This window comes from Pelobates fuscus, chromosome 6 (assembly GCF_036172605.1).
Source record: "Pelobates fuscus isolate aPelFus1 chromosome 6, aPelFus1.pri, whole genome shotgun sequence".
In the NCBI taxonomy this organism is placed as follows: domain Eukaryota; kingdom Metazoa; phylum Chordata; class Amphibia; order Anura; family Pelobatidae; genus Pelobates; species Pelobates fuscus.
This window is the reverse complement of record NC_086322.1, coordinates 137881093-138002988: the sequence shown is the minus strand read 5'-3', so window position 1 is coordinate 138002988 and position 121896 is coordinate 137881093. Positions and strand designations below refer to the sequence as shown.

At 41.1% G+C, this 121896-nt stretch overlaps 2 protein-coding genes across 2 annotated transcripts; both read left to right on the top strand.

Annotated features, from left to right (window-relative positions):
* The first annotated feature begins 2357 nt into the window (after positions 1-2357).
* LOC134614475 (group XIIA secretory phospholipase A2-like) lies at positions 2358-9384 on the top strand. Its single transcript, XM_063458349.1, has 4 exons — positions 2358-2971; positions 4822-4898; positions 7711-7876; positions 9097-9384. Exons 1-4 carry the CDS (start codon positions 2746-2748, stop codon positions 9213-9215), a joined length of 588 nt encoding a protein of 195 aa, XP_063314419.1. The 5' UTR covers positions 2358-2745; the 3' UTR covers positions 9216-9384.
* Positions 9385-18983: 9599 nt separating this feature from the next.
* LOC134614474 (caspase-6-like) lies at positions 18984-61943 on the top strand. Its single transcript, XM_063458348.1, has 8 exons — positions 18984-19183; positions 27141-27182; positions 32293-32335; positions 34373-34522; positions 35755-35831; positions 40213-40388; positions 42062-42221; positions 59714-61943. Exons 1-8 carry the CDS (start codon positions 19168-19170, stop codon positions 59950-59952), a joined length of 903 nt encoding a protein of 300 aa, XP_063314418.1. The 5' UTR covers positions 18984-19167; the 3' UTR covers positions 59953-61943.
* The last annotated feature ends 59953 nt before the right edge of the window (positions 61944-121896 follow it).

Here is a 121896-nt window from a genome sequence, read left to right as displayed (position 1 = left end):
CTTGGGGCTGCGGTTCGAGGAACGTCCTCTAGGGGCTCAAGGCCCAGGAAGGCTGCTGTGGAGACCGGATCCAGATCCAGGGTATGTGAGCCGGGTAAGCCAGGAGGTTGCTGCGGTGTGTGGCAGGGCTATGTTGTTGCGTTCCCATGTAGCGAGGTGACAGGGCTCAGTTTATCTTGCTGCCCACCGGCGGTTTGTGCACTTGCGTCTGGCTGGGGCCTTCAGGTTGCCATGTTGGAGGCACAGTGTACATGTGTAAACACTCTGCCTGCTGTTCGGAGAGCCTGTCGTGCCACCCTGGCTCTCCTCTGTGGGGGCCGGGATAACCCCCCCGGCCCGAGGGGGGGGACCGAGGCCTGTGAGGTGTGTTACAGGACTGTGGTAGGGCGACCAGGTTATCGCAGAACAGCGGCCGTCTGCCCCGTGTCTACCCTGAGTAGGCCACAGGCTTCGAAGTCCCGTACCACTGGGGCCCTGAAACTCCCGATCTCGGAGTCCACGGTGGTGCCCACCCCTATCCTGCACACTTCTGTGGGTCATTCCGCCTAATTGTCAGCGGTAAGCCCATGCTTTTCATCAGCTGGAGGTAAAGTTTGCTGGAGCCTCAGGGACATTCGACCGGTCAGCATGGCGGTCAGGCCCCGCCCCCCTTTTTTGCATTTTTCTGTATTTTTTTATAATAAATAAGCATTTATGTATATATATGTTACATCAAATTAAAGCCCTTTCTGTCCTTTAAAAAGCGGTATATAATATGTGTTGGTGCAATAAATTAGTAAAATGCAAATTGCAATTGAACGCAAACAGCAAAAAATGCAAAAAATGCTGTTGTTATAAAGTGAAAGACAAGCTTCCGAAGCTCTGTCCTTAAGGGGTTAAGGGGTTAATTAAGATTTTCTTATCCCCTGCTATGTTAATAGCTTGCTAGACCCTGCAAGAGCCTCCTGTATGTGATTAAACTTCAATTTAGAGATTGAGATACAATTATTTAAGGTAAATTACATCTGTTTGAAAGTGAAACCATTTTTTTTTCATGCAGGCTGTGTCAATCATGGCCAGGGCTGCATAAACAGAAACAAAGTGATTTAACCCGTTAAGGACATATGACGTGTGACATGTCATGATTCCCTTTTATTCCAGACGTTTGGTCCTTAAGGGGTTAAAGGGAAACTCCAGAGCCAGGAAAACAATCCGTTTTCCTGGCACTGGAGGGTCCCTCTCCCTCCCACCCCCCAATCCCCGGTTACTGAAGGGGTGAAAACCCCTTCAGTCACTTACCTGAGGCAGCAGTGATGTCCCTCGCTGCTGTCTCCTCCTCCGCGCCGCTCCTCCTCTGTATTGCGTCGGCTGTTGGGCAAGACTGATCCCGCCCACCGGCCGAGGAGACCTAATGCGCATGCGCATTACGTCTCCCCATAGGAAAGCATTGAAAAATAATTTCAATGCTTTCCTATGGGGAAATGAGCGACGCTGGAGGTCCTCACACAGCGTGAGGACGTCCAGCGATGCTCTAGCACAGGTTTCCTGTGCTATGAAGGAGGAAGTTCCCTCTAGTGGCTGTCTAGTAGACAGCCACTAGAGGTGGAGTTAACCCTGCAAGGTAATTATTGCCGTTTATAGAAAACTGCCATAATTACACTTGCAGGGTTAAGAGTAGTGGGAGTTGGCACCCAGACCACTCCAATGGGCAGAAGTGGTCTGGGTGCCTGGAGTGTCCCTTTAACTCCTAAATGACAGTGAATTGAGCAGTGAAATTGCAAGGGAATGATCTGTACACTAAAATTGCTTTATTTAGCCGACTTTAGGTTTATTTAGGTGACTATAGTGTTCTTTTAACCCACTTTATAAGTGATTATACACTGAAAAGTGTTACAAAAAAAGTGTAAACAAATTATGAGAAAGGTGAACGTGCAGAATTATAATATAATAAACGAGTGTAAACATGCAGTACAAATAAAGTGACAGTGCTTATAAATAAAATTACAATTGATGAAAGTCACTAGTGTAAAAAGTGTTAATAGTCACAAAAAAAACTGTAAAGTAAAATTAGCATGTGTCATATATTAAAAAAAAGTGTCTACAATATAATTACACATTGCTAACAGAGAGTGTGATTTTAATGATAACATGCCAGTCACAATATTATTCTGGCAAGTAGCCCTGCTTGTTTCCGGACAGACACGTGTTGACATTGTGCAATAGAGCTGTGTGGGCAGAGGGCTCCCATTGGATACAAGCTCACACCTGTGGAGCGCCCCCTGCTTGCCACGACAACCTTATGCAGGTGCGAGCTGATGTCATGCCCGGATGCTGCGTTACAGTAGAAGCACTGGCACAAGTTGGGGCAGTAGAAACACGTCGCCCGCTGATGAGGTCACTGGGAGGCGTCGCTCCATGGTCTAGCTGCTGTTATTTGATCGGGAGTTGCTGGCTCTGTGTTATAAGGATTCTCTTATCTTCAGCTAGACTCCATGCCGTGCCTGCAGAGCACACTGTGCTGCTCGCTGCTCTGCCAGTGACGGGGGGCTGCTGTTGTCCTGTGAAGATGGGGGTGCTGAGGATTGCTATACCAGCCTGTTTGTTTACATAGAAGGTGCAGGAGCTGCCAAGCAGGAAGCAGCAGGTTCCTGGATCTGTAACAGCTGTGAGTCCCATGGGCTACAGGCAGCTTGTCTGGGCTGTGACACAAATCTTTTATCTCCATTAAAGTGCACTACAGGCTTCCTCAGCACAGACTGTTCAGCCATGTGCCCCTGGCTGCATGTGCTCACACTGATCATGACTACCTACCTGCTGGTTAACAGCCATGAGGGGCCAGCATACCAGTCCCATCAGCAGCCTGAGACCCCTGACTGGAGGATGACTCTGAAGACCATCAGGAATGGGGTGCATAAGATTGACATGTATCTGAATGCAGCCCTGGACCTTCTTGGAGGAGAGGATGGACTTTGTCAGTTTAAGTGTAGAGATGGTAATGTTTAGACATTATTTATCAACGTTTGGAGTATTACCTTGTTGGATAACTTGCTGTTATGGGATGTGAATATAATGACCAGTGACTCTCAGGTGAAATGTAAGCCAGTGCTTCTTTATCACTAGGGAATTGTACTCAGTTCTCAAAAACAAACAACAACAACAAACAATAATAATTTTAATCTTTAAAATAACACAAAGTGGTGACCAGATATCAAGCTGTATGTTGTTTTCGAGAACCTGTGTTCTAAACTCTATTGGGTTAACACAGTAGACAATGATACATTTAAAACGAATCTCTTTTAAACTTCAATATGAAAATATGATGCATTCAGTACTTTCCATTAAGCGTAGAATAAAATATTTTCTTATTGAAGTAAAATCTTTCTGATATTTCACCTGTATGTGTAAATCTTGAGCTGGGTTGCATTAGTTTGGACAAAATTACCAGAACAATTCTGATGTTAAAATTCAGTTGGAAAATCCTTAGACACTACATTTATGTCATAAGTATTCTGATTAACTTAAGAAAACATGGGATTTGTGCAGATCATGGAACAGGGGAGCTTATTTAAATTTTTACACATTGCACTATATGCACGGATATTTACTAACTTGAGAATTGTCCATCATTCAATGTCAATTTTACATTTATTTACAAAATACCTGAACTGGAAGTATAACTGACTTGGATAATTCTTCCAGTTTTGCTATTTTGCTTTTAAATTTGAAATTCCCTTTGCATTCCTGACAATTCGCACTTTTGTAATTAACCTTAAATTTTTTATTTTTTTTATTTTTTACACAAAGAATGTAAAAAAACAACAAAAAAAAAACCTTTCGCCACAGCTCCACTCCTTTAGTCCATCTACCGGGATTAAATTATGACTCATGGCATCAGAGATGTGGAAATTAATAGAAGCCTTATTATTTAATTGTGTAATTCTATTGAAAACTGTAGGGGAATATTCTTGGTTACATGGGCATTTGATGCAAAAAAATGAGCCGTGACGAGTAGTGAGTCCTACCTGGTGTCACTCAAAGCATTTTTATTTATCCTTTGGAAATAAAGATCTGGTGCTGATAACCTATCTTTCATCAGCATATCATGCACTTGTTATCAGTAATGAGAATTTTTTTTTTTTTTTAAATCAGGTCAATGACATTTTGGTGTTTTTCTTCTTGTGAGACATGCAAGAGAGACTGTGCTATAGGTTTTAACAGAACGGTGTGATGCAGTTATGACAGGAAAAATGCTTACTGGTTTATAACTTTTATTGGCACTGGGTATGTGTGTCTGTATATTCATTGCATATGCATGACAAAATAAAAATAAAAGATTTTTCTACATTTTTCAAAAGGTAAAAAAAAAATAAATAATTTTATAAAGAATATATGTCAATCTGACTCTCCATATCTGTTGCCCTCCATTTGTTATTGAGATTGTGGGCATAGTTGAACATCCCTATACTAGGAAAAAAATAAAACGTGAACTATAAGGTAGAAAGGCTATTGAGGGTTTATATTTAAAGGAACACTCCAAGCAACATGAGTGTTAGGGTGCCCTGTAGTTGTTAGGGTACCAGGTTTGCCCTGTAGCCCTTTCTGTTGTAAACTGTCAAATGGTTTGACTTCTTTACTGGGACCCACACTGGGCTGCTTTTGGAATAGTCTATAGTTGCTGGAGAATGGAAGCTGTCTGCCTGAGCCAAGACCAGTGGTGCATTTCTTCACTAACTGAGCGCACTCTACTGTAGAATTATTATCAAAGTGTGTGAATGTCTGGCGGTGTATTTGGTGTACAATTCAATGAAAAGCTTTTCAAGCAGGCGTCTCTTTCTTTTATAGGATCTAAGCCATTTCCACGCTACGGCTACAAACCCTCACCTCCAAATGGATGTGGCTCTCCAGTATTTGGTGTCCATGTAAGTATGGCTTATTCCCAAGCACTCAGTATATAATTAAACAGTTGTGTATTTAACTAACCTGCGGTTTATAGACCTGCAGTCAAATGGGTTTTTAAGGCAAATTGTAGTTTCATTACAATCTAATTATTATAGAATTCGGCCCAGAAAAAGACAATAAAACACATAAAGTGGTCCAAACAAGGAAAGTTTATTCCAATACTCGCCCAGCTTATTGAACATCATATACCAGTGAATAGTTAGACATTATTTAGTTTGGAGAACATTGTCGTTTCTCAACATGTTTAGAGTGGGAGACCGTAAAAAGGGAGTCTGACACATTTATTGCCTCGTTTCCACTGAGCGGATCGGTTCGGTTCGGTACGGTACGGTTCGCTATTTTGGGTGTTTCCATTATGAAAGTGGTCCATATAAGCGAACCGTACCGATCCATTCAGGGTCCTGCTTCAGATGTAGGGCCATAGAAAATGGAACGGTTCGGTTAGGGCGGAGCTACTATACAATCCATTGATTGGTGGACAGGAAGAGCATTTTTTCTAAACCCTGCATGGCCCTGAAGGTCTGACTTGCAGTGGAAACGCTCACCAGAATGGGCTGGTCCATTCTAAACCTTCCAAACTGTACCGACCCGAACCGATCCGCTCAGTGGAAACGAGGCATATGTGTATGATGGTACTGACCCTACAGGCTGAAGATAAAACCCACTTAAGGCCTTGCATAGTAAAATAAAAAAACAACAACAAAAATAAGTTATTTGCTCTAAATCTCCAGATCTGATGAGCGCTCTTATGGAAACAACAGGAAACTTTTCCTTAAACCTCTCAACCAATCCTAGTCTCCCAGTTGATTTCTGTAAGAGTGATAGCGATAGTAATAAGCTGAAAGCGAAGGTGTCCTGCACATACAGGGGTTGCAAAATTTCAGAAGTTTGCAATTTGGTTCCTGTAATCTAGTGAGGGAGTAATGTAAATCCACTCTTGTGTTGAATGTTTGTATGAATATATTAATATATGTGTGTTATAACACATTTTGTTTTACTAAGGTGTATGCCATGTTAATATCAATTACAAACACTAGAGGGAGACTTTTGTACATAAATTCATTTGTTTCTCTTTTTGTAATAACTTTCCTCCTTTTTACATGGAGGGCAATAATCGAATGTGAAATAAGAACAAAGATTAACACCCTAAGGACTACACTTCTGGAATAAAAGGGAATCATGACATGTCACACATGTCATGTGCCCTTAAGGGCTTAAAGGAACACAATATTCACCAGAACAACTACAGCTTATTGTACTTGTCCTGGTGAGTATAATTAGTTCCTTCAGACTTTCTGCACTAAACACTGTCTTTTCAGAGAAAATGAAGTGTTTACAGTACAGCCTAGTGATAACTCCACTGGACACTCCTCAGATTGCTACTAGAGGTGCTTCCTGGGGCAGTGCTTCAGTGTGCAGCACTGACATTTAGTGTCTCCACCCTCTGCATGAAGACACTGAACATACCTCATAGATATGCTGATTGGCCAGGGCTCTGTTTGGCTTGTGTTGGCTCTGCCCCTGATCTGTTTCCTTGACAAGCTCAGCCAATCCAATGCTTTCCTATAGGAAAGCATTGTGATTGGCACAGATAATCCTTTCTGATGATGTGCGCCAAGGAGGCAAATCAGGAACAGAGCCAGAAGCAGCAGACTGGAATAAAGGTAAGATTTTACTATATTTAGTGAGGCCAGGAGGGCTAGATGGTGGTTTTTAACATTAAAGGGTCAGAAATACATGTTTGTTTCCTGACCCTATAGTGTTCCTTTAAATATATTTAAGCTTATTTTATTAAATGCACTTAAAGTGACATTATAGGTAGCCAGGCCACTTCAGCTCATTGAGGTGGTCTGGAAGCATTGCCCCAGGTCCCTTAACCCTGAGCAGGTAATTGTAATTACCTTTGAAAAGGTGATGTAGAGAAGCAGTGCCTTCAGTAATGTCCTCAAATCCAATTGAGTATAGGCTGATATGAAGACAACAAAATGAAACCTAGTGCAGTATTTTCATTGCTGGTGATATTAGATGAAAAGAAAGAAACACATTAAAAAAATTTCTGGAGCTTAAAATCGGCTCTAGATGTTTTTGCTTGGACGGTATGATCCCCATCTATGGATACGCTGGATCATTTTAGTGTATAGGTCATCAGCCTACAGTGTAACTTCTCAATTCTCTGCCATTTATCTTTCATTTCTATGCATGCAGCCCTTGCAACTACTCCCCCGGTTGTGACTGACACATCCTGCATGAAAAAATGGTTTTATTTTCAATCAGATGTTAACTTGCTTTAGGACTTTTTATCACCTGCTCTGTAAATTGAACTTAAATCGCACACAGGAGGCTCCAAGGTCTACAAATTAACAGTGCAGACAATAAGAAATTCAAAATTGAAACTGAATGTGCAGTAAAGGAAGTTTAAAATTTAGATGTCTCTTTACAGGTAATATTTAGGAAGGCTGTGCAAGTCACATGTCCGAGGTTGTAATTACGGCCACATAAACAAAGTGATTTAACTCCTAAATCGCAGATAACTAATCGGTGAATGTGCAGGGGCATGTTCTATATAGCAAACTGCTTTTATTAAACTAAAGTTTTTTTGCTGACTATAGGGTCCCTTTAAGAATTCCATGGCCATTCCTACCATGGATACTAGGGGTTCTAGCAATACCTGCAAAAAAAAATGGTTTCTATGGAGAGCGTTGCTCCTTGGCAAGGTTGCAAGTAATGAATTCCACCTGGTAGATCTAGGTTTTGTGATATGTTTTCTTTCAGTTTGACATAGGCATTCCTTCCATGACAAAATGTTGCAATCAGCACGATCGCTGCTATGACACCTGCGGTAATATGAAGAATGAATGTGATGAGCAGTTTCAAAGCTGTCTCTCCAAGATCTGCCGAGACGTGCAGAAAACTCTGGGCATTTCAGAGAGCGTTCAAGGTAAGTTTTTGCATTACTGCACATTACTAGTTTAAAGGAACACATCTATAGCACTTCAGTGTATCCCTCTTTCTAACTTTTTAAAAGTGCTGATCTTAAGAGAAATTGGAACTTGTATGAAGGTGATTGTTTGAACCCTCGTGACTGTCAATCAAGCATTGTTTATACATTTATCCTGCCTCCCAATGCAGAGCTGTCTCAAGGTACTGTCTCTGCTAGATTAGAGTTAAATTAACCACTAGTTTAGCGCACTATGGAAGAGACACTAATCTAATTGTACTTTTAAAATAGAGATTTTAGTCTGTAACACTGGAGTGTTCCTTTTAATAAAGACATTTTTGTACAGTTATGCGTTTTGAGCCTGCAGAGAACAAACTCATTACTAAGATTGCTCACTGGAGAAATCGCAATCTCCATATCAACCTATTGTTTTACAAATTAGGGTGTAAAAGCAATTACAATTTCTAAACAAAAACAGCAATAGCATCTCTTAAACATTCATGTAGGGTTAACCTTACTCCCTTCACAAATAATATATATTAGAAAACTACAATAAGTGAAACACCTATAAATAGTGAAGCGCTAAGCAAATATGGTTATCTTCCCCTCTTAAAACAACAATGTGTGGGAGGTCAGGGAAGCAGCATAGAAAAAAAATACAAAGCACTGAATATAGTGCAGAGGTAAAGTTCAAGTGAATATAGCAGAACACAGGTGACGACAAGATACACTCACATGGATTTGAGCCTACAAGCGGATTCACTTCTCGAGCAGTTATGCCTTGAGTTGGAATTACATCCTTCTTCCTGCAGGATCACACTTGGTTTCTGTTCTCTCTCCGAATATTAGGATAGTCTGCTTAATCCGGATCCAGATAAAAAGTGCAAATGTGCTCCCCTTCACTTGAGCCCATAGATCCTTGGCACTAAGTATAAAAGCTTAGTTGTTTTTTGGGGTGGCACTTTACCCAGTTGTATTCCTGGAAACTGTTATAATAAATTTATAAAGTATTTGCAGGATGTTCACAATACTTTATTAATTCTGTTACAAAATTTCAGTAAAAAAACAGGTATCCAGAAAATATAGTGGTACTAAAACGTGTTTTGCTGAAATCTTAGTTTCTTTAGTTGGTTAGCTGACATTTTATGTTTATTTTTTTTTTGTTTTGTTTTTTTTAATTGCAGTTGTTTCTCACATTTTATTCATTTTTTTTTCTTTAGCTTGTGAATCAACTGTGTCTCTGCTTTTTGAAACGGTCATACACCTGGGATGTAAACCTTACATGGAGAGCCAGAGAGCTGCCTGCATGTGTCAGTTCGAAGAAAAGATTGACTTGTGAAGTAAACTATAGGAATTTTATAACCATAATCTCAAGTACCTTAACATTTCAGTCATGCTGTTGTGACTTGTATGAAAGACTCTTTAACAGATATTTAATATTTTGTTAGAAATGCAATCAAAGAAAATTAATATATTTTAATGCAAAATAAAAAGTAAATTGTTTTAAATGTAATGTTTTATTTTTTTCTTAATGAAAGAAATAGCATTCAGTGCTGTAAAAAAAATTCTACTTGTTGCTGTTATTATTATTATTATTATTATTATTATTATTATTATTATTAATGTTGTTTTTTTTTTTTTTTTTTTTTAAATACACCATAAGTAAAGGTTTGACAATGCATCCACTCCTCACAAAACTTCCTAGAACAGAGGCAACTATAGGCACTCCAGATGTTGTGGACTTCATCCACCAAAATGCTCTTACACCCTGGTAAAGCATCATGGTAGGTGTAGTCCAAAACATCTGGAGTGCCAAAGGTTGCCTATGTGTGACCTAGAACATCACTTATTTAGGGTTTATGGTAGTGTAAAATATTGGCTCCACCAATGTGATTTTCCTTTTTGTCAGTGTTCTCTCTTGTGTTTCCTGTACCCTACTCACTAAATATTTTCTTATTTTTTTTTTTTTCTTTGAGGGGCAGACCCTAAACACTCCTACGGTGTTTTTAGAAAGAATGGGGTAAAAAAAAAAGCACTTTAGGCACAACAGGGTATAATCGCTAAATCCTTGACTGGTAGGGTCTACTTGAGGACTGGGTTAGGAACCCCTGGTCTAGACTTAGAGATTACCCTGTTGTGCCTTTTGGTGCCTTTTTTGTTTTTCTTTCCTTCTTATGAACACCTTGGACATAACTGGGTTATCCCTAAATTCTGCTGGGGGGGGGTACTTGAGGACTGGGTAGGGAACAACTAGTCTAGACTCCAGATCATCTCCCTTGCAAAGACTTCTCATTGAGCAGCAGTCTGTCTTTGGATAGCCACAGAAAGTCTGGATTGGGGAAGAAGGGGAGAGCGTATAAAGGCTGCAGACGAGAGATCATTTACAATTTGTTTTTAGATATGCCCCCAATGGAAAAAAATGCATAATTAAATGCATTCATATTTTAATTGGTGTATACTCAAGTTTAGTAAACAGTTGGAGGAGGTTGATTTTATTTTTGCAGGGTACCTTTAATTTTTATTGGGCTAGTGTCTTTGCTGCATCCATGTAGTTTAAAAAAAAAAAAAAACCACACACAAACAAAAAAACATGCACAATTCAGGGATCTAGCTATCCATGATCAGTCTCCAATTAGAGCAGTCTGGATGTTTGCTGCAAATCTGAGAAAACAATTGTGATGATTCAGATCAGGGAAAAATAATAACTATGCACAGCCCACATCACATACGTAAGTGGTGGTGGCTAAAATGTGTCCTACACAAAAGTGTATCGGATATTTTCCCAGTAGCTATGATATATTGATGATAAGTTTGGTCATACTTTTTGTAGATAGTTTGTGTTAATGTGGATCATCTTGTGCTATATGCTTTGAGTTACTTTTTATCTCTTGGTTTAAGGCAGAAGTATGTTGGCAATTACAGCAGAGAAGCTGAGAATTACAGAGGTTTATCTACTAAATTTCTAAATTGATAAGCTGTGCATTTAGCTGGCTTGTAGAATTATTTCCAGTTAATCAAATTTTGCCCAAATTTGACCATTTAACCTTAAATTTGAAGGTTAGTGAATAAACACACTATTTCATGCAATAACCTGTAGTCCCTGTAAGCATATAGCACAAGATGTTCCTTATTACTGAATATTAATATTTTTATTTTTTGGCTCTTGCTTAAATATTTATACAGAAATGTTATTGTTATTTTGTTTTGACATTTTTAGACCTGAAAATGTAAAAAGAGGGGGGGGGGGAGGGGGGAGGGGGGAGGGAAATCAACCCTTATTAGTAGCATCACAATCCTTAAAGGGACACTCCAGGCACCCAGACCACTTCTGCCCATTGGAGTGGTCTGGGTGCCAACTCCCTCTACTCCTAATCCTGCAAGGTAATTATTGCAATTTATTATAAACTGCAATAATTACCTTGCAGGGTTAACTCCACCACTAGTGGCTGTCTACTAGACAGCCACTAGAGGCCACTTCCTCCTTCATAGCACAGGAAACCTGTGCTAGAGCGTCGCTGGACGTCCTCACGCTGTGTGAGGACCTCCAGCGTCGCTTATTTCCCCATAGGAAAGCATTGAAATTATTTTTCAATGCTTTCCTATGGGGAGCACTAATGCGCATTAGGTCTCCTCGGCCGGTGGGCAGGATCAGTCTCGCCCACCGGCCGACGCAATGCAGAGGAGGAGCGGCGCGGAGGAGGAGACAACGACGAGGGACATCGTCACTACCTCAGGTAAGTGACTGAAGGGGTTTTCACCTTTCAGTAACTGGGGATTGGGGGGTGGGAGGGAGAGGGACCCTCCAGTGCCAGGAAAACGGATTGTTTTCCTGGCACTGGAAATTCTCTTTAAAGGTAATCTGACTCTGTTACAGGCACAGAATGGTATGAGTGCATTTTAAGGTATTTTAATTATAGAGCTGTACTGGGACATACACATGCTCAGACTGGCCTTCTGGCAAATAACAAGTGAGATGTGGTTGCCATAGTCTGAGGGCTATCTAGGATAAACTTTTGGAGTCTGCACTTTCTTTCTATGGAAGTCCATTTTAACCAATTCATCATAACCCTTACTGTCCTGAATCTGGCAGAATGGAGACACTTTGTTTTCTGTCATTCCAATTTTGATCCTTGGTGTTTGACATCTGGGAACACCACAGAACCTTCTCCGGGACATCAGTAAATTGCTTTGCATTTTGTGGAGGGCACTAGGACCATGCAGAGAATGCTGCAACCCATTCATGCACCTTCCCTGGGTTTAAGATATTCTGTAAAAAATAAAAAAAATACCAAAACATTGCTTTATTAAAATATATAACTTAGCAATATTTATTTTGCTCTATATTGCCATTTCCCCACTGCTTTTTTTTTTTTTTATAAATGTTTATACTACCTGTTTCCTATGTTATATTTGTATGTAAATATTATATATTGTCAGTACCCCAGCAATCCACCCCGATTAACATACTATCAATGTAGGGAGGTATGCTTTTTGGTCATGATGATGGGTGCTATCTAGGCTGGTGCTTCACAGACCTCTGATAATACAATTCTGGCAAGTGTGATGGAGATTGGACTACTGCACTACCATACGAGGATTCACACACTTAGGGTAAAGTGAGAATTCATTGTGAATTTCTAATTAGACAGATTGGCTGTACTGAAAGCATAGCAGACTTATAGAGTTTTTCCATTTTGGTTATTTGGACCTTAAATTTGAGATTCACTGTATTATTTTTTTTTTGTCAATCTTTTTTTAAATTGAAGTACATATGAGCCATACATTACAAACTGTAATGATGCAGGTAATTTATTCTGTGTTCTACACAGAGATTAAAATGTCCTCATTTTATGTTTAAGTAAAAGATAAATGTTGGTTAAGATATCTCAAAAGCAAGAGCGGCGTATAAAGCAAACAATAACCACTTATAAAGAAATTGAAACATGACATGAGATGGGAATAAAACTAGTGATAACTGTCAACTCAACAAAAGAAGGAAATTTGTAGAACAAAATTAAGAAACACAAAATGAGACATCTGCGGCTGTCATATGCATGCAACATAAAATACCACAGTTTTAGAGAATCATCTAGATCAGGGGTTCTCAACCTTGTCCTCAAGGACCCCCTACCAGTCCAGGGTTTAGGGATTACCTGGGTGTGTCTAAGGTGTTTAGAAAAAGGAAAAAAAGAGTCTAAGGTGTTTTTTTTTTTTTTTCTAGAGTCTTTTTTTCCTTTTTGTAAACACCTTAGACACCCAGGTAATCCCCAAATCCTGGACTGGTAGGGGGTCCTGAGGACTGGGTTGAGAACCCCTGATCTAGATCAAGGGTCAGCAAGTTACAGCATGTGTGCATGGCAGTCGAGGTACCTCTGCACGGCACTTAAGGCTGCCAGATCTCAAGTACCTCCTACCAGTCCATGATTTAGGGATTACCCTGTTGTGTCTAAAGTTTTTGTTTTGTTTTTTCTAAAAACACCTTAGACACAATTGGGTAATCCCTAAATCCTGGACTGGGTTGGACTGTTCTAGTGCAAACCAAGGGGTGATTGTAGGTACAATCCTCAGTTTATGCTTTTCAGCATTTAGAGGAAGTGATTTTAGGTCCCAGCACTTGTGATCAGGAATCTGCACTGGAGTAGATCAGCCCGCAGCAGCTATCACAGTGCCTGCCCTTGACGTGTATCTGGCCAGCCCAATCCCCACTGGACCCCAGGGAAGCCACCTACACTACTAGATATACACAGAACTGCTGAAGAAGACTCCCACTCATACAAATAATACAAACAGTTCCCACAAACACAACACCATTAACAATCCACATACAGGCAATACAACAAACAGCCCCACACATACACATACCATCAAACACATCATCCACAATTCTACAAGCAGCCCTCATACACAGCGCACATCCATAGGTATCAGACATAGTACCATAAACTGCTCATAGACATATATAATATAACAGCCCACATACTTAAATACAATGCTACAAAACAATTGCAGCACCCATAAATAACACAAGCAGAATACAGCAATATGCAGAGAGAAAGTGCAACAATAGTGGAGAGACCAACTGATCAATCCACTAGAGTTGTAAATGGTTGAAGGGTAAATAGGGCATAACCCAGAGTCAACAGTAGCATAAGGAAAAACTGAAATGGGTGAAAGGAAATCAATACACCCATAATCAGAATTTTACCCCAAGGTGAGTTTGCTCCGTTAGCAAATTACACAAATTGCCAGTAATGGAGCTTGAAATTGAACTTAATAATAGAAATTAAAAACCTTTATTGATCCCTCTTGAGGGAAAGAAACGAACACCACAAATAATAAATAGAAAATGTGAAAAATATGTACAGTGATAGATGTGTTAGTCGTCTAGCCCCACCTGAAGTACTGGTATGTGTAGTCCTAGGGGACTACTGGAGCCTAAAGTCAGTAGCAAAAGCTCATAGTAAGGTAAGTACTGACCAGGTCCCTAAATCAAGGCTTCGTTCGAGACCGTGAGCCGGGTTAGCAGTGAATGCATTATGCCAGCAATATGCACACCTCAATTTTTTTTATAAAAAAGGACTAGCATGCCAAGGGTCTTCAATATTTCATTTTGGCACATTACTACTAATACGTTGCCTCTCCCTGATCTAGATTGTACAGACTGAGAGACTGGTATGCCATTAATATAGGCCCTATGGCTAACACAAAAAGTAGAGCTCAGCTGATGCCTGCTGTTGAAAAGCCACTGCATAAGCATATGTCCAGCGCCCAGATTAGGATTTTGAGATCTTCCCACAGAATGCACCCAACAGTGTAGTTGGGGGACTTCTCAATGGTGTGAGCTGTGCATAGGGGTTAATGGTTTGGCTCATGGTCTAGGTGATGGCGAGATTGGTAAGTGAGCATTCAGCATTTGCCAGAGCCACTCTCAGTAAGATTCAACTTGTGGTGTCGATGAGTAGATATAGGCTGAGTCTCCTGGGCATGAGGCATAGATAAGGTACCAGCTGCTTGTTGGTGGAGCTTAGTCCAAAATTTTGAACATAGTTGATCAAAGGCTTAGGTAAGCATGTCCACATGGGACGAAACAGGTGATAGAGCTGGCCTCAGAGTGGTGGCCATTTTGAAGAATATCCCCCAAGAAACCAACTGTGCTAATGGGTTCAGCTAAATTCCAGATCAAACACTCAGCTTGTTATTGCCTGGTAGATAAAGAAGCATATCTGAAGAACGTGCTTTTGCTTAATTTCTGGCTTTCCTTGAGGAGCACCAACTGCTGGAAGTCTCTATAACTTTAATTCATTGGGGTCATCAAACAGGAGAAGAGGTGAGAGGAGGAAACAGAAACCAGCAGGTACATACCCAGGGAAAAGGCAGAATAAGAGTAAAAAAGAGGACCTGTTTTTTTCAGGGCTGAGTTCTAGTGGACCACAGCTCATGCTCTATGTCCCTATTGCTTCTCTATTGGATTGTGATGATCAGTAAATTATCTCACCACTGAACAAATTGGGATTCTTCAACAGGAATGTTTCTGCACTAGAATAAATGTAAGTTTTTTTTATGATAAAGGGGAAGCCCTAAAAATAAGTCCCCGGGGAACTACAAAAAAAAAAAAAATATTTAAAGGGATTCTATACAGGGAGTGCAGAATCATTAGGCAAGTTGTATTTTTGAGGATTAATTTTATTATTGAACAACAACCATGTTCTCAATGAACCCAAAAAACTAATTAATATCAAAGCTGAATATTTTTGGAAGTAGTTTTTAGTTTGTTTTTAGTTTTAGCTATTTTAGAGGGATATCTGTGTGTGCAGGTGACTATTACTGTGCATAATTATTAGGCAACCTAACAAAAAACAAATATATACCCATTTCAATTATTTATTTTTACCAGTGAAACCAATATAACATCTCAACATTCACAAATATAAATTTCTGACATTCAAAAACAAAACAAAAACAAATCAGTGACCAATATAGCCACCTTTCTTTGCAAGGACACTCAAAAGCCTGCCATCCATGGATTCTGTCAGTGTTTTGATCTGTTCACCATCAACATTGCGTGCAGAAGCAACCACAGCCTCCCAGACACTGTTCAGAGAGGTGTACTGTTTTCCCTACTTGTAAATCTCACATTTGATGATGGACCACAGGTTCTCAATGGGGTTCCAGATCAGGTGAACAAGGAGGCCATGTCATTAGATTTTCTACTTTTATACCCTTTCTTGCCAGCCACGCTGTGGAGTACTTGGACGCGTGTGATGGAGCATTGCCTTCATGAAAATCATGTTTTTCTTGAAGGATGCAGACTTATTCCTGTACCACTGCTTGAAGAAGGTGTCTTCCAGAAACTGGCAGTAGGACTGGGAGTTGAGCTTGACTCCATCCTCAACCCGAAAAGGCCCCACAAGCTCATCTTTGATGATACCAGCCCAAACCAGTACTCCACCTCCACCTTGCTGGCGTCTGAGTCGGACTGGAGCTCTCTGCCCTTTACCAATCCAGCCACGGGCCCATCCATCTGGCCCATCAAGACTCACTCTCATTTCATCAGTCCATAAAACCTTAGAAAAATCAGTCTTGAGATATTTCTTGGCCACAAGTTTCAGCTTGTGTGTCTTGTTCAGTGGTGGTCGTCTTTCAGCCTTTCTTACCTTGGCCATGTCTCTGAGTATTGCACACCTTGTGCTTTTGGGCACTCCAGTGATGTTGCAGCTCTGAAATATGGCCAAACTGGTGGCAAGTGGCATCTTGGCAGCTGCACGCTTGACTTTTCTCAGTTCATGGGCAGTTATTTTGCGCCTTGGTTTTTCCACACGCTTCTTGCGACCCTGTTGACTATTTTGAATGAAACGCTTGATTGTTCAATGATCACGCTTCAGAAGCTTTGCAATTTTAAGAGTGCTGCATCCCTCTGCAAGATATCTCACTATTTTTGACTTTTCTGAGCCTGTCAAGTCCTTCTTTTGACCCATTTTGCCAAAGGAAAGGAAGTTGCCTAATAATTATGCACACCTGATATAGGGTGTTGATGTCATTAGACCACACCCCTTCTCATTACAGAGATGCACATCACCTAATATGCTTAATTGGTAGTAGGCTTTCGAGCCTATACAGCTTGGAGTAAGACAACATGCATAAAGAGGATGATGTGGTCAAAATACTAATTTGCCTAATAATTCTGCACTCCCTGTAGTGTAAGTAATACAAAGCTGTATTCCTTACACTAGAGTTCCCTCTAGCCTTCCCCTCCCTCACACCACCCATCAGCATGTAAAGGGTTAAAAAAACGTTGTCACTTACCCGATTCCAGCATCGATCTCCCTTGGCACTTGGTCAGCGCTCTGCCTCATTCAACGTCACCCGACAGGAGGAAAGGGGGGCTAATGCGCATGTGCAGCAATGGCATTGGGCCCTCCCCATACAAAAGAATTGCTTCAATGCTTTCTTATGGGGATTTTACTAAGGATGGAGGTCCTCATGCAGAGCATGAGGACGTCTAGAATCAGTAAGGCGACCTTAAGTCGCCTAGCAAGCAGGAACTATTTAGAAAATTGGGCAGACTAGATGGGCCGAATGGTTTGTATCTTATTCTATGTTTCTAACTGCCTTTAGTGGTTCTCTGATTGACAGCCACTAGAGGCAGTCTCAGTCCTGCAATGTAAATATTGCAGTTTCTTAACCCCTTAAGGACACATGACATGTGTGACATGTCATGATTCCCTTTTATTCCAGAAGTTTGGTCCTTAAGGAGTTAAAAGCTTCAATGTCTTCTAAAGCTGCAGTGCTTATTGTGCCAAGAGTACAATTTGACAACTTACCTGGGTCATGCTGGGCACATCTAACTGTATACTCTATATATGATCTTCTGTAGGAGAATCTGGATTGCTGTACAGCACAATGTACAACCATGCAGAGCTATGCTATATTGGCAGATGGTACCATTCTGTTTTGGCTATGCTATATTCTATATTTTTCCTGCAGGAGAACCCAGACACGTTGTCAAATCAAACTAAAATGATAACTATATTTACTGAGGGATGGCAGCAGGTTGCTCCTGGCAGCATAATCACTATAGTGGGCATATACACATTGGTGTGTTCTTCTTACATTTGGCATTTGAATTCTGTTTAGTGCAGGGTATTACTTTTCGTGTGCCTTCCTTCATTATTTATTGATTAAAGTAACTGTATGGCATCATAACATCTGCATCGAAATTAAGTTGCTATGGTGCCCAGCAGTCCCTGGTGCTTTCTTACCTGAAGTAGTTAAACCGTTCCACAAATCCCACAGGTTTGTCAACAGCGCCGGATCTACCTTTCCCCAATGGCACCTGGAGTGCCACGTCCAGGGGCGCAGCTGATTAACTAGAGGTGCCAGCTGACACTCTAAGCCAATCAGTAGCTCCCCATTCATAAAAAGGCACCTTTTTACCTGACCACTCAAGCCAATAAGCAGCGCACTTGCGTGGTGGCAGTCCACACATGAAGAAGCAGGGTGCCATTTGGGAAATTGAGATCCTGCGTGGGGGAGCAATCTTTTGCATTAAACCGTTCGAGAACAGTTTGACACATTCAGATAAGAAAGCGCCAGGGACCTCTCGGCACCATAACAACTAAATTTCCATGAAGTTGTTATGTCGAACATACAGTTCCTTTAATATGTAAGTGGTAAATTTACAGTGGATCTGACAACCATGGACGAACTAGTACTGCATAAATGTTAAAGTAATGTCTGTGATTTCTGATCAATGGCTATTTTAAACCTGCAATTCGAAATTCACATATGCTTCCATATCCTCATAGATATCATCCTGTAACGAATGTTTACAAAACTTTGTTAAATACATAAAATGATGAATTCTAGAATATCTCACAGCAAACAAAGCTCCTCCCTGGTCTAAGATCTCTGCACCTTTAAAGTACTCTAATTACTGTGTACTGTACAGCTGTGTACATTGCAATGTGCATAAGCAGTTTATCTATTGTATCATTACGTACAGTCTCATGCTACATTGTTATAGCTGCAACTCAGGCCACAGTGTGTAATGGTCAGCACTGTAATAGCACAGACAGAAGACGTTTGGGAAAAGATTACCCCTTACAGGGAGAAGGAGGAGGGGAAAGTTTCTTTAGGGCGGTAACTGGTGTGCCAGGAAGTAACCGACAAAAGAAAAAGCCATCTGCAAATACAACAGGTAGGACAACTATCCCCAGCAGCAGTGGAAACAATCTACCTTCCAAACAGTGTAACTCCAGCCTGTGACTAAGAACCAGAGGGGCATCTACACCATGGCAAGCTCACCAGGTTGGTATAAACATGGCTTAACATGCCCACGGGTAAAACACACAAAGGGCTGATATCATGTGAGTCAGAGCTCTTTAACATTACAGTCTGTGCTTTGCTTAAACATTGCCTCAGGATTTCTACCAGCCACAAACATATAGCTATTAACTCTTCGAGTTCCAGAAGGGTAAGTTGAGCACTGGCACTCATGGGTAGAATTAGCAAACACATGGATAGTTTTTTTTTATACCTCAACTGCGTCTAGAATGCTGCTTGTAAATGTATCAATGGTTTTAATCGTCAGTTACTCTAAGGCACACAGAGAACCTTGCCAGTTATTATACTGACTTCTTTACAGCGATTACAAATGTTGCCATTCAGAGGTTTAAAAGCTGGCTGAAGATTATGGAACATGTAGATCTGAAACATTTTGGGTGTTGGGTGCCAATGCTAGTTTTTCCTAAACAGGCTGGGGGTTCAGTTTGTGCTTATAATGCAGTTTTTAAGTCAATTAATATCTCTAACCTGGCCTATCAATAACCATTCCCTCACCTCTAATCTTTGGGTGTGAATAGCAGGTGAATGTGAAAGGAATGGTTTACCTCTAATAAAGGTGATTTGTAGCTATCATTGCAAGTAACCCTTAAAAATTGTATTACCTGTTTTACTTGTTTTTTCTGTGAATAACTGCACAAGATAATATTTCAAACCAATACGAATGTTACAGACAGTCCCATCTTCTGTTCTCACTACCCTTTTCACACCGCCTTTTATTTGTCAATATGTACACTTGCTCTAAAACTCTCCGCACAATTATGTTTTAATCGACATTTTCTCTCTAATAAGATAATACAAGCAATTTAATATTCTGTCAACAGACAATCTATTCTGTGTTTGTACCCTGACAAAATGCTTCCAGGACTTACCTAGGACTATACTATTTTGCCTCATGTATAAATATACCCCACTCTCTTCAGACTGGTTTTTATTTGTATCTATCCTGTATGTACTGCACTGTGCTGCATACTATGGCCTAGAATACATTTTAATAAGCTTTCTAAATTATTCTATGCTGTTAAAAAAAACTTTACAAATGATTTGTCTACGAAAAGTCAGGGATTATACCGTCCACGCTATGTTTACTCAGAGCTAGGATAGCTCTACACAATGTGAGTCGACCTTTGTCTGTACACTTTTTTTTTTCCCATATGGTTTTTGTTTTATATTTCTTTCATGCTTTTGATCCATGCATTCTGAAGACTTTGTATGTGCAATTTGTATTGCTTATCTTTTCACTTGTCACAATTTTTTATACATTATTTAGAGCGCAGTGTTTATTTTTGTTTTGTTTGATTTGCATCACTAGGTGTTTACGATTTATAGTGTTTTTATTTGTTGCAGCTAAGGTTTCTTTTTTTGTTTTTGTTCTGTAGTGAGATACCGTATATCTATGTGTGTGTGAGATATACACACAAAATTAATGCAATAAAAATATCTTTGGCATTGTTATTTTGGGACTTTTTCTGCAGCATAATTTTGCAATTCCATTTTATGTCCCAGCATTAACAGTTATCAGAATCTCATCACAGCTAACCTGGATACAGATCAGAGTGCGTTGTTTATGTCCCTGTCCTTATATCATGTATGTATTAATTGTATCACCTGATCCCTCCAGGAGCACTATTATTTATATCTACATTAGCTCACAGTGTCTCTGGGGCAGTAAATAAACGTATGCATCAACCCACATGTCGTGACACAAACAACTTCCAGGAAAATAAATGATCAGAACTGTTGTTCTTTAATTTTACTAGTGCCCTTGTCATTTTACCCATCAATGTAAATCATTGCTGTCTAGTAGATATGGCGTTGTGTTCATGGCAGGGCTTAATACACTTGTTGGACAAAAGTGATCTACCGTATATACTCGAGTATAAGCCGACCCGAATATAAGCCGAGGCCCCTAATTTTACCCCAAAAAACTGGGAAAACTTATTGACTCGAGTATAAGACTAGGGTGGGAAATGCAGCAGCTACTGGTAAATTTATAAATAAAATTCGATCCTAAAAAAATTATATTAATTGAATATTTATTTACAGTGTGTGTATATAATGAATGCAGTGTGTATGAGTGCAGTGTGTGTGTGATGCAGAGCCTTGGTGGGGGGTTATTTTTTATTATTTTAATATTGTTTTTTGTTTCAATAATATTTTTTTTTTTATTATTATTATTATTATTATTATTATTATTATTATTATATATTAATTTTTTCGTCCCTCCCTCCCTGCTTCCTAGCTGGCCAAGGATGGGGGCTCTCACTCCCTGGTGGTTCAGTGGCATTGGTAGTTCAGTGGGGGGATGAGAGGGGCTGGCAGGGAGCACTTACCTCTCCTGCAGCTCCGGTCAGCTCCCCTGTCAGCTCACAGTGTAAGTCTCGCGAGAGCCGCACTATGACCCCGCGGCCCTCGCGAGACTTACACTGGGAGCTGACAGAGGTGCTGAACGGACCGGCGCAGAGGAGAAGGGAGCTGACAGGAGCTGCAGGAGAGGTAAGCGCTCGCTGCCAGCCCCTTGTCTGTATTATGGCAATAGAAATTGCCATAATACAGACAGTGACTCGAGTATAAGACGAGTTGGGGTTTTTCAGCACAAAAAATGTGCTGAAAAACTCATCTTATACTCGAGTATATACAGTATTAGGTTCTGGGTCCACTTCTCTTTAATCTGTTTATAATACATGGTCTTGAAGTGGGCATTGAAGTAATGTTTCAGTGTTTGCAGATGACATAAAACCAGGTAATACAATACAGTCTGAACATGATATAGCTTCTTTATAAAAGGATTTGGATGAATTGGGGGACTGGGCAGGCAAGTGGCAGATAAGATTCAATACAGAAAAATGCAAACTCATGCATTTTGGAATAAGGAACCCATATGCCACTTATACATTTAATGGGGTTTAGTTAGGGGGAAGATAATATTGATAATAAACTAGTCAACGATATGCAATCCTGCACTGCCACTGCAAAGGCTAGTAAGGTGCTGTCAGCAGAAGTGAGCAGGTTCCTGACAGGGCTTTTCAGGTTCATAGATTCAGGGATACCTTTTATGCCAATGTTATTTTACTTGCGGCTGTGCCCGGTAAGGTGGTGTAATCTTCTATCTTGTAGATTTTGTCCACAAACTCATTGTGTGCACAGACATAACTCATCTGCTTGGTTCTCCAGCCTGTCACTTCTGTCACCCTGTTTATGAATTTCAAGGTCTAGGTCTTCTATTATAGCCCTAAAGTCAGATTGCAGAGTATTCCCCTAGGACTGAGGGTGGTGCGGTTGTGACTGAGTAGACGCCATCTTGTCCGCTTTGAGGATTTTCTATTCTTGACGCTTTAGGTGCCTATGTGCCCCACTTAGCTTCAGTGGGGGGTTTGTCAGTTGGAGGGTGGATGTACTCTGGCTGTGTAATGAATTTTAGTGAATACAATTTTTTTTCTCGTCACCATATATAAATCACTTGTGGGTGTCCTGGAAAGCATGTATCAATGGTAACAATCATTTTTAGAAGGCATACAGTAACTTTGCAAACAGCCACGCAGGCTAACTTCAATTTTCAAGATTAAGAAAAATGAAAATGTGGACCCTCCCGTCCTACAAGAATAAACATTATGCTCTTCTAAACAGAGTATGCAGTACTGGGAATAGTGTCCAATGGGCCTGTGCAGCTATCGCAAGTCAAAACATAGTCAGGATGCGAACAGTCACTCAGGACAGAAATAAAGTCAACAATAATAAGGAAAACGTGAGCTGGGGCCCTTGAGTCCTTCATCAGTAATCATTATGCTCGTATAAAAAGATGATTTCCTTTCTCCAAGGGCCTATTCAGCTAACTCTGGTCTAGCCCTATTTATGAGCAATGGAGCGTCCCATCCTTAGCCCACTACTGTCATGTGTCCGTGGATGGATAAGGTCATTAAAGTAGCAGCAGACAGACAGACAGCTCCCAAATCCGGTCCAACACCCCAACATTTGCCAGAAAGCTCCTCGCCTCCTCTTTACCAGCGGCCCAGGGTCTGTCCCTCCAACTGGCCCGCCCCCCCCACCATCGTCCCCAACTCCCTGACTGTGTCTGGCTGGTAAGCGTTAAGCAGCCAATGAGTCCAGATATCTGTGTACATCCCTGGGACGCAAGGGTCAGCTCCTCTAAAAGTTGTAGGTCCTCCATTTTGTCAAACCATAATGTCAGGGGTGGGAGTTGCTCTTTTTTCCAGTAAAGCGGGATAACCTTTTTGGCTGTGTTCAGGATCCGTATGGGCATGGATCGTTTGTATTTGGCTGTGGGAGTGATGGTGTGGTGAAAGAGGAATGGTGCCGGTTTGAGAGGTGACAGGTTGTCTGAGAACTTCAATAGGATGGCACTAATTGCTGTCCAGAAAGGTTGGTTTTAGGGCAGTCCCACCAGACATGCAGGAATGTGCCCGATGTGGCCCGGCAGTGCCAACACTTGCCGTCTTAGGCAGGATTAATTTTCTGGAGGAGCGGTGTTTTGTACTATTGTGTTAACACTTTATAAGCTGTCTCCTGGGTTCTGCTAGCTAACGCGCAGTGATGCACTAGATCGCAAATTTCCCCCCATTGGTTGTCTGTGAGGGTTTCCCCAAGGGCCTCTTCCCATTTCCCCATGTAGCTAGGGTCCGGTCGATTTCCTTGTGTTTGGAGCAGGGAGTATAGAAGAGAGACTGTGTGGGGTTGTGGGGTAGGGTCTATACAGTTTTGTTCGAAAGAGGTAAGAGCCCTGTACAAGTCTGGTTGTTGAGGTATGTGAGTGAGAAACCTTTTCAGTTGTGCGTACTTGAACCTATGCATGAGTCTTCCTACGTTATCCCCCAATAAGTCCTCTAGGGCTTGAGTCCCTTCCCCTTGGTCATGTGGCGGATCTGGACCTGTGCATGTGGAAAGAAGCATGAGTAGGATCTACTCCCCCCCCCCCCCAATCCCGGTGGGAAGTCGGGCTTGTTGGTGAGTGGGTACAGGGGGGATGGGAAAGATGAGAGGCCCAATTTGGGGGCCAACCTATGCCAGATTTCAAGAGTGGCCTTGATACATGGCTGTTGACCCGTCAACACCCTACTCTCTCCACTTGACATCAAGACTAGAGCTTGTAGGGAGCCATTTGCTTGGCGTTGCTCAATGTCTTTCCATAATTTAGTCACCCTGCCCTTGGCCCATTCTAGTACTCTTTGCATGTGTATGGAGTGGTAACATAGGAGAAAGTCAGGCACTGCCAGCCCCCCTCCGGTTTAGTCAGAATCTGGTATTGTAGTCAAGGTTTCTGAGAGCCCCATATATAGTTTATCAGTAGTGACCTCAGGGATATGAAATATGGAGCCGGGATCTTGATCAGGAGCATCTGGAACAGGTAGAGGATGCGTGGTCGGATGTTCATCTTTGCGATGCGTCCCAGCGAGGAAATGCTTGGTAGCGTCCAATCGGCCAAGTTATTCCATATCGTAGACCGCATTTGAGTAAAGTTTGTCTCGTACAGTTGAGTGAGGTCTCTAGTTATCCAGATCCCCAGGTACTTAACAGATTATCTGACCATTGAAAGTTCCCACGCACGATGGTGGCCCTGGCCAAAGGCACAGAGTTGTTAAGCAGTGTCGACTTGGTATAATTGATTTTGAAGTTAGACAGGTCTCCGTCGATTCCGAACTCCTACATGATGTTTGGCAGTGTAATATCCAGGAATGCCACGAAAAACAAGAGATTGTCATGTAAGCAGCAACCTTATGCATCTCAAATACAATGTATATCTGGATTCCTCGGTACTGCCTGTATGAACGATTTGAGGACAAGGACGAAGAGCAGCGGCGACAGAGGGCAGCCCTGGCGTGTGCCATTTTGAAAGGGTTCCGTGTATGCCCAATTGATAAAGGCCCTGACTTTTGGGTTATCATACAGGGCTGCTATTCTAGCCCGCATCTGAACAATTTATGGTGTCAAGGTTAGCCATCGCTGAGTTAAAGGAGTTTAAACATGTGTGGGATATGCATAAGGCTATCCTAACTATAAGATAAGGCCAGGGACTAATGAAAGTATTTAGAAAACTGGGCAGACTAGATGGGCCGAATGGTTCTTATCTGCCGTCACATTCTATGTTTCTATGTTTGGTTAAGCAGCACGTTACATGAAGAGACTAATTAGTTTTTTTGCAATTCTTTAAATATTGTGCTAAGTAATATTTGGTGGGTTTCATTATTGATTTACCTGGGGGGACCAAGGCACCTCATTTATAAATAGTCTTAATGGTTGCAGCGTTAAAATAGTAATAGTTATGTTACTATGTTTAAGTGTGGGTGGTGGTAAAAGGGGGATTTTGTCATTTTTTCTTGTCAAGTGCAGACAAATAGTGAACTTTAACCCCCTTCACCACCACAACTACGTCACGCACACTCTTGGAGTAGGGTGTGTTCGTGACAAAAGGTATCTTTGGGAAGCTCACAAGTGCACCGTTTGTGGCTTCTTCATGGCCATAGTGGCCCCAGCTAAAAAGGGAAGCAGGAAGCAGGAGGGAAGCAGGAGTAAGACAGCTTACAGAGGACATACTCAGACTTGAACGGACCCATAAATTGAGGCCCCAACTTGACCGCCTTTCTGGACCTAGCGGCCCTGAGAAGGGACTTGGCTACCATCCTCCACAGACGATATCAATGATCCCCTCTCCAGACCAAAGTGCACTTTTACCTAAACAGTGACAAATGCGGCAAACTGCTGGCCCACATCATCAAATGGAAAACAAAAATCGCATTTTTTGCAAGACCCCAAGGGCTGGGTACAACACATGCCGGACGCTATTGCATGGGTTTCACGCTCCTACTACGAAGCCCTGTAGGGAATCAAGTGGGCCCCAACCGAATGGGAGAGGGGACGTCATCCACCAGCTACCTGGAGATTAGTGTTCATACCACGCTGGATAGGGAGGCACGAGAAGCATGTGAAGCCCCCTAATCCATCGAGGAACTGGCAGCAGCAGTGAAGTCCATGAAAACTGGTAAGAGCCCAGGACCGGACAGATTGCCTATACATTATAAGCAGTTTACGGGAAAGAGGGGGAAAGAGAGGGGAAAAGCGGGGGTGGGGAGGAGAAGAGATACCCGCAAGTGATTTATATTTGGGGGAGAGAGGTGGGGGAGTGTGTGTGTGTGTGTGTGTGTGTGTGTGTTCAGGCATAGACGACCAGCGAGGGCCTCCTCCTGCTGTCCACGGATGCGGAGAAGGCCTTCGACAGGGTGAGCTGGGACTTTCTCTTCCAAAGTCTGTGGGCACTTTGTGTGGGACCTCAGATGCGGGCTAGAATAGCAGCCCGGAGGAATCGGGCACCCGTCCTCGGGGTAAAGCAAGGGGAGGCGTCTTCCTGGTCGTCTGAGGTCTCATCCGACATGGGCTGAGAGGTACAGTTGGAGAGACTTGGTCAGCAAGCCCTTTTTGGAAGCAGCATCCTTCTGGGAGCCGGTGAGCCTATTATTCTTCTTCCCCATTTAAGCAGGTAAGTTGGGAATTATTTAGCTGCAGAATACGAGACAATGAAGCAGGAAACGTTTAGGCGGCCATCACAATCCAGAGCCAAGCCCCGTCCCCAGTGTAATGAATTTTAGGTCTGTATGGATATTTCTAGATGGTCTAGACTCCATATGAAAGCTTGCTATGGCTGTGCGACAAAACATTTTCTACTTTATTCCTTATTTTTTTTGGATTGTTACATGTGTGTTATTTTCTTATCCCATGAAGCTTGTGCAAGTTACTTCTTAAATGATACTTTAAACTTTATTTTATAAATGAAATGTAGTTTTTTCATGTTTCTTCTAAATTGCATAGATTTGAATTACCACTTAACCTAGTTCTAAATTTTACCCTCCAAAGGCAACAAGTCCTGTTATCAAGTGATAGAGATTTATTCCCATATTTGTGCTTTTGCTTACAGGCCAGCAAGAAACAGACAGCAAAAAGCTAAAAAAGAGCCAAGGTAGAGTGTTTTTTTTTTTTCCTAATTTGTGCTATTTTTGTTTTCAGACAGATGGAAACATCTGATTATTTTTAATTGCAATAGTCCAGGGCATGAGTGTGTAAATATGTAATTTATTGAACACCGTTTTACTCTTCTAAACACATTTTAATGATCAGTGTCTCAAGCTATTGTACCCTTTGTATGTTATACATCCTTATCTATACATCTGTTTTCTCAGTTTTTTTTATATATATTTTTTTAATTAAATTGATAGCACCTCTCCTATTATTTACTGAGAACTCTACCACCATTGTGGAGGAAAATTAGATGAATTGTTATGGGCTAGATATAAATCTAGAAATAGAGACATAGGTAGACATTTAGATCTCACTTTAGAGAGTATAAATTGAGCTTAAGCAGGGGGGGTACTTATTTAACGATTCTCATCCCAAGAGTGTATATTAGTAATTACTTGATTTTTCTATTGCATGACGAAAAGTCATGATTTTCTTAGACATAGAGGCGAGTATTGCATATCCCTTTCTTTACTGTCCACCAATAACAGCAAAGAATACCAACAGAAAAAATAACGAATACACAGTGACATAGGCCACTATAATAGCAAGCACCTTCCTAAGACCTTTCTCTTTCTTAAAGATGTGACACACCACCATAAGAGTCCGGAAACATCAGACCTAATCCAACAGAGAAAAAACAAACACCCAAGTCCGTATGGTCCATTCAGGAAAGAGAGCAAAAGGAAACAAATCCAGAACCGCTCCAACCAAAAAGACACCTTACAAGGACCATACAAAGAGACATCGAACAGGTCCAGATCAGGCTGTGGAAACCTAAAAGAACAGGAGCCCAAAGGTTAAAGCTGTACCGTAAACCAACATCAATGGTCAGATAACCATAGGCACCACAATTGACCCAAAACCACCAATAGTGTACACCAAACAGAGCCTATACAGATAACCCCAACCAAAACCATCTAGGTAAAATACCCCACTTGCCGTACTATTGAGCCATAATTTGAGACAAAAGAACGGGTGGGGGGAACCTACATAAGAACACAAGATGAAAATGAAATACTCGCAAGGTGGTGCAATACTCGCCTCTATGTCATTAATAAAATCATGACTTTATCATGCAATAGCAACACCATGTAATTTTATTGCAAGACACGGAGGCTCATATTGCAAGTTTAAAGCTGACCGATCATGCAAATCGAAAATGAAATTTACGAAAATTAGACTCCCGCGACCAGTCGGCCATCCTCATCAAATCCTCCAATTGTGCACCCGACGCTATAAATCGAAGAGGCCCTCCCTGACAGAATGAGGGCCACAATTGCCTGGCTGAACAGAAATTTCAACCAACGAGACAACCTAGTGCTCGCCACCAGGGAAAAAGGTGGACGAATGGAGAGAGAAAAAGCTAAGGGGTAGACAAGGAACGAATCGATCTGGTATGATCTTCATACTCGCGCAAGCAGACCATCAGGCATAAAGCCGGTGCTGAGGGAAAAGCCAGGTATGACACAGACTTAATTGAAGTCTTGCGCGTAATCGTGCGCATAAAAATATTAAAGGTCACCCCATCTGGAAGTTAGGTGCAAGCCTTAAAATCCAAGGCACGCACATCCGACACCCTCTTGCAAAAGAGACAAACTAACTTAGCTGACACCAACAAGCGTGAAATAGCATCCGAAACTATCTGTACCTCCCAGGGTCCCCTGAAATCCACCACGCCATCAGAAGTAGTGATCCATCCTCGAGGAGAGGATGACCACAACCGAATGCATTGCAAAGGAATCCTGGGTAAGATGGCAACAGTCTGGAATAATCCACCGCCATGTCCAGAAGTTGCGGCACCATGATTGCATTCCCACAAAACGGAGCAAGAAGGACCAGATCTGAAGTAGAGTCCAGGGAAGCACGGAAGGAACGCCCCATGCCACTCCTGTAATAAAGTGTCAAAAGCCTCCGCATCCGGCTCCAGACACCAACTAAAGAAGTGAGGCAGCTGGGCACTGAGTCGTGACACAAATATGTCGATGGCAAAAGGACCCCAAAGAGACGATATAGCTGACAAAACTTAAGCGGGAGAGTAGATCCATGGTCCATTAAAGATGTCGTAGGAGGTCTGAGCGATTCCAGGCCATAAAGTGTGTCATCCAGGAAGACAAAAAGGCGTAGACCTTGACTGCACAGCCAGACCATCGCCAGGCGCAGCAGCTTGGTGAAGTACCAAGGCACGGAGAAGAGATCAAAGAGAAGACCTGTAAAGCACCAGATTCTATTCTTCCAATGGAAACAAAGAGAAACCGAGATGGTCGGCCAACAGAACCGTAAGATACATGTGTCAGGATTACTGTTTGATCCAGCACGTAGAACTGTATGGCACGGATGACAAATAAGTAACGTATTACCGGTCCTTAGAATGGCCGGATTTAACGTACATAGAATAGTCAGAAATACTAGCCAAGGTCAGGGAACACAGAAAGGGACGCAGCGATGAGGAAAGCCAGGAGTCAGGATACCAGAATATAGAGAAGTCAATAAACAAAGCCAAAGTAAAAAAACAGGTAGAAAACTAATAACAGGAACACGCTCTCGGACAACCACAAGGGAAACCACGACAGGGCACTGAGCAGGATGAGAACTGGGCCTAAATACCCCTCCTCTAGTTCTGATAGGCTGTAACCGGCCTTTGACCCCAAAGTCAGTTACCAGGTTTCATTTGCATAATTGCTGCTCAGCATTAACCCTTCTGTGGATTAGGTTGCTGCTCGGCACAACTTTTCCTGTGTGAACAGGAAATGTCATTAACCACATTTCTATAAGCGGATGAATACGTGACAACATTTCATTCAAATCCAGTTTTGGCAACCAGCTCCCACGAAGGAGCAGGTTCCACAGGAGGTGAATGCCCTCCATCTTGAAATGGCGGTAGCACACCATTGTGTTGACGGGATGCAGGTTGATATCGCATTTGGTCACCTTTCTTTTCTATGAGGAAGATATTGCTGATGACCCCGGTGGGATTCAGCGGAGCAAGTTCGATTGCCTTCTTGACAAGGGGAGCTGACAATTCCTTGTCGGTCAACCTGGGGTCTTAAAGGGAATAACAGATCAGCCAAGGGGACGGAATGTGGCAAGGCACCCCCACAAGCTCTATCTGGAAGCCTTGAACTGAGTAGAGGACACATGCATTGGAGGTTATAGCTAATCAAGCTGGGAAAAAATAATGGACTCTGCCCCCTACACAAACATGAGAAGAAACCTGAGGTAGATGTAAACTCAAGGTAAGGTCATCTTGCACCGGAATTTACTCGGAAGCCTCTTTACCGCCATGGTCATCCACATGATGGGAAGAAAGGGGAACAGGTCCTCGTCTCCTGGTAGTTGGACAGTAATTAAAGAAACCTTGTCCTGAGCCACAGGTCTAGAAGTAACTGCAACCAACCTGACGACCCCTGGATCTGCCTTCCCTAGTAAAGACCCTCCCATGGAACACCCTCCTCATGGAGGACTGGGCCTTATCTAGGGCTGTAAATGCACCAACAAAGCGCCCTAGGTCTTTTATAAAGAATTTGCCAAAGAGCCTTAATTGCCTTAAGGCGAGATTGGCTCCTTTAAGCTTTTTTTTTTTTTTTTTTAAAGGATAGTCTTATGCCGTTCCATGGACAGGTCATCGCAATGCAAATAGCCCTCTGGACCCAACCACGGAGTTCCTCCGGGTCAAACAGACGGTTATTGGCCTTGGTGTCTTCCGCCAAATCAAAGAGTTTAGTCAGGGGACCAAAGATGTCCAATTGCTTATCCTGGCATGATCGTGTGCAGAGTCCAGACCCTTACCCAGGTTCCAACCCTACTTGGGTCCATCTCTGGGGTGTCACACACCTTTTGTTAGGCACAATAGGCCTAACCTTCAGCCCTGAGTTTGTTCTGATCCACCTTGCTGAGTGTGTGCCGCACCCAAGTTTCCAGGTAGCGGGCTACATGGTACGCTGGGAGACACTTGGCCGACTTAGGATGATGGAGATCATGCAGGTCAAATAAGGATTCACCCAACGCATCCATGAGGGCAGTCCCCACATCTGCGGGAGGATCAGCCCTCAGATCACTTCCGGTAAAGAGGTCAAGGCCCAAATCAGCAGAATCCCTCTTCTCACTAGACTCGCTTTCCGTGTCAGTCGCTCTCTTTTTGTGCTCTAGCACATTTCCATTGCGCTTTGTGTGGTTGAGACACTCTTTCTGGGGCGACCAAAGAAAGGCAGAGGGAGATACATGCCTAGATTTATGGCTAGTCTTTTTGGGTGCATCTCCTAAAGGGTCCACAGCAAGACGCGGTTGGTGTGTCATGGAATCTGAAAAATCTGCATCCATAGGGTGTGCAAGTAGGGCCTGAGAAATTGTCTGGGATAAGGCTGAGGACATGGAGCCCATGGCAGCCATAATAGCGTCCCTCACCGTGGAGCAGCAAAGAAACAGGAAGGTCTTAGGGAGGTGCTTGCTATTATAGTGGGTCTTAGACGGGGAGTAGCCTATGTCACTATGTATACATTATATTTTCTTTCTGTTCGTATTCTTTACTGGTATTGGTGGACAATAAAGAAAGGGATATGCAATAGGAGCCTCCGTGTCTTACTATAAATTTCCAGCTTCACATACGTGTGAAAAAAAATTATATATAAATTTTTTATTTATTTATTTATTTTTTTCAAAGAATATCACACAAGTATAAACCGTGGTATACTATACATATCCTCTGACATTCTAGACCGACTTTTTACATTTTTTTATTAGATATTTATGGTTTTATTTACTTAGCTTTGAATTAAGTAACCAGCAATGATTTTAGGTCACAATATATTGCTTGCAATTTTAACCCAACAATTTTTTCAGCTTGAGTGTTGTGGTCTAAATTGTGTGATCCCCTTGTCAATTCTTTTCTAGTTTAGTGATGCACGTAGTTATAATGTAGAATCATACTTTGTGTGGTTTGATATATCCATAAGCCATATTAGTAACTGTGCAATATGCAGAAAATGCAGTTTCCATAGATGGTAGTTGATTTTCCAATGAGATATAATACTATGTTTATATTATTTTTCACTTAGATGAATATGAGAACCACACAGAAACTGATGCAATCATCTCAAGGTATCCATTTTAAAATGCAGTCATGCTATAATGTAATAAAATCATTGTTCTGTATTTTTTTTTTTTTTTTTTTGTACCCTTTTTTGCTCTGTTTTTATATTTGCCTTTTGTTTGCTGATAATGGGAAAACAGACCCACTTCCATAGCTGCTTCAGCAGATGGGTGTTTTGTGTGATTTGTTTTAAGAAATAAGTGCAAGATTATTTGTTGTTGCCGCACGATTTTCGCCTCATTTCAGCAGCCGGGAGAGCTGGAAACAACTGCTTAGGAGCTTTTGATAGCTCTCCTGTGCTTAGCCCTGCACCATTGGGCTTAAAGGAACTGTCATTACCCAGACCACTTCAGATCATTGAAGTGGTCGGGGTGCAGTGTCCCAGGTCATTGTTGTAGTTTTTAGGAAACTGTAATAAATACCTGCTGGGGTTAAGTCCATCTCTAGTAGCTGTCTACTAGACAGCCACTAGAGGGACTTCTTGGGCTGTCAGGTGACTTTTGGTCGCCTGACACTGGACATGTGAACTTCCAGCATTACACAAAACTCCACAGAAAAGGATTGAATAATGCTTCCCTATGGAGAAATCCTAATGTGAGTGCGGCTATTGCCACACATGCGCATTAGGCTGACGCGGGAGGGTGAGGAGCTAAGGCAGACCTGAGCCAGTGCTGAGGCACATCTGCACTGGACCCAGGTAAGTGACAGAAGATGTCTTTAACACCTTCTGTACCGCAAGGGGAGGAGGTGGGCATTGATGGAGGGTAAAGCTATAACTCAAAAAAAAGTTTTTCCTTTTAGGGGTGAGCAGCACAGTGAATGTGATGCTTGGAGCTTTCCTTTAAACTGATTGGTTAACCAGTGCTGACTAGCCTCCTTACTGCAGCTCGAACCTCCTACTATGAGATCATCAAGTTGATAACCTTTGTCCCATCAAATGCTTCTTATGGAGAACCATTGTGTACATACAATATATATGCTGCAGTTCACTAATCCAGTGCTTCTCTGTGAAAAGCAATTAACGCTTCTCAGAGGAAAAACACTGTTTGCACACCAAGCATTCAGTGTCTGCATACTTTACATGCTAACCCTGGACATCAAATAAATGAAATTATTGAATCTTTTTTTTTTTTTTTTCAAATCTGAAGAGCCTATTGGTTGACCATCTAACGGCCACTAGAAACTGGAAGCCGTGCTGTTTCTCAGAATCTGCAAAAATGCAGGGGCAGCCTTATGGCTCAAAATCACTTTATTAGGTGAAGTGCTAGCAGTTTTGTGAGCAAATGTATAGATTGGGAGAAATATCTATTAAAAAGTACGTATTTCTCTCACTGTCAATCAATTCTTTGACATAGAGACCTTCCACAGACAGTCCATCTGCTAACCACGCACAGCAACCAAAGAGCATACGCAGAGGGTAAGTTAAGTCTGCAACAAGTTCCTTTTAGTCCAATAAGCATTTTCTATGAAGCTTCTATTACACATTCCTCTTTTGTCCCATCATCTGTATGAAACTTTTGGACTTGAGCATATGCCCACTTTCATCTTTGTTGATTTCATGGTTTCATACCCTTTGTATAGTCTTTGAGTTCTGAGCTTTCATGACTCCAAACACGAAACAAAGTTTTACGTAATTTACTAAAACTTCCCCTAGAGCAGGGGTGGGGAACCTTCGGCTCTCCAGATGTTTTGGACTACATCTCCCATAATGCTCTTACAGGCATAATGCTAGCAAAGCATCAAGGGAGATGTAGTCCAAAACATCTGGAGAGCCGAAGGTTCCCCACCCCTGCCCTAGAGTATAATTGGTTGTTTCCACATATAGCTGTAACATATATTGTAGCACAAGTACAAGTGAGATATTTGGAAGCCCACTAGAAACCTGGAACATTTGATTGAGTGAAAGATGCTGAAAAAGTTCTGCATCATAATACGTCACTATATGTTCTTATTTTGTTTATATATTTATATACTGTATATATGTATATATATATATATATATATATATATATATATTATTTTTTTTCTTTTCTTTATTCCTGAAGGACCGCAGCATTGGATCCAGCTGCACAATATAAAATGAACAATGTAAAGCGAGGTTTGGCCTTGATCTTTAACCATGAAAGGTTCTACTGGCAGTTAACCTTGCCAGAAAGACGTGGAACTAATGCTGACCGAGACAACCTTCATAGAAGGTAAGTGAAAAGCATCAGCTTAAAGGATAACTGGGATAACTGTCAAAAAAAAAATCTAAATATAGTCTTTATTTTATAATATTCCATCAAATTGTTTTGTATTTTTTTATTCCAAATTCTTCACGGAGTTTTGGAATATTAGTTCAATGCTAATGTACATAACAGTAGTATGTTTAGAGACAAATGCATTTGGATTTTATCCAGGATATTTTTTTAAAGAAATAACCTTGCTATTCTCCCTTTCTGACAGTCATTTTGTATGCACATTGGGTCAGATTGCCAGTTTTTATTTTTTTGCAACCATCAGTTCATATTCAAATTTGTATGTTCTTTCTGCCTGTAGCATTGTCTATCAGAAGGGTTATTCAGTAAAGTGAGAAGAGTTTCAAATTATTGAAAATTTGAGGCCAAACTAGGTGAACTGCTCTGCTAGGTGACATCAAACGTAAGAACCTTCGAAGATTTTTTTTTTTTTAATTAAGACGTGCCTCTGATGGCTGTCAGTCTGAGTTGCAAAATAAAGAGTCTTTTTGTAACCACAGCACCCATGTGAGCACAGCTTGTTTAATGAAGTCTGTGGAGCACTATCTATTGGTAAAACCTGTAGACCGCTACAGGAGGTAGTCATTTATCCACACCACACTGCTCCCTCTACGTAATAAAATAAATAAAGAATGGCCAGGCAAACCGCTCTGGAGCTTCGACTTTGGGATTAATCTGTTGTCAAATGGTATAAACCCTGAAGGTAAGAAGGCACCCGGGTACTGCCCCACAACAACCTTTATTGAGCTTAATAGACACTATATGTGCTTGGATTCCTCTGATGCTGTCCTTCCATTCAGTGTTAAATCAGATTTTTAGCAGTTTAAAGCTAAATAAGACTATTTGGCCACGCACAGCTCAGCCCTTACTAGAGGTATCGCTAAGGCAGATATTACACACTTCCTTCTAGCCATAACCATTCATACCAGCAATAGGCACTGTGATAGACTGAAAGCATAAGCTGACACACTCAGCCAGTCACAGCTGCCCATTGCTGTTTGGGCTAATGTTTCCTGTTTAACATTAAAACATTAATGCTAATTGGAAGGATAGCCCTAAGGAACTTCTGACACTATAACTACTTTAATTAGATATAACAGTGCCTACAGTGTCCATTTAATTTGTAATGGGGATGAGTGGTCTTTTAGAAGTTGCACACATTAACCTTATTTTTTTCCATCTTTTTTTAGGTTACATGACCTTGGGTTTGAAGTAAAAGTGTATAGTGACCTCAAAGCAGTGGAAGTGCTTGAAAAAATCCACGAAGGTACGAAGGCTTTTTAACTTTATTTATAATGTTTATGGCTAATATAGATTTTAAGAAGTGTCCTTGAACATGTACAGTACAATGTTATACATCTGACACGGGTTGTGTACTCTACAATGAAAGGGAAAATCAAATTAAAATAGTACTTTACTTAGCAAATTCAGAGCTCTTTAGTTTATTTTCATGTTATGAACATTAGATTAAATTGAGCATAATAATGTGTAGAAAAGATATATCTCTGGTGTCTTATGGCAGATAATTCTAGAATGTTGATGCTGAGGTCAGTGTTCTGATGTAGTTAATGTAGTTAAGAAAATCACAGGGACAAAACATTTATTTATTTTAAAGGAACACTATAGTCACCTGAAAAAACAGCTTAATGAGGTTGTTCTGGTGAGTATACTAGATTCCTGACGGCTTTTTAATGTAAACACTGTCTTTTCAGAAAAAAAGACAGTGTTTACATTAGAGCCTAGGAACGACCACTAGAGGGACTTCCTGGTTCAGTCCTGCCCGATGTGCAGTACTCACGTTTTGACTTCTTCACGTTTAGCTGAAGAATTCACACATAATATCAGGACACTGCAGTGTCCTACAATAAAACTCTGAGGCTGTCTGCAGTCTGCTCTGGCTGACAGGCTGCTGAAGGCAGAATAGATTTCACAGGAGGCAGAGGACAGGTTGCTAAATGCTGAAGACAGGATTCTGGAGACCCAACAGGAGGAGAGATTTGCCACCTGCCAGAAATCTACTGAACTTCAAATAGTAAGTAAACTTATTTTAAAAATAAATGAGTTGGAGAGTGAGCAAGAGCCAGCCCTGCTAAAGGGAGAGACACAGAGAGAGAGAGAGAGACACACACAAACAGAGAGAGAGTGCCAGCCAGAGGCAGCTGGGGAGAAAGAGAGGGGAGAACCCTCAGTGTAAGCATAAGTGTATACCAGAGGCCCAGCAGTAATGATTATGGGAACCCACTAAAGTGCACACTAGCAGAGCCCAGTAAAGGGCAATAAATATGTATAGCAGCAAAGGGGGGCACCCGATGCAGCAAAAGGCCTGCGACCCTATCCCCATGCAGGGACTCTTGTGCCAAACCTGTCTGTGTCTAAGAGTGTCTAAATGTGATCGGAAAAGATCTGCAAATATACACTCCATGTGTTAATCATATACACTGCTCAAAATAATAAAGGGAACACTTAAACAACACAATGTAACTCCAAGTCAATCACACTTCTGTGAAATCAAACTGTCCACTTAGGAAGCAACACTGAGTGACAATCAATTTCACATGCTGTTGTGCAAATGGGATTGACAACAGGTTTAAATTATAGGCAATTAGCAAGACACCCCCAATAAAGGAGTGGTTCTGCAGGTGGTGACCACAGACCACTTCTCAGTTCCTATGCTTCCTGGCTGATGTTTTGGTCACTTTTGAAGACTGGCGGTGCTTTCACTCTAGTGGTAGCATGAGACGGAGTCTACAACCCACACAAGTGGCTGAGGTAGTGCAGCTCATCCAGGATGGCAAATCAATGTGGCAAGAAGGTTTGCTGTCTGTCAGCGTAGTGTCCAGAGCATGGAGGCGCTATCAGGAGACAGGCCAGTACATCAGGAGACGTGGAGGAGTCCGTAGGAGGGCAACAACCCAGCAGCAGGACCGCTACCTCCGCCTTTGTGCAAGCAGGAACAGGAGGAGCACTGCCAGAGCTCTGCAAAATAACCTCCAGCAGGCCACAAATGTGCATGTGTCTGCTCAAACGGTCAAACACAGACTCCATGAGGGTGGTATGAGGGCCCGACGTCCACAGGTGGGGGTTGTGCTTACAGCCCAAAACCGTGCAGGACATTTGGCATTTGCTGGAGAACACCAAGATTGGCAAATTCGCCACTGGCGCCCTGTGCTCTTCACAGATGAAAGCAGGTTCACACTGAGCACATGTGACGGACGTAACAGTCTGGAGACGCCATGGAGAATGTTCTGCTGCCTGCAACATCCTCCAGCACGACCGGTTTGGCAGTGGGTCAGTAACGGTGTGGGGTGGCATTTTCATTTGGGGGGGGCGCACAGCCCTCCATGTGCTCTCCAGAGGTAGCCTGACTGCCATTAGGTACCGAGATGAGATCCACACACACAGATACTGCTGAGTCCATACACACACACACAGATACTGCTGAGTCCATACACACACACACACACACACACACAGATACTGCTGAATCCATACACACACATACAGGTACTGCTGAATCCATACACACACATACAGGTACTGCTGAATCCATACACACACACATACAGGTACTGCTGAATCCATACACACACACATACAGGTACTGCTGAATCCATACACACACATACAGGTACTGCTGAGTCCATACACACACATACAGGTACTGCTGAATCCATACACACACACACAGGTACTGCTGAATCCATACACACACACACAGGTACTGCTGAATCCATACACACACACACAGGTACTGCTGAATCCATACACACACACACACAGGTACTGCTGAATCCATACACACACACACACAGGTACTGCTGAATCCATACACACACACACACAGGTACTGCTGAATCCATACACACACACACACAGGTACTGCTGAATCCATACACACACACACACACACAGGTACTGCTGAATCCATACACACACACACACACACAGGTACTGCTGAATCCATACACACACACATACAGGTACTGCTGAATCCATACACACACACATACAGGTACTGCTGAATCCATACACACACACATACAGGTACTGCTGAATCCATACACACACACACATACAGGTACTGCTGAATCCATACACACACACACATACAGGTACTGCTGAATCCATACACACACACATACAGGTACTGCTGAATCCATACACACACACATACAGGTACTGCTGAATCCATACACACACACATACAGGTACTGCTGAATCCATACACACACACATACAGGTACTGCTGAATCCATACACACACACATACAGGTACTGCTGAATCCATACACACACACATACAGGTACTGCTGAATCCATACACACACACATACAGGTACTGCTGAATCCATACACACACACATACAGGTACTGCTGAATCCATACACACACACATACAGGTACTGCTGAATCCATACACACACACACATACAGGTACTGCTGAATCCATACACACACACACATACAGGTACTGCTGAATCCATACAGGTACTGCTGAATCCATACACACACACAAACTTCCTCACTAGCAGACAGACACACAAGCACATTAAGCCTACCTGTCACTGGAGCCTGTTGCTGGTGGTCAGGCAGCCATCTTTCATCCTTTCCAGGGGCGGGGCTTATGTGCGGGAGGCGGGGCTTTGTTTGGGGGCGGGCCTGTGCCCGGGAGCCTGTCAGTGCTCTCTCCAGCCCCAGCTGAGCTGGTCTGCCCTGCATTGCCTCGGGCTGTAACAGACTGTTACAGTCCGAGGATATATAATTTAAGCACATGGCCAGCAAGTTGCTGGCATTTGGGGGGGCCCAAGCGACGCCACTGAGCGTGTGTGAGCTGACGCTGCTCCAACTAGATGGCTGCCGTGGCAAGCAGGCTTCAGCCTAGCAATGTGTTCCGGGAGGCGCGGAATGAACGCCACGAGCGGAGAAGCTGCTCATGTGTGGCCAGCAAGGTGGCCGAGACCCGCAAGGGGCTAGAAGGGGAATGTGGGACCAAGGATTCAGTGCGGCAATGACTAGAAAGGCTCCACGGACGCACTATGGGTGGCAGGGAGGAAGCCTCTTTGTAAGCCCCAGGAACAGAGAGGAGCTCAGCACAGAGGAATACCATAGAACTGAAACACCTAAATACAGTATCCAAAGGAACAAGAGAAATAAGCAATATTTAATCGGCAAATACAGTACAATATAGAAAAAAAAAACGCAAATACAGAGAAAATAATTTAGTAAGAACCCAGAGCAGACACACTTTCTGAGTTGGGGAATTCTCACCATTCACACAGCCAAAAAGCCCCACCCAAAAACTAGACTGGATAATAACCAAACATACTAAACTAAATACAGCTTACAATTCAAGGTAAAAATGCAGCATATAGTAATACATGAGCAATAAAGCAATAAACAGGAGCAGCAGCAAAGAAAGCGGGAGTGGGAGAGTCTGTCTGAGAGTTTTATATTGCTGTTCTTTTTCTTATTGGTTGTTTCCTGAAAGTTATGGTAAATATTTATTTGCTGCTGGAGGTTTCAGTAAAGATGGTAAAGCAAATATGAAGCCTCCTGTAAGATGTAAATGTTGTTCCTGTAGAACATTGTTTAATCTAGGTAACCAGTATTAAATTGTAGATGTATTTTTTTTTTTATATATTTTTCAGCATCCACAACAGACCACAGTGACTTTGACTGCTTCCTCTGTGTGTTCTTGAGCCATGGAGAAGATAATCATGTGTATGCTTATGATGCACAGATTGAAATCCAGAGGTTGACTAGTCTATTCAAGGGTGACAAGTGCAAGAGTTTAGTGGGGAAGCCAAAGATTTTTATAATCCAGGTAAGTATCTGTCCTGTCATTAAGAAGTATGCATATGCTTAATATTTTCTATGCTTCTGTGATTCTCAATACCCATTATAAAAAAATCTGTATAGGGCAATGTGCATGTTTTATTTAATGGACACTTTAGTTACCAGAACAACTACAGCTTATTGTATTTGTTATGGTGAGTAGAATAATTCCCTTCAGGCTTTTTTTGCAGTAAACACTGTATTTAACACTGGCCGCTCCTCTGCATGGAGACACTGAACTTTCCTCATAGAGATGCATTGATTCAATGTATCTCTATGAGGAGATGATTATCCAGGAATGTGTCTGACTTGTGCTGGCTCTGCCCCTGATCTGCGTCCTTGACACTCTCAGCCTATCCTATTGGAAAGCATTGTGATTGGCTCAGACAATCACTTCTGATGATGTCAGCAGACAGAGGCAGTTCAGAGACAGACAGGGGCAGAGCCAGCAGCTGAAGACTTGAATACAAATAAGATTTTACTATATTTAGGGAGACGAGGGTTCTAGGGGGCTTGATGGTGGTTTTAACATAATAGGGTCAGGAATACATGTTTGTTGACCCTATAGTGTTCCTTTAATCGGCTTAGAGTACTCTTATTGCACCACCCTTAAGATAATGTAAAAACTTAAGAATCCAGGTCCAGGCAAAGTTCTCAGTGAACTGCTCCTCACTACTTCAAGATCAGGGTGCTGTTTTCATAGTGTGCCTTTAGTTCACCAGGCTGAATGATTGGCAAGAAGCCTGACATGCATTCACACCAGACTGACATTCCAGTTCTTTGGGCAGTTCTGGTTATGTGATTTGCGTCCATGGCCCACCCTTTCACCCCACCCACTGACATTCTGCTTCACCGGACACTCTGTTAAGGGATATGGATTTACTTGAGAGATGAAAGCGAGAGATTAGCAAAGGGTATGTGTTTTCTTGAAGCTATATCCTATGCGCTTCCCTTTAGAACCACATCCAGCAGGTACACAGGGCCGCAATCTGGGGATGACAACCATAACGTCTAGCGGCGGAATGCCGCCGGTGCAGCTGCACCGGGGCAAGCACGCTGATGGGACCCATCAGTTGGCCCAGGAAGCATTTAGGGCCACCTGATAGGCCCTATATCTTCAGGGGCCTGGTCAGGGCTGCAGCTGTGTAATCGCACAACCGGTCCCTTTTAAACAAAATGCAGTCACAACAGTTGCTGGGAGGAAGTGACGGACGATCACTTCCTCCCAGTGTCTGTATGTGTCACTATGTATGTCTGTGTGTCTGTTTAGTATGTATGTGTGCATGTCTGTGTGTATCTGTGTTCTTTTGTATCAGTGTTTGTGTCTCTGTGTGTGTATATTCGGATGGGTTGGATTTGGAGGCGGGGCCCCAAAATTTCTGATTGCAGCGTTTCAGGTACATGATGCTGGGAAGGTATGACTGTTTTAGAGTTTTTTGTTTAATAAGATTCTGTAATTAGGCTCATCATAATTGTCAGCACCATGCCCAATGGGCTCTAATCTGGCCCTGATGTGCATGTATATTTTATTCTACACAAAATGTAAAAGGTATGTTGTAATGCACCTGGTTTTTATTTCAGGAAACAATAACATTTATAGAAAAAAAAATTACCTTAATTTCTTAGTTAAATAGTTTTTATTGATGTCTTCTCCTTCTGAAGGCTTGTCGGGGAAATCAACATGATGAGCCAGTCTTGGCAACAGATTGTACGGATGGTGTTATCGACGTCCCTGACACCAATGTAATTGAAGTGGATGCTGCATCCGTGTACACATTGCCTGCTGGTGCCGACTTCATTATGTGTTACTCTGTAGCAGAAGGTAACATAGTTTAATTGTATTTCTTCCAGCAATTTAGGACTGTCAGTATTAATATCTATATATACCATTGATCGGGGCTTCACAAATTTGTTTTGAATCTAGGAGCAAGATAATAAAGTTAGGAGCCAGTTTAATTTACGAGAAACATACAATTCTTATAGGGACACTGTATAGTCACCAGAACCACTACAGCTTAATATAGTTGTTCTGGTGCCTATAGCCTGTCCCTGTAGTCTTTTCAATGTAAATGCCGCCTTTAAAGAGAAAAGGCAGTGTTTACATTGCTACCTAGTAAAACCTCTAGTGACAGTCACTCAGAGGGCCTCTAGAGAGTCCTGTTGCAGTGCTGCACAGTGTGCAGCACCTTTGTTCAGCGTCTCTACGCTGTGCATGGAGGTGCTGAATATTATCTGTAGAGAACATGCACAATATCTTCCCAATGTTTTCCAATAGGAAAGCATTGGTTTAGCTGAGATCTTAAAGACTGATTATCTCCACCATAAAGCCGAGGAAAACTGGCACGGCGTGGGAAAGAAGGTGAGTAAAAACACCAATCTCCTGATCGAAGGGGTGCAGATACCGAAACACACACACACACACACACTGACATACATACGTACACACATACACACACACACTAACATTTTCCATGTTAATTTTAATCCACCCAGCCTCCCTACCTTTGGGAGAGATGAGTGGATCTTTCCCTGGGGTCCAGTGGGGCTGCTATTCCTGTATGTGCGAGAGCAGTGATCTTCCTACAGCTCCTCTCTGCTCCCTCACACTGTCTGCAGTGACGCCGGGGCCGGAATGACCTCTTATTCCGGCTCCCGGTATCAATACACAGCGCAAGGGAGCAGAGAGGAGCTTCAGGAAGAACACTGCTCCCTTGCGCGCTGTCCAAGCCTGCCACCTCCACGATCCCCAGGGCAGCCGCCTGCGTGCTGCTCAGAGTGACCGGCCAGCTCCATTGTTCCCCCATACTGTCTTTAGCTAAAGGGCTTCAAATCCCAGGCGCCAGGGCAAACGTTCTAGTCATCATGTCGACATGGCACCTGGGATTTGTCGAGCCCTGCCCTTGTTTTGGATTCTAAAGTAAACTTACTCATTGAAGTATTTGGTAATATATGATGGGTTAAACTGAAAATGTGGCCTTAACCCCTTAAGGACACATGACATGTGTGACATGTCATGATTCCCTTTTATTCCAGAAGTTTGGTCCTTAAGGGGTTAATCTACTCAAAGATGCGTGTCTCAATTAAAGCATGGGTTTTGCAATGTTTTCCTGTGAATTGATGGATTATGAAAATGTCCATGACAATCTATGCACTTTGCATTGCTTATGGTGATAGTGACTTTAGAAATACCCAATGTTAACATGTTCTTAGCTTTTTTTTGGAAAGTTATAGGGTAATAAGTACAACCACTTAGCTATTTCCAAACCATTTTTTTTTCAAAATTAATTAGTTACATTGTAACACTAATATCGGTCAGGAATCCCTGAATAACCCTTCACATGTATATATTTTTTAAAAGAAGATAACCTAAGGTATTGAACTTGGGGTATATGGACTCCTTTTCATGCAACCATTTCACCACCAATCTATGCCAAATTTAAAGAAATAAAATAATTAGTAATTTTATTTTTATTTTTTACCCCAAGTAATTTAAGAATGCATGTACGGAGAACTCTAAGGGTTACTGCCAAAGAACACCCCAATATGTGTTCAGCAACATCTCCTGAGTACAGTGATACCCCCCCATGTATAGGTGTGTCGGGTTCTCTGGGGGCTAAAATACCTTATTTGGAGGGTGTGAATTCCAGTTTTCCAACTTGGAATTTTCACAGCTGGTCATCATACACCCATGTCCCATTTGGGACATTTTTGAAGCCAGCTAATGTTATTTACCCCCATCAAACCATATATTTTTGAGAAGGAGACACCCTAGGGCAGGCATAGGCAACCTTTGGCACTCCAGATGCTTTGGACTGCACCTGCCATGATGCTTTGCCAGCATTATGGGTGTAAGAGCATTATGGGAGATGTAGTCAAAAACATCTGGAGTGCAAAAGGTTGCCTATCCCTGCCCTAGGGTATTTCAAATGGTGGAATTTTAATACTTTCCATGCACTAATTCTACCACCAGTTTTTATCAGACTTTTGAGTAGTCGTTTTTTTTTTTTTGCTGACAAAGAATACCCAAATATGTGTTCAGCAATATCTCCAGAGTACAACATGAGCTCCTTGGCAGGACAACGGTTAGACAAATGTGTCACCCAGATAAGTGAAACCCGGGTATAAACCATAGAGTAGGGAAACAGGAGAGTATAGAAACTTGGCAAAAAGAAGTGCAAAATGTGCCCAACCCAGAAAAGACAAGAGGTGCAGAACCATCCAGCGATCCAGGTCAAGGGACAGAGACCCAGTAACAAGAGCATACCAGTGAGCACGTTAGAGGCGCAAGAGAGCAAACCTCAACGCCGAAAACACCAAATAAGTGAAAGGGACAGGCATACACCAGATGAGCAAGCAGGGGCACACCAGACAGTAATACCAAACGCAGAATCATAATAGGCAATCATACCCTACGGAGAGTCACTAGAAATAGCAAAATACACACAGCCGAGTCACACATACCCGCAATACAATGACAACCAGCTATCCGTACAGTAAGTGACATACCGTAATATTGTATCATGTGCAAGAACTAAGCACCCATGACACAACCGGATTATCAAAGGAGAAAACATAATGCTCCTGGAACATACAACATGCAAAATCTCTTTTTTACATGTCAGTGATTTGCATGAAAGGTTGCACTTCCTGTATCAGAACAGAAGACAAATCATGGGGGAATAACAATTACACACCATATGGGAATACATCACATACACTGAACTAAAGTGTATACCATTCCCAGGCTGCATTACTTAAAGGATCACTATAGTGTCAGGAAAACAAACCCGTTTTCCTGACACTGTCATCCTCCGGGTCCCTTTCCGTGGCGCTGAAGGGGTTAAAACCCTTTCAGCCACTTACCTTTATCCAGCGCTGGGCTCCCTCTGCTCTGGTGACCTCTCTTCACCTGCCAACATCAGCTCCCGAGTGGAGCGGAATGCGCATGCGCGGCAAGAGCCGCACACGCATTCTAACGGTCTATAGGAAAGCATTTCTCAATGCTTTCCTGTGGACGTTCTGCACGCCGGATGCAAATTTCGCATCCAGCGTTGCAGAAGAGCCTCTAGCAGCTGTCAGGAAGACCGCCACTAGAGGTTGTATTAACCCTGCTATGTAAACATAGCAGTTTCTCTGAAACTGCTTTGTTTCCATGTATGTGAAGGGTTAAAACCTGAGGGAAGTGGCTAGCAGACCACTTAATTGAGCTGAAGTGGTCTGGGTGACTATAGTGTCCCTTTAACAAACACCCCAGAGGTCCAACCAGTAAACAGACTGGTGTTGGCAAAACCTACCAGCAGGCAGAGCACCGAGAGTGCTAAATCCCATACCAGCTGAGTTCCACGCTAGTGGCAGACACCATACCAGCAGACTGAGCACCATGAGAGGGGCAGACACCATACCAGCAGGCAGAGCACCAGGAGAGAGGTAGACATCCCAGCAAGGGTGCCGGAGGTCAGCCAAGGCAGGTAGTGGACCCAGGGAGCTGCGGGCGACAGCAGCCGGCATGTGGGGAGTCACAGCTGCAGGTGAGAGGCACAGCCAAGTTCAAGGGGACCAGGCAAGCTGGAAGGGACCCGGGCCCCCAGGCCAGCAGGCAAACACACGGAGTAGAGAGCAGACCTCGTGGAACAGACAGGCGCTCGGCAGCGGCAGGAGCTCCATGAGGCGATGGAACATGGAAACCACGTGGGAGGTGGTCAGCGGTCACGAACCTGAAGAAAAGCGGGCAGCAAGCCAGGAGACTGGACCACAAGGATACAGGTAAGTGGGTGAAAAGAACAGAAACTGTACATAAACATTTATAAAACATCATAATACACATGCACTGAGCCCAATAAAACGATGTGTTGGAAGATAGAATCAAAACTGGAACAGAGGCCTCTAGAATGCCACAGTGGCTAAACAGGCTAAAGGCTGTACATATTACATAGGAAAAGACAGGAGATATAAGGCATACATTAAAAAGACGTACACCTGGAATGCTTAGTAGGATAACTACTTATGCATACACTGCTGGCATAGAAGATTAGAGTTGAAAGCAACAGGAAATGCTAGAATCTCAGTAATCTTAGCATCAGATATGGTGTTAGAAAGTGAGGGAATGCAAAAGCAGCAAACAAGAGAACTGCAGGCTTAGCTAGCTGTTTTAGATTATACCCCAATGAAAATTACATAATTAACCCCTTCCCGCCGTTACGGCGTTCTATGCCGTCCTGCTTTAAGTGGGCTTTAAAGCCGTTGCTGCGGCATAGAACGCCGTAACGGCTTTGAGCCCGGGAGCGCCCGGAATACTTACCTTACCGGCGCTCCGCTTTGGGAGGACTGCCTCACAGCCCAGGCAGCCCCCCCCCCACGGCAAAAGAAGCCCCTGGGGGCCATGTGATCGCTCTCAAAGAGCGATCACATGGCCCCCTATAGCTGGCTGTGGATCTGCCAGCAGGGGGACTGTCTAAAATGTCAGACAGTCCCCCTGCTGGTGGGATCTGTAAAAAAAATAGACGTGTAAAATTTAAATATATTTATATTTAACGTCATACATAGTGTATTTCAAAACTAATATAAGTACATATATTAGTATTAAAATACACTTAGAATGACGTTACATATATATAATATACATATATTATATATATATATATAATAGATATATACACATATATTATATATATAAATATGTATAATTACAATAATAAATAAAATTAATAAATAAAATATTGAAACAAAATGTAATATAAATTATATATACATATATTAACTCATTCTAACTGTATTTTGTTATTAATATATATATATATATATATATATATATATATATATATTGGTAACAAAATACACTTAGAATGACATTCTATATATATCTATCTATCTATATATAAAATGCAAATAACCGTGTATATATATATATATATATATATATATATATATATATATATATATATATATATATATATATATATATATAGATAGATAAATACATATAATTACATAAAAGATTACATTAGTATACACGTAGAATTTAAATACCTATAAATGCATATATATTAAAATTCTACGTGTATATTTAACTAATCTTTTAACATAATTAGGTGATTTGATTAATTAAAATCTGATTGACATACCTGACAATTGCAGTGAAGTTAATTTGCAAGCACTATATTTGACCCTGTAACTGTCCAAGACACCATAAAACCTGTACATGGGGGGTACTGTTTTACTCGGGAGACTTCGCTGAACTCAAATATTAGTGTTTCAAACTGGTAAATTAAATTACAACGATTATATTTTATGTAAAACTGAAGTTTTTCGCATTTTTTACAAGCGAACGGCACTTTTATGGTCTATATTATTGTTGTAATATGTTTTACTGTTTTAAAACACTAATATTTGTGTTTAGTGAAGTCTCCCGAGAATAACAGTACCCCCCATGTACAGGTTTCATGGTGTTTTGGAAAGTTAGAGAGTCACATATAAGGCTTGCATTTCATTTTTATGACCATTGAAATTTGCCAGATTGGTTATGTTGCCTTTGAGAGCGTATGGTAGCCCAGGAATGAGAATTACCCCCATGATGGCATACCATTTGCAAAACTAAACAACCCGAGGTATTGCAAGTGGGGTATGTCCAGTCTTTCTTAGTAGCCACTTAGTCACAGAAACTGGTAAAAAAATAAATAAAAATAAACATTATAATATATATATATATATATATATATATATATATATATATATATATATATATATATATATATATATATATATATATATATATATATATATATATATATATATATTTACATATAGGAGTTTACTCTGGGATGTGTTTAAATAGATAATAACAAGCTGTATTCAATGCATTGTTCTATAATTAATCAAATAAGCAATCTGTAACGGTTTGTCACTAAAATGCAACATGGTATAATAACATGTTTGCAATGTAATGCCAGGGGAACCCCTCTGCAATGTGGAAATGCAAGCAGAGTACAGCGGCTACTGAAACAGTGACCTAGAAAGGACTGTTGGTGTAGAGTAAACAATGTTGGTAATGTGCCTTCAAGGGCACCTATGCTAGTTTTGGATCTAACCATCACTGGATGGCACTACCGATAATTATCACCATTACAAAATACGGTATCACGTCAGAAATGGCGGGAAAATAATTCTGCTTCAAATATGTGTAAGTCTGTGCCTTTGTTGGCACCTGTAAAGAAGGGAAAATAAACTGGCTTTCGCTGAAATAATAGTAGTTCAAGGATTTGTTAGTCTGTGTTTTCAAAGGCACCTATGAGAAAGAGAGTCTATCTATCTCTATGGAGCAGAACGCCAGAAAGTCTAATCACCCTGGTCAGACCGCTGCTGAAGAATTCAATGCAGGGAGGTTTTGTGAGAATACACGTACTGATTGTATGACAGTGGTCACTGTCTGTCAGTAGATGATGTGCGGTCTAACCTGGGTGAATGTTGGAGCCCCGGCGCGCGTATGGTATAATATATTATAAAATGCGTTAATGATTTTATAATATATTATACATATATATGTATAACTTTTTTTTTACTTTTTAGCACGGGGGGGAATGCCTGACAGCTCAGACAGTCCCCCTGCTGGAAGCTCCTAGAGTCTTATTGCGGCGATGTGATCATAGTTATCACATGGCCCCGGAGGGCCGGGGTGGCCGGAGCTGCTGCAGCGACACTGCTGGGGTCTCCACGTCCACAGTCATTAAGGAGATATACATAGAATTTTATATATATATATATATATATATATATATATATATATTATAAAATACAGTTAGCATAAAATTACACATATATAAATAAATGATTTTTAAAATGATTTTTACAGTTTTTTTAATGATTTAATTTTTGTTTTATATATGTGTGTATTTTTATATTAATAAAAAATACACTTAATATGACGTTATATACAAGATATATATATATATATATATATATATATATATATATATATATATATATATATATATATATATATATATATAGAAGGTAAGAATCAGGAGCACTCGCTTGGATTTTTCAACAGTGGATAAAGTGTTTAATCACAACTTCAACATCAACGTTTCGACCCTTCAGGGTCTTTATCAAGATAGTGATAATGCACATAACATACAAATATATACAAAAAAGTAAGTGGTTAACTTACCCCACCTGTGTGAAGTGATTCCGGAAGTAAAGTTAGCCGGACGGAGTGTGTGTGGAAAGATGAGAACGTCCGCATCCTGACGTTCATGCGTGCGTGCGTGATGATGTGCATGCGTGCGTGATGACGTGCGTGCGGTGAAAACGTGCCCCCCCCGCGTGATGACATCATCACGGGTGAAATACAACATAACCATGGTAACCACACGATCCCCGTGTAGCTAACCACAACAAGGAGGAACAAACTAAAAGAATTCTATACACAACTAGTGAGGGAAGAAGGTATATAGACATGTACAGCCATACCATAAACTAAGACCCACAATAGTACCTAGGCTAGCAAACCAAAAAGGAGTGTGGACATAGGGTGAATGTGTGTACTGTATCCAACCCAATATATGGGAAAGTAAGTCCTAAAATGATAGGATCTAAACCAGGATAAAATAATACAATGCAACAAGTGCCCATGAGACCACATGGAATATATGTGCACATATAAGAATAGAAAAAATGTAAGAAATCTGACAAAAGTGTATGTATAAATCTGAAAGTGAGATCTGGTGTGTGTGAACCGTAAAAAGGAGGAATAAACCCTACCCTGCAGGTGAGCCAATGTGTGTGAGAGCAAAGAGAAGAAGAAGGAAAAAGACCAAAAAGAAACAAAGAAAAGTAAAGGGATAAGCAAATGAAAAATACCTCCATCCCCATAGCAAATTCAGGGAAACCCAATGAGAACACATAATAACATAAACAAGTCTGCATCCCCAGGTTAAATAATCTATAGCTGTAACCAATTGGTCAACCTCACTGTAAGCCTGTCTATATATACAACAATGTAGATCATACTGGCCCCCTATCTCTAGAATAGGAGAAAGCCCATATTGTTAGAACAGCTTGTCATATATCTCCATAATAGGCCCCCACTGCCCTCCTAACCTCAAGATCTAAGGAAAGAAGGAAAACAATATTGCAACAAAAAATGAAAACCCTACATACCAGGACATAGCCGATGAAGATATGTACAAAAGAATATATACAGAAGCATACGTCTTAATTATACACGTATAGCCCGTCACGAGCCAGCCCGGCCCTAATGATAAACTTCTCTAAACAAAAACTACAAACCAATACATGATAGCGATAAGCTCTAAATAAGTAGATCCAAATTCAAAGAAAAGGAGAACAATACCAATCTAGATAATCTAACGAGTATCTAAAAATGAAGAAAATGAGATGTACTCATTAAGTCCCCTGGGTTGTAGGGTGTCCAATCGTTTGATCCAAAAGGTCTCTTTCTGGAGTAGTAGTTTAGACCGATCCCCACCTCTCATGAGGGTTGGTATCACATCGATGGCGATAAATTTCAAGGTGGGTAGTCTATGGTTAAATTCCAAGAAGTGCTTGGCCACCGGCTTGTCTGTTTTCCCATCTCTATAAGCTGTCATAATTGATGACCGATGCCCCCTGATTCTGTCTCGAAGTGTGAGATCCGTCTTACCCACGTAGCATAATCCACATGGGCACGAGATGAGATATATCACGTGATCTGTCAGGCAAGAGATGTAATGATTGATCTTGTATCTAGTGCCAGAGTGTGGATGTGCAAATGTTGAGCCAGGTAGCATATGTCCACACGTGACACATCCCGTGCACCTGAAGCACCCCATCTTAGTGGGTTTGGTAGACGTCAGCCTTTCTCTTGGTAAGTCCGTTTTCATCAGTAAATCCTTGAGACTTTTATTCCTACTATAGGCAATTCTAGGGGGATTGGAGAAAATGGTACTCAGAGAGTTGTCAGCAGATAGAATATCCCAACGTTTTTTGATACTCCGTGAGATGTTCCCACTGGCTGAATTAAATGTCATCGGGATCGTGATTTGTGGGACATTGTATCGGGTAGTGCCTTTATCATAGATCTCTCGGGCCCGTTTAAGGGCTTGCTCCAGCGTATCCTTATAATATCCCCTTTCCAGGAATGCTCTTTGCATCATCCCAAGTTGTATTTCACAATTTGTGCTGTCGGAATTGTTCCTCAGTACCCTGAGGAATTGGGAGATGGGTAAAGACTTTTTTAGTGCCTGAGGGTGAAAGCTCGTGGAGTGCAATAACGTGTTCCGGTCAGACGGTTTCTTATACAGGCTATAGCCAATTTTGTTATGACATTTATATACTTCTACGTCCAGGAATTGTATCTTGTCAGTGCTCCAATTGAGTGTGAGTTCCACAGGGGATTCATCATTATTGATCACATCAATCATGGACTGTAGTTCTTCCACTGCTCCAGACCAGATGATAAAAATATCGTCCACAAACCTGTGGTATGAAATAATGTGGGCACCAAACATATCCACAATCTTGCTGCGCTCAAAAATGTACATGTAGCAGTTGGCGTAGGATGGAGCTATGGCCGATCCCATCGCAGTTCCCCGAAGTTGTATATAGAAATTCTTTTCAAATCTGAAATAATTATGAAATAATAGGAACTCCAAACATTCTATCAAGAATTCTATGGGGGGGCCATGGTAACAGTTGCTCTCGCATAACCAGGTACGTAGTGCTGCCATCCCTGCGTCATGCGGGATAATCGTAAACAGACTTTTCACGTCCATAGTAGCAAATATTACTGGTGAATCGGGTAAAATAAGCTCTTTGATCTTCATCAGGAAATCCTGGGTGTCCTTCAGGGATGTAGGTATGGTCTCAATGCTGGTTTTACAATGGTAATCCACAAATTTAGCCAAGGGTTCTAATAGACCCCCTCTTGCCGATACGATCGGTCTGCCCGGAGGTGTATTGGGGTTCTTGTGTACCTTCGGTAATGTATACAATACCGGGATTTTCGGGTGTTCATTTACCAGGTATGCCGCCGTATATTCATCAATCCATCCTGAAGCCATACCTTGATCCACTAATGTTCAAAGTTTTTTCAAAAAAGAGGTGGTAGGATCAAAGGTGATCATCTGGTATGTAACACTGTCACTCAATTGGTTAAGAATTTCAGCTCTGTAATCCGAGTAGTTTTGGATGACTATGGCACCTCCTTTATCCGCTGGACGAATCGTAATAGTATGATCTTTCTTCAGATCCTGCAATGCTATTTTCTCCCCAGCAGTCATGTTTTCTCCCATAGGTTTGTGTTGGAGAAGAGTCTGGTTTATATCTTGACGGATTAGTTGTCCAAACGTCTTGATGGAGGCCTGAGAGGTTTTCGGTTCCCATGTGTTCTTCAATTTAAATGGATGTTTTTCTTTATTGCCCCATTGGTCCCGTGCAACGTTCAAATTGAGAGTACGGTTCATCTTAAATAATTCAACATCCAATGCGAACTTGTCTGGTCTGGAAAATGGTACAAATGTCAGTCCCTTGGACAGTATATTAATGTGATCCCTTGTTAACTGTTTAGTTGATAGGTTAAATACAGGGTTTATTTCTTCTTTATTGGTGGTTTGGACCTGAGTTTTATAGATCCTGCCCCTCTGTCCCCTCCTGATGGGTCTGTGTTTGTGTTTGCTCTTGCTGCCAATATTGATGATGGTGGGTCGTTGGGGTGTTGTCCCCCACCTAAAAAATGTTGGGATGAATCATATCTCATTTGAGTTCCCGTTCGTTGCCTCGAGTCTGCGCCCTCAGTTTCAGACATAGATTCTGCAGAGCTGGTATCAATGGACATGAATTGTGGTTTCCTAATCCTCATTTTCTGCCGTGGAAATTGCGGTCTCCGTCTCTCTCCCCCACTTAACCAGTGATATACCTGATGATGCGTGTAATCGTGATCAACCTTTGCAAGTTTTTGCTTCTTGAATTTGATCAAATCGTTTCTATATCGCATAATCTCATCTTGGAGTTTAATCATCTGTTGTGCAGAAGCTGAAGCCGTTATTAGTGATGTATTGGATGTTTCCACCTTGTTAATCGACTCTTTGACTACCACCAATTCATTCTTCACCTCCTCCACAGTGATAATCATCCAATCTAAAGCACACTTATTGGCTATACCAGCCCATTTGCGGCAAAATTCAGGGTTCTGTCTGCCGATGGTAGGTGCATTACGTACCCTAACTCCTCTAGGGATCCTCTTGGATCTATAGTAATCAGAGATAAATATCCCATGCAGATCCAAATCTACTTCTCGCCTTTTTAACTTGATCAGTTCATTATATACATCCCTGATAGAATCCACATGCTGTAATTCATCAGTGCCCTTCGGCCACAAAATATTCTCTGCCTCCGCTTCTGAGATTTGTAGTATCTCGGCTGTGTCCACTAGGGCCCCAGCCCTAAGTAAAAAATCCTCCATGGAAAAGTGCTTGATCAAAGATCAGCAGGAATCAATCCCCAAACTTGATGGTAGTAAGATAATATAGGTAAATAATACGGTGGTGCTAACAGAGAGTGTGTGGCAAGCACACTTACAATATATTTAGTCCAGACTCTGGCACTCAACCCCAAAAGACCATATATACAATGTATGTTACCAGGGTGCCTCCAGGCCAGTAGATAGAAGGTAAGAATCAGGAGCACTCGCTTGGATTTTTCAACAGTGGATAAAGTGTTTAATCACAACTTCAACATCAACGTTTCGACCCTTCAGGGTCTTTATCAAGATAGTGATAATGCACATAACATACAAATATATACAAAAAAGTAAGTGGTTAACTTACCCCACCTGTGTGAAGTGATTCCGGAAGTAAAGTTAGCCGGACGGAGTGTGTGTGGAAAGATGAGAACGTCCGCATCCTGACGTTCATGCGTGCGTGCGTGATGACGTGCATGCGTGCGTGATGACGTGCGTGCGGTGAAAACGTGCCCCCCCGCGTGATGACATCATCACGGGTGAAATACAACATAACCATGGTAACCACACGATCCCCGTGTAGCTAACCACAACAAGGAGGAACAAACTAAAAGAATTCTATACACAACTAGTGAGGGAAGAAGGTATATAGACATGTACAGCCATACCATAAACTAAGACCCACAATAGTACCTAGGCTAGCAAACCAAAAAGGAGTGTGGACATAGGGTGAATGTGTGTACTGTATCCAACCCAATATATGGGAAAGTAAGTCCTAAAATGATAGGATCTAAACCAGGATAAAATAATACAATGCAACAAGTGCCCATGAGACCACATGGAATATATGTGCACATATAAGAATAGAAAAAATGTAAGAAATCTGACAAAAGTGTATGTATAAATCTGAAAGTGAGATCTGGTGTGTGTGAACCGTAAAAAGGAGGAATAAACCCTACCCTGCAGGTGAGCCAATGTGTGTGAGAGCAAAGAGAAGAAGAAGGAAAAAGACCAAAAAGAAACAAAGAAAAGTAAAGGGATAAGCAAATGAAAAATACCTCCATCCCCATAGCAAATTCAGGGAAACCCAATGAGAACACATAATAACATAAACAAGTCTGCATCCCCAGGTTAAATAATCTATAGCTGTAACCAATTGGTCAACCTCACTGTAAGCCTGTCTATATATACAACAATGTAGATCATACTGGCCCCCTATCTCTAGAATAGGAGAAAGCCCATATTGTTAGAACAGCTTGTCATATATCTCCATAATAGGCCCCCACTGCCCTCCTAACCTCAAGATCTAAGGAAAGAAGGAAAACAATATTGCAACAAAAAATGAAAACCCTACATACCAGGACATAGCCGATGAAGATTTGTACAAAAGAATATATACAGAAGCATACGTCTTAATTATACACGTATAGCCCGTCACGAGCCAGCGGCATACCTGGTAAATGAACACCCGAAAATCCCGGTATTGTATACATTACCGAAGGTACACAAGAACCCCAATACACCTCCGGGCAGACCGATCGTATCGGCAAGAGGGGGTCTATTAGAACCCTTGGCTAAATTTGTGGATTACCATTGTAAAACCAGCATTGAGACCATACCTACATCCCTGAAGGACACCCAGGATTTCCTGATGAAGATCAAAGAGCTTATTTTACCCGATTCACCAGTAATATTTGCTACTATGGACGTGAAAAGTCTGTTTACGATTATCCCGCATGACGCAGGGATGGCAGCACTACGTACCTGGTTATGCGAGAGCAACTGTTACCATGGCCCCCCCATAGAATTCTTGATAGAATGTTTGGAGTTCCTATTATTTCATAATTATTTCAGATTTGAAAAGAATTTCTATATACAACTTCGGGGAACTGCGATGGGATCGGCCATAGCTCCATCCTACGCCAACTGCTACATGTACATTTTTGAGCGCAGCAAGATTGTGGATATGTTTGGTGCCCACATTATTTCATACCACAGGTTTGTGGACGATATTTTTATCATCTGGTCTGGAGCAGTGGAAGAACTACAGTCCATGATTGATGTGATCAATAATGATGAATCCCCTGTGGAACTCACACTCAATTGGAGCACTGACAAGATACAATTCCTGGACGTAGAAGTATATAAATGTCATAACAAAATTGGCTATAGCCTGTATAAGAAACCGTCTGACCGGAACACGTTATTGCACTCCACGAGCTTTCACCCTCAGGCACTAAAAAAGTCTTTACCCATCTCCCAATTCCTCAGGGAACTGAGGAACAATTCCGACAGCACAAATTGTGAAATACAACTTGGGATGATGCAAAGAGCATTCCTGGAAAGGGGATATTATAAGGATACGCTGGAGCAAGCCCTTAAACGGGCCCGAGAGATCTATGATAAAGGCACTACCCGATACAATGTCCCACAAATCACGATCCCGATGACATTTAATTCAGCCAGTGGGAACATCTCACGGAGTATCAAAAAACGTTGGGATATTCTATCTGCTGACAACTCTCTGAGTACCATTTTCTCCAATCCCCCTAGAATTGCCTATAGTAGGAATAAAAGTCTCAAGGATTTACTGATGAAAACGGACTTACCAAGAGAAAGGCTGACGTCTACCAAACCCACTAAGATGGGGTGCTTCAGGTGCACGGGATGTGTCACGTGTGGACATATGCTACCTGGCTCAACATTTGCACATCCACACTCTGGCACTAGATACAAGATCAATCATTACATCTCTTGCCTGACAGATCACGTGATATATCTCATCTCGTGCCCATGTGGATTATGCTACGTGGGTAAGACAGATCTCACACTTCGAGACAGAATCAGGGGGCATCGGTCATCAATTATGACAGCTTATAGAGATGGGAAAACAGACAAGCCGGTGGCCAAGCACTTCTTGGAATTTAACCATAGACTACCCACCTTGAAATTTATCGCCATCGATGTGATACCAACCCTCATGAGAGGTGGGGATCGGTCTAAACTACTACTCCAGAAAGAGACCTTTTGGATCAAACGATTGGACACCCTACAACCCAGGGGACTTAATGAGTACATCTCATTTTCTTCATTTTTAGATACTCGTTAGATTATCTAGATTGGTATTGTTCTCCTTTTCTTTGAATTTGGATCTACTTATTTAGAGCTTATCGCTATCATGTATTGGTTTGTAGTTTTTGTTTAGAGAAGTTTATCATTAGGGCCGGGCTGGCTCGTGACGGGCTATACGTGTATAATTAAGACGTATGCTTCTGTATATATTCTTTTGTACATATCTTCATCGGCTATGTCCTGGTATGTAGGGTTTTCATTTTTTGTTGCAATATTGTTTTCCTTCTTTCCTTAGATCTTGAGGTTAGGAGGGCAGTGGGGGCCTATTATGGAGATATATGACAAGCTGTTCTAACAATATGGGCTTTCTCCTATTCTAGAGATAGGGGGCCAGTATGATCTACATTGTTGTATATATAGACAGGCTTACAGTGAGGTTGACCAATTGGTTACAGCTATAGATTATTTAACCTGGGGATGCAGACTTGTTTATGTTATTATGTGTTCTCATTGGGTTTCCCTGAATTTGCTATGGGGATGGAGGTATTTTTCATTTGCTTATCCCTTTACTTTTCTTTGTTTCTTTTTGGTCTTTTTCCTTCTTCTTCTCTTTGCTCTCACACACATTGGCTCACCTGCAGGGTAGGGTTTATTCCTCCTTTTTACGGTTCACACACACCAGATCTCACTTTCAGATTTATACATACACTTTTGTCAGATTTCTTACATTTTTTCTATTCTTATATGTGCACATATATTCCATGTGGTCTCATGGGCACTTGTTGCATTGTATTATTTTATCCTGGTTTAGATCCTATCATTTTAGGACTTACTTTCCCATATATTGGGTTGGATACAGTACACACATTCACCCTATGTCCACACTCCTTTTTGGTTTGCTAGCCTAGGTACTATTGTGGGTCTTAGTTTATGGTATGGCTGTACATGTCTATATACCTTCTTCCCTCACTAGTTGTGTATAGAATTCTTTTAGTTTGTTCCTCCTTGTTGTGGTTAGCTACACGGGGATCGTGTGGTTACCATGGTTATGTTGTATTTCACCCGTGATGATGTCATCACGCGGGGGGGCACGTTTTCACCGCACGCACGTCATCACGCACGCATGCACGTCATCACGCACGCACGCATGAACGTCAGGATGCGGACGTTCTCATCTTTCCACACACACTCCGTCCGGCTAACTTTACTTCCGGAATCACTTCACACAGGTGGGGTAAGTTAACCACTTACTTTTTTGTATATATTTGTATGTTATGTGCATTATCACTATCTTGATAAAGACCCTGAAGGGTCGAAACGTTGATGTTGAAGTTGTGATTAAACACTTTATCCACTGTTGAAAAATCCAAGCGAGTGCTCCTGATTCTTACCTTCTATCTACTGGCCTGGAGGCACCCTGGTAACATACATTGTATATATGGTCTTTTGGGGTTGAGTGCCAGAGTCTGGACTATATATATATATATATATATATATATATATATATATATATATATATATATATATATATATATATATATATATGTATATATGTGTGTGTGTGTATATATACACAATTTGTTAATTTATTAACTTTATTTAGATTTTTTTTACTTTTACTTTTTTACTTTTTTCACCAGCAGGGGGACTGCCTGCCAGTTCAGTGGACACCTATTGCGGCCATGTGACCGCTCTTTTAGAGCGATCACATGGCCCCTGGGGGTCCTAAATTGCAGAGGGGGGGACTGTCTGGGCTGAGCCCAGACAGTCCCCCTCAGTAGAAGACCGATTGTTGGTTAATTTTGTAATTTTTTTTTTTTTTTTTTTAAACCATGTATGGAGTGCAGGGAGGGGGTAGTGCAGGGAGGGGCCTCGATATCGAGCCATTGTGTAATACCCTTAGAGCTGCTGGAAGCGATCACGATCTCTTCCAGCGCTCATTTGGGCCGCAGACGTACAGGGTAAGTCAGCGGTCGTTAACTGCAGTTTTTTTTTGTTTTTTTTTATAACGTACCATGTACGTCCGCGGTTACTAAGGGGTTAAAAGTGTTTTTATGTCCTGCTCTGTAAATTGAACTTTAATGACACACAGGAGGCTCCTGCAGGCTATTGACAAAGCAGGAGATAAATTAATCAATCTGTACAATAAAGGAAGGTTAAACATTAGATCTCTCTTTACAGGAAGTGTTTACAAAGCCGTGTAAGTCACATGCAAGGAGGTGTGGCTAAGGCTGCATAAACAAAGGGATTTACCTCACAAATGGTTGAGAATTTAGCAGTGACACTGCAATGTCATGACCTACACACCAAAACTGCTTCATTAAGCTAAAATTATTATGTTAATACTTATGGTGCTTGGAGTAACCCTTTAAAGCCCAAACCCTCGCTCACATTGGGACAGGATTGTTATTGCAAGACTTGCTTGCTTTACACCTTTCAAACAACATCTTTTTTTTCATGTTTGTTTTCGTTAAGGCCCAAAACCTTTAACATAGACCTTGGGAATTTCAAACCTTATTTTACAAAACAAAGTCTTTTTCTTTTCATAATTCAGACAGACGTGAAATCTGGACTAGTTAAGCTAGTGAATTCAATGACTCAGTGTGTGATATCATGCAGGATGTTATAAAATTGGATTATTTATTCACAAGATGCTGAAAAATGAATTGTCATAATATGCCTCAGAAAAGTCTCTGTGGTGATTTTTATTAATTGATTTGATGTATTTGTAACAAGGCATGAGAAGTTGCATGTTTTTAAATGTTTGTGTTCTTTTTATTTGTCTTTAGGCTACTATTCACATCGTGAAACCTTATTTGGCTCCTGGTATGTTCAAGATCTGTGTGAAATCCTTAAAACGTATGGAACAACATTGGAACTGACCGAACTTCTAACTTTGGTGAATCGGAAGGTGTCTCTGCGCTCTGTGGAAAATTGCCTTGACCGTAACGCAATTGGAAAAAAACAAGTGCCGTGCTTTGCATCCATGTTAACCAAAAAGCTCTTTTTTAAGCCAAAGCAGAATTGATCTTTTTAAATCATTTTTATTTCTGTAATACTTTTTTCCTTAAACTTTTTTTTTTTAAATAGATATTTTGTTATTCTATTGTTCATTGTTGTCCCCCCATAAACAACTTTTGTATTTTTTTTGTAGGAGGTAAAAGGGAATATATTATGAAAAAATATTAATTAGGAAACTGTTTTTCGGTTTGTAGTTTTTTTTGTTTTGTTTTTTAGTACTGATTGATCCTTAGTGAAAGCAAAGACGGTGTCTCTTCAAAATGTATATTGATGATCCTAAAATAATTTTACTTGTGAGATCAATACACTTGGCTATTGCATGGTTTGTATGGTGATCTTAGAGAATTATTGTTCTGTGAAATAAGCCTGAATAGGTAGATAAGAGTTGTAGCAATCTACCTGGACATATCAACAGTCCACATACTGGTTTATTTGTGAAACAAAAAGTTACCCTTCTTAATGTGTTTAAATGCAACATTTCATCGTGAGCATCTCTCAGGTAATCCATTGTTAATTAATCTAATAGATTTGAAAGTATGGTGTCTATTAATATGTATCTGTGTTTGTTTGTTTTTTTGTGCACATGGAGCAGCAGAAAGGCCAGGCTTCCAATGTTATGCACAACTTCCGATGCCAATCCAGTACGCACTGAACAATTGTGTCACCTGTGAATTTTATTACATTATTTGAATTGACAGTACATAAACCCCTCCCCCCCCCCCATAAAAATATATATCAATGCTGGATGGTACGAATCTGCACGGTTTGTATATGAAATAAGAAGCACAGACACTATTTTAGCTTTCCAGTCTCACTCCACAAATATAGTAGGGTAACTGTCATATGCCTTTACTCTGAGCACTGTGAGTTGGCACATGCTACGTATTACAATTGCTTTGGTGTGATGATTTCACTATAATGTTCACATGGTACTTGGGCTAAGCTCTGTTGTGCAGGGATGGTTCATTGGCAGAGAGAATCAGGGTTTAGCTCCATGCAATTGCTTCTGAATGTGACTGGTGCCCAACGGACACCAGATAAGTTGTGAGAATGTTCACAAACACTAGGACTACTTTCCCTGGAAGGGTGCCAATGCACTCCTGGTACCATAACCACGACAGCAGGCCATAGATCTGTGTGAAGATCGGTGTGAAAATCTTAAAATGTATGGAACAACATTGGAATATTGGAGTATTTTAAGTTTTTTTTAATTTGTTTTTTACTTTAAGATCGCATTGAACCTACTCTACTGTTATAGTGATAAACTAACTAAATTAACTCATGCATAAAGTTAAAGCAGGCCCTGAACAAGCCGATTGATTGATTTCATTAACAAGTTGCTAAATGAATCACAGGTCTTGCAAAACTCATTTCATACAATTTATCACAAACCACTCTAGAATTGAATACACCTGTATCCATTCCTTGACCGACAAGACAACAAAATTAGGAATTATTTTGTTACTGAATTACACCATATACAAAAACCAAATGTACTTTCCTTTGAAGAGTATTTCTAGTTTTTAAACTAATCTTAATAAACTACATTTTTGTAAATGTGTTAATATTAACACCTTGACAGTTTCAAAAGATTCTACCATTCCATATTCTGACAACAAAAGAACATTTTGGAAACTTTAAGAAATGTAATATGATTTGCATAGTATGTTATTTTTAAGTTGTTCGAAAACTGAACTGTTTACATTTTTGCTATCCAACAGAACTATTTTAGTAGTTTTTAAATGTTTGTTTGTTAGCAAAATGTATGTTTACAAATTAGATTCCCAATGCACTTCTTGGATGAGGGATGTGTATAAACTGCTGAACTTGTACCTCTTCTGTTTATGCAACTCTTTGTGCTTAGGCTAATTGAATGCTAATGTTTTGAAGATCGGATTTCAGTGCTAACTTGATGATATAAATGTACAGAGTTAGAATTAAATGACACTGGCATCAACAATTCTTTTTGCTATAAATTTGACTGCACTTTTAAATCTATTTCAGAAATGCTGTTGTTTTTTGTGTGACTTTAGACGTTTAATACATTGCAATTTAAGCTTTTCAATTTAGCCTTTAAAATGCCAAAGTTGTATTTATTGATCAATACCGTATGTTAGTTTTGTAACCATAAAACACATTTTCCTAAGTGATTCTGGTGGTTCCCTCCTTTTCTCTGTAATGGCACAAGATGAGCTAGAACCAGCTTGAGATCTGAGCGGGGACCCACCGAAGGCCAGGCTATTTCAGCTGCTGCCCGTTCTCAGTATTCTCTTGCGCCCCGTTTTTTTTGCTTCCCTCCTTTTAGTTTTAGTTTTTAAAACCCAAGTCCACTTGAAGTAATATAATACTCACCAGGTATGTTAAAACAACTGACAAACAGCAGTAGATGAAAGCAGAGGGTAGCACATGGTATTAACTGAACTTACTATCTTGGATTCTTCAAACAGAGACCTTTTATTATGAAGGTTATTCACTAAAGTGTGAATTCAAATAGAGTGTCAAAATTAAGGTCAGAGTAGCCAAACTGAAAGCATAGCTAGCTCGACTTATAGACATTTTCCACTTTGGCAATTTAGATCTTAAATTTCAAATTTCTCCTTGAGGGACCTAAGTGTCACCGCCAAGGTTCTCCTTCCCCCTTCAAAGTAGGGCAGCTCTACTTTCCCCTTTGAAGTACAGCAGCGCAGTATTCAGTGATTATAGCTTAGAGCAGGCCCGGACTGGCCATCGGGCAAACCGGGCAAATGCCCGGTGGGCCATGATGGCAATGGCCTGAGGCCGGCAGGGGAGATCACAGGATCTCCCCTGCCGGCCTATGCAGAGCCCACGCTCTCTATGCAGCACACTCATACACACAGCACCCTCATACACACAGCACACTCTCGCACACAGTACCCTCACACTAACAGCATACTTGCACACTCACATTGACAGCACCCGCGCACACACAGCGCACACAGCACACTCTCGCACACAGCACCCTCACACTAACCGCATACTTACACTCACACAGCACACTGACAGCACCCTCACATTAACAGCACACACAGCTCACTCGTGCACACACACAGCACCCTCAAACACACACACACACACTATATAAAATAACCCTCAGTGAGTTAAGACAAAGAAAATTGGAAACATAAAATGTGACGACACATAAGAACACCCTTACAGACACTGCACCCCTCTTACACACACACTGTGCCCCTCACTCATACAATACGTCCAAACATATATATATATACAGTATATACAAAGAAAGGATGCACTCTCCGGTCTTCAAAAAGTAGAAAAGTATTTATTCCATCAAAAGGTATACATTTGTGTGATCGACGTTTCGACCCATTCGGGTCTTCCTCAAGATCAACATGTAACCATATAAGCAAACTATATATAGAAAAAATATAGTGTACTCACCAATTGTGATAATCACCCTCCTCCCCTTACTCGAAACCTGGAACTGTCTGCCGATCGTTACGAGATGACGTGACCATGTAGGACGTGCGTGATGACGAGAACATGGTTACTAGGAAACCAGTGTACACAATAAATGACCGGTCCGATATAGTTCCGTGTGAAGTTAATAATAGAGTCTGTGTGACTGTCTATTAAGGATATTCGTGAATGTGATATATACATCGTGGGAATTATTTTAAAACCAGTATTGTGTGAAGCATTCCATAAATTGTGTTTAGTGGAAAAAGTGCCATATATATAACATCAGTGAAAAAAAGGTGACCATGTCCCACAGTGACGGATGTGTGTGTATATATAAAGAAATTAAAAGAATGTTGCTAAACCATAGGAAGATAATGTATCAAATCTTCTATTATTTAGTAGACTAGTATACATAGCTTTTAGATATCTAATTAAAAATTAGAGTTATGCTAAGAGCATAGAGACCTACTATTACAGACAGATCTATTACTAACAACTAGATTCTGACAGAAGCAAAGACGTAAATTCTCAATTGTTAAATAGGTTACATGTTATAGAACTTTACCACTAATTGGGAACAATATGAGCAGTATTTGAGTATTCAATAACCACCTTAAAAAATCATGTGCATAATATTATAGTGATGGAATATTGTAGGACTAGCATACGCCCAAGGGTTTAAGCTGGGCTAAAAGAAATGGAACAAATAAGGAATATAGAATAAAAAATAAATTAAAATAGAAATAAAGATAAGCCGATAGCATTATGTACATATGGAGATATCTGTCTTGACTGAGGACTTCATATTCAGAGGAAAATAGAATAAACAATGTTTTCATTCAGTCCTCTAGGTGTAACGGTGTCTAAACTATGTATCCATCGAGCCTCCCTTTGTAGCAGCATTTTGGCTCTGTCTCCCCCTCTGGGTGGGGGGGGGGGGATATGATCGATAGTTGTAAAGCGTAAAGTCGGTAGTCGGTGTCCCAAGTACAACAAGTGTTTTGCAACTGGTTTGTCACTGGCGTTGTCACAAAATGTGGTGGTGATGGTGGATCGGTGGCCGCGTATCCGACCTCTAAGGGTCAAATTGGTTTTGCCCACATCAGACAGTCTGCAGGGACAAGTAATCATGTAGATCACATGGTCAGTGGTACATGTAATATATTGGGAAATGTTAAAGGGACACTCCAGGCACCCAGACCACTTCTGCTCATTGGAGTGGTCTGGGTGCCAACTCCCACTACCCTTAACCCTGCAAGTGTTATTATTGCAGTTTTTTTTAAACTGCAATAATTACCTTGCAGGGTTAAGTCCTCCCCTAGTGGCTGTCTATTAGACAGCCACTAGAGGACACTTCCTGCTCTATAGCACAGGTTTTCCGTGCTAGAGCATTGCTGGACGTCCTCACGCTGTGTGAGGACCTCCAGCGTCGCTCTATTCCCCATAGGGAAGCATTGAAATTAATTTTCAATGCTTTCCTATGGGGTGTGCTAATGCGCATGCGCGGCATTACCGCGCATGCGCATTAGGTCTCCTCGGCCGGCGGGCGAGATCAGTCTCGCCCACCGGCCGACGTAAGCAGAAGGAGGAGCGGCGGGGGAGGAGGAAGCAGCGCCGTGGGACCTGTCGCTGCCTCAGGTAAGTCACTGAAGGGGTTTTCACCCCTTCAGCAACTGGGGATTGGGGGGTGGGAGGGAGAGGGACCCTCCAGTGCCAGGAAAAAGGATTGTTTTCCTGGCACTGGAGTTTCCCTTTAATTCTTTGGCCACTATGTGGGTGGGCAAACTAAGTTCCACTGACCATGTGACTACAGGTGACGCACCCACTACATTTGAAGCACCCCTTTCTGACAATTTTAGTTGGTATTTGATAGCAGTGTCTAGGATCGTTTCTCACTAGTATGTCTCTGAGGTTCCTGTTCCTTTTGTAGCGGAGTGTGGGTGGGCTTTGGAACGTCTTAGGCAGTTGTTTATCCGCTCGTAACAATCCCCAAACATACATACAAACATACATACTACAGCACCCCTCACACTGCACCACTACACACATTACGCTCCAGATACACGCTAGATCCCTTACCCAACTCTGGATCACCTATTCTACACACACACACACACGAATACACACGCTTGATCCCTATATACACTGAATCCTCTACACACACACACACAATCTCCTATACACACTCTGGGTCCTTTACACACTAGATCCCCTACACACACACACACACACACACACACACTGCATCACCTACAAACACTACATTCCTGACATACAAACTCTGGATCCCCTATGCACACACTACATTCCTTGTAAGCAAACACATACTACATTCTCTAAACACACACTCTCTACCACCCCTACACACACTACAGCCAGTATGCACACACTCGCTACATCCCCTATACACACTATGCCCCCTATACACACAAACTCTCTACAGCCCCTAGCCACACATATTACACCACATACATGAAATCAACCTATTTACACAATACCACACCACAATCAGCTCACTCTATACACACGCAATCCCACAAGCAGGCTCCAAACACATGCACGATACACTTTCCTGGTCATTTGGTCCTCTGGTATCTCACTTATGGAGACACCAGAGACTAGTTAAAAGCAAACACAGTGCAAGCATGTTATTAAATTTGCTTACGCTGCGCAGAACAGGTGTCTAGATCATGCCCCTGAGGTCTCACTGCTAGACCCTGCAGGAGCCTCTGGTCTGTGATTAAAGTTCAATTTACAGAGCACTAGACCATGTTTTTCATGCAGGCTGGATCAATCACACCCAGGGAAGGTGTGGCTAGGGCTGCATGGATAGAAACAAAAGTGATTTAACACCTCATATGGTTGAAGAAACCCTTCCAGCCACAGAATGTTAGCAGATGCCACATATAGGTCTTAGACAGAAGAAATCCAGAGACAGGGAAGTCCCTTGCCCAATAAGCAATGCAAAGTGCGTAGATTGCCATGGAACTTGGACTGTCACTTTAAGGACAATAACATTTTCATAATCCATCAATTCACAGGAACACAATACAAAGCCCATGCTTTAATTGAGACGGACATCTTTATCTAGATTAAAGGAGCACTATAAGGTCAGGAACACAAACATGTATTCCTGACCCTGTAGTGTTAAAAACACTATCTAGCCCCCTTGGCCTCCCTAAAGATAGTAAAATCTTACTTGTATTCAAGTCTGAAGCTGCTGCCTGTGCCTGTGAACTTCCTCTGACATCATCAGAAGTGGTGGCCTGATCCAATCACAATGCTTCCCCATAGGATTGGCAGAGACTGACAAGGAGGCAGATCAGGGGCAGAGCCAGCACAATTCAAACAAAATTCGATATACAAGATATAAAAGAGAGCGCATATAGTAAAAAAATATAATTAAAGTGATAATTATAAAAAAACCTACGTGGTAGCCAATATATAGTCTAAATAGAACAATACAATAGTACCTAAGGTACTCTAAAAGTAACAGCAGCTGAAACAAAAATAATTTTCCCAATTCCTATGTAAAGATGCCAATTTATATTGTCAGCGCTTAATAGATATTCCCCTTAAATATAACAAGGGTGCTGCTGCCCCTTCCCCAAGGGACTCTTTCCAGGTTGGCCCACTATTTTTAGTAGCATGATTTTTGGGTTTCATGCCTGGTCCCTTGGGGCCGGAGGCATTGTATATGTAGACACTGTTTTTCTGGGGGGTGGGTTCGGAGAGGGGCGGTGGGCGGCGGGATGCAGTTTTCCTGGTGTTCATATTATTTTTTCGTTACCTATTCAAATGCATCAGGTCATGACGTTGCTTATTATTTGTCCCCCCCCCTCTCGCTCCTGCTTCGATGCCGCCCCTTCCCCATAGGATTTTTCTCGGGCCGGCCCACCACTTTTTGGTTTCATAGCTAGCCCTTTTGGGCCGGGGGCGATGTACATTTATGTTACTGTTTTCTTCTGGGGGGTGGGTTCGGGATGAGGCGGCGGGATATGGTTCACGCTATGTTCACGCTTATTTTTATGCTACATACACTTTTAAGTCAGGTTATGACACTGGGTGTTGTACGTTTCTGGGCGGGGGGTTGTGGGGGAGGGGGGGGAGGGGTATGCTGTGTATAGGTGTAAGATTAAGGCACCTGTTAAATTTTGGAGTTTTGTTTTTTTTGATTCTGGATGTCGCCTAGGGGCGGTCTAGCGGTCTCCCCCTTCATTTCGGTTCTTTTATATAATACTTTCGAATTTTGTCTCCAATTGGGGATTGTCTGGCACCCTGGGGGTGCTATTCGTTGTTGGTCCATGTTGAGGCGGTTCTGGGGCCGACTCGGTTCTCTGGAAACGCCTCGACATATTTCCCATTTGGTCCTGGCAACAGGTAAGACCAGGCTACTGTTTTTTATGTTTTTCTCTTTCTCTTTTTCTTCTTTCTTTCACTGTTCTTCCACCCCTTGTTACCCTTTTTACCTTCCCTTAACCCTATTCCCTGTTCGGACCCTGTTGGGGGGAGGTGTCATTGTGTCCGCTGCGCATTATCAGGGTCGATCCATAGAGGATCCGACTTGTATGACAAGCCGATCTCTTAATCCACTACAATGCCGTTTAAACTTTTATCTCTGAATGTTAAAGGCCTTAACGCCCCGAGTAAACGGCGCCTTATGTTTAGGGAACTTAAACGCCTGAACCCTGATATAGCCTTCCTGCAGGAAACGCATATACCAAAGCCAGCAAAATTTATGTTGAGGGACCATACATTCCGCATTGTGCATGAGGCGAGAGCTCTAAACAAGAGGAATGGCGTAGCCATCCTTATACACCACAGATGCCCCTGTTATGGTACTTTTTAGCAGTAAACAAAGATGTTTAAATGTCTATCTGTTCCTGTCTAAATTAAAGAAAATTGAATTGCGTATATACGCTGAAGTAATTCAGACTGACACACGGAGTTCAGGTTAAAATAACTTCGAGGAAATTTATTGGCAAGTGAAACAAGAGCGGGCTCGCAGGCCCTTTTAAGAGGCATTTTGCGTCATCATTGATTATCAAGATATCAGTAAATAAACATAATTAATTGGATTAATTGTTAAGTGTCTGGGTTAGTGTCCACCTATCAATATAATTAATTGGCTCAAAAACTAAGTGGTTAGCTAAGTGTCCACCCACCGATAGGTGGTATTGTTCTGGACACGGGTGGGGACAGAGGGCTCAAGCGCCATCTTCCCTAGCATGAGGTTTACTCGGTGGAAAGGGGGGCTTGAGCGTCATTTTACACAGTCAGTGATGTCAGGCCTTGTGGTCAGGTGCAAGGTCTCTTATGAATAGAACATTTCATTAGTACAGTGTTCTCATGGCCTTCAAATTATACTATGTTGCGAGTTAGGGGAAATTCAGCAGTTTCTGAGTTAGTCATGTCCTTATAGAGAATACAGTCTCTGTTCATTGTATTAAATGTGCTGGGAAATTCTGTCATGTAATGTAGTTTTAAAATGGAGAAGTCAGGTAATGAGGACAAAATGGAGGGTTTGTCTCAATGTGAGGTTAAAATGGAGTTAGTACAATAGTTCAATACAAGTTCAATAAAGATTTTTTAATAATTCTACATCAGTCCCCCCTATGAAATGTTAGATTCTAAGAGATACAACTTTATTTGTTAATACCAGAAGACGTGTTAGCCCAAAGGCACAGAAACCCCGTGGCCGCTAGCTAGGTGTTAATGCAAAGTGCAAGTCTGTCCCTAAATCTGACCCTAATAGGCTAACTCATCGTCAGTATGGCTCTCGAACACTTCACTCCCATGGGTGGCCCATGGTGGCTTGCCCACCACTTCTCCACACGGGGTCTTTACCATTCACTGACAGATGCTGTCCCTAAGTTGGTCCCTTCCTAGAATTCTCGCACTTTATCAACAAAAGGGATAGTTTGCAGCGGTAAACAGGGTCTCAAACAGGGCTGAGATCTTGGAAATCTTGCTCATCAACTTCGAGATGTGTGAAAGTGGGTGCCGCTTGGTCAACAGTCTTCATGAGGGATTTTCTCAGACAAGGGAGGACACAACAAAAGAGAAGAGCAAAGATAAAAAGAAAAAATAGTATTGCTATACCAATATGCATTAAAGCCTTTTGCCATCCTGTCATCCAACCAAACCATCTTTCCCAGGGATCTTTTATCCCAGAATTCCTTTTTAACTCTTCAGAGAGTTCATTCAGTTTTTCTATGGCTAATGTAACTTTACCATTAGGGCCTGTGTTTTCTGGGATGTAGGTACAGCATGTCATGGTGTCGGGCAAAATTTTACATACTCCTCCCTTTTCGGCTAGAATCATATCTAAGGCCATTCTATTTTGAAAGGCCATTTGGGATGTGGCCTGCAACTGTTCGGCTAATCCCTGGAGGGCATCTCTGGTGTAATTAACAAAGCGCTGTTGGTTATAATAAATGTAATTTATCCAATTTAAATTCTTGTTTGCGGTAACTATGGTAAAAAGTGATTCAAATCCTGCAGTAACTTCATCTCTTGCTTTAAATTCATTGGGCACCCCCCTAGGCACCCCAATGGCATCAATATAAACGTGAGGATCAAAACTTCCTTTCACTGGGGCTTCGCGCTTAACCTTAGTGTGACTGGACTCATGGGTGTTGAGGTGTGTGTCAGAGATAATGTGTATGGGCATAATGGCTTTAGCCAAAGTACACTCCCCCCACCATTCTTTGTCCATTCTGGGTCTTAGCTGTAAATCCCCACACAACCAGTAAATATCCCCCAATGATCTAGTATGAAACTGCAACAAGTTCATGGAGACATTTCTGTAGGTAGCACAATACCCCTTAGAGAAGTTACCCAAGAATCTACCAATTCCATCATAATTAGCATAACAAGTGTAATTACCTTTATATACTGTAATCCCATCTGGGGGTTTGACATCCTTGGTTAGAAGAGGATACTCTACTGTCCATGCTTTACATATGGACCTGTTGAAATCGTAGTGATAGGCAAAAAGACTCAAAACACATTCTTCTATATCTACTGGCAGGGTTAAAGGCACAGTGCCCAGGTGAGGCCGGGCACCGCCACACACATAGCATGCGGTTCTGTTATGCTTATTAGCATTATATTTCATCCATTCTAACCATAGGTTAACATCATTAAAACCTGTTTCAGCGGCCATGGTATCTTCAAAGGTGGGGTTAGCAATGGCCATCATGTCTTGAAAGGTCTGGATGTGTGGTTTTAATGGGTTAGGGACCATATGGGTGGCCCCTTGCCACTCAGAAGAGTTGCACATATCTTTGAGGTAGAAATGCCCTAACTTGTGGTAGGAACCCTTTTTCCAATACATCCCCATTACATATTGGTCTGCATCTGTTGGACTTGGATGCTCAATATTAAGGATTAATTTCATTGGTGTAGCCCCCCCAGGCTTTCTCAAAGTCATTCTCTGGAGAAGGGATCTACCATGATCATCTACTTTAGATAAGGCACTTTTTGGTTTGTAACCCCAGGCAGGCCCGGCATTCCATCCCGCCGCCCCCCAATGGTCACAATTGTGCCCCCATTGTTTGTCAACTACACAAACATATGGGTCTTTTGCATGAGGGATCTCTCTATAGATATTCTGAATTTGTGATGTAGGGAATGGGCATTCTACGATGTCACAATAATCAAAAGTATAAGTAGCCACGTGGGTACATGATGAATTATACCAGAAGGTGTACCCACTCACATCCTTGGTGATGGCTACTTGCTGGGCCTTAATTGAACTAATTAAGGAGATGATGTACCAGAGGTACATGGTTGTGCGGTATCTGCTTCCTCTGGGGCAGGAGACTTCTTGCAGTGGGAAGCGTGGATCCAATGTGGCCTGCCGGCCAATTTGACGGAGGTTGCGGTAATCAGGAGAACTTGGAATGGACCGTCAAATCTTGGTTCCAGGGTATTTTTCCGCACAAACTTCTTGACCAGAACCCAATCTCCGGGAAGCAGGTTGTGGGTACCTGTATCCAAATCGGGATCTGGAATTGAAGAGAAAACTTGGGCATGTATCTTGTTTAAGGCACTTGCAAGTTCAGTTACATAGTCTACTAAAACATCTGATTGAAGCTGTAACTGTTGCGGATAATAACAACCTAGTCTGGGTGCTGTTCCAAATAGAATCTCATATGGGGATAATGAGTGCTTCCCTCTAGGTGTGTGCCTAACGCTGAATGAAGCTATTGACAGGCTTTCTGGCCAGGGCATCTTTGTTTCTTGTGACATTTTTAACATTCTGGCTTTTAAAGTGCCGTTCATGCGCTCTACTTTACCACTACTTTGTGGGTGGTAAGGGGTGTGAAAGGCTAGGGTCACCCCCAGAGCAGTCCAAATTTCTTTAGTCACTGTTGCTGTAAAAGCTGGGCCCTGATCACTTTCAATGACTTCTGGAAGTCCGAATCTACATACAATATCTGTAAGTAAGCGTCTTGCGGTTGTTTTTGCAGTGATATTGGCCACTGGGTAGGCTTCTGGCCAGCCTGAGAACATGTCCACTATTACTAGTGCATATTCATGAGGCCCACTCTTGGGCATTTGGATATGGTCAATTTGAATTCTCTGGAATGGGTACATGGGTTTTGCCAGGTGTTTTGAAGGCACTTTGATTGGTTTTCCCGGGTTGCATTTTGCACAAATGACACAGGCCCTGCAGAAGCTGTTGATCAATGTTGTGATTCCAGGTGCTTCATAATACTTTTGTATGAGGGCGGCCATTAAGTCTTTTGACAGGTGTGCAGGCCCATGTGCCCATTGGACAACTGCTGGATATAAATTTTTGGGAAGGCAGAATTTAAAGTTGTTGTAATATATTCCGTCCTTTAGGATAGCTCCTTTCTTCTTCCATTTCTGGATTTCTTCAGGGGTAATTGCAGCTTGCTGTTCTCGCAAAATTCTTAAATCAGTAGGAAGGGTTTGCAGAGCAAAAATAGGAACTTCTTCTTCTTGTCCGGACACCTCTTCATCCACTTCCTGCAAATCTCTGGCTGCTTGCTTAGCGGCCTGGTCAGCCAAATGGTTGCCCTTTGCTTCATCTGTATCCAACTTCCCATGTGCCTTGACTTTCAAAACGGCCACTTCTTCAGGGAGTAGGAGGGCATCCATTAGTTCCTTGATTGCAGAGCTGTGTTTGACTGGTGTACCGGCGGTGGTAAGAAATCCTCTTGTCTTCCAAATGAGGCCGAAGTCATGTGCCACACCCAGAGCATATCTTGAATCTGTATAGATGTTGGCACGTTTTCCTTCGGAAATTTTGCATGCTGAAGTCAGGGCTTGTAATTCAGCTTCTTGCGCAGACATTGCTGGCGGTAAGGATGATGATTTGATAACTTCATCTGTTGTGGTTACGGCATACCCTGTATGGTATTTTCCTTCTTCATCAGCATACCTTGAACCGTCCACAAACAGGGTAAAATCTGGATCTGGTAATGGATTCTCATGCACAGTTGGTAAGTGCACTGTTTCCATTTTCATTTGTTCAAAACAGTCATGAGGTGTTTCTGGGTCATAATCATTCACTATGACCAGGTCATTCCAAGATCATTCCATGACCTGGTTTTTAACTTGGTAACGGGGATATGTGGGATAGCAGTATCCCAATGACGGTACAGGTAATTGAGTTCTGGAGGTAGTTGGATCAGGACCATGCTATTGCCTTCAGAGTCACAATAGAAATATTGAGCAGTGAGCTTCACATCAATCCAGTGATAAAGCTCATCTTCATAGCAAGGTTCAGGAGTAATGTTTGGCTTGTACCACATGGTACAGAAGGCATAATCCGGGCCTTCACAGAGAGGTGTTTTTTCTTCATAAAATGTTAAATCTGGGTGCATTTTCTTGATACACCCACAGAGAAGGTAGATGTAGGTTTCATCCGTGATAAACCCATAGTAGATACCCCCCTCAGGGAGTGGAAGACGAGTGGATGGATTAAGAACCTGACATCTTTGTATGGAAATGTTGTCAGGCAGAAGAAGATGACATTGTAGGCGCAGGTGTCTGGCAGGAGACACGTGCTTGAGCTGGACTTGGTTGATAATGGCAGAGATGTCATGAGGGGCCAAAACAACCAGAGGGTGGCCAAGGACCAGGTCTGCAGTTCTTTCAATGAGTTCTCTTGCAGCAAAAACAGCCCTAAGGCAGGAAGGGGTCCCTCTGGCCACAATGTCCAGTTGACATGAGAAATATCCAATAGGCCTCTGGCGGCCTCTTAAGTCATTAGTTTGGGTAAGAACTCCTGTAGCATGGCCTTGTCTTTCAGAGACAAATAATTTTAAAGGTTTGGTATAGTCTGGTAGGCCCAAGGCAGGAGCAGAAGCTATGGCACGTTTAAGAGATTTGAAATTATCCAGAGCTTCATTGGTCAGGCAGAATGGGTCTGACTTGAGTGTGTCATAGAGAGGTTGCATAAGCAGAGAGGCTTCTGGGATCCATGCTCTGCAGTAGGAAATGAGGCCTAAGAAGGCATGAAGAGATTTTGAAGTCCTTGGAGGTGGGATATCCAGTACTGCTCTTACCCGGTCCCGAGTAAGGTGTCTGGTACCTTTAGATAGACAATGTCCAAGGAAAATTACTGAAGGTTGGCAGAACTGCAGCTTGAGAAGTGAAGCTTTGCATCCTTGTTCTGCTAAATAGCAAAGGAGACTAATTGAACAGTCTTCAGTTGTGGGTATATCATCTCCACAGAGCAGCAAATCATCCACATACTGGAGCAATACAACTTCTGGGTGTTCAGCTTGCCATGGGTCAAGGATGATGCACATGGCTCTTGCAAATTGACTTACCACAAAGTCCTTGGAGGTGGGATATCCAGTACTGCTCTTACCCGGTCCCGAGTAAGGTGTCTGGTACCTTTAGATAGGCAATGTCCAAGGAAAATTACTGAAGGTTGGCAGAACTGCAGCTTGAGAAGTGAAGCTTTGCATCCTTGTTCTGCTAAATAGCAAAGGAGACTAATTGAACAGTCTTCAGTTGTGGGTATATCATCTCCACAGAGCAGCAAATCATCCACATACTGGAGCAATACAACTTCTGGGTGTTCAGCTTGCCATGGGTCAAGGATGATGCACATGGCTCTTGCAAATTGACTTGGAGAATTTTGTGCCCCTTGGGGCATGACAGTCCAGGTATACTGTTGCATTTCATGGGTGAAAGCAAACAGGTATTGACAGGTTGGGTCCAGTGGAACACTGAAAAAGGCATTAGCCAGGTCAATGACTGTGAAGTACTTTGCAGATGGTGGGACTCCAGAGAGCAGAGTGTGGGGGTTTGGTACAAGAGGGGTGTCCAGAACAGTTGCTTCATTGACAGCACGGAGATCCTGGACCATCCTGTACTTTTCTGGCTCACCTTTTGGAGTTTTCTTCTTCACAGGAAATAATTGAGTATTACATTCTGATTTACATTTCACTAGAGCACCCTTCTCTAAGAGTGCTTTGATTTGAATTGAAATGGCTGCAGCCTGTGCTGGTTTTAAAGGATATTGTGGTTTTCTTGGTAACAGCTCCTGGAATAAGCTTTACCACCACAGGTGGGACATTTAGGTGACCTATGTCCTCTGGGCCTGAGGACCATAATTTAGCAGGCACCTTTGTTTTTAACACATCTGGAAAGTTGGACCTCAGTTCTGCTGCTTCCCCACGGGGTTCTTCTAAATGCAGCATCAGAGGTAGGGAGCATAAGGCTGAGGTGTCTGAATCAGATAGAGGTGTAGACATTTCTACTTGTCCATCTGGAGTGAAGGTGATAGACGCCTGCAGGCGTGAGAGGACATCAGCGCCTAACAGGTTAATTGGGCATGTGGAGGATACCACAAAACGGGCAAGCAGGCTAGTGCCAACTCATAGTGGAGTTGTTAAAGGACTGTGTCTTGGCTGGCCATCCACTCCAACACAAGAGACATCAATATCTGACAGAAAAGATGGGTCTGGCAGGTCTTGTTCTCGTAGAACACTTCGGGCTGCACCTGTGTCAACAAGGAATGTGGTGGGTTGGCCTTCAATGGGTAAAGTCACTGTAGCAAGTGGCCCCCCCTTGTCCCCTGTAGACACTGCCATGACAGGGGTTAATGACACAGGCTTGCCAATTTCCTAATCATCTGGTTCCTCAACTATTGGAACTGTTGTCTCGGCCTTAGGGGCCGGGGCAGGCTTGGACGGCTTTCTGGGTTCTCTTGGCTCTCTTTTAGGTTCTGGGCAGTCACTTCTGTAATGTCCTATAGCCTTGCAATTAAAACAAGTTACAGTCTCTGGTTTAGCACCCTTGAGGGCAGGGGAGGTGCGGGACACCATGAGAGGAGCTGAACTGGGCCTTCTGGGGGTCTGGGCAGATTCCAGACCTCTAGCAACTAGGAGTAAGGTATCCAGGGGAACAACCTTATATTCGGGGCGTGCAGCAATGATACCCTTGCGAATGGAGTCTTTAACACCTTGGACAAACGCACCTGACAGCATTTGTGAATGAATTTTGTCAGTAAGATCAAATCCCAAATCTGTAAACATTTGATACAGTCTTGCATGAAACCTTTCTACTGATTCTCCTTTGTCTTGCACAATATCAGTAAGGCCAGCAGCCTGATCTGCAAGTTTGTCCTTAGCCCATTCTCTCAATTGGTTGCAAAAAGTTACTCCGGAGGGGTAATCAACATCACTGGTGAGCAGATCTGTACTGAGGTGGCGGGCCATGCTGGGCCAATATGCATCCCCTGCTTTAATAGCACAAATGCTCAGTAAATCACGCCATGCGGCGGAATAAGTCTTTTGAATTTGAACTATCCCTCGGTAAAAAGGCATAGGCTGCTTTTCTGGGTCAGGGAGTGATTTCATTAAAGCACTAGCTTGAGTGGGGTTAAAGACAACATATTTAGGAGGGGCCCGTTCTCCCCGGCCCTTGTGTCCAAAAGGATCATCGATGGAACGGTGGGCTGAGGCTCCCGCAGCCTCCAATGAGTCCTGGGATACCCTGTCATCCTTTTCCTCCTCTATTTCTACGATCTGGGCCCTTCTACGTGAGGGGCCCGCTTGAGGTGACAGAACCGGGGGATGGGAGGGAGTCCCAGATGCGGGGGTGGCTAGTGGGTCATAGTCTTGGGATAAGTAGTCACCGGGAAGTACCGGCATCAGGGGTGCTGAATGACTGGGGGCCGCCATATTGGGGGCATGAAAGGAAGCTGCTTTGGGGTTAAGGGAAGAAGTGGCGGCCATGTTGGATGTGGGCACATCCGGGGCAGACTGTGCCGGACTGGGCATGACCGGAACCTGGGGAGTGGCTTGGGGAAGGGGGTATGGATAATTTGGATAGGGCAGGGCCATGGGATATGGGAAAGGGTATGGCCAGGCTGGGGAGGGCAGGAGAGTAGGGTGGGGGTTTTGGAAGGAGGTGGGATATTGGGTCGTGGTAGGGGCGGGTAAGGGAGAGGGCGGAGAGGGATTAGTAGAGGTGGGTGTAGAAGGATTGGTAGCAGCAAGGGAGGAGGGGTTAATTAGTTGGGTGGATGCAGATGGGAGGGTAGGATGATCAACGGAGAGAGAGTGTAGAGAAGAAATGGCAGATGAAATACTAGGATTAGGTACAGAAGGTAGTGTGGGGATGGATGAGGATGATGGGAATGTTAGGGACGGGGAAGGGGAAAAGAAAGATCCATCAGAATTCAGGACCGGGCAGACAGGGGAGGTGATGGGATGGGCATCGGGAGGATTGGGAGTGGGGAACATAGTCAGCTGGCTATCACCTATTGCTGACTGAACCTTGGGGATAGACATCCCCTGGGCGCCATTTTGGGGCGCTGGCTGAGGGAATACCCCAGCAACACAGTTATTATGATACACAAACAATTTCACACCTTTGTGATTTATTTCTTCCTCAACCCAACCTTCTTGCTGAATAGCCTTCGCTACTCTGTACCATGCTTCAGCAGTCTTTAATAAATCGTTATCTGTGAGCTTGCCTTTCTTCTCTGTCAGTAATCTACGCCAGCTTTCTGGCTGCAATCTACCACATGACGGCACAGCAATTTTACATACTTTAGCAATCTTTTCAACACCTTTAACCATCTCCTCTCCCTCTCTGTCCTCAACTAAATCACATGCAAGCCAGCCCTTACTGGGCCTACCCAATTCCTGCCCCATATTCCCCCTCCCCCTACACCAGCGTCCTAGATATAGGGAAAGAAAAGGAAAAATGAACAAGAACGTCTACAATGCTCGACTGCCACTCAAGAAGGGTGGGTCCCCCTCAAGTGCGTCTTCCCAAAACGTAGACTAGTCACTGAATCCGCCTACCCGAGGTGGTAGACACGGATTGGAGCGAGGTGAGAAGTGTGTGACCAATCACTTCTCTATCAGGAGAAATAGGAGTGGATAGAGTAATAATACAGGAAGTGTAGAAAAGGTAAAAAGGTAAGGAGAAATCCGTAGAGACAGACACAGGAGTTTGAATGACTCCTAATTAAACAAACAAGACAACAATACAATTGAAATACAATGCATGCATCACAGTTCAAATAAAATCAACAGTAATCTCTTTCCTTCACTCGTGTGACCAAAGTCACCTCCCTCAATCTCGTAGCGTCCCCTATAAGTCTCACTACCACGTGGTGCGGGAGACAAGCAATGCCTGCCTGAATCCCCCTCTCCACAAATGAAAATCAGGAATGCCCCCGGCTCAGCACTCAGAGCTGGAGGGTTCCGAAGTCAGGAATGCCTCCGGCTCAACACTCAGAGCTGGAGGGTTCCGAAGTCAGGAATGCCCCCGGCTCAACACTCAGAGCTGGAGGGTTCCGAAGTCAGGAATGCCCCCGGCTCAACACTCAGAGCTGGAGGGTTCCGAAGTCAGGAATGCCCCCGGCTCAACACTCAGAGCTGGAGGGTTCCGAAGTCAGGAATGCCTCCGGCTCAGCACTCAGAGCTGGAGGGTTCCGCCGCTCTGCAACAGAGCTACGTGTACAATGAAGCTAGCTAGGCTATCAAAGTGACACAAGAAGGATCACAGGAAACTATGAGTCTACACAGTCTCCACAGTTCCAACACACCTCTTTTTCCATACAGCCACAGCCACGAGGCTCCTAAAAGAGGTAAACAGGTAAAGAAGACCCCCAGGAAACTTCCACAGGTCAACCCCCCTTTTTCCCTACAGCCACAGCCACGTGGCTCCTAAAAGGAGTAAACAGGCAACAGGACTACAGGCAAATCCCCCGGGTCCACCCCCCCCTTTATCCCAAAAGGGGCAACAGACAAACACAGGACCCCCAGGCAAACTACCACAGGTCCACCCCCCTTTTATCCCGAAAAGGGGAAACAAATAAACATTCAACCCGGGCACTCACGCTAGAACATGCCAATACAACACACCCAGGCAACAGATAGACTAAATGCAGGTAAACAAATGAGTAACGAGACCCCGGGCAAGATATTACCTGTCTTTGATGTCCTCCCGGGAAGCAGTCACAGACACGTGGACGGGTCAATCAAAGGGGCCGGAACATACCGGTGGCTCTGCAGAAGTCTCTACCGTGTACCTGGAGGTGATCAGTCTCCTTTCCTTCCCCCCGGATTCCTCCGTCCAACAGCGTCTTCCTTAGGACGGCTCACCGGCCAGACATAGCCCGGGGCCCCACGTTGGGCGCCAAAGCTGTTATGGTACTTTTTAGCAGTAAACAAAGATGTTTAAATGTCTATCTGTTCCTGTCCAAATTAAAGAAAATTGAATTGCGTATATACGCTGAAGTAATTCAGACTGACACACGGAGTTCAGGTTAAAATAACTTCGAGGAAATTTATTGCCAAGTGAAACAAGAGCGGGCTCGCAGGCCCTTTTAAGAGGCATTTTGCGTCATCATTGATTATCAAGATATCAGTAAATAAACATCATTAATTGGATTAATTGTTAAGTGTCTGGGTTAGTGTCCACCTATCAATATAATTAATTGGCTCAAAAACTAAGTGGTTAGCTAAGTGTCCACCCACCGATAGGTGGTATTGTTCTGGACACGGGTGGGGACAGAGGGCTCAAGCGCCATCTTCCCTAGCATGAGGTTTACTCGGTGGAAAGGGGGGCTTGAGCGTCATTTTACACAGTCAGTGATGTCAGGCCTTGTGGTCAGGTGCAAGGTCTCTTATGAATAGAACATTTCATTAGTACAGTGTTCTCATGGCCTTCAAATTATACTATGTTGCGAGTTAGGGGAAATTCAGCAGTTTCTGAGTTAGTCATGTCCTTATAGAGAATACAGTCTCTGTTCATTGTATTAAATGTGCTGGGAAATTCTGTCATGTAATGTAGTTTTAAAATGGAGAAGTCAGGTAATGAGGACAAAATGGAGGGTTTGTCTCAATGTGAGGTTAAAATGGAGTTAGTACAATAGTTCAATACAAATCCAAATAAAAGAGCATATCCATATAATACCCTAATAAAGGAAAAAGCTCAAATTTCCTTTATTCAAGAAACCCATTGGAAAAAACAAGATAAGCACTATTGGAACTATAAAAAATTTAAAATTATTGCGGAAGCCTCGGATCAAAAAAAAAAAAAAAAGGGGTTGCAATATTGTTTTCCAGTCTGATCAATTATTCATGTGATTATTCTGAAAGCGATACAGAAGGGAGATTTATTATATGGATAGGTAAGATAAACGAGATCCAATATACTTTACTGAACATCTATTTGCCAAATAAAGCTCCAATTAGATATCTATCGAAAATAATGAGAAGAGTAGAAACAATTCGTAAAGGAATACTATTGATAGCGGGTGATTTTAACTGTGTATCAGACCCTAAACTAGATAAACAAGTAAAATTTGGGCAACGTATAGATGGAAGTCTAGCTAACCAAGCAGCTTGCTTAAACAATTTGGCAAAAAAAAATGATATATTTGATCTATGGAGAATTTTTCATCCTAATGAACGTAACTATACCCATACTTCATCGGCACATAAAACCTCAGCAAGGATAGACATGTGCTGGGGAGATCTGGATCTTTTAAAACGATTAGAAACAATCAAAATTGAAATTAATACATGGTCAGATCATGATCTTCTCATTTTAGAATTTAAAGAAAATGGGAAGAAAGACTTTTCGCCATGGAAACTGAATGATTTCCTATTAGCAAAAAAACAAAATATTGAATACATAAAGAATTTTTCAGATTTGTTTTTCAAGGAAAATCTCCCTGAAACAACATCTAATCAAAATGTATGGTGTACATATAAAGCTGTCACCAGAGGATATTTCATAAAGCTCGCGAGCTATGAAAAAAAAATGAGGGGGGCACCAATATCTGAACTTTATCTACAATTATATAAATTACAAGCGCAAAATAATAAAAAATCTTCAGAAGACATAATTAATCAGATAAAAAAATACAAAAATATGATAAATCAAAAGATCCTTGAAAGAATAGAACTTAATTTAAAACGACTTAAAACTAAATTCTACTATCGAAGCAATAAAATAAACAAATTACTGACTGATCGACTTAAAAAAACCAAAATGGAAAATAAGATATATAAAATTATAGATGACGGAAAAGTCTTGTTGTCCCCAGAAGATATAGGTAACTCATTTAAGAAATATTATGGAAAATTATACAATCTCCAACATACACCTACAGAGCAGGCAATAGAAAGCTATTTAAATAAAATAAAAATTCCTAAAATTACTTTGACTCAAAAAGAAAAATTAAATACAAAAATAACACAGTTAGAAGTAGAAGAAGCTATAAATAATTTACAATCATCAAAAGCTCCGGGCCCGGACGGGTTTTCAAACCTGTTTTTCAAATTATTTAAAAAAACTATAGTTTGTAATATGACTGCAACGTTTAATGAGATGGCCTTTTCTGGCAAAATAACCCAGGAATTATTGAGAGCCAATATAAAACCTATTTTGAAACCTAATAAATCACCAACAGAAATAACAAACTATAGGCCTATCTCTTTGATAAACATAGATATTAAATTGTATGCAGCAATATTGGCAAATAGAATTAATTTAATACTCCCTGAATTAATACACATAGATCAAATAGGATTTGTTAGAGGTCGCCATGCAAGTGATAATTCTTGCAGAATTATTGATTTATTTGAATATGCCCATTTAACGGGCACGCCCCTTCTGACCCTGTCGATTGACGCAGAAAAGGCTTTCGACAGGGTCGGATGGGGATATATGAACAGGGTTTTGAGTGCATTTGGCTTTGAGGGATGGATCGCACAGGCGATCAAGGCTTTATATGGAGGTCCATCTGCGAGAATAATAGGTTATGATATATGCTCTGAATGGTTCGATATCAACAATGGAACACGACAGGGATGCCCATTGTCACCCCTGTTGTACGTTCTCTCAATCGAACCACTAGCTTTATCTATTAGAGAAAATCAGGGAATAAGAGGAGTGATAATTGAAGACGTAGAAGCTAAGATATGCCTATACGCAGATGATGTATTGATCTCAATAACAGACCTGAAGACTTCACTTTTTAACTTAATGAAGGAAATTGAGAAATATGAGGATGTCTCTAACTATAAGATAAACCTCCAAAAAACAATAGCTTTATCAATCAATATAAATCTCCGTGTTTTAGCCTCTCTCCAAGAAAAATATAAATTTCACTGGACTAAAAAGGAATTTCAATATCTGGGAATTATGATTACGGCGAATCCTAAGAATATATTAGAAACTAATTTTCTAAAACTACTTAAACATACTAATATGATTTTAAGGAGTTGGCGTCCCTTAGAAATTTCTTGGTGGAGAAGAGTTAACACAGTAAAAGCATATGTTATTCCCAAATGGACTTATTTGTTCAACATGATCCCACTGAAAGTTCCGAAACCATGGTTGGATATGCTCCAACACTCTTTTTCCAATTTCATTTGGAAAGGGAAAACACCAAGAATAAAATCCCAAATTTTAACAAAAAAAATCAATCAAGGAGGAATGGCCCTCCCATTAATAAAAGACATATATGCTGCTAGTATAATTTCCCATATATACAAGTTTCAGAGCATTGATTCAAGAAAACAACCATGGTATCAGATAGAATCGACAAGGATAACTGAAAAAGATCTCTCGCTTATGATTTGGGACGATAGAACTAATTATAATATACACTTAATGCAAGTTAATTCTATGATTGTATCTCACTTGATCGGAGAATGGCACCGAATTAAAAAATTACTCAAGATATCAACTAAGATAATTGAAGGAGCAAATATAAGAGTTATTGAAAGGATTATCCCTGATATGAATCTCTCTAAATGGAGATCGCAAAGAGAGATTTATGTCAAAGATCTCCTTCAAAATAAAAAGTTGATGCCATTTAACGATCTTAAATTAAAATTAAACCTCCCTGATACAGAGATCTTCTCTTATTTTAGAGTTAGAGGATTTATAAACGAATCTTTATTAAAAAGAGAGAGCGATTTAAACAACTTAGTGTATAAGATCTTTGAGAAAGAAACAACAAAATCGATATGTTCCCTGGCCACAGATTTGATCAGACAAGTTTACTCAGATATCCACCCTACGGCGAAAAAACAATGTGAGAAAGATCTCAATATAGTTTTGACTGATAAGGTCTGGTGTATACCCATGAAAGTTCTAAGAAAATATATACACTGTTTAAACTTAATAGAAACTTTCTTTAAAGTTTATCATAGGTGGTATTTAGTACCAACGAGACTAGCCAAAATATCTACATTAAATTCGTCTCTATGTTGGAGATGTCAAAAATATGAAGGGGACAAGTTACATATATGGTGGAGTTGCCCAAAAATTTCGAACTTATGGGACTCAATCTACTCTTTTTTAGAGTTCTTTAATATTAAAGTTAAAAAGTACCCATATACGGGGTTACTCCACCTGAGATGGAATAGATTCCCAAAAGACCAACTAATATTAATTATACATTCTTTTATAGCGGCGAAGATATTAATAGCAAGATCTTGGAAACAAACTTATACACCCGATAATAGACAGTTTATAACCCAATTATTATATCAGCTTGAAATGGAAAGAGGGGTTGCTTTCTCTAATAATAACAGCAAACATATACACCACCTAGAAAAGTGGTCATCGAAAATTAAAGACTGTTTCACCTGATCTGATTCCCTCTTCCTCTCTTGTCTTATCTAAATATTGTTTAACGCTATCTACAGGGACATAGGATATAGCTTTCGTATGATAACCAGAAGTTGAACTGTAAAGATGAGCTGAGCTTCATATTAATCATAGAAAATACATTTAGCATTTTTGATAATATGATATCTAAGTTTAAGATCGTCCTAGACAACTAGCTAATTTCTACTACTTCCTGCTCCCAAGTATTGTAATGTTTGTCATGTTATGTTAAATTTGGATGCCATCAGGGTAAGGGATATGATGTAGGCTACCTAGATCATATCATAATCTTTTGTAGAAGTATGTATACATTTATATGAAATATCTGGTATTGTCTATGTATGTAAAAAAAAAATAAGTGTAATTGAAAAGGAATTTTTTCCAACAATAAAGAAATATTAAATATAAAAAAAAAAATAACTTCGAGGAAATTTATTGGCAAGTGAAACAAGAGCGGGCTCGCAGGCCCTTTTAAGAGGCATTTTGCGTCATCATTGATTATCAAGATATCAGTAAATAAACATAATTAATTGGATTAATTGTTAAGTGTCTGGGTTAGTGTCCACCTATCAATATAATTAATTGGCTCAAAAACTAAGTGGTTAGCCAAGTGTCCACCCACCGATAGGTGGTATTGTTCTGGACACGGGTGGGGACAGAGGGCTCAAGCGCCATCTTCCCTAGCATGAGGTTTACTCGGTGGAAAGGGGGGCTTGAGCGTCATTTTACACAGTCAGTGATGTCAGGCCTTGTGGTCAGGTGCAAGGTCTCTTATGAATAGAACATTTCATTAGTACAGTGTTCTCATGGCCTTCAAATTATACTATGTTGCGAGTTAGGGGAAATTCAGCAGTTTCTGAGTTAGTCATGTCCTTATAGAGAATACAGTCTCTGTTCATTGTATTAAATGTGCTGGGAAATTCTGTCATGTAATGTAGTTTTAAAATGGAGAAGTCAGGTAATGAGGACAAAATGGAGGGTTTGTCTCAATGTGAGGTTAAAATGGAGTTAGTACAATAGTTCAATACAAGTTCAATAAAGATTTTTTAATAATTCTACATCACCCCTTTCGGATGGGGAATGTGATAGCTGATCCGGCGGGACGCTATTTATTGCTTTCTGGGAGTTTGCACTCCCATACGATCCACTTCCTCAATATATATGCCCCCAATATCCCCTCTGCCGAATTCTGGGACGCCATGGCCCAAATGGTCAATAACTTACCGCATGGAATGATAGTTGTGGGCGGCGACCTTAACGCCACTCCGTGCCCGGCTGTTGACCGGAGCCGTTGCAGCGGGTTGCCAAGATCACACGGTAGGGGGAGTCAGGACAAACTACTCCGCACATTTATCCAGCGTACCGGCCTCTTAGATATTTGGAGAGCTCATCATCCCGATGATCGTGATTTTACGTTTTATTCTGCACCCCACGACTCTTACTCTAGGATTGACCTATTTCTAGTTAACTCGCATGCGGCATCCAAGACCTCTGATTCCACGATCGGTTCTATAACCTGGTCGGACCACGCGGAGATCTCGTTAACAATGGACAAACTATGCACCGCGTCTCCGTGGTCCTGGAAACTGAACACTTCGTTACTACAGGACCCGGTCGTGGTGGAGACAGTCCGTCAGGAATTATCCGATTATTTTCTTCGGAACGTAATGCCTGACCTCCGCCCGGCAACGGTTTGGGCCGCTCACAAAGCGGTTATCCGGGGAATATTTATTCGAGAAGTGACGATAAAAAAGAAGCGTAAAATGCAACTATTGTCATCCCTTCTGGAGGCCCTGGGACGTGCGGAAGAGAAGCATAAGGCAGTCCCGTCAGCTACCACGTTGGCGGGCGTACAGAAATTGCGTATGTCTGTGCGAGAGACACTCTTAGATGATACCGCTAGGGCAGTGGTATGGTCCAAGAGGACATACTACGAAAAATCTAAAAAAATGGACACAATGTTAGCTAGGTCCCTCCGCCCGAGACAGGGTCACTCTCATATCACGAGCATCAAAGACGCTGCGGGTAAGTATTGCATGGATCCCACTGACATAGCGACGGTCTTCACAGCATACTACTCTAACTTATATAACCACTCTGGAGGAGCAGACGGGGAACGACAACAGCGTGAGACGGAGGAAACAAGGATTTTCCTCAATCAACTAGCCCTACCAAAACTGGAGGGTGGCGACGCTGCCACCTTGGGAGCTCAAATCACAGCCGACGAAATAGACGCGGCAATATCGTCCTTGAAGGGCAATAAAGCTCCAGGCCCAGATGGCTTCGAGGGCGGTTATTATAAGATGTTTCGGGAAGATCTGGTACCGCATCTTGAGACGTTGTTTAACGATCTAATGAAGGGGGGCATACCGGACAGGGACATGTCGCTGGCCGACGTGATCCTGTTACCAAAGCCAGGCAGAGACGATTCGCTCCCTGAGAATTTTCGACCGATCTCATTGATAAACCACGACTCTAAGATTCTAGCTAAGATCTTAGCGACTTGCCTGAACCCCTTTTTAACTCGTCTGATCCATCCGGACCAGGTGGGTTTTATCCCCGGTAGACAATTGTACGAAAACACTCGACGTAACATCGACCTTCTCTGGCGGCAGGCAAATAGGGAGATCCCAACATTGGTCCTGTCACTTGACGCAGAGAAGGCTTTCGATAGGGTTAAATGGCCATACTTATTCGAGGTCCTGCGACACTTCGGCCTCCCTAACACGTTTATCACTGCAATTTGGGCTTTATATACAGATGTCCGGGCACGGGTACGTATAGCAGGATCAAAGGCTCTACCGTTTAACTTGGGCAACGGGACCAGACAGGGCTGCCCTTTGTCGCCCCTACTCTTTGCTTTGTCACTGGAACCCCTATTAGAACGAGTGAGATGTACCGAGGAGATTCATGGAATTTCGAATGGGGGCCAGCGATATGTGGTATCTGCATTCGCTGATGACGTTCTGCTGACTCTGACGGAGCCGACAGAGTCAATGGATGCGCTGGCAGCAGTCTTAGAGACATACGGTTAATTGGCCGGATACAAAGTGAATCTGCCCAAGTCGTGCGCTCTACCTATAAGTATGAGTGATCCTGATATCGCTCGCGTGGGAAATAATCACAATATTCGTATTGATAGGCATCACATCAAATACCTGGGGATCCGTTTGACGGCAGATCCTGCCCAGCTCTTCCATAAGAATTACACCCCCATGATACGCACCCTTATCTGGGATATGGAAAACTGGCAGGATAAGCCAATCTCTTGGATTGGTAGAATCCACTCAGTGAAGATGAATGTCCTCCCCAGAATTTTGTTCCTGTTCCAGTCTCTCCCAGTTCGACTCACCAAGTCTGACTTAGGTCCGCTTCAGCAAGCCGCAGGGAAATTCGTCTGGCAAAACAGGAGGCACAGAGTTTCCCGTAATATCCTATATAGATCAAAGTCTAGGGGGGGCCTGGGGTTGCCAAATTTTTATTTTTACTATTTAGCGGCCCAGCTCACGCAAATAGCGTTTTGGCACACCCCTCCAGATGAAAGGAGGTGGGTTGATCTGGAGTCGTCCCTCATGGGTCCTGATATGCCCCAATTCCTTATGTGGGTTCCTCGTGAACACAGACCGACAACACGAGTTGAATGCCCGGCCATAGCGAATTCGATGAAAATATGGGACATTGCGTCAATCAAATATGGGTTGTCCTCCCGGACATCCCCATTGACCCCCTATCTTAGAAACAAAGCTTTTCCCCCTGGTCTACACGCTAGGGAATTCCAAGGAATAGAGGGTACGGGCGTCCAGCGCCTTTGCCAACTCTATGAAGGTGGCTCACTACTTCAGTTTGAGGATTTAAAGGCCAGGGCAAATTTACGCCCTTCTGACTTCTTTCGCTTTTTACAACTCAGAAACTTTGCACAGACCCCGACCAATAGGTCTAGTGCACTGCAACCGCTTACCTTTTTCGAAGCCATGTGCCTCAGGGAACAGTTCCCGAGGGGCCTTATAACAGCTTTATATGCTCATTTAAGCACTTCCACATCAGAATGGGGGGACCTTACATACATAGCTCAATGGGAGGCGGATATTGGCGAAGAATTGGAGGGGGTGGATTGGCAGGAGATTTGGGAAGCTGCAGCAACTTCGTCTATATGTGTTTCAATGCAGGAGCAGGCATATAAAACCATGTTTAGGTGGTACACCACCCCGGTGAAGTTGTGTAGGATGAACAGGGTATCCACAGATGTATGCTGGAGAGGCTGCGGTCATAAAGGGACTTACTTACACATGTGGTGGGAGTGCTCTAGGATTAAATCGTTCTGGAAGGGGGTGGCGGACTTACTGAAGGATATCTTTGGTAGGGAGATTGACCTAGACCCATGGGTTTTCCTTCTGGCCAGACCTCTTGAGGGATGGACCAGAACGGAAATGAAACTGTTAAATAACGTAAACCTGGCGGCAAGGCGGGCGTTGGCTCAGGTATGGCTTCAACCTTCCTCCCCCCCTTTTCACAGGGTGCTACAAAAGATTAAGGATGCGTTCCTTATGGATAAACTTACAGCGAAGGTCAGAGGCACAACGGCAAAATTTGATAACGTTTGGGCACCGTGGATAAATAGTGGCGCGGGAGAATAGGCGATACGGGAATAGGATCCGGGCCTCCGTTCTCCCTTCTTCCGTCACCTTTTAGCGAACAGGATGCTTACCTGACTTGTTCCCCTTACAGAGGATGTAATGGGGCTCCCATCGGGAGCCTCTAGGATACTGCGGGTCTTCGGGGATAGGTGGGGCTGTATACAAGGAATAGGGTGACGTGACTATGAATGAGGGCACAGCCTCATGGGCTGGTGCTGAGGACGGATGACTACTCCTACCCTTCCTACCCTTCACACCCCCTTTCCCTCCCCCCAAACCCTCCCCCTTGACCTTCTTTTCTATACCTTACTCTATCCCCGCTTATTCTGTCTGTATTGTTCTTTGTTCTTTCTTTCCTCTACTTCTTTATTATCTGAATGGCTTTCACTTTGCATTTTTATCTATCTTGGCTTGGGCCTTGTCCTAACTGATGGGGATCACGACTATTCAGTGTTATTCCTAGGCATCTGCAACTATATCAATCAGCGTCCCCCCTGGCGGGGATGTAAAAGGGCCCTATGTAATCTGTAAGATATGGGATTACATATGCATACTTAACAAGAAGATGCCTCATGTACTGCAGCGATTCCTGTTCTTTTCGAATTTTATGTTAATGGAAAATTGGAGAGACACCGTGCACATATATAGTCGCTTCGAGGCCAGTGTGCCGAAGACATTAACAAAGCTACGAATAACATACGCTTTACTTTGAACAATTTGCTCATCACTCACGCTGGATCTTGCTAACGTCTTTACAAATACGATGTATATATATGTATATTGTGCTAATGGTGTTTCACCTTGTTACAAATAAAGAATTAAAAAAAAATATATAACAAGGGTGCATATGTATGCAGATTGTATCTTAAAAAAACTGTAATAAAAAACTGAAAAAACTGTAATAAAAAACGAACTGTATCAAAAACTGTGGTGTAGGACAGTGATGTAGTAAATGTCTCAAAAAAGTCCAAAGTCTGTAAGATCAGCGTATAAGATCCTGAGGGGGGAAATCCGGATTCTTTAGTAGTTAATGGGGACCCAGAAGCGTGTATAGAGAAATTCACAAATTAAAATATTGTACTCATCGTGGGAGACCATGCAGAAAAAACTTTGTGGCTGCTCGTTATCCTAAAGTTCCAAATGGATCGTCCGGTTCCCCAAAGGAGACCGCGTTTACCCGGTGCACTCAGGTGGGCTGTCCGAAAATGTTCAAATGGGGAAGCACTGAGGATAAGTCCGGCTTCTTTCAGGAGCTTTAGCAAAAGAGGGTATGCTGCAAAGAAATTCCCTCGCACCTCATCAACGCGTTTCGTCCTTCTTCTGAGGGCTTTTTCAAGATAGGTGCTATGACCGTTGCTTAGCGGTTTTATACTTTGCCAGGCAAACAGATTCAAAATTCTTAAAGATATATACTCTTCTTGAAAAGCAGTAATTTAAAAAAGTCTTATCTACACTGTAGTATACATTGGCTTCTGTGTGTAATAGTAGATTGCAATACTGCAGTGTATTTTAGCTTATATACACAAATATCAAGAGCTGTTATACAATACTTTCCTAGTGTTATTTAAAAACAACTTAAAAATGACATAAACATAAAAACCTCTTTTGATGTTGTAGGCATGCTCTCTAAGTCTGACTTTAAGTGTTCTTTTGGTTTTGCCCACATATTGGAGGCCACACGGGCACTCCAACATGTAGATGACCTGTTTAGTGTTACACGTAATGCACTCCTTGATGTCAAATACTTCCTTTGTTACAGAGGACTGGAAGGTTGTATAGTTCTTCCCTTTAGAGCTTAATTTGCATATGTTGCAATTCCCACATTTATAATATCCTTTCTTTCCAGTTAAGAAGTGGTTACGCTTTGGTGGCTTATTGTAACTATGTACTAGTTTATTTTGTAATGTGGGTGCCCCCCTGAAGATTACCATCGGTTTTGTGGGTAAAAACAACGCTAATGTGGGGTCTTGCCGTGATAGATGCCAGTGTTTCTGTACGCTTTTTTTTATATAGTGTGCTTGTGCACTGTAATTAAACACTAGGGGGCATAGGTCCTCAGTCTCCTTATTCTGTTTTACCCTCTCCTGTTTGGAATGTAGAAGTGTTGGGCGTTCTATAGTTCTTACTTTTTGAAGGGCTGTTTCTAATAATTTTTCATCATAACTTTTTTCTGTGAATTGTTGTTTTACCTTCTGAAGTTGTAAGTCGCATATCTCAGGGTCTGTGCAATTTTTTTTACTCTTAGGAATTGACCGAATGGGACACCTGATAGCCATGATGGATAGTGGCAGCTAGAGGTCCAAATATAGCTGTTCACATCCACACTTTTTAAAAAAAGTCTTAGACTTTAAGATATTTTGTTGATCTGTGTATAGGACTAAATCTAAAAAGTCTATACTTGTAGAACTGTATTTGTACGTAAAGGATAAGTTTCTGTTAATGTATGCCAGAAACTCCACAAGATCTGCCTCCTTTCCTTTCCACACAAAGAAGCAGTCGTCGATGTACCGTCTATAAAAGACCAGGTTTGCCCCCCACTGGTGTCCTTGCCAAATGAACAGATTTTCCCAGTGGGCCATGAAGATATTGGCATAGCTCGGGGCGAACGTGGTCCCCATAGCGCTACCATTAGTCTGCAGGTATATATCATTACCATACCAGAAAAAGTTATTCTTCAATATGAAATCTATGCATTCAATAAGGAATTCTACCTGTTCCACTAACATTGTGGGATCCTCATACAGAATTGTTCTTACTGCCTTTACTCCCAAATCATGTTTAATAACAGTATACAGCGACGTGACGTCACATGTCACCATCAGGCAGTCTTTTTCCCACTGTAAACCTTCTATTTTTCTCAATAGATCTCCACTGTCCTTTAAGTAGGACCGCACCTTTTTTACGAAGGGTTGTAGTATTACATCTATATACTGCGATAGATTGCATGTCAGGGACCCTATACCAGAAATGATGGGCCTACCTGGGGGATTCGTGAGACTCTTGTGTATTTTCGGTAATTGGTAAAATACAGTCTTTTTAGGTTATATGACCATAACAAACTCCAATTCTTTTTTTATTCAGTATATTCAGAAATCTTCCCCTCCCCAATATGTTAAATAAACTTATTTTGGTATCTGACGTCGGGTCCCCTTTTATCTGTTTATATGTGAGAGGATCATTAAGAATTCTTTTACATTTTATATTGTAGTCCTTGGTGTTCAGGACCACAATTCCCCCTCCCTTGTCTGCCGGTTTTATTGTAATATCTATGTTCTCACTAAGCTCTTTAAGTGCTTTATTTTCCCATACACTCAGTTGCAAAGAGTATAATTCCCAAGTTAGGAGTGCCTACTAAACCATTAGCAGTGATAGGGAAGAATGGATGTTACCACCTTATACAGATAAATGATGCCAGCATTAATATTAAAATATAAGAGTAAGATGTGCAAATATGTTATTAGTAATTTCTGCTATAGGGTTCGATATATATCTGAAAGTTAATGCATTTTTATGTTATGTTTATGTCATTTTTAAGTTGTTTTAAAATAACACTAGGAAAGTATTGTATAACAGCTCTTGATATTTGTGTATATAAGCTAAAATACACTGCAGTATTGCAATCTACTATTACACACAGAAGCCAATGTATACTACAGTGTAGATAAGACTTTTTTAAATTACTGTTTTTCAAGAAGAGTATATATCTTTAAGAATTTTGAATCCGTTTGCAATGGTCATAGCACCTATCTTGAAAAAGCCCTCAGAAGAAGGACGAAACGCGTTGATGAGGTGCGAGGGAATTTCTTTGCAGCATACCCTCTTCTGCTAAAGCTCCTGAAAGAAGCCGGACTTATCCTCAGTGCTTCCCCATTTGAACATTTTCGGACAGCCCACCTGAGTGCACCGGGTAAACGCTGTCTCCTTTGGGGAACCGGACGATCCATTTGGAACTTTAGGATAACGAGCAGCCACGAGGTTTTTTCTGCATGGTCTCCCACGATGAGTACAATATTTTAATTTGTGAATTTCTCTATAAACACTTCTGGGTCCCCATTTACTACTAAAGAATCCGGATTTCCCCCCTCAGGATCTTATATGCTGATCTTACAGACTTTGGACTTTTTTGAGACATTTACTACATCACTGTCCTACACCACAGTTTTTGATACAGTTCATTTTTTATTACAGTTTTTTCAGTTTTTTATTACAGTTTTTTTAAGATACAATCTGCATACATATGCACCCTTGTTATATTTAAGGGGAATATCTATTAAGCGCTGACAATACAATTCAAACAAAGCCCTGACTAGTCAACATCTCCGCATAGAGATGAATTGAATCAATGTATCTCCTATGAGGAAAATTCAGTGTCTGCATGCAGAGGGAGGAGATACTGAATGTTTGGATGCATTTGAGGCAGCCATGACCCAGGAAGGATCTCTAACAGCCATCTGAGGAGTGGCCAGTGAAGTTATCACTAGGCTGTAATGTAAACACTTCATTTTCTCTGAAAAGACAGTGTTTACAGCAAAAGGCCTGAAGGTAATGATTCTACTCACCAGAACAAATTCAATACACTGTAGTTGTTCTGGTGACTATATTGTCCCTTTAACACTATAGGTTCAGGTATGCATGTTTGTGTTCCTGACCCTATAGTGTCCCTTTAACTAACAACTGCTGTCACACTGACTACAGTATGTTGTAACCTCTTCACACACTAAAAAAATACAAATTAGCAAAAAGTAGTGCAGCGCTTATATGTAAAGTGCAACAATACAATAGTGTAAAATCTTTGTGAAATTGGAAGAAATCCTAAAAATAAAACATACACAATTTACAGAGTTAGGCTATCTAGCTCTGGTATAGTGGACTTGTGGGTCTGTATAGGCGACCCTCCCTATAGGATAATGTGGAATCTTCTTATCTTTAGAAGTTCTCATGCAGGTAGCTCAGGAAGTATAAAGTGCATGTAGTGTGATACCACTTTAAAATGGAATTATAATATCATTAAATGAGTTATAGTCACAAGTGTGGAGATTTTTCAATGGCTCACTTTTGTAGCCTTGTAGGGTATGGGGCAATACATGCCTTTTGCAGCATACAGAACACTGAATATATTGTGATTATTTTTAAAAAGTATATACGGTTTTATTGCTTATATAAGGAAATTAAATATAAAAGCAATACAAAATATTACTTGTTATAGTCCAATTTATATTCCAGATACCCGTTTCACTGAAGTTCTTAGCTTCCTCAGTCCGATAAGGATCAAGTAGAGTGTCCAGTGTCATTTAATGCCTTTTAAAGGGCTTTACTTCCTTCATTGAAGCCATGTGGAACACCGTTATCCTCTTCCACTTCCATCAGGAACGCGCCACATTCCAAACCTCATTTTCAATCGTGGGTGCCATCTTGCTTGCTTCCTTGACACAGCTCAAATTCCTCTCACTAAGATCATCACATTTGATGATATCTCATCCTATCCAATACTATGTAGAGAAGCACTGGATCTGACTCAGAGCAACATCAGGAAGTGCCTCTAGTGGCTGACTGGTAGATAGCCAACACAGGCAGTTTTAACTTTGCAATGAAAACATTGCAGTTCCTCAAAAGCTGCAATGTTTTACATTGCGGGGTTAAGGGGACAGAGAGACTTCACCCAGACCATTGCAATGGGATCAAGTGGTCTGGGTGACTATAGTGTCCCTTTAATAAACATTTGTGTTGATGGGCTGTGTATATGTTTTCTAGATTGAAAAAAAGTCTTGCACATATTCCTCTGATGTCAGGAGGGTCTCTAATCAGTCCATATAGAATTAGGAGAATAAGGGGACACTACTAGCAGGGGAATCCCAAGTTATGGCAAAACTGTTTAAAATAACACTTCTATGTTAAAAAAATGTAATTTTAGTTATGGAGTTTTCCATTTTTTGTTCTTGATTTAGGCACCCCACTTTTTTATTGATAAAATAACATAAACTAACCTTTTTTTTCAATCAGCTAGAGCTCCTTGAATAGAGTTTATTTGACTCTCTCTAAGATCTAAGAGACTGCCTCTCTGCTATTAGTAACTGTAAGTTAAGTTCAACTTGTCCAAAACAGAACTTCTGGTCTTTCCTCCCTCAAGTGTTGCTACTCCTATTTTCTGCCTCCCTTCACATTAACAGCGTTACCATCAGCTCCATCGTGCAGGCTTACTGCCTAGGTGACCTCTCGTTGACCTCTCCTTCACCCCTAATGTTCAGTCAATTGTCAAATCCATCCAAAAACATTGTGCAAATCCACCTCTACTTTACGCCAGATGCAACTAAGGTGCTGGTCCATGCCACTGTCCTCTCTCGCCTTGACTACTACAATCCACTTCTCAGTGGTCTTACGTGATTCCAACTTGCCGTGGTGCAGTCTACAATGAGTGTGGCGGCGAAGCTCATCTTCCTGTCTGACCGCACATCCCACGCCTCACCCCTGTGTCAGTCCCTGCATTTGCTTCCCGTAATACATGGCTCAATTTCAAATTCTGGTTCTTGCTTTCAAATCTCTACATAATGTTACTCTTACCTATCCATCCTCCCTAATACACAAGTATGTCCTGTCTAGGCCCCTACGCTCCACTGAAGACCTACGTCTATCCTCTGTTCGTACTCCGACCACTGATGCTGGAAGAAAAAGGCGATCTTGAAGAAAAATCTTCATTTCCTCCGCACTGACAGCAGAGCTATTTTAGCCAACATGTTTCCATTCAGATTTTAATTTACTACAGTTTGGAGTTTAGTAAATAAGCCCCATTTTATTTGATTTATTTCTTGTATTATCTTTCTGGATAACTCTCACCAGGAAGCAATGCTTGCACAATTCACACATTTGTGTGAAGTCATAAAACTGATCAGTGGTGCTGACCATTTCTTAAAAAGTTGTCAGTCTGAGTGTAGTGAGGCGAATGTGTCCGGTTTAAACTTTTAGCTGATAGAATGATATAACCTCATTGGCATGTTGCTCAATAGCTGGACATAGAACAAAAGTTCGTTCTTTTCATCTCCTACCAAGAGAATCACTGTAAGAATGCGCTCAGGATGCCAGTTGATTACCATACCGTTAAATATCTGTGTTCGTTTTATTGTGTTGTGGCATTTTACAGCCTTTTCCTTCTATACCGTGTATGTATTAAACACCAAGCAAATTCTTTAAACAACTATGCACTGCAGTAACCAGTCCTTCCCTTTGATTTCTGGGCTTCAGACCAGCACGTTTTGTAGTAACAAGCTTTTGCAAGGATTGAGACGGATTTTTTAGACGCGTCTAAATAGTGCGGCCTCTTATATATTTTTCTTACTAACTTTTACTGATTGAAACATTGACAGTTTTATTTAAAACTATTGGGGTTTATATACACTTGCCAATTGCCCCTGCAGGGAAATTGTTGTTTTTTTTTTCTTTAGGTCCCCGCAATAACGTGTCCACTGTTTCTTACTCCAGAGGTGAAGTTTATAATCACAATTCTAACTAAAAGAAAGATCGTTGTTGTTTAACTTATGGTAATACTGTGTGTAAACTGCTAATGCCAGCCATCACAATCCTGTGCACGTGTTCTAAATTGACGATTTCTGTTTTATATTTAAGTAGCACCTTTCAATTTCAATTTAAAAAAAGAAAAAAAACACCCAATAGTTTTTTTTCTTTAAACAAACCAGGTTATTCACAAAAGTGTTAATTGTTGGCAATTGAAAGCTGTTTAATGACTAAGCATCAAATTGAGCTAAATGGAAATCCAGAAAAAAGTTATGGAGACTAGCTGAATTAAAGATTTTTTCCAAAACAGCCATTTTAGCCAACATTTTTCCATATGCATTTTAATAAAATTATTATTATAATATAAATATTGTTATGGACTGACATTTAAAGTTTATTTGGAAGTCACCTTATATTCCCAACACTTAAAATTATTTCTCTTTTTTTAAATGTTGAACGTTAAGTTTTAGGTCAAAATAGCAATCACCTTTGATTCCCAAGAGTATACCTGTTAGAGTTTGGTTGTAATATTCTAATTTAGGTCTGAAGATAAGATTGATCACCCTAGTGATTTTCCTAAAATGGTCTTAAAGTGGACCCCTAGCCAGCAGAGATCCAGAATTACCAGCTTACACAATAGGTTGACGTTTTATTTACCAGCATTTCCTGTATGTGTGGAAAGTGCATTTTCAACTCCGGTGCAGAGATCGGTGCACATAAACCCTTAAAATTTTTCACCAGAGTAAATAGTGTTTTAGCCAGGAATCTGGCAGTTATTTGCACTTTTGTGTTGAAGGTTAGTTTAACCCCCGACATGTGACTAAGGCAGCCCATAACTCTGTTCTGGGCTGCCTAATGTCAAATCTGTGCATATATTACACAATATTTCTGCCTTTCTAACAGATGCACTTAACTATGGAAAGAGAAACACAACATAGTGTGTACTGTTTTAAAACATATTTATCTTGAATTAAAATACACTTACAAAATGTATTTTCTCAAGGAGCATGTAACCATATACAAATGGTAGCACAGGAACAATCCCAGAATCTTCTATATTTGTTCCACAAATCCATAACAAAATAGTGTAAAAAGCAAAAATAAATACAAACATAAATATCCCAACGCGTTTCGTCCACTCTGTGCCGACTTATTCATGGGTGTAGGTTTGTATCTTCCTTTGAAACTCACGCCCTTGTAAAATGCTTGTAGCCAATAATTTTCTGATCCACATGAGTTCTGGTCACCCGACTCGACCCATCACGTTCCAAACTTTGCTTTCAGTGCCGTGATACTTGCGTCTGTATGTGACGTATATGCATTCCACAGATTTAGAAGCGGAAGAAGCTTTTGTTCCACAGCTCGTCTCCATGCTTAAAGGCACATCATCAAATTACGTCTGCAATAGCACATACAATGAATTAAAATGAATAACTACGCACAGAAAAAAAGGGATGTTAGCTAATACTCAACTGCAAAACTTTGGTTTAAAAACAGACAGTCATTTGAAGGCAAAGCACGTTGGATACAGATGTAATTTAATTATGACTCCACGTGTTGTCTGCAATGATGTCAGTATTTTACTATGGCAAGTTTCAATTTGATTCAGTATAAATCTGTACTTACCTTTAAATTATCGAACAGTCAAGGTCACATTTTCAGTTTAACCCATCACATATTACTAAATACTACAATGAGTAATTTTACTTTAGAATCCAAAAAATTATCAAAGGTATATATAGATATTAATACTGACAGTCCTAAATTGTTAGAAGAAATACAATTAAACTTTGTTACCTTCTGCTACAGAGTAACACATAATGAAGTTGGCACCAACAAGCAATGTGTACACGGATCTAAACAAAGAGTGAACTAGAAAAAAGGTAGCACCAATAAAATATAATCTCTGGAAATATAAAGATGTAGACTAAAATAGGATAGAATAAAATAAAAAGTCCACAGTAAAAGTAAGTTTATTGTGCACTTTATTCTTATTTTATTTTATCCTGTTTCATTATACATCTTTATATTTCCAGAGATATTATGAGCTGAAATGTGCCTATAGTGTCCTATAGGTGCCTATAGTGTCCCTTTAAAATTAGGCTATACTTCCCAATCCTAATCCTAATCCACTGCTCAAATACAAAACAAAAATCATTGTTTAGCAGATATACTGTTAATGAAAACATAATTGCATTTAATTATGCTTTTTTTAATTTTTTGGATATACCTATAAATAGCTTGCAAAAGCTGCAGATCTCATCTGAAACCTTTCAAAACCCTCCCCTTCTAATCCCACCCCGACATTCTGTGGCTGTCCAATCACAGACTTCCCAATGCAGCTCAGTGAGAAGGCAGGTGCTCTGAGAAATTGCTGCCTATTGAGTTTAGCTCCAGAGTTAAAAAAACAAAAAACAAAAAAACACAAGAAGTAACAGGATCGGTTGCCTGCTTGACAGCTGAGGGTGTAACAAAGTTAATTTATAAAAGCGCCAATTTCTATTAAAATCTGCACTTTGTAACATGAAAGAAAAAAACAAATGGGACACACTCTTTGCACATAAATTACTTCAGCAAGCTCAAAGTGCTTTAGGGGTCTGAAGTGTCCCTTTAAAGTGGTACTTCAAAGAACCGTAAACATTACAGATCATTGTAGTGGTCATGGTGTTAGTGTCAGGATTACAGTTGATCCAGAATTCAGAATAGTATCACACCTAGGACTAAAGGTAACGTTTAACCGGGCTTTAGAATGGCCAGACTTAACGTACCAGTGAATAGTCAAAATACTAGGCAAGGCCAGGAACACAGAAAGAAACACAGTTGCAAGGAATAGCCAAATAGTCAGGGATACCAGAAATCAGGGAAGTCAGAATGAAGCCAAAGTCAATAAACAAAGAAACACGATCAGGATCACACTCTCGGAAAACCACGACAAGGCAATGAGTGGAAGAAATGAGTGGGTTTAAATATCCCTCTTGTGGATCCGATTGGCCGTATCCAGCCTTTGACCCCAAAACATGCATGCGCATCCTCTGTGTGCCGTCACCTGCCCATCGACATCACTACCACAGTGGACAGACGTGGGGTTATACAATAGTGTGGATTTGCAGCAGCCAGCATCCACTGGCATGTCGCAAAACCCTGGCCTTATGGCATAGGACTGCCGAGCAGCACTTGTCCTATTTCTGGAAAGGTGATTATTGTTGTGCATAGCATATGGAGTAGATGTATATGTAACCATTAGGAGACTACCCCCGATCTCAGCTTCTTATTGCCACACAAGTATGAAATTATTGACACTTGCTTATTCAGAAGCCCTTATTTTGATATATTATTTGTGGCTAAAGAGATGATAAATTGTGGATGTTAAAGGGGTTCTGGATTTCGTCGAACTTTTCGAAAGTAAAGCCTCTCCACGCAGAATAGCCTGGAACTCATAATATGAGATGCAGGACACGTAGAGTGCAGTACTCCTATTTATTTCTAAAAACACGTTTAAAAAACACCTTTAAAAAAAACTCTTCAATGAAATAAAAATAAAAAACTGTGTCTGAACATTATACATATAAACAAATCAGGTGAAACATCAAATGCAGCAAACTGCATTTACATATTACTACTCAGCTCTGGTAATATCTATGGGCAGCCATAATGTGTAATTGTGATGGACCCTTTAGTCACCTACGCTGGGTACATCAAAAATAGAATACCCTGCACTCAGGTCCTGCACATATGCTCCGGCCTTCCACCAAGGGGGCGTTCTGTGTGTAGAATGGACACCACTGAATCCACCAATGTAGTATCACAGAAGAGAAACACAGGCAGCACTCCAGGATATAGAAGGTATTCTGTTTTTGTTGGACTGTTTTCATCGCTACACCCTGGCACCACAGAACGGAAGTTAACGCGCAATTACAACGTGAATATGGAGCTTAATATGGATGGGAACACCATCTCAGGAGTCTACTCATACTGTACAGAAGATGCTGATCGCATTTTGTCAGGTATTCATAATCAAGGGGTTTCTCTTAATACATCTGGTGATGGAGATTTACCTATGCAATTGGTGAAGTGTCACAGAAAACTGACAAATTGCAAACTACATTGCATCACGCTTGCTGAATACTTTAAAACCAAGCTGTGACAGAACCATCCATCTGTCTATTGTGGTGGATTCGTCTATTTCATGTATTTTCGTATAATGGCTGCTTCCTATAGCCCAACCGTACGAATGACTGTTTTTACCGAACAAAGTTACCGAACGGATGGCCTCCCAGGATAGAAGTGTGCTGCTGGTTAACCTCTTGATCCCAATTAGAACATTGTGGTTAACCGCAGACACTTCTCAATTAAACCGAAGTCAGGGTGGTCGTCGTTTCATATGTCGACCACGAGGCAGCGGCCATTTTAAAACGCACGAAGACCCAGCGGTGTTCGGCTCTGATTTCATGGAACTAAAAATGGACACTCTTTCTTTCGAACACCGCTGAAACAACGGGTCGCATGGCTGTCTCGATGAACACGTACGAACACCGGCTGTTTGGGAGTTTTTACCGCATATGAAAGTACTTAACCCAGGTAGCCTTCCCATGGAGTCAATCGCATACCGAAAGACTGTAAGAACTTTGACTCCATGGCGATTGAACTATATGTATGGGATCTGAGCGCTATTCGTCAATAATATGCACTCAGATCCAGGCTATTTGGGGATATGTGATACGAATGCAAAATATTCGGTTATTACAAAGTTATATATTTTCATGTACTTTCTGCTTTTGTGTTTAAAATGGCGATGTGCCTTTGTCCTGGAGATAATTGAATTACTTCCCCAATTATCTCCAGGGCAGAGGGGAGGGAAACATATTGCATTGTGGGAAAAGTCTGTGACTGTATGTCTGAAATGTACATTTGTCCCACTGTACTTACAGTCTCCCATTTGGTTCCTTAGGGGAGTGTCCACCAAGTGGGAGACCTGCATAAATACGGGTGGGTAGCCCACAGTAAAGCCAGATCTTGTTTGACCCTCAATACGGAGCTTCTGTCTCGTTTGTGGGGAGGGAGAATAACTATTGGAAGGCGTTTTTGTTATTTCTAGCTGTGAAAGGAGTTCGGCTGATTGGATGATCGGGAGTTGCCGCGTTCACCTATTTACCGTTCAGGAGTTTGACGGTCGGCTATACGGAAACTGCATTTCTGGAGAAAGGGGATTATTCACTAAACGGCGGCTTCATCTATTTGGCGGTGAGTGTCGTAACACAAGCGTATGCCACGTGGTCTACATATTAAATTGCAACCTGCTTTATTGGTAAATAATATAGAATATTGCAAGAGATTTGAACAGATTTTAAATAAATGTTCCTTTGACATCATTCTAGTCACCATTGAATTTCTACAAAAAGATATCCTTGAAATTGAAATCACACGGATACAAAATCAACATAACACCTTGATGACTTTAGAAAATTTGAATGCCCTTAATAACAAACTGAACAGATATGAGCAATATCAATTGGAAGTGTAACAGAGGAAAAGAGCAAAATTTATTAGAGATGCTGAGGACTATGCTAATAACAGAGTATAAAAATGGACTAATGAGAATATCCCTTTAAGAGACGAGTTACCAGGCGATCACGCAGTGATGCATATACCAGAGTTCTTCAGCCTCGGGTACAACTGACTATGATACTTCAGATGATCAGATGTCTACTAAAGTTACTAACGACCTAATCGCAGCTAAATCCAAAGTCCACTACTCCATACTAATTCTTCTTGACCTCTCAGCGGCCTTTGACACCGTTGATCATGCTCTCCTTCTTCAAACTCTTCAATCGCTTGGTCTCTGTGACTCTGTCCTCTCGTGGTTTTCCTCTTATCTCTGTCAGTGTCTCTTTTTCTAATGATACCTCCTCCCCTCGTCCTGTCTCGGTTGGAGTCCCCCAAGGCTCTGTCCTTGGTCCCCTTCTATGTTCTCTTTATACTGCCTCTCTTGGCAAACTTATTACCTCTTTTGGATTCCACTACCACCTGTACGCTGATGACACCCAGCTATATCTCTCCTCCCTGGACCTCTCCCCTGCCGTCCTGCAACGTGTCACTGCTTGCCTTCCTTCCATCTAAGACTGGATGTCCTCCCGCTTTCTGAAACTCAATCTCTCAAAAACTGAGCTCCTTGTCTTTCCTCCTCCTAATACTGATCCTCCTCTTTCGCTCTCCCTTCAAGTTTCTGGTACTAACATCAGTCCATCCTTGCAAGCGCGCTGTCTTGGCGTCATACTTGACTCTGGTCTCACCTTTGAGCCTCACATCCAGCATGTTGCCAAATCCTGTAGATTCCATCTTAAAAACATAGCCCGCATCCGCCCCTTTCTTGCACCAGATACTACCAAGGAGCTTGTCCATGCTCTAGTAATTTCCCGCATGGATTATTGTAACCCTCTCCTGATTGGTCTTCCCAAAAGTCGTACTGCACCCATACAGTCCGTAATGAATGCTGCTGCTAGACTGATTTTGCTCTCTAGTCGTTTCTCTCACACCTCACCCCTCTGCCAGTCCTTACATTGGCTTCCTGTATGCTATAGGGGTCAATTCAAGCACTGAACAACTCTAGCCCCTCTTATATCTCCTCACAGATCCATAGGTATGTCCCTTCCGGGTCTCTCCGCTCTGCCTGTGACCACCTCCTCTCCGTTTTCCGCACCCGTACGGCCAACTCGCGCTTTCAGGACTTCTCGCGGGCGGCTCCCTTCCTATGGAATAGCCTGCCTACCGCCATCAGACTCTCCCCTAGTCTTGCATCTTTTAAGAAGTGCCTTAAAACCCATCTCTTTAGGAAAGCTTATGGCCTCCAAGACTAACCCTTACCTCACATACCTGTCTCTTGCCCTCTCCTAAAGGGCAGCCCACCTTATTTTATTGCAAATTCCTGTCCTAATTCCTAATGTGTTTTACACCCCACCTCCTATAGAATGTAAGCTCGATTGAGCAGGGTCCTCTTCAACCTATTGTTCCTGTAAGTTTATTTGTTATTGTCCTATTTATAGTTAAATCCCCTCTCATAATATTGTAAAGCACTACGGAATCTGTTGGCGCTATATAAATGGCAATAATAATAATAATAATAATAAAACACAATACTCTAACTCCTTTTTAGCAACAGATCAACGGAAAAATCAAGGAAGAGAAAAACGAGACGCAGTAGACCATGATCAATTAACAAGATCGAAGGTCAGATTGAAACCATACCGGGAGAAGAAGACATACCAATACTGGATGTACAATCCCAGCAGGAGGACTTAACAGTAGTTAACATCTCTAATACTATACTCAAAGAAATTGAACTTAAGGTACTTGCTAAAGGACTTTCTTTTTGTCCTACTGCTGAATCTAATTTGTTTGATTTATTTCTTAGCACTGAGCGGTTTCTCAGGTCTATTAATTTAACCCCTTAAGGACACATGCCATGTGTGACATGTCATGATCCCCTTTTATTCCAGAAGTTTGGTTCTTAAGGGGTTAAACATCTTTTTTCTAGCAAACAACATAAAGATAATAGTGATGTACTACCCTCGAACCCAGATGTCCTTACAGCTAAGGAATTGCAGTTATGGAATCGCAGCACCTTTGTTCCTCCTATGGCACCAGAGGTTGAAGTTTTTTCTAAATTGATCCATTGAGATCTGTTATAGTCGTGACTTAAATATGAATATTAATTTAATAATTAATATATATAATTAAGCAACAAATAACAACATTAATATTTTTTAGAGTTCGGTATTATGGTCGAATATATAATAGGAAATACACAAAACATGGTAGTATTAAATGTATATTTAATATAATTATAATAACAATTAAACAAATGCTAGCAGAATGTCAATTTACTACAATAATTACACAATACAAAACTACAAAAGGTTGCTACATGTTTTACAAAAGGCTATAACAGTTGCTAGCTGTTATAATAGATTACTTACACGGCTCCAGCCTGTTTGGCTGGAGCTATACAGTCAACTACATGTTCAACAGTGGCGTACATACCAGGGTCGCAGGGTCGGGCTGCGACCGGGCCCGGCCCACCAGGGGGCCCGGCCCACCAGGGGGCCCGGCCGCCCCTGCGACCCGGTTTGTACCCACAGGGCCAGCCTCTTCTGCTGGGGGGCCCAGGAGCCGGCCACCTCCGGGCCCCCCGAGGCTGGCCCTGCTGTCACCCGGCTGGCGGGCGCGCGAGGGAGCACTGTCCCCTGGGTGCTCCCTCTTCAGCTCCCTCGCGCACCGCACTGAAACCGGAGCCGAAAGATGACGTCATCTTCCGGCTCCGGTATCAGTACGCGGCGCGCGAGGGAGCTGAAGAGGGAGCACCCAGGGGACAGTGCTCCCTCGCGCGCCCGCCAGCCGGGTAACAGCAGGACCAGCAACACCACTGGACCCCAGGGAATCCCCCCAGCTCTCACACAGGTAAGGAGGCTGGGGGGATTAAATTTAAAAAAATAAACAGAAAAAACGTGTGTGTGTGTTTAGTGAGTGTGTTAGTGAGTGTGTGTGAGTGTGTGTTAGTGAGTGTGTTAGTGAGTGTGTTAGTGTTAGTGAGTGTGTGTGTGTTAGTGTTAGTGAGTGTGTTAGTGAGAGTGGTAGTGAGTGAGTGTGTTAGTGAGAGTGTTAGTGAGTGTGTTAGTGAGTGTGTTAGTGAGAGTGGTAGTGAGTGAGTGTTAGTGAGTGTGTTAATGTGAGTGTGTTAGTGTTAGTGAGTGTGTTAGTGTTAGTGAGTGTGTTAGTGTTAGTGAGAGTGTGAGTGAGTGTGTTAATGTGAGTGTGTTAGTGAGTGTGTTAGTGTTAGTGAGTGTGTTAGTGAGTGTGTTAATGTGAGTGTGTTAGTGAGTGTGTGAGTGTTAGTGAGTGAGTGAGTGTGTGTGTTAGTGGGTGTGTTAATGTGAGTGTGTTAGTGTTAGTGAGTGTGTTAGTGTTAGTGAGTGTGTTAGTGAGTGTGTTAGTGTTAGTTTGTGTTAGTGTGTGTGTGTGTTAGTGAGAGAGTGTGTTAGTGAGTGTGTTAGTGTGAGTGTGTTAGTGTTAGTGTTAGTGTTAGTGTGAGTGTGTTAGTGTGAGTGTGTTAGTGAGTGATTGTGTTAGTGAGTGTGTTAGTGAGTGTGTTAGTGAGTGTGTTAGTGTGTGTTAGTGTTAGTTTGTGTGTGTGTTAGTGAGTGAGTGTGAGTGAGTGAGTGTGTGTTAGTGAGTGTGTGTTAGTGAGTGTGTTAGTGAGTGTGTTAGTGAGTGTGTTAGTGTGAATGATTGTGTTAGTGAGTGTGTTAGTTTTAGAGTGTGTTAGTGTTAGTGTGTGTGTCTGTTACTGAGTATGTTTGTGTGCGTCTGTCACTGAGTGTGTGTCTGTCAGTAAATGTGTGCGTCTGTTCATGAGAGTGTGTGTGTGTGTGTCTAAAGCACTTACCTTTCTCCAGCGCCGGGCTCCCTTGGCGCTGGGGATCTCTCCGTCCCGATCCGCCTCTCAGCTCCGAATGCACATGCGTGGCAAGAGCCACGCGCGCATTCAAACCGCCCATATAGGAAAGCATTACTCAATGCTTTCCTATGGACGTTCAGCGTCTTCTCACTGTGATTTTCACAGTGAGAATCGCAGAAAATCCTCTAGTGGCTGTCAATGAGACAGCCACTAGAGATGGATTAACCCTCAGTGAAACATAGCAGTTTCTCTGAAACTGCTATGTTTTCAGCTGCAGGGTTAAAACTAGAGAGACCTGGCACCCAGACCACTTCATTGAGCTGATTTGATCTGGGTGTCTGTAGTGGTCCTTTAAGTGTATGTGTTTATGCATGCACTGGCGTACATACCGCGGTCGCACGGGTCGCAGCCCTGTGACCAGGTGCCCGCCCGCCATGTGTTGCGGCCCCAGCCCGCGCAGAGTAAGCGCGGGGGGTGGGGGCACAGATCAGTTTTCGCACCGGGGCCCCATGGGTTGTGTGTACGCCACTGATGTTCAATCAATGCCAGCAAAGGAAAGAGCGAAATCCTCCTACTATTTGGTTTTATCCAGTAAGTAGGCTGGCCTGTGATGTCACTGCCAGAAGCACATGAGTTAGCACACTGACCCCTAGTGGTGCCTCTAAAGCATTAAGCTCATTATGCTTTACTGACATCTAGTGGTGCGTCTAAAGCATTAAGCTCATTATGCTTTTTTATGGCAAAAAGTCATTAATTAATAAATACCATTACACGATCTTAAAGGTTTGATTCTCTCACCCGTAACCATCACGGCTCCAACCTTACAAGGGCTGATCATCTAGCTTTATCTTCCCTTAAAAATAATTATGATCTTATCATTAAGCCGGCTGATAAGGACGGAGCCGTGGTGGTCATGAATAGAACAGATTACATCAGGGAGGTTGAACGCCAATTGAGAGATGTAAATACCTATGAAGACTGCCCCAGGGACCCTATGCCCTCCTTTACTAAATACATTAATTTGATTATTGAAGAAGCAGCCTGTCATGGAGTTAATGATAAATCTTTAAAATTATTTTTGATAATGCCTACCTTTACATATTACCTAACATACACAAGAGGCTGGTAGATCCTCCAGGTAGACCGATAGTGGCCAGCACTGACTCTGCACTGCACCCACTTTCAGTCTTCCTGGATAGAATTCTACAGCATCTTGTCAGTAAAGCCAGATCTTATATATTGGACAGCAATGATGTTCTTTGGAGACTGAGCGAAGTGGAAGCCTGGTATAAAGTAAAGTAGTAAGGCAGTGAAGGGGTTAACCCTAAATGGAATATGGTAAGAAAAAAGAGGAGAAACACTGCCATGAATATATAATTTAAAAATTAACTTTCAATAGTGAAAAGAATACAAGGTGATAATTGTATAAAATTACTCTTAATAAACCTAAATATACAGGAAGGGAATATCAAGAGATAATATGTAAAATTTAAGATTTAAAAGAAATATAACATTAAAACATGTTATTTGGAATGCCTAGATAGACATGAGACAAGTTAAATGTCCAGCTCTAAACAGAGAATACTGCGACTGTAGAATGAAATTAGACACTGAAATGGTGTAACAAAGAGAATACTGTCAAGTTACAGTCTAGTAGTCCTCAGAACATGTCGGACCACACAGCAAGGTGAGAGTACACCAGTGTGATTTGAAACAGTGTACTCTGTAAATTGCCTAAATTGCCTGTGAATCTCGGCAAAAATTTAAGACAAAAAAGAAGGTCTGTTCCCAAAATTTAAATTAACAAAAAGGTAAAAGTCCTTTATTAGTGGAATATACACAATGGGATATAAAGATAATAACACAACTATCCCAGAAATAACTTACTGACTAGAAATACGAGTCAGTTCTGGCAAACAAAAACCGAGAATCAAAATATGAAAGAAAAAAAGAGAAATAATGATAATAATGGTCTTAATAGAAGTGATGCAGGCATGAAACATGCTAATGTTTAACCGGGTAGGTGAAGCATCACAGTGTCGGTATAAAAAGCAATCATAATCACAAGGAGTAGAGGGGTCAACAAGTACTCCCAGGAGGTTTGTCTAAAGAGGTAAAACCTCTAAACCCCTAAACGGTAAGTATAGAGTTAAATGTCAGAAATCCGTGTGAGTACACACGTAGAAAGCAAGGAATGAACCTCTAAGTGAAAGGATCACCTTCTCTGTTCGGATATGCCCTGCGCTACTGAAAGTATACTAGAGTACGATTTAGTAATACAAAACTAACTGAAGGTAGTTCGATATAATATTGCAATCTAACATGCGGGTATAATGAATAGAGTAACAAAACCCCTCCCCCCCCCAAAACACAGCTTTGCAACAAAGTGCAGCTCATTACTTACACAGAAAACTTTTAAAGGGAAGACCATAATTTTAAAGGGGTAGGGTCCAAACCCCTCTCATTTTGCCTGCTGTTTATAACATTAAAATGCTTAGAAAAGGCACAAAACAAAGCTGGGAAAAGTCATACCAGGACAGGATGTAATAGTGAGTTGATGCAGGACCGACGGGTTCAAGAGATAGGAAGAACGATATTTGCTATACAGAATTTTTTCATTGATTCATTTGCATACTGTGGCGACGCCCCAGGGTTATTTTCTGCATGAAATGCACACTAGCATTAGAACACATAGAGCTGCTAGCGATACACAAATCAACCAGCAGAGGGCAATTGAGGAGGGATTAAAAGGAAGGTCTGATTCAATTGAATTATATAGCTAATAGCAATACACAGATCAGCCAGCAGAGGGCAATTGAGGAGGAATTAGAAGGAAGGTCTGATTCATTTGAATTATATAGCTGATAGCAATACACAGATCATCCAGTAGAGGGAATTTTCATTTGAGGATAGATTAGAAGGGAGAATAGCTTCAATTAAAAGAAAACCTATATTATTAATAAAATGATGTAACGCTTGCACGTTTCTATGATATCTCCAAACTATTGGGCATATATTTTATAGACAGTTTACCTAGGCATCTTTTTCAACTATTCTTTATAACAGTGCCTTTAAAAAGGCATTTGCAGCTTCCAAATGGCATGCAATGAGAATTTATTACAAACAAAGCTTTGCAATAAAGTGCAGCTCATTACTTACACAGAAAACTTTTAAAAGGTACACCATAATTTTAAAGGGGTAGGGTCCAAAACCCTCTTATTTTGCCTGCTGTTGATAACATTAAAATGCTTAGAAAAGGCAAAAAACAAAGCTGGGAAAAGTCATACCAGGACAGGATGTAATAGTGAGTTGATGCAGGACCGATGGGTTCAAGAGATAGGAAGAAAGATATTTGCTATACAGAATTTTTTCATTGATTCATTTGCATACTGTGGCGACGCTCCAGGGTTATTTTCTGCATGCAATGCACACTAGCATTAGAAAACATAGAGCTGCTAGCGATACACAAATCAACCAGCAGAGGGCAATTGAGGAGGGATTAGAAGGAAGGTCTGATTCAATAGAATTATATAGCTAATAGCAATACACAGATCATCCAGCAGAGGGCAATTGAGGAGGAATTAGAAGGAAGGTCTGATTCATTTGAAATATATAGCTGATAGCAATACACAGATCATCCAGGAGAGGGTATTTTCATTTGAGGATAGATTAGAAGGGAGAATAGCTTCAATTAAAAGAAAACCTATATTATTATTAATAAAATGATGTAACGCTTGCACGTTTCTGTGATAGCTACAAACTATTGGGCATATAGTTTATAGACAGTTTAGCTAGGCATCTTTTTCAACTATTCTTTATAACAGTGCCTTTAAAAAGGCATTTGCAGCTTCCAGATGGCATGCAATGAGAATTTATTACAAACACAACTTTGCAAGAAAGTGCAGCTCATTACTTACACAGAAAACTTTTAAAGGGAATACCATAATTTTAAAGGGGTAGGGTCCAAACCCCTCTTATTTTGCCTGCTGTTGATAACATTAAAATGTTTAGAAAAGGCACAAAACAAAGCTGGGAAAAGTCATACCAGGACAGGATGTAAAAGTGAGTTGATGCAGGACCGACGGGTTCAAGAGATAGGAAGAACGATATTTGCTATACAGAATTTTTTCATTGATTCATTTGCATACTGTGGCGACGCCCCAGGGTTATTTTCTGCATGCAATGCACACTAGCATTAGAACACATAGAGCTGCTAGCGATACACAAATCAACCAGCAGAGGGCAATTGAGGAGGGATTAGAAGGAAGGTCTGATTCAATTGAATTATATAGCTAATAGCAATACACAGATCATCCAGCAGAGGGCATTGAGGAGGAATTAGAAGGAAGGTCTAATTCATTTGAATTATATAGCTGACAGCAATACACAGATCATACAGGAGAGGGTATTTTCATTTGAGGATAGATTAGAAGGGAGAATAGCTTCAATTAAAAGAAAACCTATATTATTATTATTATTAATAAAATGATGTAACGCTTGCACGTTTCTATGATATCTCCAAACTATTGGGCATATATTTTATAGACAGTTTACCTATGCATCTTTTTCAACTATTCTTCATAACAGTGCCTTTAAAAAGGCATTTGCAACTTCCAGATGGCATGCAATGAGAATTTATTACAAACACAACTTTGCAACAAAGTGCAGCTCATTACTTACACAGAAAACTTTTAAAGGGAAGACCATAATTTTAAAGGGGTAGGGTCCAAACCCCTCTTATTTTGCCTGCTGTTGATAACATTAAAATGTTTAGAAAAGGCACAAAACAAAGCTTGGAAAAGTAATACCAGGACAGGATGTAATAGTTAGTTGATGCAGGACCGACGGGTTCAAGAGATAGGAAGAATGATATTTGCTACTGTGGCGACGCCCCAGGGTTATTTTCTGCATGCAATGCACACTAGCATTAGAACACATAGAGCTGCTAGCGATACACAAATCAACCAGCAGAGGGCAATTGAGGAGGGATTAGAAGGAAGGTCTGATTCAATTAAATTATATAGCTAATAGCAATACACAGATCATCCAGCAGAGGGCAATTGAGGAGGAATTAGAAGGAAGGTCTGATTCATTTGAAATATATAGCTGATAGCAATACACAGATCATCCAGGAGAGGGTATTTTCATTTGAGGATAGATTAGAAGGGAGAATAGCTTCAATTAAAAGAAAACCTATATTATTATTAATAAAATGATGTAACGCTTGCACGTTTCTATGATATCTCCACACTGTTGGGCATATATTTTATAGACAGTTTACCTATGCATCTTTTTCAACTATTCTTTATAACAGTGCCTTTAAATAGGCATTTGCAACTTCCAGATGGCATGCAATGAGAATTTATTACAAACACAACTTTGCAACAAAGTGCAGCTCATTACTTACACAGAAAACTTTTAAAGGAAAGACCATAATTTTAAAGGGGTAGGGTCCAAACCCCTCTTATTTTGCCTGCTGTTGATAACATTAAAATGTTTATAAAAGGCACAAAACAAAGCTGGGAAAAGTAATACCAGGACAGGATGTAATAGTGAGTTGATGCAGGACCGACGGGTTCAAGAGATAGGAAGAACGATATTTGCTATACAGAATTTTTTCATTGATTCATTTGCATACTGTGGCGACGCCCCAGGGTTATTTTCTGCATGCAATGCACACTAGCATTAGAACACATAGAGCTGCTAGCGATACACAAATCAACCAGCAGAGGGCAATTGAGGAGGGATTAGCAGGAAGGTCTGATTCACTTGAATTATATAGCTAATAGCAATACACAGATCATCCAGCAGAGGGCAATTGAAGAGGAATTAGAAGGAAGGTCTTATTCATTTGAATTATATAGCTGATAGCAATACACAGATCATCCAGGAGAGGGTATTTTCATTTGAGGATAGATTAGAAAGAAGAATAGCTTCAATTAAAAGAAAACCTATATTATTATTATTATAATTATTATTATTAAAATGATGTCATGCTTGCACGTTTCTATGATATCTCCAAACTGTTGGGCATATATTTTATAGACAGTTTACCTAGGCATCTTTTTCAACTATTCTTTATAACAGTGCCTTTAAAAAGGCATTTGCAGCTTCCAAATGGCATGCAATGAGAATTTATTACAAACAAAGCTTTGCAATAAAGTGCAGCTCATTACTTACACAGAAAACTTTTAAAAGGTACACCATAATTTTAAAGGGGTAGGGTCCAAAACCCTCTTATTTTGCCTGCTGTTGATAACATTAAAATGCTTAGAAAAGGCAAAAAACAAAGCTGGGAAAAGTCATACCAGGACAGGATGTAATAGTGAGTTGATGCAGGACCGATGGGTTCAAGAGATAGGAAGAACGATATTTGCTATACAGAATTTTTTCATTGATTCATTTGCATACTGTGGCGACGCTCCAGGGTTATTTTCTGCATGCAATGCACACTAGCATTAGAAAACATAGAGCTGCTAGCGATACACAAATCAACCAGCAGAGGGCAATTGAGGAGGGATTAGAAGGAAGGTCTGATTCAATAGAATTATATAGCTAATAGCAATACACAGATCATCCAGCAGAGGGCAATTGAGGAGGAATTAGAAGGAAGGTCTGATTCATTTGAATTATATAGCTGATAGCAATACACAAATCATCCAGGAGAGGGTATTTTCAGTTGAGGATAGATTAGAAGGGAGAATAGCTTCTATTAAAAGAAAGCCTATATTATTATTAATAAAAAGATGTAACGCTTGCACGTTTCTGTGATAGCTACAAACTATTGGACATATAGTTTATAGACAGTTTAGCTAGGCATCTTTTTCAACTATTCTTTATAACAGTGCCTTTAAAAAGGCATTTGCAGCTTCCAGATGGCATGCAATGAGAATTTATTACAAACACAACTTTGCAAGAACGTGCAGCTCATTACTTACACAGAAAACTTTTAAAGGGAATACCATAATTTTAAAGGGGTAGGGTCCAAACCCCTCTTATTTTGCCTGCTGTTGATAACATTAAAATGTTTAGAAAAGGCACAAAACAAAGCTGGGAAAAGTCATACCAGGACAGGATGTAATAGTGAGTTGATGCAGGACCGACGGGTTCAAGAGATAGGAAGAACGATATTTGCTATACAGAATTTTTTCATTGATTCATTTGCATACTGTGGCGACGCCCCAGGGTTATTTTCTGCATGCAATGCACACTAGCATTAGAACACATAGAGCTGCTAGCGATACACAAATCAACCAGCAGAGGGCAATTGAGGAGGGATTAGAAGGAAGGTCTGATTCAATTAAATTATATAGCTAATAGCAATACACAGATCATCCAGCAGAGGGCAATTGAGGAGGAATTAGAAGGAAGGTCTGATTCATTTGAAATATATAGCTGATAGCAATACACAGATCATCCAGGAGAGGGTATTTTCATTTGAGGATAGATTAGAAGGGAGAATAGCTTCAATTAAAAGAAAACCTATATTATTATTAATAAAATGATGTAACGCTTGCACGTTTCTATGATATCTCCAAACTGTTGGGCATATATTTTATAGACAGTTTACCTATGCATCTTTTTCAACTATTCTTTATAACAGTGCCTTTAAATAGGCATTTGCAACTTCCAGATGGCATGCAATGAGAATTTATTACAAACACAACTTTGCAACAAAGTGCAGCTCATTACTTACACAGAAAAGTTTTAAAGGAAATACCATAATTTTAAAGGGGTAGGGTCCAAACCCCTCTTATTTTGCCTGCTGTTGATAACATTAAAATGTTTAGAAAAGGCACAAAACAAAGCTGGGAAAAGTAATACCAGGACAGGATGTAATAGTGAGTTGATGCAGGACCGACGGGTTCAAGAGATAGGAAGAACGATATTTGCTATACAGAATTTTTTCATTGATTCATTTGCATACTGTGGCGACGCCCCAGGGTTATTTTCTGCATGCAATGCACACTAGCATTAGAACACATAGAGCTGCTAGCGATACACAAATCAACCAGCAGAGGGCAATTGAGGAGGGATTAGCAGGAAGGTCTGATTCACTTGAATTATATAGCTAATAGCAATACACAGATCATCCAGCAGAGCGCAATTGAAGAGGAATTAGAAGGAAGGTCTTATTCATTTGAATTATATAGCTGATAGCAATACACAGATCATCCAGGAGAGGGTATTTTCATTTGAGGATAGATTAGAAAGAAGAATAGCTTCAATTAAAAGAAAACCTATATTATTATTATTATAATTATTATTATTAAAATGATGTCATGCTTGCACGTTTCTATGATATCTCCAAACTGTTGGGCATATATTTTATAGACAGTTTACCTAGGCATCTTTTTCAACTATTCTTTATAACAGTGCCTTTAAAAAGGCATTTGCAGCTTCCAAATGGCATGCAATGAGAATTTATTACAAACAAAGCTTTGCAATAAAGTGCAGCTCATTACTTACACAGAAAACTTTTAAAGGGTATACCATAATTTTAAAGGGGTAGGGTCCAAAACCCTCTTATTTTGCCTGCTGTTGATAACATTAAAATGCTTAGAAAAGGCACAAAACAAAGCTGGGAAAAGTCATACCAGGACAGGATGTAATAGTGAGTTGATGCAGGACCGACGGGTTCAAGAGATAGGAAGAATGATATTTGCTATACAGAATTTTTTCATTGAATCATTTGCATACTGTGGCGACGCCCCAGGGTTATTTTCTGCATGCAATGCACACTAGCATTAGAACACATAGAGCTGCTAGCGATACACAAATCAACCAGCAGAGGGCAAATGAGGAGGGATTAGAAGGAAGGTCTGATTCAATTGAATTATATAGCTAATAGCAATACACAGATCATCCAGCAGAGGGCAATTGAGGAGGAATTAGAAGGAAGGTCTGATTTATTTGAATTATATAGCTGATAGCAATACACAGATCATCCAGGAGAGGGTATTTTCATTTGAGGATAGATTAGAAGGGAGAATAGCCTCAATTAAAAGAAAACCTATATTATTATTATTAATAAAATGATGTAACGCTTGCACGTTTCTATGATATCTCCAAACTATTGGGCATATATTTTATAAACAGTTTACCTAAGCATCTTTTTCAACTATTCTTCATAACAGTGCCTTTAAAAAAGAATTTGCAGCTTCCAGATGGCATGCAATGAGAATTTATTACAAACACAACTTTGCAACAAAGTGCAGCTCATTACTAAACCAGAAAACTTTTAATGGAAAGACCAAAAATTTTAAAGGGGTAGGGTCCAAACCCCTCTTATTTTGCCTGCTGTTGATAACATTAAAATGTTTAGAAAAGGCACAAAACAAAGCTGGGAAAAGTCATACCAGGACAGGATGTAATAGTGAGTTGATGCAGGACCGACGGGTTCAAGAGATAGGAAGAACGATATTTGCTATACAGAATTTTTTCATTGATTCATTTGCATACTGTGGCGACGCCCCAGGGTTATTTTCTGCATGCAATGCACACTAGCATTAGAACACATAGAGCTGCTAGCGATACACAAATCAACCAGCAGAGGGCAATTGAGGAGGGATTAGAAGGAAAGTCTGATTCAATTGAATTATATAGCTAATAGCAATACACAGATCATCCAGCAGAGGGCATTGAGGAGGAATTAGAAGGAAGGTCTAATTCATTTGAATTATATAGCTGACAGCAATACACAGATCATCCAGGAGAGGGTATTTTCATTTGAGGATAGATTAGAAGGGAGAATAGCTTCAATTAAAAGAAAACCTATATTATTATTATTATTAATAAAATGATGTAACGCTTGCACGTTTCTATGATATCTCCAAACTATTGGGCATATATTTTATAGACAGTTTACCTATGCATCTTTTTCAACTATTCTTCATAACAGTGCCTTTAAAAAGGCATTTGCAACTTCCAGATGGCATGCAATGAGAATTTATTACAAACACAACTTTGCAACAAAGTGCAGCTCATTACTTACACAGTAAACTTTTAAAGGGAAGACCATAATTTTAAAGGGGTAGGGTCCAAACCCCTCTTATTTTGCCTGCTGTTGATAACATTAAAATGTTTAGAAAAGGCACAAAACAAAGCTTGGAAAAGTCATACCAGGACAGGATGTAATAGTTAGTTGATGCAGGACCCACGGGTTCAAGAGATAGGAAGAATGATATTTGCTACTGTGGCGACGCCCCAGGGTTATTTTCTGCATGCAATGCACACTAGCATTAGAACACATAGAGCTGCTAGCGATACACAAATCAACCAGCAGAGGGCAATTGAGGAGGGATTAGAAGGAAGGTCTGATTCAATTAAATTATATAGCTAATAGCAATACACAGATCATCCAGCAGAGGGCAATTGAGGAGGAATTAGAAGGAAAGTCTGATTCAATTGAATTATATAGCTAATAGCAATACACAGATCATCCAGCAGAGGGCATTGAGGAGGAATTAGAAGGAAGGTCTAATTCATTTGAATTATATAGCTGACAGCAATACACAGATCATCCAGGAGAGGGTATTTTCATTTGAGGATAGATTAGAAGGGAGAATAGCTTCAATTAAAAGAAAACCTATATTATTATTATTATTAATAAAATGATGTAACGCTTGCACGTTTCTATGATATCTCCAAACTATTGGGCATATATTTTATAGACAGTTTACCTATGCATCTTTTTCAACTATTCTTCATAACAGTGCCTTTAAAAAGGCATTTGCAACTTCCAGATGGCATGCAATGAGAATTTATTACAAACACAACTTTGCAACAAAGTGCAGCTCATTACTTACACAGTAAACTTTTAAAGGGAAGACCATAATTTTAAAGGGGTAGGGTCCAAACCCCTCTTATTTTGCCTGCTGTTGATAACATTAAAATGTTTAGAAAAGGCACAAAACAAAGCTTGGAAAAGTCATACCAGGACAGGATGTAATAGTTAGTTGATGCAGGACCCACGGGTTCAAGAGATAGGAAGAATGATATTTGCTACTGTGGCGACGCCCCAGGGTTATTTTCTGCATGCAATGCACACTAGCATTAGAACACATAGAGCTGCTAGCGATACACAAATCAACCAGCAGAGGGCAATTGAGGAGGGATTAGAAGGAAGGTCTGATTCAATTAAATTATATAGCTAATAGCAATACACAGATCATCCAGCAGAGGGCAATTGAGGAGGAATTAGAAGGAAGGTCTGATTCATTTGAAATATATAGCTGATAGCAATACACAGATCATCCAGGAGAGGGTATTTTCATTTGAGGATAGATTAGAAGGGAGAATAGCTTCAATTAAAAGAAAACCTATATTATTATTAATAAAATGATGTAACGCTTGCACGTTTCTATGATATCTCCAAACTATTGGGCATATATTTTACACACAGTTTACCTAGGCCTCTTTTTCAACTATTCTTTATAACAGTGCCTTTACAAAGGCATTTGCAGCTTCCAGATGGCATGCAATGAGAATTTATTACAAACACAACTTTGCAACAAAGTGCAGCTCATTACTTAAACAGAAAACTTTTAAAGGAAAGACCATAATTTTAAAGGGCTAGGGTCCAAACCCCTCTTATTTTGCCTGCTGTTGATAACATTAAAATGTTTAGAAAAGGCACAAAACAAAGCTGGGAAAAGTCATACCAGGACAGGATGTAATAGTGAGTTGATGCAGCACCGACGGGTTCAAGAGATGGGAAGAACGATATTTGCAATACAGAATTTTTTCATTGATTCATTTGCATACTGTGGCGACGCCCCAGGGTTATTTTCTGCATGCAATGCACACTAGCATTAGAACACATAGAGCTGCTAGCGATACACAAATCAACCAGCAGAGGGCAATTGAGGAGGGATTAGAAGGAAGGTCTGATTCAATTGAATTATATAGCTAATAGCAATACACAGATCATCCAGCAGAGGGCAATTGAGGAGGAATTAGAAGGAAGGTCTGATTCATTTGAATTATATAGCTGATAGCAATACACAGATCATCCAGGAGAGGGTATTTTCATTTGAGGATAGATTAGAAGGGAGAATAGCTTCAATTAAAAGAAAACCTATATTATTATTAATAAAATGATGTAACGCTTGCACGTTTCTATGATATCTCCAAACTGTTGGGCATATATTTTATAGACAGTTTACCTAGGCATCTTTTTCAACTATTCTTTATAACAGTGCCTTTAAAAAGGCATTTGCAGCTTCCAGATGGCATGCAATGAGAATTTATTACAAACACAACTTTGCAACAAAGTGCAGCTCATTACTTACACAGAAAACTTTTAATATGAAGACTATAATTTTAAAGGGGTAGGGTCCAAACCCCTCTTATTTTGCCTGCTGTTGATAACATTAAAATGTTTAGAAAAGGCACAAAACAAAGCTGGGAAAAGTCATACCAGGACAGGATGTAATAGTGAGTTGATGCAGGACCGACGGGTTCAAGAGATAGGAAGAATGATATTTGCTATACAGAATTTTTCATTGATTCATTTGCATACTGTAGCGATGCCCCAGGGTTATTTTCTGCATGCAATGCACACTAGCATTAGAACACATAGAGCTACTAGCGATACACAAATCAACCAGCAGAGGGCAATTGAGGAGGGATTAGAAGGAAGGTCTGATTAATTTGAATTATATAGCTAATAGCAATACACAGATCATCCAGCAGAGGGCAATTGAGGAGGAATTAGAAGGAAGGTCTGATTAATTTGAATTATATAGCTGATAGCAATACACAGATCATCCAGGAGAGGGTATTTTCATTTGAGGATAGATTAGAAGGGAGAATAGCTTCAATTAAAAGTAAACCTATATTATTATTATTATTATTATTATTATTATTATTATTATTATTAATAATAAAATGATGTTATGCTTGCACGTTTCTATGATATCTCCAAACTATTGGGCATATATTTTATAGACAGTTTACCTAGGCATCTTTTTCAACTATTCTTTATAACAGTGCCTTTAAAAAGGCATTTGCAGCTTCCAAATGGCATGCAATGAGAATTTATTACAAACAAAGCTTTGCAATAAAGTGCAGCTCATTACTTACACAGAAAACTTTTAAAAGGTACACCATAATTTTAAAGGGGTAGGGTCCAAAACCCTCTTATTTTGCCTGCTGTTGATAACATTAAAATGCTTAGAAAAGGCAAAAAACAAAGCTGGGAAAAGTCATACCAGGACAGGATGTAATAGTGAGTTGATGCAGGACCGATGGGTTCAAGAGATAGGAAGAACGATATTTGCTATACAGAATTTTTTCATTGATTCATTTGCATACTGTGGCGACGCTCCAGGGTTATTTTCTGCATGCAATGCACACTAGCATTAGAAAACATAGAGCTGCTAGCGATACACAAATCAACCAGCAGAGGGCAATTGAGGAGGGATTAGAAGGAAGGTCTGATTCAATAGAATTATATAGCTAATAGCAATACACAGATCATCCAGCAGAGGGCAATTGAGGAGGAATTAGAAGGAAGGTCTGATTCATTTGAATTATATAACTGATAGCAATACACAGATCATCCAGGAGAGGGTATTTTCATTTGAGGATAGATTAGAAGGGAGAATAGCTTCTATTAAAAGAAAGCCTATATTATTATTAATAAAAAGATGTCACGCTTGCACGTTTCTGTGATAGCTACAAACTATTGGGCATATATTTTATAGACAGTTTAGCTAGGCATCTTTTTCAACTATTCTTTATAACAGTGCCTTTAAAAAGGCATTTGCAGCTTCCAGATGGCATGCAATGAGAATTTATTACAAACACAACTTTGCAAGAAAGTGCAGCTCATTACTTACACAGAAAACTTTTAAAGGGAATACCCTAATTTTAAAGGGGTAGGGTCCAAACCCTCTTATTTTGCCTGCTGTTGATAACATTAAAATGTTTAGAAAAGGCACAAAACAAAGCTGGGAAAAGTCATACCAGGACAGGATGTAATAGTGAGTTGATGCAGGACCGACGGGTTCAAGAGATAGGAAAAACGATATTTGCTATACAGAATTTTTTCATTGATTCATTGGCATACTGTGGCGACGCTCCAGGGTTATTTTCTGCATGCAATGCACACTAGCATTAGAACACATAGAGCTGCTAGCGATACACAAATCAACCAGCAGAGGGCAATTGAGGAGGGATTAGAAAGAAGGTCTGATTCAATAGAATTATATAGCTAATAGCAATACACAGATCATCCAGCAGAGGGCAATTGAGGAGGAATTAGAAGGAAGGTCTGATTCATTTGAATTATATAGCTGATAGCAATACACAGATCATCCAGGAGAGGGTATTTTCATTTGAGGATAGATTAGAAGGGAGAATAGCTTCAATTAAAAGTAAACCTATATTATTATTATTAATAAAATGATGTAACGCTTGCACGTTTCTATGATATCTCCAAACTATTGGGCATATATTTTATAGACAGTTTACCTATGCATCTTTTTCAACTATTCTTTATAACAGTGCCTTTAAATAGGCATTTGCAGCTTCCAGATGGCATGCAATGAGAATTTATTACAAACACAACTTTGCAACAAAGTGCAGCTCATTACTTACACAGAAAACTTTTAAAGGGAATACCATAATTTTAAAGGGGTAGGGTCCAAACCCCTCTTACTTTGCCTGCTGTTGATAACATTAAAATGTTTAGAAAAGGCACAAAACAAAGCTGGGAAAAGTCATACCAGGACAGGATGTAATAGTGAGTTGATGCAGGACCGACGGGTTCAAGAGATAGGAAGAACGATATTTGCTATACAGAATTTTTTCATTGATTCATTTGCATACTGTGGCGACGCCCCAGGGTTATTTTCTGCATGCAATGCACACTAGCATTAGAACACATAGAGCTGCTAGCGATACATAAATCAACCAGCAGAGGGCAATTGAGGAGGGATTAGAAAGAAGGTCTGATTCAATAGAATTATATAGCTAATAGCAATACACAGATCATCCAGCAGAGGGCAATTGAGGAGGAATTAGAAGGAAGGTCTGATTCATTTGAATTATATAGCTGATAGCAATACACAGATCATCCAGGAGAGGGTATTTTCATTTGAGGATAGATTAGAAGGGAGAATAGCTTCAATTAAAAGTAAACCTATATTATTATTAATAAAATGATGTAACGCTTGCACGTTTCTATGATATCTCCAAACTGTTGGGCATATATTTTATAGACAGTTTACCTAGGCATCTTTTTCAACTATTCTTTATAACAGTGCCTTTAAAAAGGCATTTGCAGCTTCCAGATGGCATGCAATGAGAATTTATTACAAACACAACTTTGCAACAAAGTGCAGCTCATTACTTACACAGAAAACTTTTAATAGGAAGACTATAATTTTAAAGGGGTAGGGTCCAAACCCCTCTTATTTTGCCTGCTGTTGATAACATTAAAATGTTTAGAAAAGGCACAAAACAAAGCTGGAAAAAGTCATACCAGGACAGGATGTAATAGTGAGTTGATGCAGGACCGACGGGTTCAAGAGATAGGAAGAACGATATTTGCTATACAGAATTTTTTCATTGATTCATTTGCATACTGTGGCGACGCCCCAGGGTTATTTTCTGCATGCAATGCACACTAGCATTAGAACACATAGAGCTGCTAGCGATACACAAATCAACCAGCAGAGGGCAATTGAGGAGGGATTAGAAGGAAGGTCTGATTCAATTGAATTATATAGCTAATAGCAATACACAGATCATCAAGCAGAGGGCAACTGAAGAGGAATTAGACGGAAGGTCTGATTCATTTGAATTATATAGCTGATAGCAATACACAGATAATCCAGGAGAGGGCATTTTCATTTGAGGATAGATTAGAAGGGAGAATAGCTTCAATTAAAATAAAACCTATATTATTATTATTATTAATAAAATGATGTAACGCTTGCACGTTTCTATGATATCTCCAAACTATTGGGCATATATTTTATAGACAGTTTACCTATGCATCTTTTTCAACTATTCTTTATAACAGTGCCTTTAAATAGGCATTTGCAGCTTCCAGATGGCACGCAATGAGAATTTATTACAAACACAACTTTGCAACATAGTGCAGCTCATTATTTACACAGAAAACTTTTAAAGGAAAGACCATAATTTTAAAGGGGTAGGGTCCAAACCCCTCTTATTTTGCCTGCTGTTGATAACATTAAAATGTTTAGAAAAGGCACAAAACAAAGCTGGGAAAAGTCATACCAGGACAGGATGTAATAGTGAGTTGATGCAGGACCGACGGGTTCAAGAGATAGGAAGAACGATATTTGCTATACAGAATTTTTTCATTGATTCATTTGCATACTGTGGCGACGCCCCAGGGTTATTTTCTGCATGCAATGCACACTAGCATTAGAACACATAGAGCTGCTAGCGATACACAAATCAACCAGCAGAGGGCAATTGAGGAGGGATTAGAAAGAAGGTCTGATTCAATAGAATTATATAGCTAATAGCAATACACAGATCATCCAGCAGAGGGCAATTGAGGAGGAATTAGAAGGAAGGTCTGATTCATTTGAATTATATAGCTGATAGCAATACACAGATCATCCAGGAGAGGGTATTTTCATTTGAGGATAGATTAGAAGGGAGAATAGCTTCAATTAAAAGAAAACCTATATTATTATTAATAAAATGATGTAACGCTTGCACTTTCTATGATATCTCCATACTATTGGGCATATATTTTATAGACAGTTTACCTAGGCATCTTTTTCAACTA

Excerpts from the sequence above, each read along its gene's own strand:
- LOC134614474 (XM_063458348.1), top strand. Across the intron at positions 32,336-34,372 it reads ACTGATGCAATCATCTCAAG|GACCGCAGCATTGGATCCAG; the intron begins GTATCCATTTTA and ends TTATTCCTGAAG. Across the intron at positions 35,832-40,212 it reads GCTTGAAAAAATCCACGAAG|CATCCACAACAGACCACAGT; the intron begins GTACGAAGGCTT and ends TATATTTTTCAG.
- LOC134614475 (XM_063458349.1), top strand. The coding sequence starts at position 2,746 with ATGTGCCCCTGGCTGCATGTGCTCACACTGATCATGACTACCTACCTG. Across the intron at positions 2,972-4,821 it reads TCAGTTTAAGTGTAGAGATG|GATCTAAGCCATTTCCACGC; the intron begins GTAATGTTTAGA and ends TTTCTTTTATAG. Across the intron at positions 4,899-7,710 it reads CTCCAGTATTTGGTGTCCAT|TTTGACATAGGCATTCCTTC; the intron begins GTAAGTATGGCT and ends GTTTTCTTTCAG.